Here is a 144,179-nt window from a genome sequence, read left to right as displayed (position 1 = left end):
CATTTTTCAGCTTTTAAGCATTTCATCAGCCAGCTGTAACTGTCTCCAAGTGCCACAAATTTGTTTCTTTGATGGACAATATTATGAAATCATTTTAAGAAAAAAAAAGACCCCTGAGCTTCATTTATGTTTGAAATAAGCCACCACGCTGAAAAAGAAAATCCAAGATCCACTCTGACTGTTGTGTCATTCTTGCTGAAGAAAGGAGTTAATAAGCAAGTCTTACGTGAGCTGTGTTGTCTGGCAACATCATGTACTATTGTGCTGCAAAGTCCGCATGTGAGCTGTGCATTGGTATGCCAGGCTTGGCAATGACTCGGAGAATCAGTGCTGTAAAAGTCTTAATCTTCAAGAGACGGATTACACCGCTCAACACTGAATTACCTCCTGCTGCTATTACCAGGGTCAGGCATCAGGTGGAACAGTAAATTGTATAATGAAGACAGGTGCTTGGTGGAAGGAGGGAAACAACCAGCTCATTCCCACCTCCAGTCTCTCCAGGAAGCCATGTGCTTTGTTCTCCTCGAGTCACCAGCAGATTCCCCCCATGCCTGCCCACCTGAGACATGTGGACAGCTTGTTCTTTAACTCAATATATTCCTTTGATAAGCATATGTAATTCCAGAGCTGCCTAACCCTGCTATTGGGCAACATTAACTGGCCCAACCCAGGCAGCTGGTATTGTGGCACCATTAATGGAAAGCAGGTTGTCATGTATTGAGAATCTCATTACATTTAAATCATCGAGGCTGGAGGGGTGGGGGTGGGGCATTTGGATTTCCTTTCAACAGGCAACCAGGGCAGATCTCTGAGCAGAGGTGTGATATGCTGGCAGGGTCTCGCTTGTGTTGGCAACCATGCTGCAACATTCAGCACTATCTGCAGCTTCCAGATTGAGTGCAAGGGAAGCCCCATACAGAGTACATTGCAGTAATCCAAAGATGAACTCAGCAAGGGTGAGTAAACTATTTTCCTGTCTGATGATTATATTCCTTCATGGGCAACCTTCCGGGGACTTGCTTCTGTGGGCAGAGCCAGAGGCAAAAAGTAGACAAAGCAACAAAGATAAATGTTAGCCTATATTGCAGCAGCCACACACAAGCCAGAGGTTTCAGCACAACCCATTTTCCCACCCAGTGAAGCCAGAGGTATTGTCACATTCCAGCAGACAAAAGTCCAGGAGGTTGATGAGGAGCAAGACAGGTGAGTAGTGTGACCTGGGGAGATTTCTGACCGGGGACCATCTAGAGAGACTTCAGGGGCTGTAACTGTTAGGCCTGAGGTTCCCCAAGCCGGAGGTATAAGATTGCACTGTAATGCTTATTTCATTCACAGAGAACTAATCCTACACAACCCAAAAAGATTAACTTCAGCTCTACCTAAATTGAACTCTAGCTGCTCTCAAAATCGTCCTGTTAAGAATGCTCATCTCTTGGCCTCACTTGCAGCAGGAACAACAGCAATTAAAAATGAAAGGAACACAATCATTAGTTTATTGAGTCATCAATTTTTATTAAGTCTTATTTCTAAACAGAGAGCTTCAGTCAGGGTTGCTTTGCGTTGCCCAATGGAGCTGAAATACCTTTCTATGGACATAACCGTGTTGCAGTAATGCATTGCCCTTGGGCCTCGTTAATGTCAACTGACATGATAAAATTTCTCTGGCTTCTTGTTAAAAAAGAAGAAGGTACTATTCATTATTGTTCATGACCTAGGCAGATTTTTCAATCCATTGCTTGTTTTACACTTAAATTCTCTCCTGTGGCTGCACCTCACATCAATGGGGTGGGGGTGGGACAAGATGAAATGGAAAAAACTGGAATGAAAAACTTATCACATAATGACAAATAACTAACATGAATGCTCTTTTGTTTGTTCACTTTCGATCCATTTTTCCTTTTAGGTACATCCTAATCATCTAAGGAGGATTAAGAGCACAGAATCAGACATCTGTTTAGTGGTGCTGTATGCAAAGGTAAGAGTCATAGACCTATAGAATCGTAGAGTTGTCGCCCAGTCCAGGCCCCTGCAATGCAGGAATCTCAACTAAAGCATTCAAAAGCAGTTTACGTGCTTCTATATCAAACCAAATTAAACGTCCGATCACAAAGCATCAATGCAGATTTGAATTCCTCACACCCAAAATGATAGTTTCACCCGCTAAAATGAAACGCTGTGTCAGGCGGTCAGGTCAGAGAGACTGACTGAGAGAGATCGTTCCAAATCAATTCTGGCATCTGTCGCTTTGACTGACGCTGGTCCTGCCCGCGTTCTTCTTGATCAGCACTGCAGGAGTTGCCTCCGCAGTCAAGCATACACATCAGTCTGCATTCAGCCTCTTCGCGGGATATAGCAGGGCGGTAACTGAGGTGGGAGCCGGGGTTGATCTCCTGGAATAGGCCTGATAGTGTTGCAGTGTTAGCTTTGCATGGATTCCCCCCTGTTGTGCAGACACTGTTTCCCATACTGTCACGGGCAGGTAGCAAAATAAGAAGGGAAGGGGTCTTTCAAAGCATATTTCAAGGGAGCTGTTTCGAGGCAGGGTGGAACCCAGCACCCACCTTTTTGACATTAATGTTAGAAAGCAACAAGACTTAAACAAGTATAGGAGGGGGAATCCACAACAATTGTATGGGTATATCTTATTATGCTGATCTTCTTTAGCTCTTAATTCTTCAAATCAAAACTTTTCAGGCATTTGGATTTAAAATACAGTGAGACGTTAAATGTTTCACCAGGAACTGAACAGCAGAAGATGAAAACATACTCCCCACTGAGCTCTGGTTTTCATAAAAAAAAGAGATCGGTTTAATAACTGCATCTAAAGAAAACCAGAATGGTCATATTAAAATGCTGCCAAATTTATAAACTTTGACAGTCCCACATACTGAGATGAACAGGGGAAATTTATTTCATCTGAAATAAAATACATTTTCTCTGTTGCATTTGCTGAAATAGAAAAGTGCACACATCTGTCCCAAATTTCTTGAAAGGAACAATAACTAACAGTTAATGCTATCACGACAGTACCTCTTCCTCATCTCTACTTTCTTGAAATGCATTTACAATCCCAATATATTTCTATTAAAATCCAAATAAATTGTATTGCATGTATGAGAACAACCCCCTTTTTAGCCTGACTCCTACATTGCTAGGACATAATTGTCCTTGATTCACTGAGCTATAAAATGCATGACTGGATATTTTCAGGAAGACTGTTTCGTTGCCTAAAATCCACATGGCTGTTGTTTCGATCTCTGTGATCACTGAGGAATCAATATGGGAGCCAGAGACTATGGTGCTGATTGCTATCATTGCACTAGATTATTGTGGTAAAAACAGAAACATATGTGAGTGCATTTTGGGGCTCTACTAACCTCTGAGCTGAGAAAAGTGCTGCCTAGAAGTGCAGTTCAACTCAAATAGTATGAAGTGGTGTCTTATTTCCTGTCTTTGTGCAAAATAGTTAAACATTTGTTTAAGTGCTATTGTTTTCCATGGCAATTTGGAAGCCTGCAGGAAATCAATGTTAGCCTGCCATACTACACATACTTTTAAGGTGTTAAATCCTACAGAAATCAGTAGGACTTACATCTGGATAAAATACAATTTGCACTAATCAAGTGGGTATTAGGGAGGTTTTCATTACCCATTGACACCAGCACAGATTTCTTTTTTCGTTAGATTTGAAGGAGCTGAATCCAAATTTCAGGTGTCTCAACAGGTGTGATTTATCATGTCCTGATTCAAATGCTTTCTGAATATTTTTCCCCAAGACATAGAGTCATCTAGTCCAACCCCCTCACTGCAGGAATCTCAATTAAAGCATCCATGACAGATGGTCATCCAAACTCTGCTTTAAAACTTCTAATGAAGGAATGGTCACTGCCTTCCAAGGGAGTCTATTTCACTGTCGAACAGCTCTTACGTGGTGAGCTGTGATTTGTTGAACTGTTGGCATTACATCAGCACACCCAAATCCACTGGGAAAGTCCATTCAAACCAAGTTCATCCTGGGAGTGGGAAGAGATGGTCAAAAGAATGCATCCTGGTGAATATTTGGTCATCCAAATTGTCTACTAACATCCATGGCATATTATAAACACCAGGTGCTTGATGAAAGAAAAGGCAGTGTTGGAGCTAAATGATTAGATGGTTTCAGATGTCTTTGGAAGGGAGAAATTGATAGGTCTTTTGCAGTGTGAAGCCAATGTTCACATTTTCAAGCACTTTGATGAATATTCAGGCTTCGTTCATTGTTTGACTTATTTTGACTTGTTTCTTGGTGAATTGTGGCATGAACCAGTTCTGGTAGTAAACTTTTTTCTCTCTCCAGTATTTGCAATGAAATGTACCTATGTGTATTAATCTAGTTTTTGCAGTTGCTGCTATTCATTCAGTTCTTTATATCGCTTCATTTTCTTGTTTGGTTCATTCCATTGAGTGAAATGAATGCAGCAACCCCCACCCCCCAAAAAACCAACCAGGATTATATTCCTACTTGTTTAAAGCCCAGTTGTGGGAATGTGACAGAGATTACATTGATTTGGGAATATTTACTATGCAGCTCTAGTATATAGGAATTTCTTCTTTCCCAACATTTGAAAGGTTTCTGACAGAACTTGAAGGACTTGAATCATCCATTGGAAAGCCTGAAAACTTTAAGTCCAGCCTTGCTGGAAAACAGACTCTATCATGTTCTTAATACAGATCTTGGTCCATTTTCTAATAAATATTAGAAAGCTGTGAGTGGGCCCAAAGAGAATAAATAAGAAATTACCATGATAGTACACAGTAGTTACAAGAACCACTAAATATTAAACATTTCTTGTGTTTATTCTAGCATGGAAATAAGTTTCCATTTATTTTGGAAAGCAGTTTTTTAGACAAGAAAACTTGGTCAAATGGTGGCTAGCATGCTAAATCAAAGGAGGAAAGGAAGTTATTTGGATCCCTGAATTATATTCAGATTGAAATATGCCATGCTTAGATACCACCAAGTGTCTGTAGCATTGCCTCCAATCATTTTTACCTGCCATCTATTAAAATGATGACATTTGACATATTGCTATAACATCCTTGCCTCATTGCACTTGCTCCACTGCATCAGCTACTTTGTGCAATGTTGTCAGGAGTCCATTCCCGGCTTGATAGCACAGTGAGCTTAGTTAATTAAAAAGGATGATTTATTGTCAAAACAAACAGATAACTCCAGACGCCTTTAACACAGCCTCCGCCATCATGAATCAAGAGGACCCTTCTGAAGAGTGCTTCCTGTGAGACCAGAAGCAACTGAACTTTCGCTTCTGACGTCTTGTTTTGCTTCCTGTATCGCAGCCCTCCCATTTGCCAAGACCTTGGGCTGAGAGGGTCAGCTCCCACCTCTTCCCCATTTTCTGAGAGGCTGTCTCTTAGCTCTTTCCCGCCTGCTAAACTGCTTCCTTCTCTGTCCACAGCATTTTGCACTACTCTAGAGCATTGGGCAGGGTTCTGGCTCACTCTCAGTCATTCTCTTACCAGCTGGCATTCCAAGGGGCGGGGGAGTTGGCACTAGCTAATGCTCATCCTGCCTGGCAGTTAACCCTCTCTATTCCTGGCTGCTTCCTTCAGCTGGTTGCAAACCTTCCCTGGGATCTGGCTGCAACCCTTCCCTGGGGGCTGGCTCATTCCTGACACCTGTTCTGTTGAGGAAGCTATGCAGGAAGAAACTGCATAGCTGAGTAACAAAGAACACTTCACTTTCGTTTATCTAGTACATTTTATTATTATTTTTTAAAGATATTTTATTGAATTTTAACAAGAAAAAAAGGTTACAAAAAACATCAACAAAAAACATAACAACAAACGATAAAGAAAATAGACACCAGAAAACCCCCAAAACCAAAAATTCCACATAAAAGCAGGAACAAAAAAAAACGAAAAAAAAAGAAAAAATACAGATAAAAATCCCTCCAATTTCTATCATTCTTTTACTTATTTTCCTGACTTTCTCTCACCTCCCTCTTTGTAATCCATTTTAAAAATTATTCAGCAAATTCGTACCATCTTATCTTACCCTTAATTATATATCCTCATATGATATTACTTCATATTTTCATTTATAATCAAACCATTCTTACCAATTCTTATTTCACCTTATTACTCAGCCACTTCATTTTTTACATTAATTTCATTAATTTTTTCTTATCCTCAGTTCTCTAAAAATTCTGAAATTTTAACCATATTTAACCTTTCTGCAAAAGCCAATTACTTCCTTTCCAACATCTCTTAGTATTTCCTTAGTATTACACTAATTCCATAAATATAGATTAATTACAAAAAACATTTCTCATTCTAAGTTTATCCATCGTCCTTTTTCCTGGTTCCGGGTGATGTCAGTCCCTATGTCATCATATCCTCATCAGTCAGGTGTTCTAATGTCTAAAGCTCTCAAGTCACTTCCAAGCCCCCCCTGCAAGTTTTCTTGTTTTTGCTTATGGTTGCATACATCCTTGTTCCCTGTTGGATTCTTTCTATTTATATCCCTCTGTTATCACTAGTGCCAACTAGGAACAGTAACTGCAACCACACTTACTTTACAACTACTAGATCCCAAATATTACAGCAGGGGTTCCCAAACGGTGGTCCATGAGCTTCATTTAGGTGCAGCATGTGGGGGGGAAGCATGGGGAAAAGCACCAATTGCATCCCTAAATGCATCCCAGGGTGTGGTCTGAAGACAAGTGATGCAGCCATCTTCCTGAAGTTAGGTGGCCTGCCATACAGACACTAGCCAGACCTTGAGAATCCCATGTGTTCTTCCTTTAGTTCCATGATAGAAGAAAGGGGTAAGGTAAAGGTAAAGGGACCCCTAACCATTAGGTCCAGTCATGACCGACTCTAGGGTTACACACTCATCTCGCTCTATAGGCCGAGGGAGCCAGCGTTTGTCCGCAGACAGCTCCCGGGTCATGTGGCCAGCATGTCTAAGCCGCTTCTGGCGAAACCAGAGCAGCACACGGAAACGCCGTTTACCTTCCCGCCAGAGCGGTACCTATTTATCTACTTGTACTTTGATGTGCTTTCGAACTGCTAGGTTGGCAGGAGCAGGGACCGAGCTGTCGCAAGGATTCAAACCACTGACCTTCTGATCCGCAAGTCCTAGGCTCTGTGGTTTAACCCACAGCGCCACCCACTATGCTCCATGCTGTAGAACAGAGAAAGCTGAATGCACAAAGGCATTGATGAAATCTGAGCTTTGGCCCACCACACACAGCTTGTCCTGAACAGGAGTCTACTTTTCTGTGCGAACCTGGCAAATTCATGGGTCTCTCCTTCCAACTGTACCAAGTTTTGCTCTTTGCGCTCAGCACTTCCCTCCAGTTGATCATGTTTGCTGGCCCTTTGCAATCCATGCCAGACACATTTCTGAAAAGCAAGAAAATAAGTTGGCTTTGGCTACCAACAAGATATGTTGCACAGCCATGGCTTAATGGAAGGCAGTTGGGTGTTACAAACAAAACAAAACAGGAAACTATTGTCTCCAGGCCTGCTGTGTGTGGTCGATCCCCATAGTAGGGAAACAGCAGCGAGAAGACAATGCTGAACTCTAAAACAGTGACTCATGCTGAAGCCAAGGAGCAGGCAAACAGCCAAGGAAAACTGGCCAAATGGAAGGTATTATGTGACTTTTTGTTTAAGACAAAGGCAAGCAACATACATGGACAGATGTTTGGTTGTTTCTTTAAAACACCACTTAATTAAGAAAGCAGAAAGAACGATCAATATGCACTACCCAGGGCAGGATGGGGTTGTGCAGGGTTGTTAAGGCAGCAGAGAGCATTGTTGGCTGCCCACTCTCCACCTTAGAGCAGATTTATGCCACAAGGTGTCATAGGAAGGCACTGGACATAGTAAAAGATCCATCGCATCCTGGTCACTGTCTCTTCGAGCTCTTGCCGTCGGGACGGAGATACAGGACGATGAAGACAAGAACGAGCCGTCTTAAGAACAGCTTCTTCTCCAGAGCGATCTCGGCCCTGAATGGGAAGCCCGGACTTTGAAAGTCATCTAATCTCTCTTGCTGTATTATACTGTATTGTTTAATTGGTGTTTTTATGGAGCAGTCAAGTAATTTCGTTGTTCCCGAAGGGGGCAATGACAATAAAGATATATAAAAATAAAAAAGCAGATTTTCTGAAACAAACTCCACCTCTCTTATTTCACCTACTGATACATCTGAGAAGAACAGGTGTTTGGGGGAAGCAATTGGACCAGATCCTTTCCACCTCCCCTCTTTCTATAAATACACACTGATCAGCAACTTGGACGTCAAAGTTCTTGGACACTTGGAGTGTCTGGGAACCAAGTTGTTTGAGTACCAAGGTACTACTGTATTACTTCATCTTACGATGAAACCCTAGCAGATAGTGGCTAGCATGGGATATGTGCAGTAGAGGAACTGATCAGGAGAAAACTGGTTCTGATCAGAGGCCACTGGTCAGTTCTGCAATAACAATCCTTTTATTGTCAATTATCCTTGTCCATGTGCCAAAACAAAGGACTCCCCTGCCCACCCCCCATAAGCTGCCACAAGCTGCTTCAGGTAGGAACAAGTCTGTGATGCCATGGCCCTTTTAGTGTTCTTTGTTAGCCACTAACTCACTTAATTTTGTGTAGTTTAGCACATTACAGGATTGTTCAAGAGTGCCATAAATGATGTCAAACACCATCAGAAACCACTTCAGAAAATCATTGCCTGTAGCCAGATCAAAAGGTGAACACCTGGAAACTAGCAATGCTGGGAAAATAGAATAAATCATTTTTTTCTCCTTTTCCTCTTGAAGATTTGTTAGTTTTTCTGTAAAGAATTTGAAAGGTTTATTTACAGCTTTCCAAATGACCCCTAATTTATTTAGAAGAAACACAGGCGGGCAAATCCATCTTCAGTGCAAATCTACCACAGGCAAAAAAAGGAGCCTGGTATGTTATTTCTCTTCCCAGTTTCTTTTATAAATATTGTGACAGGTTCTCCTGTCGTTTCCTTAAGAAATATTTGTAGAGAGACGGTACAGTATTGCTTAAGCCAATTGTCTAATATTAGCCTTCTTTGGTGTGTTTCTTTACTTGAGAAGGTTTATGCTCATAAACACGCAGACGTTTTATACGCAGTTTAGCTAACCCTAGCATCATAAATAACACAGACATCTGTTAGTTCCATCACATGATGGTAGTATAATTAAACCATCCATTAGTACTTCCACTTTAGGAACATTACCACGCTTGAAGAAAAAGCCAGTATAATAAAATCAGTTATCATTTCCTATTGCTCTAGATATAGGTATGTTTAAAAAAAGAAACCAATATATTGTACAACTTCAAGGAAGGTAAAAAAAGGAAGGGAGGATAAACAAGGAAGCTTGTAACAAGAGAATATTATGCAATGATGTCTAAAGAAAAGCTGTGGTCACAGACTCGGTTGACCCCAGACAGATTGTGCATGGTATTGCTGCCAAAATAAATTGAATTGTGAGGCTGAAAGGAATCCTAGGAGTCTTCCACCTTTAGCTGTGTATACACTATTCTTTAAATGCCCATGTTTACCCCTCAAAGAATCCTGGAAACTGTAGTTCACCCCTCATAGAGTTGCAATTTCCAGCACCCTTAACAAACTACAGTTCCCATGATTCTTTTGAGGGAAGTCATGTCCTTTAAATGTACTGCATGTATGGAAGACTCATATTCACTAATAGCACTTCCACATAACAATTTATTATGGACTTGATGCTGTCAATGCATGGAAGTTGTGTGGAGCGCCTACACAACATTATTTATGTCAAAATGTTGCCCCATTATTATTTTCCTATTTAATCTGGATTTACAGTCTCTGCAGAAAATCCTGTAAGTAAAACAACAACATAGAAATGGTAAATCTGGATTAAATGAAGGCTGGGGTTGGAAAGATGAGATGGCATTCTGATGAGGATGGTGTTGGGTGGTCCATGAACAAAATTTGCATGGATGAACAGCATGGCATCCACAATAAACAGTGGTATGGAAGTGCCCAAAAGCAGGATCTGTAACACTTAACAACACAATACTACGCATGTTTATTTGGAAGCTTGTCCTGCTGGTTTCAATGGGATTGTATATAGGACCGTAGCCTCAAACATCAGCCTACTGATGTCAATGGGACGCTGTGGGTTAAACCTAGGACTTGCTGATCAGAAGGTCGGCGGTTCGAAGGCATGTCAAAGTGCAAGTAGATAAATAGGTACCGCTCCAGTGGGAAGGTAAACGGTGTTTCCGTGCTCTGCTCTGGTTCGCCAGAAGCGGCTTACTCATGCTGGCCACATGACCCGGAAGCTGTACGCTGGCTCCCTTGGCCAATAAACGAGATGAGCGCTGCAACCCCAGAGTCGGCCACAACTGGACCTAATGGTCAGGGACCCCTTTACCTTTACCTTACTGATGTCAATAGGCAGCAAAATATTAGCTGGACCTAAGAAAGGTGTAGTGTTTACGCCTGTGATGTGACTACACTATGAGAGAAAGTTAACCCTGATGGGTCTCAGCAGCACTTCCTCAACATTTCAGGGTCAATCTAATGCTTGCAATGGTCTTTGAGAAGCATACTTCTTTTTCACCGATAGCTATTTTCTATGCTGCTCTTCCCAGATCCAGTGGCCTCCAGAGGTTGTTGGGCTACAAATCCCATCATCCCTGACCTTTGGCCATGCTGGCTGGGGCTGATGGCATTTGGAGTCTATAACATCTGGAGGGCATGTGGTTGGGGAAGGCTCTCCTATAACACAGTGGCAAATTCAGGATCAAAACAGGACGACTGTCCAAGGACCTTTGTAAATCTAGATTGCTTCAGAGAAAATTTCTCAAGTGTATACTGGTTGGCTATGAAGTAAATTAAATCACTGTGGTGTTTTCAAATCTATGCCCATTTCCCAAAGATCTATGGGGCAAGGAAACAAACATAGAGAACTGGTTTTTAAAAAAATCACAAAGCAGGTGGCAGAAAAGTTCCTTGAAAGGTCTTTGGGCAGAAATGTTAGATATCATTGCTGCCTACAGGGACAGCCACTAGAGGGATTTTGTGAAGTAGCTAGCCCTGCAACCAGGAAAAGATTTTCCCTTGGGACCTTAGAAACCAAGGTGAGAATGAGAAAAGCCCAGGGAGAATGTGGTGGAATTTATTTATTTGGAACGTTCCTCTGCTGCCGTCCAGAAAACACTTTCACGCTGGCATATCATAAGCATAGTTGATATACAAAACACTGGGAAAATAAAATAGCAGAGGCGACAATTAAGGCAAACCCCCTCAATTCAGCAGAATATATAAAATCAGGATAACGGCTCCCTTACGTTACGCAGGCAAATAAAAGGGGTTTTGCCTGGTGCTGAAATGATATCCAAGTCAGCACCAAGCAAGTCTCTTCTGGGGAGGACATTCCACAGATGTAGAACTTGAGAGGTGCTTGGTTTGCTCAGAAAGAAAAGGGGAAGTCTTTGTGGGCAGAAGAGCTGTATTGATACATCACTGGTCCTGTGCCCACCAGACTGAGGTGCTCATTTGCCAGTCGTGAAGAATAGTGCACTACAAATACGTACAATGTTACACTTATGCACCATATTTTCTTTACTGCATACCTATAAGTTCTTGTAATTATAAATATATTCAGCCCCAACAAGGATTAAAAAATTTAAAGTTCCTATATTTGCTTCAAATCTGAAATTACAAAAATGGAAATTGTAAAACAAAGCAAACCATTGGCAAAGTATAAACCATATTTTGGAAGTGCCAGTGCATCACATTTCATCTTCAGTATGGCTTTCTTAAAAATACCAGACTCAAAATCATCTCATATATATTACTCTGCTTTAACCTTTCTGCATATTATTTTAGTTTCCAGATGTTCAGATTCTGAATAACATTTTTGAATGACACAGCAAATAAAGATCTTTTGTTTAAAGCTACTTGGGGGAAGTGGAGTTTTGATTACGCTACGTTGCGATGCGTACTGTACATTTGTATTATTGACATGTACTTTACAGTGGGGAGGGAGGGGGGAAGACTGTTTCTCTTGGATGTTCCCACAATGTATCTCAGCCTCTACAAAGAGACTTGCTCCTGCATAAGGATTTGTTTGTGATTTTTCCTGTGGCGCTTCCTGTTCAGTCAGGACGGGGAAGCTGTAGCCCTCCAGATGTTATAAGACTAAGAGTCCCACTAGCCCCAGCCAGCATGCCCAATGCTCAGGAATAATGGGAGCCGCAGTATTCCAGCAATATCTGCAGGGCACTCAATACAGTATTTAGTTGCTGGTGGAACATAAATGCAGTCTCTACAACAGAAAATTACTTTTTTGCTTGCGCTGAATAAAATGAGTTTAATCACTGTGTTTTGTTTTAAGGCATCTGGACTATATTTTACAAAGCAGACATATTGAGCTTGAAATTAGAAAGGGAGAAGACAGTGGACAGTCACATTTACAGTCTGAGACAGATAATCCAAATAGCACCTCCCTACTGTAAAATTCATACAGTACTCCCTACTGTAAAATTCAGGGACGCAGGTGGCACTGTGGGTTAAACCACAGAGCCTAGGACTTGCAGAGCAGAAGGTCAGCGGTTCGAATCCCCATGACGGGGTGAGCTCCCGTTGCTCAGTCCCTGCTCCTGCCAACCTAGCAGTTCGAAAGCATGTCAAAGTGCAAGTAGATAAATAGGTACCGCTCCGGCGGGAAGGTAAACGGCGTTTCCGTGCGCAGCTCTGGTTCGCCAGAAGCGGCTTAGTCATGCTGGCCACATGACCTGGAAGCTGTACGCCGGCTCCCTCGGCCAATAAAGCGAGATGAGCGCCGCAACCCCAGAGTTGGTCACGACTGGACCTAATGGTCAGGGGTCCCTTTACCTTTACCTTACTGTAAAATACAACAGCCTTATAATAATACAGTAAATAGCTCAACATTTGCTACTCTTTAGTAATGATCAAAGTCCAAGGAATGGCAAGTTCAAAGCATTCTGTCAGGTTCAGTTTGGGGTAGCAAAGCCCTTCCATCACAGAGACCACTCCAAATTCCAGTAAAGAAAGTCTTGCTTCCATTATGGACTGAGCAACAGACACAGCTTTGCCCCCAGAGGACCTCAATGGCAACTGGAAACTGACTTGCCTCCATCATGGGTTGAATGAGAACCAGCTCATCCTCAGGGTCCCTTCCAGCTCTACAATTCTATAATTCTCAGTCCACCACTCTTGCTTCAGAGGACAGCATCAAGTAAGATGGAGATTGAAGGCAGGAGGAAATGCCAGCTGAGTAATCCTGTCACTATAGAGACATTTCTTGGACATCATTTTTATTGTGAGAATTTTTTTTTGTAAGCCTCTCAAGTTTATAAAGCGTAATATAAGAATTCTAAACAAAATGAGAATTAAAATCACCTGAAGCAGTTATCTCATTCTTCCTAATGGCAGGACCAGTTGGCTCTTGGCGGTAATGTAACCACCTCAAATTTTGCCCTAGTTAGCAAAAGGATAAGGCTAGATATACTGTATAGGACTCTGTTCCTGCTTCCCCAGTTTAGATTGCTCTGGTAGTGTACTCCCCACAGGACAATCGGGGTTTCAAATGATTTATTGGCTTAGTGTGCATGTCTCCTTGGAAGTAAATCCTACTGAGTTCAATGGGCTTACTCCAAGGTATGTGTGCACAGAATTACAACCTTACTTATCCTGGTAGGTAGTGAAGAGAACTAAGACTGCAATACTATACACACTTTTTGGAGGCATGTGCTACTGAACTGCATAAATGTGTATTGCACTGTGAAATGTCATGTTCCTAGTGACTCAAATAGCAGGCCAATTGTTTAAATGCTCTCACTGCATTTAACCAAGCAGAATATGACACATAACTTGGCTTTCTCTCTCTCTCTCTCTCTCTCTTTTTTATCTCCTTGGAAGACTCTAATTTGTCTTAATGGGAGCTTGATGTGATAAATAACCAGAATGCAGATTAATATTTCATACTGCACTCAGCATGGCTAACCTATTATTGCATAATAAATAGATGTATTAAATGTTTGCTCCTAGAGGTCTTTTCTTGAACTTAAGCATAAGTTATCTAAACATTTGAAAAAAGATTTATAGTTATGAAGAGGCCTATATGTCAAGCAAAGTTTTATGATATGTTCCATAATAAATTAGAAATAAATGGATACAGGTGACTGTGGAATTTATGGCCTTTAATGTTTTAATCTTCCACTAAAGGGGGAAAATAAACTATTATTAAGGTCTAAGAGGGTAATACAAGAATACCATCTACAAATTGTCAAATTAAATCCTGATTAGGTAGTTGAGCTGGAGAATACTTTAAATTTGACTAGTAGTCAGGTAAAGGGCTTTAAAATGTGCAGAAGGTATTGGGCTACTAAAGATAGGACAGCAACCTTGATGTAGTCATTTTCTTTCTATCAACAAGGTTCAAGCTATGAGTGCCTGCTAGAGGATTTCAGTTTTGGAAGGAGTCTGTTAAAGTGGGAAGTTGTCCTTCAGATACTGGGACAAGAATATAGGAAGAACCTGCTAGATCAAAGCCAGTGGCCCATCTAGCATCTTGTTCTCGATCTGAGCACAGCAGTACTGGCTTTCAGAGGCATACCACCTCGACAAAGAAAGTGGGAAGCCTTCTTTATGAAGTGGTTCTGGACTGTACCATTTTGCGTCATAGGTGGACATGTCTGAATACCCCCTTGGGAAAAGCAGCACGGCAGGAAGATAGCAATGTTGAACCCTTCTCCCTGCCCTAGTGGTCTACAGGAGAAGAATTCAGGCATGTACGCTCTTTCCTGTGGCCTGAAATGGCACAGCCTAAGAAAAGCTTCACTTCTTCCCTCTGCTGCAAGCCTCGATCCAGTGGGCGCAATGCAAGTGTACATAAATCCCTTGGAATTGAGAAGGCTAAGTGCTAAATGTATTCTTAATACCTACAGCTCCCATCTAAAGCCTCTTTAATGTACCCCTAAATGACCTTAACTTGATTATAGAAAATTACGATTCTCTCAAGCAGGTTTGACAATGAAGGTTTGCTCTTGCCTGCAGAAAGCCCCATTCACCAGAAATAGCAAATTTACCAGCAGTAACAAACCACCTAATGGAGGCACACACACACATAAAGGGGCTATGTCCAGCAGAAAAGTATGGTATCAGCTTTGCATAGATCTTGGAGAACACATTGTGCTCCAGTGCTCCTGTGATTGATATATTCATATAGAGAAGGTCTGGATAATGGTGTTCATGCAGGTTTGATCATTTTTAACAGATATTATAGCTCTAATCTAGTATCAAGTATTTTTTAAAAAATTGCTTTCCATAATGATTACAAACTATATTTTGGAATCATTTACATCACAAGATACAGAATGGTCACTGTGGCTTGTGTCCAACCCAAATTAATGATATACTTGCATGTAGGCTGTTCAAATTAATGTGAAGAAGTAGTCATCATGAGTAATTTAAATATCATTGAAGTAAATAAGACCTAGGGGAAGCGGGTGGCACTGTAGTCCATAGCTGTCAATGTTTCTCTTTTTTTAAGGGAAATCCCCTTATTCCGAATAGGATTCCTTGCAAGAAAAGGGAAAAGTTGACAACTATGCTGTAGTCTAAAGCACTAAGCCTAGGGCTTGCTGATCGGGAGGTTGGTGGTTCGAATCCCCAAAATGGGGTGAGCTCCCGCTGCTCGGTCCCTGCTTCTGCCAACCTAGCAGTTCAAAAGCATGTCAAAGTGCAAGTAGATAAATATGTACTGCTCCAGCGGGAAGGTAAACGGCATTTCTGTGTGCTGCTCTGGTTTCTCCAGAGGCAGCTTAGTCGTGCTGGCCACATGACCCGGAAAACTGTCTACAGACAAACGTCGGCTCCCTCAGCCAGTAAATGAGATGAGCACCGCAACCCCAGAATCGTTCACGACTGGACTTGACTGTCAGGGGTCCTTTACCTTTTTTTTAATAAAAAAGACCTATGGAAACAAACTTGGAAAGGGCTGCAGTTCATTGATGGAGATCATGCTGTCTGGCTTAACCTCTGTCATCTTCAGGTAAGGCTGGAGATGGCCCCTGCTTGAAACCCAAGACACCCACAGATGATCAATGTAAATGACCCTGAACTCTGGGATCAATAGTCTGCCTTGGGATAAAACAGTTCTCTGTGTTACATCCAACCCTTTGTGAATCTGGTAATTTGGTTGCTCTTGAGATAAATACTCCACCTGTAAAAAAATATGGCAGGTGGATAGCCTGGGGCAAGGTCTGCATACATGCAAAAGAAATTTAAATTTGGCCAAAAAAAGGAGTGGGAAAACAAAGGCTGCTTGGAACAGCCTGCTGCCCTCTCTTTGTCCATATATGAGCAACACGCTGCATGGAAGACACAAGCCAGACACATCTGGGGGTCTGGTGTAAAGGACAAAAATTACTTTAAGGTTACATAGATCCGATCCATTATCGCTGTGTCTGCACATTAACACATCAGTACAAAAGTGGGGTGTTTTAAAAGGCCTCTGAGAATGCCACGATGGCAGTTAACAGCTAAAAGGAACCACATGCCATTAGAGCCCTCTCCCTAATAGGGAGAGACATTTATTTTAAAAGAATCCATTCTTTTGGAGGCCTGGCTTTTAAGGCTAATAACTCACTGTGTTAATCTATTTGATCTACTGGGCTGATCTGCTCCAAAGGTCAGAGACCATGCCTTCTTCTGCTTGTGTAGTTCCAAACATTGTTTCTGCTCTGCAAATAATAATGGTACTGATAATGACACTCCATCAGCTTGCAACAGACAGCAGATAAATCTTTTGCATGTACAGCTGCCTGCACCGATTTCAGCTGGTTCTCTGTGGACCACTGGTGCACAGTCAGACAAGCCACCTGACTGCTTCTGAAAGTAAGGCATCCTCTCTCTTTTTGGCCAAAGTTGTGTTGGAAAACGATCAGTCCCGGTTCCTATTTTTATCTGTTTGTTTGAACTTCTTTATTTGAAGATTTTTTTCCCCTCTCTCCCCCAATTACAAAACAGCAATACCAACATTTCACACATTCGTTTCAAATGCAGCCACCAATTTTCTAGGATCAGGTTTGTGAGAAAAGTTAAAGCACTTATTCATTCATGCACCAAAAAAGGCATGAAAATTATGCATTCAGGCGCCAGCTTCCAACTTCCATGCCATGTGAGTAATATAGTCTATTATACTGCAATTTAGGCTTCAGACTCCCACGCTATACATTGATCTTTCAACCCTAACCATCTTTCCCCTGCAGACTGGGGCCGTGGGTCAACCACCTGCAGTCTTGTGATTTGCTGAAGGAGAAGCTGCAAATCCCAGCAGCATCTGACACAAACTTGCCACTGCCACCATCTACATCTCCCAGGTTTCTTAAGTTACTGTGCTGTTACGAAAGCAGCCACCTTCTTTAAAAGAAATAGTACCGCAACACACAAAACCCATGTTTGTTGTGGCATGGGAGCCCACACAAACATTAGCCCATAGAGACATGGCTGCTGCAGCAGTAGAGACAGGAGGTACATGAAATGTAACCATTGAGCAGCACCACGTTTGGGACAGTGGTTCTGGTGATCTTGAATCAAAGCTCAGAGATCTACATTCATTTTAATATCTCTGGTATGTCTCTCTCATTCTCAGTCAGTGTATCCAGACAATTGAAGTCATATGGAGTAGACATCTAATGATACACAAATCTTCAGAAATGCAAGCCCAGATTGGCAGGAAGGTGAATAAATATTGCACTTCCTTTGAAGGGTCCTTTGAAGGGTTGACACTAGGCCATCTATCGAAGGATATGTTATAGAAAAGATAGGAATCTCCCTACCTTTATAATTGGAGCAAAGGGAGGAGTTTAGTCATTAGGAACTCATCCTGCTTTCATTGTGGTACAAGATAATATCACCAGGGCAACTACAGTGGTACCTTGGAAGTCAAACAGATTCCGTTCCAGAAGTCTGTTCGACTTCCAAAACGTTCAGAAACCAAGGTGTGGCTTCCGATTGGCTGCAGGAAGCTCCAGAAGCCACAGAAGTTGTGTCAGACGTTTGGGTTCCAAAGAACATTCACAAACTGGAACAGTCACTTTCAGGTTTGTGGCGTTTGGGAGTCAAAACATTTGACTCACAAGGCATTTGACTTCTGAGGTACGACTATATCTGTAAACAAACACTAAACATCCATTAAAAATGGCAAAAAGAATTTCTTTCCCAAATTGGTTTTATCTTAAACAATAGCAAATGCAGTAAATAGAGAGTTCACTTGTAATATATATAGGCCAAGTTAGTTGTGACAGATTTAAACCTCATTGATTTCCATGGGCTCTTAAGCATGAGTTGGATTGAGATAGCTGATTGTGAGGGTACTTTATTCTACAGATACTGCTTCAGTTTAGTATCTGAACAGTACAAGATAAAACTTGGTAATTTAATGAAATTAGGGGACCTTTCACACATCTTTCCTATATTGCCTTACTGCCTATAACAAGTGAATAAGTATATTTCTCATTAATATCACTTCTGTATATGTTCAAGTCAAGTCCAAATTAGCCTGCAAACATATACATTTCAAGTATATGTTGTTGATGTATTTATTTTTTTGGTGGTGTTTGAGCCAAGAGCAGTGAAATATACTCAGAGTCCTGTAGTGATTTCATGCTTTTTATTGCAGCTTGTAAAACAGTGATTGAATTGCCGCCCCCCCCCCCCAACCTCAGGCTTTTATATACATTATTTACACGTGAGTCCCATCTGATTGGCTGATTCTGCTTCCCTCCTGGAGCCTGATTGGTCTTTTCCTGCAGGCCAATCAGTTGTTGCATTCTACGATCCTACCAGTCTGATAGGCTGATTAACTTCTTCCTGGAGCCTGATTGGTCTTCTCCTGCAAGCCAATCAGTTATTGCATTCTAGGATTCTACTTGCCTATTGTTCTATGATCCAAGGTTAGTATATAACAAGCAGTATCAGAAGATTTGGGAACTAAAAAAACCAGTGGTTCAATTGGAACTGTACATTATTTCAATACTTGCAATTCAAAACAGTTCACATCGGAATTCAGAATGAATGGATTTCTCCAGGATTCCTAGCCTACTGTAAATAAATTGTGACATCCTTGCTGCTAACACTTAGAATCCAGCTTTTGCAGTAGTATCACAAACCACCCTAAATATGCCAGTGCAGGCTAAATCCTGTACATCACAATGGGTAGACATGATGGCCTATTTGCAAGCTGGAAACCAACAAGGAAAGGTTTATTACCCCAGTTGAACCTTGAAGGCTGAAGTAGTAGTTCAGACAGGCCCTGCTCTTCATTAAAGTAGTTTACATTTATTAAAATGACTCATTATGCAAAACAACAAGTTGATCATACAGTGGTGCTATTGCCTTAGGCTTATTTGTTTATTATTTTTCCATTTTATTGCATTTATATCCCCACCCACTTTTATCCAAGGAGTTCAAGGGGGCGTACTCAGCCTCTTGGGCTTGCTGATCGGAAGGTCAGCAGTTCGAATACCTGCAATGGGGTGAACTTTCATTCCTCTGTCCCACTTTCTGCCAACCTATCAGTTTGAAAGCACACCAGTGCAAGTAGATAAATAGGTACTGCTGCGGCGGGGAGGCAAAGGCCATTTCCATGTGCTCTGGTTTCCATCATGGTGTTCCGTTGTGCCAGAAGTGGTTTAGTCATGCTGGCCATGTGACATGGAAAGCTGTCTGTGGATAAACACGGGCTCCCTTGGCCTGAAAAGCGAGATGAGTGCTGTACCCCATAGTTGCCTTTGACTGGACTTAACCATCCAGGGGTCCTTTACCTTTTTTTACCTTTTTTTACATATTCTTCTTCATTTAATCCCCACAAGAACCCTGTGAGGTATGTTAGGCTGAGAGGTAGTGACAGGCCCAAGGTCATCCAGTGAGTTTCATGGTTGAATGGGGATTTGAACCCTCGTCTCCCAGGTTCTAGTCCAACACTCTAACCCAGGCATAGGCAAACTCCGGCCCTCCAGTTGTTTGGGACTACAATTCCCATCATCCCTAGCTAACAGGACCAGTGGTCAGGGATGGTGGGAATTGTAGTCCCAAACATCTGGAGGGCTGGAGTTTGCCTGTGCCTGCTCTAACCACTATACTGCACTGACTTATTTATTCCCACCGCCACCCCCACCAACAACTCTCCACTTCTTCCTTTAACATTCTGCCTCATCTGAGTATTGGAAACAGACAGAGCCCATTTTTGATGTGGTTAGATTCTTTTCAAGGTGTGAAATCGGTATGTGCCAACAACAAAGGGAAACATTTCTTTTAATATTACATTTTCATTCAACTTGAAACAGTATTGCTCATTGGCGCAAAGCCAAAAAAACAGAGTGAGAAATATTTCAGGGCATATGAGTGTAATATATATAAAAAAATTAATCCTGGACTAACAATGGATTAAACAAGTGGGACATCATTTGCATTAGATCACAAGGAAGGGTATCAAAAATAGAGGCGATAGTTTTGAAACAACAATCAGCAGTGAAAAGTTTACTTCTAATGTAAACCAGACAGTCCAAAATAATTTGTGGTTTGTTTAATTCTTACCGTTCGTCCTGTGTTCTTTTGAGTAAGTTAAACCCATATAACATCCCCAGCTGGTTCTCATTTTCATTCTGGATCTTTAGTATGCTGAAAACTCTAGGCAGTGTCAGGGAGAGTTGGGGAGGGAGGGAGAGAGTCGTTTTTGTAAATAGAAGTAAGTGCTTTATATGGTAGGTGCATTTGGGGGAAAAACATGTTAATATATTAGAATAAATTACTCTTCTGTCTTTATCTCCTTATATTTGAGCAAACATCAATTGCAGGCAGGCCATGTGAAAAGAATGCCTTTAAAATGCATGGCAAGTGTGCACCCACACAAAACCATTACTGTAACAAAACCAGCTGTGTGTAATAGAAAGCAAATGATTTATAGTGTTACTTAAGACACTACTTTATTTTACATTATCATAAAAAGAACAGAACTGAGAATTTGCATGACAAACACAAGGACCCAGCAACTTCCAAATCAAATTTATTTAATTTTGGGGGTGGGGGTGGGGAGGCGTATCTGTGCGTTAATACCTATTAAGCTACAAAGGTGGATTGTTAAGTATTAAAACAGTATTTTCAGGGAGTTTAGTTGCTGGATGAAATACCAACTGATCTAATGAAAGGGAGGGAATATAAGCAGTCAATTTGGAAAGACTCTGAGAATTTAACTTGGTCTCATTGAGGGCTTATTTACAGGTCATAGTTCATTAGAACCTCATCAGCTGGAATCTCTTTCCTGTCTTCTGATGGACCAGGTTAATGGGAGAGAGCTCTGAGCTGCCTAGACTTTCCCTCTTGATCCCACCAAGCTCCACCCCTGTCCATAACTAAGAATGACACATCATCAATAGCTGGTAGTGAACTAGCCCTGCATAGAATTATTATTATTATTATTATTATTATTATTATTATTATTATTATTAATTCCCCAGCCACTCTGGGCGGCTTCCAACAAAATATTAAAATACAGTAGTCCATCAAACATTAAAAGCTTCCCTAAATGAAAGGGATCATGGGAATGCAATCTTTTGTAAGTGATTACTCCATTTCCCCTTAATTCTCAAATACTGTGAGATGCCCTCACACTATAAGAAGACTAGTGGCACTGGTACCTTATTTGCTTATTTCTTTCTTGGTTTATATTTGGCACTTTACATACTGCCTTTCATCCATGCCCTCTGGATGGGTGACATTTTTTTTAATAAAAAACAATAAAATGGGATTAAAAGTATAATATCAATATAAATACTCACATAAAGCCAACAATTGCAGCATAAACTCATTCTAAAACAGCATTCAGTCTCTTAGAAAGCCTGGAAGGTTAAAAAGGTATTTTATCTGGGGCAGAAAATATTTCAACCTAGGCACCAAGATGGGGGGGGGGGTGAGAGAGAGAGAGAGCGCTCTTATACACACATTTCTGCCTTAACAACAAGTTAACTAGTCATTTACAACCTGAAGCTTTTTGGTGTTTGACCTGCAACGAGAACAAAATACAGACGGGGGTCAGAATGCCTAAATTTAAATTACTACAATGCTGAAGTAAATCATAGGACGGACTATCCAGAACACTACTAAAAATATTGTAGCCTTTTGTTAATGATACACAAAGAGTTTGTCTGAATTTGGGGCTTCCTTCTGAATAAACAATATGTCATATTGTTACCCCCCCCCCCGCCTTTTCTTTATAAGAATATTTAAAAACAGCCACCCCGTAAGAAAAATATAACAGCATGGAATCAAATCATTAAAACATAAATTTATGATTTTTGTAAGAAGAACATACAAAACAAGTTACTAACACTGAATCAAATTCTCTAACAGAAACATTTGTGAAACACAAATGTTTTCAGCAGGAAACAAAATATCAAAATTGTAGATGCCTGCCTGGTTACAGTGGGAACAGTGTTCCAAAATCCTGGTGTCACACAGTTCACATAGAAACTAAACAATCATGAGTTAATGGTGAGACAGGCAGGAAGGCTTATCCAGATGACCACTGTGATCTAGGTGGTAATTCAGGTAATCTGGTCTAAGGCTGTTTGAAATTTATACATTGGAAGTTATTCAAATAGATTTTATTCTTCCATTGTGCTCACTCCACATATCATTATAAAACAACTACATTTCAAAACAAGACAAAATCAATGCACATTGATGCACACAGAAGCTATATGAAGACATTATAAGGCTGCAAACCTGTGCCCACATTTTCTGGGATAGGCCCCGTTGAAAACAGGTCTTATTATTTATAAACTTCTGGTCCTACACATCCAAAGGATTTCACTTTGAGTGTGCAGAGCTATCAATGGTAATATTTTTAATTAAATTTTAACTCAAGCATCTATTGGTTTCTCCATGTCACATGGCCAGCATGACTAAACCACTTCTGGCACAACGGAACACCATGATGGAAACCAGAGCACATGGAAATGGCGTTTGCCTCCCCGCCGCAGCAGTACCTATATCTACTTGCACTGGTGTGCTTTCAAACTGATAGGTTGGCAGAAAGTGGGACAGAGGAATGAAAGTTCACCCCATTGCAGGTATTCGAACTGTTCAGGCTCTGGAGCTTGAGATGCAGGGCATTCTATTTCCCTTCATCTTTATTCCTTCTCCAACAGTCCAGTGAGGAGGAATTAGCATGCTCAGTCCTCATTGGGTTATTTTGGAGTTCTTCCCACTCCCTATATAGGATTGTGTGCTTTTAGTGGTTGGGTTTTTCAAAATTGCTTTGTATGTATGCAAACCTGAAGAATTCCCTGAGTTTGCTGGTGCCTTCCACTTGATTCTCACTGTCCCTGTTTGGGCTCTATTTCTGTAAGCACTAACTATCTGAGTTTTCTGTTGACAATCCTTCTTTATGGAAATAATATATTGGCTTTCAAAGCTGGCAGAATGCAAAAGGCTGAGGGGGTCGCCAAGAAAATGAAGGACTTAAAGTGTATTGAATTTCCATTCTGAAACAGCTAAGCATTAAAGGACAGGGTGGGTCAGTGTACAAAGAGTTCACCTATTGGATGAACACTGTTCTTGTCCTGAATGCCGCACTGACAGCGTGTCCAAGTTCTGTACAACGAAAAATGGTTAAGATCCTTGATGCTTCTTCTTCCAGAGCCAATTCCTCCTCTGGTGTACTTGGAGCCTTGTTTTGTTATGGTTTACAGATGTTGAGGGTCATCGAATGTACACATCTTAGGAACATAGGAAGCTGAGTCAGACCTGTCTTCCCTGGCCCTACCTGGAGATGCCAAGGATTGTCTATGGGACTTCCTGTATGCAAAGCAAGTGCTCTACCACTGAGCTACAGGCCCTTCCCCTAATATTAGAAGAGGGTGTGTGCCCGTGAAGTAATACTGGTAATGGCATTGCCTGTTTCTCAGTCCAAAACTGTTTTCTCATGTTGGAGTGGTGGAGTCAGCAAAGACCAGGACTGGCTCTGGTCAGTAAGAATGGAAGCTGCTGATGGTGGAGAGGCAGTGGCGTAGCGTGGGGGGTGCCAGGGGTGCCGGCCGCACCGGGCGCAACATCTGGGGGGGGGGCGCGCTCACTGCCTCCGGAGTCGCCGAAGAGCCTCGGGCGCAGGCTGTAGCGGAGCCGCATGTCTCGTGGAACCGACGAGCTGTGCGCGCGTCCGGGCTGAAGGCGCCCGGCAGGCAGCGGCTCTCAGCGCTCGCTGCGGAGGACGCGCCAGGCAGCCCCTCCTCACAGCCCCGCCTCTGCCGCTGCTGCTGCAGCTGCTGGGCCGTTGCATTTTCCTCGCCTCTCTGCCCCCCTCCTCCTCCGGGCAAGCGGCGTCGTTTGGGCGGCAGCGCCAGCGGCAACTCGCAGGTTAGGGGTTAGGGGGGGCACAAATTACTTGCCTTGCCCCGGGTTAGGGGGCGCAAATTACTTACGTTGCCCCGGGTGCTGACAACTCACGCTACACCGCTGTGGAGAGGGTAGCTTTTCATCCATTTTTCTGTGCCAGCTCCAGGATGGCACAGCTTAGGAGCCAAACAGCCAAGACTTCCAGCACTCTGTCCCTGCACCAAACACCTCAATAGGGAGCTTTCCATTGGGGGGATAGCCCACAGGCAATTCTTTACTACCTTATACTGCAGTTATCCCTGTCCATCACCACAATTTCTCTGCAGGCCTGAGCTACAGCTGCCCCCCTCCCAGCACTAGGAGTGCAGCCTTACTCACAAGGAAGTGCTCGTAGCACTGCAACCTTGGACTAAATTTCCAAAGCAAGCAATTAAGGTTTTAAATAAATTTTCTGTGCCATGCTGACAAAAAAAAGTCATCAGTAGGCACTTTAAGCAAAAGGAATGCTTTGACTAGACATTTTCCTTGTTTCTTAACATTCTTAGTCCAATTCAGCTGGACTATTTCAGTTGGAGAAACATAAGAGTAATTTCGGTTGGGTGTAAGGATAAATCACTGACACTTATAGTTACAGAAAACTATTAAGTCTAGCTATTCACTTAATTAAAGAATAATGCTTTAAGGACTGGAATGTCATCAACAGGGGACAGCCACATGGGAAAGTTCAGATTGTATCTCTCACTCAGGCTAGTGTTCGTATCTCCCCTTTCTAATTGTTGCAATAAAAGTATTGCTACTCTATTTTGCAGTCACCTCACATATTTGTAAAAGCCAAGGTGGATGTTGGATGGAAGAATCTGACAAAACGTGTTATTAGAAGTAGACCAGATACATAGATGTCTGCTTCTGGGACAAGGCAGTTGCTGGTGGAGTGTATCCAGGATTTGGCATGTGGGTGTTTAGAAGAGCAGCTCTCAAATTCACCCCAACAAATTAAGTATAGAACTCTTTTAAGAAAGAAAAAAGTGAATTCTAATGCTCTTTTCCTCCAACTGCAGGAAGCAGTGTCTCTTTTGTATCCATTGTAAAATGACTATTCAGGCTATACAACTTTCCTTTCTGCCAAACACAAGGCCCTCAACAAATGGTATCAGGATGCAGTGGTAGTCACCAGGATCCTGACCCAGTTGAATAGTCACTTGAGTGAAGCAGCACCCATTTAATTTAGGCTGATTTTAGTCATAGGAGGAAACCGATAAGGTACTGTATGAATTGAACCTAGGCCCATTTTCAAGTTCCAGACTAGGCTAGTAAGAGCGAATGGATTTCTAATACTAAATTATGATCCCTCAAACTTCATATACCAATCAAAGGCCAGATTTCCCTGGCCTAAATCCATGGTAACTCCAACACTGACTTTCAATAGTAGTTCCTCAGAATTTATAATAATGCAAATGACAAGAAGATTTGGCCCTAATGTAGCAATTTATTGGCCTCAATTAGAGTTTCCCAGTTCAATCTCCAACTAATCTGCCTAAAGCTAATTTATATTCATATGACGAGAACATATCCAAGATTTGTTTCCAATATTCTTCTAACACTTGTGAGTGCCAAAGTAAATTCAGACAATTCCCATGGCCCTTGCAATCATTTTTGATTTGGGGGTCAGAAAGAAGATGCTCAACAAGCTATTTGGAATGAGTGAAACACTGAATCATTCTTATCTTGGCAAAGAATGGGATAGTACTTGCCTCCAGCCAGACCACAGCATCCATTTTATGTACAAATTCAAGAACCATTTCCCCCCCACCACATACTAAATTAGAATTTTTCTATTTGAAAAATAGTGTATGTATGTACTGTATGTGGGTCGGGGGGGGGATTCCTCAGATTATCTGCAACCACACCATGGTCCAAACATGCTCTCTTTGTACCCACACAATTCATTTAGATTCAGCAACATTCTCAATTATTTCATCATTCAACATTTGTATGACTCTGTTTCTATGCACTCCCCAACATTCCAAAACTGAAAATAGGGCTGAGTACTTTATATATGATCCTTGTTTTCAGAGCCAGGATCACTACTTCAATGCACTTACACTCTGTCACATATTGCTGAAGAATTGTCATAGGATTGTACATGGTATTCGCTAATGCACATGCCAGCTTTAGAACTGTTGCAGGTTCAGCTGAGCTGATGTTTAACTCAGCCCTCTAAGATATTTAATTGTTTTTCAAGAAAGTAAGAATGATAAAACAGTATGCAATGGATCTACGCATAGAAGAGTAGCAACTCAGAACACACTCGGTAACATTTGCTATTGGGAGTCTATACTCTTGTCTATATGCATACACACACAGGCTAACTTACCGTAAATAAATAAATAGAACACAAACCCGAGCTCCTCATAAGACAAAAAGAAGGATGGTAATTTACCAGAGACAGGTGTTGGAAAAAATGGACTGTGTCTAACAGAAACTGTTTGAATATATAGTCTTATTATTTTATAGTGTTTTGTTTTGGGGGGGTTCAGGAAGTAAGCAATGCATAGCCAGGCCTTCAAATTCAACCTTTCTTTCCCATCAGTTAGAACAAGGAGAGAACCACAGGAGCCCAAGCAAACCAAAACCACGCTAACTTACCCTATTAGCTGACACAACAGTATGCTTGCCTAGTTTACATACCTAATGTGTATATTCTCCATTTTTGAGCAACTACATCACAAGAGTTCTTACTACTATTTGAAATAATAATTAGAAATATTAAAATCTAGAATTCTGTGAAATCAATCAAATAATAGCCAGTAAATTAGGAACTGGCTCATTCATTTCTTGTGAAGCTTCTACGTAAAACTGGTTTGTTGTTTTTAAGGAAACGGCATGCTAGGTCTGCTGAAACCTTAAGATGTTTCTTACACCTGTGAATTTCTGCTTGTGTCTTCCTTCACCTCTGACTCCCATTTTATTAGCTGGAGTTGAGATGGAGGTTTGGAGCTGCACTGTGATGTTTTATCTCCTTCTGACTCATGCGTCACTCTGCCCCCTCAGCTAGCACTCACGCAGGCGCAACATCAAAAGCAGGCCTGAACCTCTGTCTGTTACCATACTGTGTTAAAGGATGTGTGGTCATTCTGCTTTTGCTCATGCTGTGTTACTAGTATTTCAAAATTGTCCATAATGGGAAAGTCACTCCCCACCCCCCATCACTGCTTGTGCTAATTGAACAACTGCCATAGTGCCTGTGGTGCGACTTGAACTCGTGGAGAGACTTAGAATCTGGCAAAACATGGGCATGCCTGGGAGGAACTGGAATAGCACATGGCTCAGAAGCCATGCAGCAGTTTCCAATACTGTGTGATTTATCTGAACAGTTGCGGCTGGACCAAACTCTGCTTAAACAAAGCTGTAAATGCAAGAAAGCTGTTGTACTATCAAGGCCAGTCACTGAATAGTAATTATTGAAGGGCCACTGGGTAAATTAGTAGCTCAGCTGAGCCCACTCTGCTGGATTCAACTGGTTAGGTTGTACTAGAGAGGAAGGCCTACTTAGTGAATGAATATAGTGGTCCTCATAAACATCCTTGAAAGATACTCGGAGTCAAGAGTGGATTTCATGCTCTTTATTCTGCTCATAGAGGAGAGGAAGAATGGAGTTCCCCCAGAATGTCTGCCTTATTTACATTATTTACACAATGGGCCCCACGTGATTGGCTAATTCCGAGATTCTCCTGTAGGCCAATCAGGTTGCGGATTCCCTTCCACCTGGAGCTGGATTGGGTGGCTCCTGTGGACCAATCAAACTGCTGCATTCTGGATCCTAGAACCAATCAGACTGCTGCATTCTGGATCCTATTGTTCTAGGACCAATCAAACTGCTGCCTTTTGGATCCTATTCAACTCAGTACATAACACCCCTAAATCTGTAAAACTGAATCCATTCATGGTAATCTAGTTCAGTTGTATCTAAAGATTCATCATTTGATCTATAAACTTACCTTTCAAAGGGCTCATGGTTGGTAAATTGTGAAGAAGGGAACCCTTGCAAGGATCTTAAATCCCTGGGCCTTCACCCTGTTATTTAAGGTTGTTTGTTGCCACCAGCTTGTCACTTAACAATTCTGCAGGCTAATGCTATGGATTGGCAAACAGCTGGGATGAGTAAATCCCATTACTTCACCAAATTGTGCCCAGAAACATTGCTAGGAAGATGTGCTTGTGGTTGTCCTTGCATACATTTTCAAGTCCAATGTAGCAAACCAGCAACCCCAAAACATAAACATAGGGCTAGATTTATAGAAGTCAATGGATTCTTCCACATGAAGTGATTTCAGGATTGCAGAAATAGTAGTCTTGTTAATATGAAGATACTCCTGTATGCCTAAATAATCTAAGTTTGTATGGAGACAGATATGTAAATGCATATGTTTGTGCTCTGGAGACACACATACACAGACACACATACATACATATCATTAAGTAAATTGAACCATTGCTGGTTTAGAGAGATTAACAGATGGCTTGAATGTCTTTTGATTGTGCCCATATTGGGGGCAGGGGAAACCCACTCACGCTGAAGTTATTGGATATCTCCAGTGCAGAAGCTTCAATGGCAGCTGAATCAAGTCTTGGAGTTGATGTGCCAGGAATTGCCCTCTCCTACAAACTGGAGCCCCTTTGAAAATCATAATGAGCTCCAGACATGGAGAAAAAAATCCTGAAAAATCCTGATCTTTGAGCTGAGTGAGGCTGCTTTCAAGCCAATTTAATTTCACATAGGGTGTATATATGTGCACAATCATACTTTGTGTCTTTATTCCCATGTGTGCAGATAACAATTACTGATGAAAGTATTTACCCACTAATTCATACATGTCAAATTATTTTGGTGGGTATTTCCTTATTTCAGGTTTTCTCCATAGAGGAAAGATGTATTATTATTTGTCATTCATTAGATAATTTCCTTAACTGGATGCCAAGAACACATTTTAATCTGGGATGTATTGCTTGTGAATGTGAAAGTGGAACAGGAAGATAAAGAGAATCATTTTCTTGTTGGATGTAAATTCTAGTTAATGTTGATTTTACATCTCAGTTGTAGACACATGACATACAATTAATTAATCAATTAATTACCAATGGATAAGGCCTCCTTGAACAGATCATTTGTTGATGGAAACAGAAAAACAGAGCAATTGGTTTGAGCTTTATGTAGCTTATCTTCAGGCAAAAATTATCAACATGAAGAATAAACAGTAAGAAAAAATAAGTCTTGCGTGGTCTTAGAAGTCCTCCTTATTCATAATAAGTGGGTATAGGATTGGAATACTTGCATATTAGTGTGCTGTCAATTTAATTAATTGACAGCACGATAGTTCTTTTAAAGATAGGGCTATTTTTTCATCTTCATTTTAGGTTGGGTAAAGGTAGTTTACTACATTAATGCTGTTTTGTTGATTGAGAAAAATATAGTCAAATTCTTGCATTTTCATTTTGAAGTATCAAAATAGTAACCCTACCTTGATTTTCAAGGATTAAATCCACCAAGCCCCAGTGTTGGGCAAACAAGATCTATTTGTTTCAGCTGGAATAGTCCTTATTTTTGTGTAATCCTATTGCAATGTAAGGCACATATGACACAAAAGTGTTTGGCGATCTGTATTAATGAATTGCACACATACCAAGTTGTGTATGATTTAAAGTGCCACTTCTACTGTTTGGTCTGTGGAACCAAACTGAGGTACAGTGAGTCCATGGTTTTACAGTTAAAAATGCTTATTTTATGGAATAGCTTTAAGGAATAACATAATTGCTTTAAGAGGCAATGACAAGGTATGGTCTTGGACATACTTAGGCTGCTGAAAAAGACCTGAGAGGCTGTAGAGGGGAGACAAACACTGATGTATTATTTTGTTCCTTGCATTCACTAGATCAGTGTTGTTCAGCACTGGGTCCTGATCATGCCTGATAATTGGTGAGGCTGGCTGGGATGATAGGGGAAGGGAGTCCAACACCTGGGAACCCAAAGTTGAAGAAAGATCAACCTTGAAAAGAAATGCAAAATTTTAAGTATTATGCCTTCACTTTAACACAGCAGAACTACTTCTCCAACAATGGTGCCTGCTGTGACATCACATACATTCAATACAAACAAAGCATGTTTCTTATTCAGTGCTTTTGCTTTTACACAGATACACACAGTTTTAATTCAATAATACATTTTAATGAAATAGGTAAGATTAGTGAACTATGATTTAGTCACATGACATTCCTGTTTTCTGTACAATGTCATACCAGCCTCTCTATACCCTGACATGCATTAGCAGGCTTTATTATACTATTCTGTGTTATGGACTGCCATTCCATGGTCATGCTGTTCCAGAAAATGTAATTCCGTTTCTGTGCCTAACGTTAAGAAGTTAAGATTATGCCACCAACATCTCACTCCTAGCAGCACTTTTATCCCAGAATAATCCCTGTAATACACAGTACCAATCATTCAAAGTTTTGGAGCTCAGCTTGAATCTCCTTTTTTCAGGTGCTGAGCAAGGCAGAGAGAAAGGAGTATGCAGCAACAATAATATGGTACAAATGCTACTATCATTAAAACTTGTGGACTTGAATATTTTGGGGAATTATAATATACTAAAACTAGTTTTTCTCTGAATTTACCATTCTTAATTGCTGTTACTCCATTTGTGGAATTATTGTGGCACTATAATTCTGCTTCAGAACAGTAAGGTAAAGGTAAAGGGACCCCTGACCATTAGGTCCAGTCATGACCGACTCTGAGGTTGCGGCGCTCATCTCTCTTTATTGGCCAAGGGAGCCGGCGTACAGCTTCCGGGTCATGTGGCCAGCATGATTAAGCTGCTTCTGGCGAACCAGAGCAGTACACGGAAACGGTGTTTACCTTCCTGCCGGAGCGGTACCTATTTATCTACTTGCACTTTGACGTGCTTTCGAACTGCTAGGTTGGCAGGAGCAGGGACCGAGGAACAGGAGCTCACCCCGTCGCGGGGATTCGAACCGCCGACCTTCTGATCGGCAAGTCCTAGGCTCTGGGGTTTAACCCACAGCACCACCCGCGTCCAGTATATTAATTCCACTTTTTTCCTGTATGCTGAAAATCATTGTTCTGTTTTCCTTACTTCATTGTTCTTGTGGTCATTTCACTATAGTCACTGCACATCAATCGTGCCCATTCCCTACGATTCCTCTTTGGAGTTTTTCCACCTTTCAGTTCAGGTTTGGCTCTTATTTTCACTGTAGTTTCTCAGGCCATCATGACCCATAAAAATGTAATTTTTAATCTATGGGCAATTGAATAAGAGTTTCTTTGGCACTGAAGGTGATAATTAACTAAGTTTTACTCGGGGCAGATGCACTGAAATTAAAGGATTTAACTTACGTTATGTTAATTTCAGTGGAACCACTCCAAGTAAAATTTAGCAGAATACCGCCCAGCTCTATTGTGGCAGAAAAGAGGTCATGGTTTTAACATACTGAATAATGAGTGTTAAAACAAATCTGTTCACACACAATGTAGACCAGTAGAAATCAATGGTCTTTTAAGACCATTAGTTTCAGTGGACCTATTCCCATCATGACTACCTTTAACTATCACACATTGATTTCAACTACCAGGGTTGATTTTGTGCGAATCAAAGCTCAAAATTGTGTGAGTCCTGTGCTAGCACTATTAGCATTCTGTGCTTGCTAAATTTCAAGTTATTTCGAAACTACCGACATGTTCTGCCTTTTGTACATCTGTTATTTCCAACGTTCTCCGTTTTGCTGTTCTGGGATGTCTGCTGTGTAGTAAGCCTCTTTGGGCACACAGCTGGTCGCGGGATAGCGGCATAGAAGTACAGTACAAAGCCGATCGGCTCGAAAGGACTAGGCACCCATCGGGAGGCTTCCCGGGTCTGCCCCACCGTCCGACGGCGGTGTTAAGAAAAAGACCCCACTCTGGGTACATAGAGAGGCAAGACCGATCTCTCAGTCCTGGGGGGAGCGATGACTTTAAACGCCACACCAGACGCGCGCAGAGAGAGGGAGAGATGTCCTACAAAGGGTGCTCAGCTGCGCGCACCCAATCTCGGCGCATCGGTGCCTTGCGGGGAATGCTCCGCTTGCCAGGGAGCCCCGTCCTTCTTCCTCTGTATGCCTTGGGAAAGGATTTTTTTTTGGGGGGGAATAAATAAATAAAAGCACCCCCACCCGGTGCGCGGAGGCAGCTGCGATCTGGGCAGGGCAAAGCGGGAGTAGCGAGGAGCGGCGCGGCGGCGGCGGTGTGAACCCTGCCCTCCGCCCTCTGACCGCCCAGGGAAAGAGGCGGCGCTGCTGCTGCTGCTGCTGCTGCTCGTCCTCTCCCACTCAGCGGCGCCGGCTCAAGGCAACAATGGGGAAGGCGGAAGTGGCGGCTTCGGCCCGGCGGCCTCGCAGCCTCTGCCCAGGGGAGGCGGCCGGGCAGCGCTGAGGGGCCGGTGGGGCGTCTCTCCCTCTCGCGCCCGCGGTAGGACGCGCCGCTGCTTCGCCCCAAGCGACGCCTCCGTGGGCGAGAAGCGGCGGCTTTGCCTCTCCCTCTGCCCCGGCTAGGCTCCCCCAGCTGCTTCAGTGGGGAGGGGGGGGGGAGGCATTAGAGAACCGCAAGGGGAAGCAAGGAGACAGGCCTCGCCCGGGCGGGGGCAGGTTTCCCTCAGCAGGAGCCCCCTTTGCCCACCTCCCAATGGTTGTTTTGAAATGCCGCTCTCTCTTGGGGTTTCCCCGCCCCAATCCTAGGGCGCTGGGTTCGTCCCCGAGGCTGTGGGGGAAGCGCAGAGAGGGTGTTTGCTAGGGAGGGAGGGAGAGGGAAGTTTCCCTTGGGGACTTTCTCCCTGCTTCTTTAAACCCTGCAGTGCTGGTTTCTGCCCTCTCCTCCACCCCGCCACTTTTTAAAAAGCAAAGGGGGTAGCAGGTGGAAATCCCGCTCGCCAGAGTCAGAGCAGGGGGCTTAAGATATAAGCTGCGCCCTGAACACAAGTGCAGGGAAACAGGGCTGATGCTAGAAAGTGGGGAGGGAAACAGTGCAAATGAATACTGAGGGCATAATCGAAGCTAGAATCTTGCCCCACTTGTTAGGAAGCTGACCAAGGAGCAGTTGAGACCCTTGTGCCTGTATGTCCTCGAAGGTCTGTCAGCCTAAAGTGAGCTGCCTTAGTATTAAGTGTACCTGCCTGTAGCACAGGTTACCTGTGTCGCTGTTGCTGCTGAAGACCCCCCACCCCGGCCGACAGTATGTTGGCCGAGCAAGCCCAGAAGTGGTTCCCAACTCACGTGCAGGTCACAGTCCTGCAGGCCAGAGACCTGAAGCCAAAGGGCAAAAGTGGCACTAATGATACATACACAATCATACAGTTGGGAAAGGAGAAATACTCCACTTCTGTGGCAGAGAAGACCCTGGATCCTGTATGGAAAGAAGAGGCCTCCTTTGAGTTGCCCGGATTGCTGATGGAAGGGACTCCTGAGAAATACGTCCTCTGCCTGATAGTGATGCACAGGTCACTTGTTGGGCTTGATAAGTTTCTGGGACAGGTGGCAATAAATCTGAATGATATCTTTGAGGACAAGCTCAGAAGGAAAACTGAGTAAGTGTTATTTTCTTATATATGCTGGGAACTTTTTTTGCTTTAAGGTTTACCCATATGCTCCAAAAACCAGTTTATATGCAGAGCAGTATTAATAGGTGTATGACTGTATTATCATTTTGAAATTTATACATGCACACTTCATTACTGATGTGTGGTCATACATAGTAATTATTCCCAAATGGTAGGTAGGGTCTCATCAGTAATTGGGGGCTGAGGATTGCTAGCCTGTCAACAGAAGGTATTTGGATGATGCAGAACAAGCTGTGCAGGAGTTTCGCTTTGGATGAAACCAAAATGCTAATCTGAAATGCAGAAGAAAGAAAATCCCACTGGTATACCTCCATACTATGAAGTTTGCTATTTTGGGAATAGCCATTTGAAAGAAATGGTTTATTTTTAAAATACTGTACACCATTTTGGCCTACTCTGTTTTGTAGGTTCACTCTGTCTTCTGTTCTTTCACTCATAAGTTTGGTTGTTCTTCTGTTATTCCATAACACATGAATGTCTGAACCGTTACATGCTTCAGTACAGTACTGCATTCTTTTACATTATCCCTTAGGACAATAATTAATTTGTTCCCAATGAAGCCTTTGGTATTGTAATTTATAATGGCAGACACAATATGAGCATGTGGTATCTACTTGTGTCGGTCATACAGCTTTTGGTTTATTGGGGTGGTATAACATCTCAGAATAACTAGTTTTCCTAGTTACAGGTAGGTAGCTGTGTTGGTCTGCTGTAGTCGAAACAAAATTTTGAAAATCCTTCCAGTAGCACCTTAGAGACCAACTAAATTTGTTATTGGTATGAGCTTTTGTGTGCATGCACAATTCTTCAGATACTATTTTTCATAGTTAACCCTTGATTCCAAACTTGGAAGTCTTAACTGTTTCAGGGTTGGGTTTTTTTGCACATAACTGTTGCTAATAGATATCTGTCCCCATAATGCTGTTATATGTTTAACATCTCCCTCATTCATGTGTTACATCTTACAAAACAGCCTATATATATAATTTATTATTTAACAGGCAGTGAATTATGTCTAAGACTCTTAACTGCAATGCTGTTCGTTGTAGGATAGAGTTCTGGGCCTTAAGCATTGCAAGAGAACCATAAAGGTTTCATAATGTTTACTATTCAAATTTTGACACCATGTCAAAATAGAATGTCTGGTTGAAATGTCCACCACTTCAAAGTCTAAGATAAAATAAGGTAAAATGATCATTAAATAGTTTCTTATTCACAGATCACTGCTAAAAATGGTTAATGGAAGACTAATGGAATGACATGATGAATAAATAATGAAATGCCATTTGTAGTCAGTCAAACTGAAATGTTTATGAAATGCAAATGAATTCATTACAGGGAAGTGATTCACTGATTGCAACATCACCACATCCATTGTATTAGGGTTGCTAAACATCCAGAATTTCCTGGACATTGCTGGGATTTGGCCAGCAGAATCAGATCCGAACATATATATGGCAACCCATGTCAGAAGTGTAGATTTTGTCGAATTTCCTTAAAAACAGCTTAAAAGCTTCTTCTTCTTTTGAAATCTCCCCCCCCCCAAAAAAAAAAAAGTTCTACAACTCTGCCAACAATACTCAACAACTTTTGTGCCTGGATTTTCACTTTTTGAAATATGGCAACCCTACATTTTATAAACACGCTGAAATAAACTGACAAGTAAAGCTTGACTGTGATCAGGTCCCCTCCCTGCTGGTCTCTCAGAACCCACAAAGGTATGAAGAGGGTGGAGCAGAGACAGACTAGACATTGGTGTTTCAGATTGCTTAGGAAGGACCTGAGAGAGGAGGAAACTTAGGGAGCTGTGGACCTTCAGTTGCAATTCCCCCATTGGGGCAAGACCTGCTGGGAAGGGTTGCTGTGCTCAATAGGCCTGAGCTGTTTTGTTTCCTTGAGTAAGAAATTGACTTCATTGACACCTTGTGAGTTATTGCTGACTGGTTCCTGACTCCCACCTTGACACTTGAGCTTCTTGGAGGAAAGGTGGGCTAGAAATATCTAAAAAATTCCAGACTGTGCACATGTGCACGATCACACACACATAGGATGCGCCTAAATCAGGATTCGCCTGTATATTTATAATTTGCATTTTTAATCTGCTTGTCTTGTAGCAGGGAAGTTTTTAATGTTTGATATTTTATTCTGTTTTTAATTTGTTGGGAGCCGCCCAGAGTGGCTGGGGAAACCCAGCCAGATGGGTGGGATTTAAATAATAAATTGTTGTTGTATGTGAACTTCTTCAGTGTCAGAGACTGTAAATTCCAATCTTGCAACTTCTGTAGTACATTCCTTTGCACTTGCATTTGAAAGTAGATTCCACTGAGTTCAATGGAACTTACTCTGAGGCAGTGCTATCTAGTGGCAGGAGGGAAAGTGATTCAGGAGATGAACCCCTGGAGGAACGTGACACAAGAGAGCAGGACCGTCAGGGGCCATGCTGTGTCTCTGGAGCTACAAAATTGATTCCATGTCCTCACGTTGGATACCCTCCCTCTGGAGGTGGTGGACTTTCTCCTTCATTGGAGGCTTTTAAGCAGAGGTTGGATAGCCATCTGTCATGTAGGCTTTAGTTGAGATTCCTGCATTTCCCGGGTTAGACTAGGTGACCCTTATGATGCCTCCCTATCTACAATTCCATTATCCTATGTGAATTTAAGATTTATGCCTAAGCGCACACACTTACTGCAGCAGTCATAGTTCTGTTTCAGTTAAGTGTTTATTACAAAATAAATGTGAAATTGATATTTGTAGTTGCGGAAGCATCTGCCTGCCTTTTATTCTTTTACACCAATAAGTGCATTTATTAAAGAGAAATTGCTTTTGCCAAGCAATAAACAATATTTTGTTGTTGGCGAAAGGTGATGCGCCTCTGCCTACCGCTGTACTCCCCACATTGCAGTTTGTTTGTTTTTTTATAAAAAAAATTATTACAAGTTTCAAACAAAAAGAAGTAACAAACAACGAGAAACATAGACAGAAACATAAACATAGAATAAAAAGAAAATCATAACTGTTCATAACATATTTTTTCATAACTAACTGGACTTCCTCTCATCTCCCTTCCCTGCGTTCTCAGTACTAAAGTTATAATCAGCAATTTATTACCTTATTTCAGTTCTTATTTTGTACTTCTCCAATATTATGTCTCAAACTTCAAATAATTTTGTCAAATACTTATCAGCTTAGTTTCAACATAATATTACTTCAACCCACATTGCAGTTTGGAGTTCCGTTTGTTCCACAATTGCATCAGTATTAGGAGTATCTCTTGGCTAGTATCTGTGCCATCATTTGAAACCATTCACAAGCTGTTCTCCCACTTCTTGCCTTAATGAGTGTGCCATTAAGAAATACCTTTAACAAAGTGTTTTCAAATTATTCTTTGCTCTTGGTGACTGAATACTCCCCATGGTACTACAATCATACATGTACCGTATTTTTCGCTCTATAGGACGCACCCGACCGTAAGGCGCACCTACTTTTTTTGGGGGGGGATTCAAGAAAATAAATATGCGGCTCTTGGGGGCTTTTGCGGGAGGTGGGGGAAGTGAGAGAGCCTTGCTCTGTCCCTTCTCCCACCTCCCGCAAAAGCCAGAGATAGCCGCGCGAAGCCTCCCCAGGGCAGTGGGATGAAGGCTCCCCGCTGCCCTGCGGAGGCTTCGCGGGCTACCCCAGAGCTGCTCAGGAGCTTGTCGGGGCTGGCAGGGGAAGCTTGGCTTTCCCCCACCGCCAGCCCCAAAGAGCAGTTCGGGGCTGGCGGGGGAAGCCCGGGTCCGTCCCCCCCCAGCCCCAGGGACCACACATTCACTCCATAAGACGCACAGACATTTCCCCTTAGATTTTAAGGGGGGAAAGGTGCGTCTTATGGAGCGAAAAATACAGTATTTCCCCCCACCCTCCCCCCCCACCCGCAATTTCATGCATATTGAAAACCCAGTAAGGCTACTTGTCACCTTCTCATACAGTGCCCATCCAAGAGGTTCCACTTTCTAGTGCTGAAGCGCACATAGCATGCAAAATAGACAAAAAGAGATAGAGGGGGGAAAGAATGAAAAAGCAGTCTGTTCTCTTTTCAGTAAGGCTATGTCTTGTTTGTTGTATTGGGACAAAATATTAGCCACAAACTTCTGATTCTTGCATATTGGCTTTTACATTTGTGTAAGATGTACACACAGAACGCATAGAAGCCATGTGCACATGCGTACACATGTACATAGAGAAGCCAGTGTCTGTTGACCCAAACTTCAATGCATATTGCTTGATATTGTGGTGTACAGTTTGCACAGTTCTAATCTATATGTTTGAGGCTCTGCTTGAGTAAGATTCCTATGCAAATGTGAAATCCTGGGCTCTGGAGTGTGTATGGCAGTGCAATCTTGACCCATGACTATGCATATTTTAGGGACTTCAGCATATGGGCTTTAGCGTTACTAACTCAAGATCTGGAATACTCTTGCTGTAGCATTGAAAATAGGGGCGCGATCATGTTGTTTTTAACTGCTATTTGGAATGTCCGGTTCTGACTTTTGTAACATGGAAAGGGCTATGAGTTGGCCCAGAAATCTACCTATACAGTTATACCTCGGGTTGCTAATGTGATCTGTGTTGGAGGCATGTTCAAACCCACAGCACCGTGTCTGCACACACGCGCAACGTGATTTGGTGCTTCTGCGCATGCACATGATGTCATTTTGCACTTCTGGGCATGCGCGAGTGCCGAAACCCAGAAGTAACCCGTTCCGGTACTTCCGGGTTCAGCGCGGTCTGCAACCCGCAGCATTTGTAACCCGAGATATGACTGTATACATATCCATTTTCAGTCTGCATATTGTTGTTTACAAGAACTATAGCTTCAGTAAGGTACTACTAAAATTGAATATTCTGTACGTGGTGATTTCGGAACTGTGAGATAGGACAACATAATAGTGTGACATTACTATCAGGAATGCACTGCAGAGATGGAAGATGCTCTTTGTTCAGGAGTGGAAAAAATAGGGAAATCACGCCAGCACAACTGGGAGGCAGGTAGCCTATTGCTTTTTCAAATGGTATATGGCTGAATTGTGTATGTGTTGCCTGGAAAAAACACAATTATGGAAATACAGAGTAAAATTTCAGTTATTTAAATTAAAATTAAGGACACACAGCTGTGACCCCATAGTTTTAAAACAAAAGTTGATACCTAACAATATAATTTTGATTTCTTTCAAAACTGATGATAAATACAAATTTTATTAAATAGTGGTTTTTTGCTTTCAGATGCATTTAGCAGACCCAGAGCCTTATATCCAAAGTGACTTTTTAAAGTTGATGTAACCTGAACATTGCTTAGTTTGTGGGTAAATGAGATCCACATATTTGATGAAGTGTCTTTATTGGTAATATTTCTAGTTTTTAATATATTTAATAGCTTCCTCCTTCCAACACAGCTGTACATATGGTTCTCCAAGAGACAGACTTCAGAGTCACTAGAGTATTACAAAAAAAGATATTTAATATTCTGCACAATGCTGAACCTTGTCAGCAATTCCCCCATGTGTGTTTTTTCTTGTAAGAAAAATGAAGGCTACCAGCTGATCTAGAATTTCTAGGAAAGCTTCAGCGCATGCAACATGCAGGGCTTTCTTTCTTTTAACAGAGAGAAGTGTGTATGCCAGCCCATAGTGACTTTAACCACGTATTAAGCCAGAAACTAATAGCCTGCTGCACGTAACACTTTTTAAGTTGCTGGTGGTTGCACCTTAAAACAAACATATGCCTTTAAAAATAAAGGCAGCGAAGTTTCCTGAAGCAGTGGTGTTATGAGAGGGCCCCTGTCGTATATTTTAATATCTTCATTCTGGCACAAGATATAAGAAACTAAAACAATAGCTAATATAGCTTAGCACATAAATATTTTTATTCCAGAATGGCTCTCCCTTTCATGAGTGTGAAAAATCATTAGCTTTTTAAAGAAAAGGAATAAGGGGTTATTGGAATGGCTAGTTGAGATTTGGAGCAGGTGGTGGTCTTCAAGGCTTTATTTACAGTCCTAGTTTTGTTATACCAAGAACACCCGAGCTATTCATATCTTTCATGATTAGAAGTTGAGCATGGCAATATGTGCTGGCGTAAGGCCTATTTGCTAGTTACTTCCTGGGGAGAAATCGTAACCTGCTGCAGGGCTTGGGCAAACTCATTCTTCTCATTCTTCTTGTCAAGAGACTTAAGGAATGAATAAGGCTGTACCACTTTTGTTAGGTGATCAGGGTGATGCCTCATTCAGTCCGTTCCCAGAAAGAATGGAATTTATTATTATTATTATTATTACAGCAATCTAAGAGATAAGATATCTCATTTGAATAGTAAGTGGCACAGCCTGGTTCATATTATACCCGGTTGGCATTTCTCACTGGAAAGCATTTTGTATTTGGCTTGGATCAGTATCACAGCAGGAGTAAACAAAAGCGTTGAACTACTGTACTTTTGAGGGCATGTTGATATATTTTCTAATCTCTGTATTTGGGGAAACTCTTAAATCTCTGTAAGCATCAGGCAGAACAAATTTGGCAATCTTTGTGGTGAGATTCTGTGGCAGAGCCACCGCTACTTCCTGAGCCCTGCCAATTGACTCCAGCAGGGATGGAGGTGCAGGATGATTTTCATTATCTTTTTTGCCCCGTTATTTTTTCTCTCCCCACCCCGCAAACTGTAGTCAGCAGGTGGGAATATACTGTTCCATCTCTCGGGCTGGTCTATTTGAAGGCTTCTCTTTGGGAGGATGTCAGGGGACGAACTACTCACAAAGGATCCGGTGGATCCTTGCCCACTCCTGACAAGCCCAGTTTTGGCATTTGGTGCAGCAGAACATCTGCGCCTGCTGAGCTTTCCATGGGTGCGTGGGGAGCGGGACTCCAGTGCTGCAAGACTTCCATCTCCATTAGCAAAGCAGCACTTGACATCACTTCCTACAGTCCCTCAGCTGGCCTTTGGCTGGTTTTTTTTTTTATAATAATTTTTATTGCATTTTTTCCAAATTACAGAGAGAACAAAAGAAAAAGCAGAAAAAAGAAAAAAAGAAAAAAGAACAGAGAATCACATCCATTTCAACAACTTATTTCAAATTTCCATTGGACTTCCCCACATCTCCCACATAATGCATTCTTGATAATAAAGTTATCAGCAAATTATACCCTTATTTCGTGTGTTTCTTTATATTTTCAGTTACAATTTAAGTTTAAATCTCTTATTCTCCATTTACTCTAAAGATATAACCTGATGTCATTTTTACCCATTTAAACTTTGATTCTTTCACAAATGTTATCAATTTCATAAATCATTAAATTTCATTGCTGGGGCTAACGTTCCAAATCATACGTCGTCTTATGTTTCATACAACTTATAATACTTTTGCAAATAGTCTTTAAATTTTTTCCAGTCCTCCTCCATTGCCTCTTCTCCCAAGTCTCGGATCCTTGCAGTCATCTCGGCCAGTTCCATGTAATTCATCAATTGCGTCTGCCAATCCTCCAGTGTGGGCAAATCTTGGGTCTTCCAATGCTTGGCTATAAGAATTCTTGCTGCTGTTGTAGCATACATAAAAAAAGTTCTATCCTTTTTTAACACCTTCTGGCCGACAATGCCCAGAAGGAAGGCCTCTGGTTTCTTGGGGAAGGTGTACTTGAACACCTTTTTTAACTCGTTATAGATCATTTCCCAAAAGGCCTTCAATCTTGGACAAGTCCACCAGAGGTGAAAGAATGTCCCTTCAGCCTCCTTACATTTCCAACATTTATTGTCAGACAAATGGTATATCTTAGCGAGCTTGACTGGGGTCATGTACCACCTGTATACCATTTTCATAATATTTTCTTTCAAGGCATTACATGCCGTAAATTTCATACCGGTGGTCCATAACCTTTCCCAGTCCTCAGACATAATGTTGTAACCAATGTCTTGAGCCCATTTTATCATGGCTGATTTAACTGTCTCATCCTGAGTATTCCATTTAAGCAGCAAGTTGTACATTCTCGATAATACCTTGGTCTTTGGTTCTAACAACTCTGTCTCAAGTTTCGATTTTTCCACCTGGAATCCTATTTTTTTATCTAGCTTAAAAACCTCATTAATTTGGGCATAGTGTAGCCAATTTTGCACCTTGTCCTTTAATTTTTCAAAGCTCTGCAACCTCCAATTACCTCCAATGTTTTCTATTATTTCCCAATATTTCGGCCAATATGCCTCCATATTGGATGTTTTCCGAGCTTTGGCCTCTATTGGTGAAATCCACCTCGGAGTTTTACTTTCCAATAAGTCTTTGTATTTTTTCCAGACCATATATATTGCTTTTCTGACAATATGGTTTTTGAACATTCCATGTGTTTTCCCCTTGTCATACCACAAATACGCATGCCAACCTAACGAATTGTTGAAGCCTTCCAGATCTAGGACATCAGTGTTTTCCAATAAGATCCAATCTTTCATCCAGCAGAAGGCCGCAGCTTCATAATATAACCTTAAGTCCGGCAGGGCAAACCCCCCTCTCTCCTTTGCATCAGTTAGTATTTTAAACTTTATTCGGGGCTTTTTGCCCTGCCAAACAAACCTAGAAATATCCCTCTGCCACTTTCCGAAACATTCCACTCTGTCCACAACCTGCAAGGCTTGAAAAAAAAACAACATTTTTGGCAAAACGTTCATTTTTATAGCTGCAATTCGGCCTAACAAGGATAATTTCAATCTTGACCAAATTTCTAGATCTTTTTTGACTTCTGACCAACATTTTTCATAATTATCTTTAAATAGATTCAAATTCTTAGAAGACAGATTGACCCCCAGGTATTTCACTTTTTTAACAATGTTTAGTTCTGTTTTCTTCTGAAACCCCTCTGTTTCAGTAACCGTCAAGTTTTTCCCTAACACCTTAGTTTTTTGTTTGTTCAGCTTAAAACCCGCCACCCGACCAAATTTCTGAATCAGTTCCAAAACTCTTTTTGTACTAGGTTCTGGCTCCTGTAATGTTAAAACCAAGTCATCTGCAAATGCTTTCAGTTTATATTGTTTCGCTCCGACCCGTATTCCTTGTACCTGCCGATCCTCCCTTATCATATTCAGCAAAACCTCCAGGACTGAAATAAACAACAGAGGGGATAGGGGGCACCCCTGGCGTGTTCCTTTTTCAATATGAAGTTCTTCTGTCACCACATTGTTCACTATCAACTTAGCTTTTTGTTCTGAATAGATTGCCTCTATTCCATTCTCAAACCCCCTTCCCACTCCCATCCCTTCCAGGTTTTTCTTCATAAATTTCCAAGAGATGTTGTCAAAGGCCTTCTCCGCATCAATAAAAATTAACACTGCTTTGGTGTTAATATTTGTTTGTAAAAGTTCCAGAATGTCGATAATATTCCTGGTATTATCAAACAAATGTCTACCTGGGAGAAAGCCTGCTTGGTCCTTATGGATTACTTCATTTAGTACTTTTTTAAATCTGTTAGCCAAAACATCCGCAAATATTTTGTAATCCACGTTTAGGAGTGAGATGGGGCGGTAGTTCTTAAGTTGAGTCTTTTCAGTTTCCACTTTAGGTATCAGTGTGATGAATGCTTCTTTCCACGTATCTGGTGCCCTCCCTCCCCCCATAATCTGGTTGCAAACCTCCGTTAATGGTTGTATCAAGTAGTCTTTTAACATCCTGTAGTACTTGGAGGTGAGTCCATCAGGGCCTGGAGATTTGCCTAGTTGCATATTCTGAATGGCATCCTCAATTTCCTGTTGTGTTATTTTACAATTCAAGATTGATCTCTTCTCTTGAGATAATTTTGGTAGGTTTGGCTGGTTTAAGGATCATTTCCTAAATTGAACATTGATACTTTCATTTATGTGTTGCATTAAAGGAAGCATAATGGAAGATACATTAGTCTTAATCACTTTTGATTTCACATTACAAATTTAGTTATTTTCTTATGGGCCTTTTACAACTGCAGTGTTTATTTGAAAAAAAATTGTTCATAAAGTAACATTTCATCAAATTGTATCATAGGGTGGTTTATTTGGTTTGTTTTAAAAAAGAAGTTGTCTTAATTCTTTTTTGTAGCTTTCCAAATACATGGCTCTGGACAAGTGAATTTTTGTTTTCTGTATTCGTCTACATGGGCATCATTTTAACTGAATTTTGCAGGAGGCTGAATGGTAGATCTCATGCTTTTCATGCAGAAGGTCCTGTTTTCAGTCCCTGGCATTTCCAGTTAAAAAAGATCAAGTAGTAGGTAATGCAAATGCTCTTATAGAGCATATACCCATATCTATATAGGGTAATGCGATGAAACACCCCCCCCCCCGGCATTGCTGCCAGGCAGCATTGACCTTACTGGACTAGGTAGACAGGTGATCTGCCCTGATTTAAGGCAGCTTTTCTTATTATGAAATACATATATTTAAAACACCAGCCCAAATCTCTGGTTGCAGGCAATTTTTATTTCTTGGATTATTTGTTCTTAACAATTACATGATTTATCTAATAGGATTAAAGGAAGATAAAAAAGCAGCAGTTTAAATAAAAAAAATTTTCATACAATGTTACACAACTTACAGTGTGTTGTTATCTTATCTTGAAGGTGGTTTAGCCTGGAGTCCAAACAAGGAAAGAGAACTAAAGACAGAGGAGAAATAAAGGTCAATATTCAGTTTATGAGGAACAATATGACAGCAAGCATGTTTGACCTTTCCATGAAGGACAAAACTAAATCTCCATTTGCTAAACTAAAGGACAAAATGAAGGGTCGGAAGACTGATGGAACATTTTTGGATACATCCTCTGCAATCATTCCAAGCAGTCACATACCAGAAACTAACACTGTAACTTCCCTTGGTGAAATACAGTTAAAATCTAAACCAAAAAAGCCTTTCCTGTTGGGACCTCAGCGACTATCTTCAGCTCATTCAATGTCCGATTTAACTGGGCCCCAGGTGACTTCGGAAAAAATTAAATCGGGCACAGTTGCCAATGCATACCTCTTCAGACGTCAGCTTGAGTCTGTTGGTTCTGCAGATGAAAGTGGTAAGTGAAAATTGTTGATGCTGTTTGATGTAAGAAACTTCGACAGACTCTTGCTCGTTGCTTCCAGCCTGTTATCTTTTCGCTCTTACTTTATAGAAATGTGTGGTTGCAAAAGCTCACAGAGCAGTGTATATTGACTACACTGTAAGGTAAAGGCAAATGGGGCACATCAGTAATGTACCAGCAGAAATCCTGTTCAAGCAGGTTATCACCAAATATTAGGTGCAAAGGTTTCTGGAAACAGCTGACAGGTGGGTGATGTTTTTAGGAAAGCTTGAGAGATAAATAATTCCAGGTCCAACTCAAGCTGCAGTGTGCCGTTCAGTTAAAAATGTTCAGGCTGGTAAATAAAACACCATGAAAGAACAATACAATAAAACACAAAATACAAATACAATAAAACAATAATTACTGGGAGTATCAAAACATTAAAAGGAACCAGCAGAGATACAACAAGATTAGTGATTGAAAAGCGTGGGGAAATCAAGAAACTTTAGAGCTCTGTACATCAGAATTGTTAATTTTTCACGTTGTCTGTTCCCAATTAAAGTTACATTCTGTTGATGTGATAAAAGTTAGCTTGTTGGACCAGTGCAACACTAGATTATAATATTGTGTTGACCATTTGGCCCATTTTGCACATTTATCTGGTGGTTCATTGAGTCTTAGGAGCTTGTTATAATATTGTCCTTCAATTTCATAGCATAGTAAACATAAAGTAGATACTGAAGCTAATTGTAAATATATCAAGTGTAGCTTAGTGGTTGGAACACAGGGGTAAGGAATCTTTTTTTTAGCCTGGTGGACCAGATCCTTATCTGACCCCCCATCCCCAGAGTCCATCTTTAGGCAGGCAGTGTAGCTGTCTTTATGATGCCATGTGATTAGTTGCCCCATCCACTCCCAAAGTTTGTTGTGCAGAGCTTCCCAAGCACTCATAATCCAATGGGTTGTTTGTGTTTTTAGGAAATCACAGCACAAGAGGCTTTGCATTCTTTTTTAGCAGGCGTTTCAGTGCAAATTGCTTGGTGCTATTGGAGCATGGTACACTTCACACGCTCATCAGCTAATCATGCTGGGATATCTTGCTCCCTCAGTGGAAAAATTGGGAGTTTACTTTAAGTTCCTGATTGTTCCTTTTTAGCCACATCACCACCTTCTTCACACCTGACATGATATCAGGGGTGGGGGAGGTGAGTGGTTTGGTTGCTTTGTTTTACCTGTTTATTTGTGCTCTTACCTTATTCTTACTCTTGTGAACCATCCTGAGATCTTATAATGAAGGGTGGTAAAAGGTAAAGGTAAAGGGACCCCTGACCATTAGGTCCAGTCGTGGCCGACCCCGGGGGTGCGGCGCTCATCTCGCTTTATTCGCCGAGGGAGCCGGCGTACAGCTTCCGGGTCATGTGGCCAGCATGACTAAGCTGCTTCTGGCGAACCAGAGCAGCGCACGGAAATGCCGTTTACCTTCCCGCCAGAGTAGTAGACACCTATTTATCTACTTGCACTTTTGATGTGCTTTCGAACTGCTAGGTTGGCAGGAGCTGGGACCGAGCAGCGGGAGCTCACACCGTTGCGGGGATTCGAACCGCCGACCTTGTGATTGGCAAGTCCTAGGCTCTGTGGTTTAACCCACAGTGCCACCCGCAGCCCTAATGAAGGGTGGTATATAAGTCCAATAAATAATAATAGTAATAAATGGGGAGAAGTGCTGGGCCAGAGGTTCCCCACCCCTTAGTTAAGAGTGTCAAGCCAGGATCGAGGAGTCCTGGATTCAAATTCCCACTCGACCGTCAATACCTCAGAGAGATCTTGGTCCAGCCTGTGTTTTCTATTTTCTCTACATTTCCCTATGTTCCTTGAAGGAAGTGTAGGAAATTAATAATAACACATTGTTTTGCCATTTTATAAAAAACTTAAGTCAATCATATCCACTTTTCTTTTAAACCATGACAGCCTTCCAGAACCTTTTGTAGTGCATATAGAATGTTACAATAAATCTTTAATATAGAAACATTATTTCATTGGGAGTACCAAGTATGTACCCAAATCTCTTACTAAATCAATGGGACTTGGATATCCCTGTGTTTGGGTGGATCATGCCCCTCCCTTTTTAAAAAAATCAACAACAGTTTGACTGGTTGATCAATTGAGTACATTCAGAAATGAGGATGGGAAATCTCAGCCAGCCTGGTCAGAGATGATGGGAGTTGTAGTCCAGCAATACCCAAAGGGCCACAGGTTCTCCTTCCTGTCCTAAATGCAGTTATGCAAGCTTTTGTGTGGGTATTGCCAAATATGATGTGATGTCTCTTGTATACTAATGACAAAATGATTTGCAGGAAATGTAAAATCTCCGCACAGACGGACGTTAAGTGCAGATACAACTAAAGTGAGTCAGCCAGACAGCACAGTTGATGACAGCGACTCAGCTTTTGGAGCACAAAATGACCCTTTTAAAAATGTGAGTGCTTCGTTGCCTCAGAAGTTTGCCACCCTGCCAAGGCAGAAGAATCCATTCGAAGAAAGCCCCATGTCATGGGACCAAAACGTAGGTCTGTTTTCAAAACCTGCTGAAATAAAAAAAGACGTTAAGAAAGAGAAAAAGGAGAAGGTTAGTCTCTTTGAAAGAGTGACTGGGAAAAAAGATAGCAAGCGGTCTGACAGACTTAGCAATGGAGGATCAGATGCTTCTGCTGATTTGAAATCACCTAGTGCACTCGGCGAAAATCATCAGGACAGTTTTGATTTTGATTCAACTAATCCCTTTACAACAAGCTTCAAGCCAACAAAAGTGCTGCCATCTTCTAGGTAAGCTTTGCTGTATTTGAGATATGATGTCTTGGAGTCAGTTTTATAAAAATGAAAACAGAATTTGGGCAAACCTTTTTTTTAAAAAAAAATCATCAAGGTTATCATTTTTTTTTTCTTATTAGAAGTATATTTCAAAAGTAATATTTAACCCCAGATGGCTACTGCTATGCTATAAAGGAGCTCATTCAGCTGTTGTGTGGGAAGCTCTATCCTTTCCTTCCCCCAATAACAGCCTTGCATAGCTCAGCATGCAAAGGCCAATTCTAACCTTAACTGATTAGATTGAATTCTCTGAGCACTGGAGGAATATGCCCCCAAATCCGCCTTAGAATAGCTAAAAAGCTAGCCTGCCTGATTCATTGCCCAGTTGTTATTTTTTTAAAAAAAGATTTACACAAACTTTATTCAGGAAAGCATTTTGGCTGCATCTGTTTTATTGAATAACTGGCTTGTTTTTGTTTAGTTTAAAAAAGGTTGTATTGTAGCTTTTTATACTGTGGTGTTTTTTATAATTATTTAACATTTTTAGCTACTTAAAAAGGCTGAAAATGCAGGATTTAAGTCAATTAAATCTAAACAAGAAAAACCTCTTATTGTCCTTGAAATGCTCCCTCCTTTGTAGGGTGGACCTTTTTAGAGGAACAGACTAGAGATGTTATGCTGACCCATGTTTTGGTCACTCTCACTTTCACACATGTGTACTCTGATTTCTTTTGCACAGTAAATTACAGTTTGCTGTTACAGTGTGTGAAAACAGAGAAGCTAGTAATGCACACAAAGCTTGTGAGCTGGCTAGCATTAAATCATGGTTTTGGAATTAGATCTGAATGGGCATACTGTCTTTCTTATGCTACTAAAAGTAGTGAAGTAGTAAAAAGTAGATGTGCTCCACACTTTATCTATGATCATTAATTATTATATTTAGTTGCTCCCCCCAAATGAAATTAAAAGTGACTTATAAAATGCACATTAAAAACAGATCTAAGTTCACTCTACTGAAAGGTAAGCCAAAAATTAAGATCCAAAGGCCCTGGGTGAAAAAGAATGCATTTGCCTGGAGCCTAATTTTTTAAAAAATGGATTATATTTTGAGAACATGAACAATTCAGCTGACTGAATCTCTGTCATAATTTACTAGGTCTTGATGGGGCACAAAAAGAATTCAAAGAGCAAAGGCCTTTGCAAAAGCTTTAGGAAGAATCTTCTTGCGTGGATTTGCAACTGACAAAATGTTGGACTGACCCCCCCCCCCCATGCTGCTAGCAGCAGTTCTCAACCTGTGGGTCCCCAGATGTTGTTGGACTACAACTCCCATCATCCCTGAGCTCTGGCCTTGCTAGCTAGGGGTGATGGGAGTTGTAGTTCAACAACATCTGGGGACCCACAGGTTGAGAATTTTAAAAATGGGTGCTACATCAGAGAATCTGAATTATTGCCTAGTTACCTTGGACAGCAGGCAATTTCTAGTCACCAATGGTGACAAGGTTGTATGTTAATAACAAGTCTGTGTTAGGCTCTGGTAGCTCCTACCTGTTAGCATTTGGTGGTAATAGGGTTATGTTGTTTTTAAGCCCAATCCACATCTTTGAAAGTTTGCATTTGCAAGCTGTTTGATTGCTTTCATTAGTCTAATTGCAATCATTCATTGCACTGGCTTTCAAGGGGTTAATCTGCAGCTCTCTGTCATGGCAGTCTTGTACAGTGAGCATACCAGAAGACAAATGTCAACTTAATAGACAAACTTCCCCATAAAATAGCTAGCACTATGTGCAACATTTCCGTAAAAAAATGTTTGTTTTTTAAAGCTACGCTACAGTAGGCTAATACACTGATGTGAAAATTTCTCAATTTACAGCACTTGACAGGTGCTAAAAGAAAAGCATCTTTAATTTTAATGTGTTGTTAGGCCCTCTTTAGAGGGATTGTGGAAGTTATTAACAAGGTCCTTTGAGACAGGAGACGGGTAATTAACAAGACCTACAGAAAGAGAGTTTGGGTAATTAACAAGCTCTTAGGCACTGGACACAGGGTAACAAATAGTCCAGTAGTTAAAGGGGACAGGTTGTTACTAGCATGATCAAATGCCAGATTTGAGAATGTGAATAGATAGGTGTCTCAGTGAGGTGTCTAATTAGTATTTTTTTATTATATATAAACTCCTTAGATTACATTTCTGCAATATAACAGTCAGGGTAATAGCAACACCCACCCACCCGTGAGGACCCTTTTAAGATCGAAATTTCATTTAAAAATTGGCAATAAATGTAGTGCCCTTTACAATGATTACTAGGGAGAAAAGAGAAAAATGAAAATGGCCTATTAAGAAAATAGTATTTTAATGAGGTAATTTATCTTCGAATGAGGCACAATTCACTCTTAGATAGCAGCAAGAACGAAAGGTGCCAAAGTTGGAGTAGACGTCACTTGAATGTCGGTGGTGGGATTAGGCTGAAGAGATTTGTTGCCCTTTGTCCTCCACGATAGGTAATACCTTTATTCTGTGCTGGTTTGGGGATACATAAAAGGTTGTATCCCAGAGGGGCAGCCCTTTCCTGTAAGATTTAGGAAACGGATCCTTTTCCTGCCCCAGGCAACATTCAAGGCCCTTTAGCAGTGGGCATAGGAGCCAGTTTATAGGGGCCAAGGTCCCTTTGGCTCCTCCCAGTAAAATATTTGAGGGGACCAGGGCCCCCCAAAGTTGATGGGCATTGCCGTTCAAATGGTATGTGTGCACTGAATCTTGTGATCGATTATGCGGGGCGGGACTGACCTCCCCCCCCATAGTTTGTTCAAGTTGGCACCCTTAGAAGTGGGTATCAGCTGAAATGGTGGCAGCACTGAAAGACATTTGTGCCCCAACCCACCTTGAAAGTGATCATCCCTAACTGAAAGAGGGTTCTAGGTGGAACTCATAGTTTCACTGAAATAAATGGGATTTATGTCTAGACAGGGTAGATCAACTTAAAATGAAATCATTAATTTAAATCAGAAAAATGTCATTTGGAATCATCAGTTTTAATCAAGTTTCCAATTGACACGTCATATTTCCTTAAATGAAAAGTAAATCCTTAAGTGAAAATCCGAGCACTAAACCATATTACTTTGCAACTAAATAAGAATATTGTTTATTTATTCTTGGAACCGGGCCTTGCATCCCTTTGCATCCCTATATATTTTTGCATGCTTTCCCTGTTAAGCTCTAGAGGGAACATCTTTTAAATATTTCCCTTTTTGGGTCTTTCTTGCAACTAGCACTCATGATGGTTGTGAGTTTAGTAGTGCAGTTTTATATACTCCTATTAAGTTCTTAGGCTCCAAGACTGTACCCACTTACATAAGTATGGGGCTGTAAATAACATGCACACTGGGCAGTTTTGTCATTGTCACTCATTTTTGTTTCACTCTGTCTTTGGCAGCATAAACTGATAATAACTGGGCCAATGAGAACAGTTATCTCATTATTATATTTATTGTTATTTTTATACGAGTAGGTAGAAGATTGGTTGGGTTGAGGTGTTGGTGAAGGAGTCTCTGACATTGGATTGGCCTTTCCAACATTAAATCTCTGTCTTCAACATCAGGTGGCAAATCTGATTTATCATCTGGCCCTGGAATGCCCTTCCAGAGACCACTGGATTACATCCCAGCAATAGGGCTAACATGCTTATATAACCATCTAAGCTATGTCCCTCTTGTGTCTAGGCTGTGTCCCCAAATAAATAAAAATAAAATAAATATATGAGCACTTCTCTACTGAAAAGTTCTTCTTTTACTGTGAATCTTTTGAAATTGGGGAAGGAAGCTTTCTAAATACCTGACTCCAGAACAGTCAGATGTCAGTATAACCTTTCTGTAACATATTTCAAATATTCTGTATTAAACTTGTTGCTTAGAAGCTATTGCTGGAGTAGCTATATTCCAGCTTTATCTGATCTGTAGCTTTATTCACATGTAGCGTTATCATGTATTTGGCTTTTGTTCCACCAAGTTCAGCCTCTTGTGGAAGTTGTAATCTTTGTCTCTTTGATATCTCTTGCCACCTTTTCATGCATTTCTAGAAAAGTAAGTTCCGGTAGTTATTTCCCAGACATTAGTACAGGTTGTTGCTTAGTGCATCACCTTCTCCTTCCTTCTGCTTATATTCTTCCACAGAAGATGAGCCAGCTGTACAGTGGTGCCTCGCAAGACGAAAATAATTCGTTCCGCGAGTCTTTTCGTCTTGCGATGCTTTTCGTCTTGCGAAGCACGGTCCGTCGCAACTGCGCCTCTTCAAGCGGCTTTAAGAAAAAAGCGCAAGACGTTTTCGTCTTGCGAAGCAAGCCCATAGGGAAATTAGTCTAGCGAAGCAACGCAAAAACCCTTTCGTCTAGCGAGTTTTTCGTTTTGCGAGGCATTCGTCTTGTGGGGCACCACTGTACTTCATAAAACAGAGTTTTTATAAATTTAATAAAATTAAAATTCACAAAAACCTAGTGACATTATAAAGCAGTTCTAAAACCTCCTATAAAAACATAACAGAATGCCCAGGTAATTAAAGTCTTGGGCTGTTGTTGAAAAGACATTAAAGTTAATTCCAGGCAAGCTTCTCTGAAGAGGTCATTCCACATCCAAGAGGGACTCAACTGAGAAGTCCCTCAACTAGCAGACAGACTCAAGAGAAGAATGTGAGAGGGTTTAGGCAGGCTTATGTGTGTAGGGGTGAAATAACGTTTTTTGATTTACTTTCATTTATACCCTGCTTTTCTTCCATCGTGGAACATGAAGTGGCATTCACATGGTTCTCAGGTTCCATCCAGATGCTGACCAAGACCAAAATTGATGGTTTAACGCTTGGGACATTTTCAGTCATTTAGAGGGAGAGTCAAGTAGCCAGGCTGCAAGCTGTTTAGGGTTTCAAAGGGTAACAACCAGCATGTTGAAGTGTGCTTGGGAACAGTCCCAATCAGTAATCTAGCACCTGTATTTTGTTTCCAAGAAGTTGTCAAAGGCAGCCCCACAACAGTCCTGTCAAAGAGCTACTGTGGCATGAATCCCAATGAAATAAATGATTTAAGATGGTACTGCTAGGGATGTACCCGTTAAAGTGAGATTGATTAACCCCAGATCACATCTGGAGTTTGTTGCATTTTGGGAACAGCGGAACAGAAAACTGAGATAATTGTGTCACAAAGTAACATATATATATGCTGCATGTTAGTTTAGTCAGAAGGGTGCCCCTTCTTCCTTTTGAAGTAAAATTGTGCTTTTATTTATTGGTGATTTTTTTAAAAAAATTGTAATCATAAATTGCTCTTCCTTTTTTAAACCTCTTTTTGCAGTAATATAAATGATTCCTAGATTACCAGAGTAGCGTTTTGTAAATCTGCCAACATGAACTAATGAAGTACATATACTTCATAATGCAATAAAGTTTTTTTTAAAAAAATTGTTAATGTGTTTATTAGAAAGTGATTATTGTGTTTTTCAACTTTTGTTTCCTAATAAATTGCCCTAGGAAAGACACTAATTGATTAAAAGATCTTTTAACTCCTGAAAAAGGAACTAATTACAGGCAAAACTAACATTCTGAAGACAAGAATGAAAATAGCAAAATTTTAAAGTGATTTTGAGCAGATTGACATTTTTTTAGTTTACTGTATCATGGCAAATAGAAGCAAAGCAGGTTTGACTTGTATCTTGTAATCTATATTTACAGCTTATGTTTTGAAATGTTCTTTTGCTACTTCAAACATTCTTTTTTTTTTAAAAAAAATCACAGCTTAAGAAAAAAATTAAATATTTTAAGTAATCTCCATCTGTTATGTTTATCTTCCTGCTTTCTTGTCTGCCAGTCTCAGCTGCAACATTATTTGCCTCATCTGTGAATTTTCATTCTTCTGCATGCTGATGAGCTTTAATGTTCAGGCTTGATGGCTTTAGGGTGTTGGGCATTAACTTTGAATGCCTCTTGTTGACAATACAGGCATTTGTAAAGTTTCAAACAGTCTTAATAGTTCCATTGTTTTCTGTCTTGAGACTTACTGTTTTTCCATATTTGCAAAGTGTGGTTCTTTTCACTTTTCATGAACTATTTTTTTACTCCCTCTGTGTGTGTGAGAGAGTGTGTGTTTAATAATCCTGAATATTGGTAGATACTAGAGAAGTACTGGAAAAGCACAAAAATGGTGTGTGTGTGTGTGTGTGTGTGTGTGTGTGTGTGTGTGTGTGTTATATTTGAGTGAAGTTAATTACAAAGTGTCCCTTGGTTTTAAAATACAAAAAACAACAACTGTAATATTACAGAATTATCTAATTTGCAGTTCAATTACGAAATAGCCAAACAGAAGTCATAATGAACTGGAACCCAGAAGCCAGATGAAATAATAATAATAATATAATAATAATTTATTATTTGTACCCCGCCCATCTGGCTGGGTTTCCCCAGCCACTCTGGGCGGCTTCCACAGAAACCAAAAAAACATTAAAATATCATACATTAAAAGCTTCCCTGAATAGGGCCGCCTTAAGATGTTTTCTGAATGTCAGGTAGTTTTCCATCACCTTGACATCCGATGGGAGGGCATTCCACAGGGCGGGCGCCACCACCGAAAAGGCCCTCTGCCTGGTTCCCTGTAGCTTCGCTTCTCGCAATGAGGGAACCGCCAGAAGGCCCTCGGCGCTGGACCTCAGTGTCCGGGCAGAACGATGGGGGTGGAGACGCTCCTTCAGGTATACTGGGCCGAAGCCGTTTAGGGCTTTAAAGGTCAACACCAACACTTTGAATTGTGCTCGGAAACGTACTGGGAGCCAATGTAGGTCTTTCAAGACCGGTGTTATGTGGTCTCGGCGGCCGCCCCCAGTCACCAGTCTAGCTGCCGCATTCTGGATTAGTTGTAGTTTCCGAGTCACCTTCAAAGGTAGCCCCACGTAGAGCGCATTGCAGTAGTCCAAGCGGGAGATAACTAGAGCATGCACCACTCTGGCCAGACAGTCAGCGGGCAGGTAGGGTCTCCCGTGTTTCAGATGGAATGGAGAGAGAGAGAGAGAGAGAGAGAGAGAGAAAGGTGTCTTTCTGAATCCCTCTGAATCCCTGGGTTACTTACATGGGTAAAAATTGTAGGAGAGGTAAACACCACAGGCAAGGGAAAGCTGAGTGAAGTTGGACGTGCACTCTGGACTTTCAAAAGGCTAAAATATTGAAGGCACAATGGTAGACAGTTCCAGCAAGAAAGAAAAGTGGGAGGCACCTAAAGAAACTGGTGTGGCTGCATAAGGAGCTTACAGGTGATCTGAGATGTAAGCAGTGCATACATAAGAAATGGAAGAAAGGAGAAATCATAAAGAGATGCCAACAGCTGCAGGGAGAAGGTAAGGAGGGCCAAATCTCTGAATGAACTCAGGCTTGCAAGGGAGGTTAAGATAATTTAAAAGGTTTCTTTGACTATGTTTGAAGCAAGAACAAGCAAGCAGTAGGTCCCTTGCATGGAGATGATGGAAAAATGCTATTGGGTGACAGGGAGAAGGCAGAACTGCTGAACGCCTATTTTGCCTCTGTCTTCACTCTGAAGGAAAGCAGTGCCCATCAGAATAAATGATGCAAGGAGGGAGATTTAGCCCAAAGATAGGGAAAGAGGTGTTAAGGGAACCTAGCTGCTTTAAATGAATTCACATCTCCAGGGCCTGATGAGAATTCTTGGAGACTGGAGGTGGGGAAATGTTGTTTCCATCTTTCAAAAGGGGGAAAAAGAGGACCCAGGTAACTACCAACCAGTCAGCTTCACGTCAGTATGAGGAAAGGTCCTAGAACAGATAATTCAACAATCAGTCTGTGAGCACTTAGGAAAAGATGCTATGATTACTAAGACCCAGCATGGGCTTCTCAAAAACAAATCATGCCAGACGAATCATTTTCTTTTTTGATAGAGTTACAAACCTGGTGGATCAGGGGAATGCTGTGGATGTAGTATATCTTGATTTCAGTAAGGCTTCTGACAAAGTCCCCCATTATATTCTTTCCAAGAAGCTGGTAAAATGTGGGTTGGACAAGGTAACTGTTAGGTGGATTTGTAGCAGGTTGACTGAACCCAAAGAGTACTCCCTAATGGTTTCTTGTCATCCCTGAAAAAAGTGACAAGTGGAGTGCTGCAGGGTTCTCTCCTGGGCCCACTGTTGTTCAGTGTCTTTATTATTTTCTTGCATGAAGGTATTGAGGGGGTGCTCATCAAATTTGCAGGTGACACCAAACTGGGATGACACCAAACTAGCTAATGCTGTAGAAGACAGAATTGGAATTCAGGATTACCGTAACAGTTTCGGGAACTGGGTCCAAACTAACAAAATGAATTTCAGTTGGGACAAATGAAAGGTTCTACACTTAGGCAAGAAGAACCAGCTGCAAAATATAAGATGAGGAACACCTGTATTACCAGTAGTACATGTGAAAAGAATATAGGGGGTCTTAGTAAACCACAAGCTTAACATGAGTACCCAGTGTGCTGCAAAACAAACAACCCCCCCCCCCAGAAACCCACACTAATGCTATTCTAGACTGCTTGAAAAGAAGTAGAGTGTCCCAATCAAGGGAAGTAAAAGTCCCTCTCTATTCTACCTTGGTCATACTGAGGCTGTTCCAATAGCCTCCTTACAAAAGGGTTAAAATGTATTGGTTTTAAGAATTGGCAATAAATAATCTTGATTTTCAGATCTTTAAGTACAAAGTCAAATGAATGTCATTTAGATCTTTCAACAGCAAATGTTGAAATGGATCTACTAACACATACCAAACTGTAGGGGCTTTTAATCTGTGACAGTTAAATTTATAATCTTTTGATCCTAGCAACTCTTATTTTTTAAAAAATGTACAATTAAAATCTTGCCTTTCATAAAGACAACTTTTTGTTTCTTGTATAAACTGTTTTAGAAAATTATGTTCCACGAGGGCATTTTTATTTTTGAGATTCAAAAAGGCATTTAAGTCATCTTATAATTATTGCAGTTGCACAATTAATAGCAATACAGAGATAGTGGTAATTATACCAAGGAGTGTATCTGAGGTGCCAAAACATATCTTAAGGCTTTTATATTTAGAGTTGTCCCTGTGAATTTTCCCATAGTCATTCTGAGAGAACTAGGAAAAATTATCTACTGTTCCTTGTTTGCTAGCTCTTAAGAAACTATTTCTTGCAATTTAGAGTTGATGATGCATTGAATTTAAAAATGCAACCCTTGGTGGAGTCAGTACAGTTTCATAATAATAATAATAATAATAATAATAATAATAATAATAATATTGATTCATAAATCCCTTTTTCTGGTAAGTGGAGGGGATAAATTTTTCATCCTTCATGATTGCCCCTCCTACACAGTATGAATGAAGGTGAGCTTGTTAATTGTCTCCTCCAACGACAGACTCCTGCACTTCAGGGTAGGCCTTGCCTCATTGGTGTCCTGAAGAGCTTGCTAAAACATTTCCCCCCTTCTTCTTCTTCTTTCATCATTGGCATTTCAGCCAAGAACATGGGTGTTGTTGAATGGGTTTCAGAACACCCCTGTTGGATGGTGCTTTGAAGAAGGCTAGGAAGGATTACTTCTTCACTGACTCAAGAGTAAGCTTGAAAATAACCATTTTTTCTTGTGTCATTCTGTTGGATTGATGACACACTGGGACTGCCCCATGGTTGTCGTGTTGACTGTGAAGGTAGGTTTGGCAAGGATGTTGAAGTCCTTCAGAGTCTACATCATGGGAGTCCTCAACACCAAACCAGATACATGCCACCTCTGTCAGCTCATGCAGGGAAACTATTGGGCAATGTGGTGGATGGTACTCTAACAGAGTCCTCAGTCCTGACTGTCAAGTCTGGAATGGGAGATCAAATCTTTATAGATTGTAGCAAACCAATCCCCCTACTTATCAGGCACAGTTAGGAGAAATTTAGTCCTAGCTCTTCCGCACAGATCTCAGTAATATAAATTGTGCCAGCTTCCTTTTGCAGGATCGAATCATGGATAATTGATGTTTTGTTTTGGACATATTTGCCATTTAACAGTAGCAAGTCATTACTTAGTGCCTTGCAAACAACAATAATTTGCAAATGTGGCAGGCGGGGTCAGTGAGTTTGGAGGAGGGATCACAAAATGGTACACCCACCATTGGGTCTCTTTAAGTTAACACCTGGATTACATGTGACTTTCACTAGCATTTTAACTAACTAACACACTTCTGCCTTCCTTCAGTCCCCATGTATGATTGTAATGAATAAAGACTTCCTCAGTGAAAATGATGGGGCAAACCTGATTGTAACATTATATGTTATTATTTTGTGGGTGATAAGGCTGCCGGTGGGAATTGAAGGTGACTCTGTTCTACCTGTATATGAACAAAGGAAAGAGGAAAAAGGAATTTATTATACAATTTTGTTTGCTTCCATAGTTTTAATGTGAATCCTGCGCATATCGAAGACCTCAGGAAAACTGTGGTAAGTTACTGCTTAATCAATACTCCACTTGATGTCTGAGAGTTGTTTTAAAATAAAACAGGGTAAATTTTATTTAACCCTATTTAAGTGTGTCATAAATATTTACTTTGCTGTATTATATATATAAACATAAGAATTACCTTACTGAATTAGGCCCAAGGGTGTTGCATGTCCAGCATTTTGCATCTAACTGTGTCTAGCCAGATGCTTCTAAGAAGCTCATAAGCAAGGCAGTCTTTCATTGTTGTTCATCCCAACACCTGATATTTGCGGGTCTACTGCCTCTGAACATGTGGACTCAATTTAGCAACCACCATCAAAGCTAGTGTGGTAGTGAGTTTCAGTTAATTATATAAGAACATAACCCTGCTGGGTCATCAAAGTCTAGCATTCTGTTCTCCCAGCAGCAAATCAGATGCCTATAAGAAGCCCAGGAAAAGGACATTAGCGCAATAGCGCACTCCTGTTCATGAGTCCCATCCCAGCAATTGGCATTCAAAGGCATACTGTCTCTTGGTTTGTCTTGCTCCATACAACCTTTCCAACTTACATCTTTTTTTTTAAATGCAGCTGCTAGAATGGAACACAGTTTTCAAGTGCGATCACACCATAGATCTACATAAGTAGATTATGATAATGGCATATTTATTTATATTATATAAATCATCAAACCTTTATTGCATTAGCATACAGCCATAGCAAAATAAGACAATACAAAAATGCTAGAGACAAAAACCAAGCAAAATACAAGGCGATATTGCTGGCGTAATGACATTTAAATTACCCTAAGACAATAATGCAAAGATTTAGTTGCCAGCGCCAACAATCTAATATGCGGATATATATAAAAAGTAATAAAAAGAATTAAACAGGTCCAGGCCTAGGACACACTACCCTGTCAGAGTAGCCCTGAGTTTCATATAAATGTTTTTGTCCTAAACTGGCTGCCAATCAATGTAATGTGGTGATCTTTAGTTCTGTGGTTGTTATGAAGAGTTCTAGCAAATGGAGCATCAATTTGCTGCACCGACTACACACACACACCACCACCACCACCACCTGTTGTAAGAATGTGCTCTCCTTTTATTCTGACATACATGTGTAGAGCTCCTCCTCATGTGAAGTGGAGGGTGGAATCATGACTGACCTAGGATCCAGCTTTATGTAGAGGAGTTGTACACATGTCTTTTGGAATTCATGTAGGGATTCTTCTCATACTTGCTTAACATGCAGCTGGCAGTGCGTTTGACTGGTTTGCTGGTGTGCTCACCAACATAACCCCACTTCCCCTCTTAGCAGGTGAGCATTCCTTACATGAAAGAAAAATAAAATCCTTTCTCCATAATTTTAAGAGCAGTTACCATGTCCCTCTTCCCTTTTCTAGAATGGACAGCCTCATCTCTTCTTCAGCTTTTCCTTGCAGGGAAGTTGTTCCAGTCTGTTAGTCATGTTAACTGAGACAACCAGAGCAGTCAGCATGCAGTACCATAATGGTGTTATGGTTAATAAATTAGCTGCAGCAATAGTCTTTAGTCAGTCTGCTCAGTGGAATACACACTCTTAAGGAACAGATTTACTGGAAGACAATGAACTCAACTAGTCTTTCACAATTCCAAATCCTATGAATCTTTATGAGATGTTTTAGGAGGATTTAACAAAGTGAGTGTGCTAAGTTGATGAGTAAATATATCAAGATTGCTAATACAAATAACAAATGAACTCTCATGATGATTAAAAATGCTCACAAAGTGTAATCTGTTTTTGTTTGGAATATTCAGCTGACCCTGAAAATTCAGGAGAATAGCTAATGTGAGAATAAAAACAAAACAAAACAAAAACCTTCCCATTGCTTTAGAAATATACTAGTGCTCAAGCCTATTCTATGAGTTAGGTAATATTTTTATAAAAAAATGTTTTAACTTGTTTTGGGGTGCATTCTAGTGAAATTTAGTCATAACTTAAGTCCATAGGCATATCTTACATATATATATATTTAATATCCAACATTAGTCACATACAATGTATACCCATTGAAATCAATTATTTAAAATGGGTCTACTCTGAGTATGACTAATATCACTCACTGAATTCATTTGTGGCTGACACTTAACTGCCAGTAGGTGTGTGTAGGATTTCAGCCTTAGAGATGATTTTCAGTATATTGTCTGGAAAATGCTTAATTGGCTTCTGTGTATTTTAATGATAACAGCCAACATTATGCAATAAATTGCTAGCGAATGAATTTTTTTTAAGAAAGCAATTAGTTTTCCTTAGAGAAATTAAAGGTGATAAAATAATCCAGTTTGGGACTTGTTCCTCTCTAGGAATGAGCTAACCTTTGTTACTTGCAATGCTGATGCCCAGTTCATTTTGGGCAAAATACAGTTAGAGTATGTTTTTATATAGTAAGTTTGAAACATAACTATTGTAAAAATTCAAATGTTGTAAGATTATTCTGTAAGTAGTTTGAAGTAATTTAAATGACGTTCCTCCAATGAATTATTTCTTTTATTCCCTTGGAAGTGGTGTTTGGTAATTAAGTTTATATGCCTTGTGCTCTGGTGATGCCAACACCTGTCTTTGAATGAACAGTGTTTAAACAGGAGCAATAGCCAGTTGAAAGGGCACCAAGAGCTCTTTAAAGCCTAATTAGGAACTGAAAGGGAGATGAAGCAAGTAGGACAAGAGATGAGAAAGTGGTTTAGATGATATTCCCAAAGCAAAGTTCCTCATTAGAACAATAAACAGATGATCAAAGTATGCCAAGTTGTCATTTTATCTCTCCGTTTCCCAGCAGTTGTGACTATCAGTTTGTACCCAAATAATATTTGGTTATCAAGGCTTTCTCTACATGTTTACACATTTGAAATCTTACCCTTTTCCTTGCTCTTTCCTGAATGATAGGTATCATAGTCTGTGGGATTTTGTTGTTGTTGTTGTTTAGAAAGTTACAGCAGAATATTTATTTTCCAGCAAGATTTGTCCTCAGTCGTTGAACACATGTTTTCATTTTACTTGAAGTACTAAAATTGTAGTTTTCAATAGCTATGGCACTTGTATGCATATGACCATTTTTCTTGAAATAATCATATGGTCTGTTTTATAAATGAACATCTTAAAGATACATCACACAGAACCATATGGGATATATTATATAATTAAAAACTATATGACTGCTACTAGCTTTTTTGTAGGTTAGAAGTACGTCAGATTTTATTACTTTTGTTTACAAACATGGTTTTAGTTTGTGTACATACACACAAACATTTTTGATTATCCAAACCCTTCATTTGTAATGCAGAGATAAAATGACTATGCATGAATATACTGAATTGGCTTTGAATTCAAATCCTTAAGACAAAAACTTACCACATTGTAAGTTTCTCTTAAACACATTAATCTACAAAATATTACCTCAAGATGTAACTATTCTTAATTGTGGTAATTGATAAAGGAAAGTTGGCTGAAGTGTAAACCAGTCAAAAATTCTTCTGCTTACAGTGATTATCAAGAGCTCAAAAATTTAACAGTTGACTGATGTTTTAACTTGTAACATTTATACTGGCTCACTAGCTTGCCTTTTCTAATCAGCTATATTTTACACACTAATTTTATATTTTTTAAAATACTTCAATTCTATGCTATTATCCAAGTTATTATCAAGGTCTGAGGAAATTTGGGGCGGAGAAAATGTTTGCTTTTTCCAGGGATCCACCCCCACAATTCTTAGCACAGCCTCTGACATTTCATTATGCTTACTTCTAAGGCTGCAGTGCTAAGCCCCACTAAACTGAGTGAGTCTGAATAAACATCCATAGAATCGCACTGAAAATATAATAAATTTATCATATTGTACAATTGTATATGTTGAGTTATGAATTATGTGCGTCATCATAGTGTGAAACATATTTAGATTTGATAGGCATACAAGCACTGCATATATTTCAATTTCCCCCTAAAAAATTTCCACCCACCCACAGCTTCACTACATGCTTACCTGGGAGTAAGTTACTGAACTCAGTGGAGAATCCTTCCCAGTAGACGTGTATAGGATTGGACTGTAAATCAATTAAATTTGCCCATCAGTTTTGTGAGTTTCTAATTTTATTTTGTAGGCTAGTTCAAAATTCTGTATGCAACATCAGCAGCCCCATAGGTCAGTTTTAATAGGTCTTCCTTTCCAGCTAACTGCTGTCTCATAATTGTAGTATATTTCTTACTTTGTTCAAATGTTGCAACACACATTAAGCAGTCTGGAAAAAGAACATAAGCAGCCTGATCCATAAACTATTTAGTCCCATTGAAATCTGCTTAAATCCAAGTGCTCTGATTTTTGTATCACAGACACAGGAGGACTAGAATGGGTAATTAGACAAACAAGGCTTAAGAAGCTACATAAATCCTTGGCTGCATTCCTAAAGGTTGAGTTGTGAAAGAAAGGCAGTTCAAACAGTAGTTTTTGGATATGCCTTGGTTTACACAATTCCGTTCTCCACATTCCCATGGTAGACGAGGCTTGGCATGTAAAGTGGCAGAGAGGAGCTACCAAAAGAAAGGAAAAATGAAGCACAGAGGAATGTGTTTTCTCTCCCTTCCACACATAGGATTAGGGCAAGGGGTCAGATTTAAAGAGGCCAATAGATAAATATATTGGGGTGAGATATTGGGGTTAGCTGGGACTCAGAAGGTTCAGCAAGCTTTCAGCTAAACAGGGATTTTTCAGTTGTCAGTTCTTCATTGGCCATCCATCTGCCAAAGTGCTTGGGATGCAACTACGGAATCTGGCAAATTTTTGTAGAACTGTTGTCCAGTTCTGTTTGTCTGACAGTGCTGATGAGTCTGGCTGTTATACTTTTAAATAAAAAACACTGTTTTGTGTTCCTGATACTAATATAACTGCTTTCAAAAGCCAGCGGTATTTTTATACATATTTGTGATTTGATGACTTGCAACTTCAAATGATGACTTGCACTTGTGAAATGGTCATCGCAGACAAATCACCATACCAGACATAACCACAAATACAATACTTCTCAAAGGAGGCAGTTCACTCATTGAGCCACAGGTTTTTGAGCAAACAGTGGTATGTGCATATGTGAATTATCCATAACTTGCTATTTAAATATAGAAAGTGATAGATGCAGACAAGTCTTAAAATAGAGCCTGGATTCATTAAAAAGCAAGAGTGCAAAAGAATTATCTCACTGTTGGGAAGCAACCAAGAAATGTTTTTGAACCACATCTATTATCCATTTTAATCGTTTTGGATTCTTTTCAAATATAGACTGGTTCCCTTGCAGCGTCTTCTGCCAGGAAAGTGGGAAATGTTCCAGAGAAATGTTCACTTAATAATGCTGTACTGTGGGTCCCAGATGGAGGCCTGTTTCCCTTAGATCTCAATTACAATCTGCTCCTGCTTTTGCTACAGACCAACAGTGAGAGCTTGAAAAGTTGGTGTACTATAAACTCCTCAGTATTTATATTTTGCTGCAACTTCTCTTTCCTTTCTTACTGAAGTGCTGCCAGAATTAATCAGCAAAATCATTCTGATGGTTGCAATATTCTCCTGGGACTGTGGTTGCTTAATGAATTAGACTATATGTAAGCAAATGCTCACAAATCAGAAATGATGTTGTTTGAGACTGACTTCATTATATAACATAGTCGTTGTTAGAAAAAGGAGAATTGTCAACCAGTGGTTCAACCCATGTTTTCCTGTGTAATGGCGAACTGACTGAAAAACAGCACAGGGGGCGCTGGCACAGGTGGTGTTGTCAGTTGTTGTCCTGGCTATCAGAGCCTATTCCAATTAAACCACACAGAAATACACCGGGCAAACACTTGAAATAACTTACATGTAGTTTTCATGCTAGCATGGGTTACAAAGTACCATGTAAAGCTTGTACTACACACAGTGGGAGATCCCTGTAGTGAATATTCTCAGATGATCTGACCACCCAGTAGAAATATCTCCAGTGGCTCCACATGGTAGGTGTAGCCTAAGAATCAAGTCCTTAGTCCACATCAGTCCATTTGGTGCAAAGGATATGTACTTTAGTGAGACAGTATTCCTATATTCTGGTGCTCTTTCAACATTTCTTTGTATAATGATTCGTAAGGTATTAAGAATCTGGGATTCTGTTACAGCAAACTGCTCACTAATTCATGAAGTTTGTGACCCACTGGGTGTTATCCTCATGTTCCATGAAGATGAGAGTTACACAGCATCAGTGCCTGATGTATTACAGTCCAGTATTTAATGACTGGGTGGAGGAGTTAGGTTAGACAAGATTTGACTATACTTTTCACATTTTTAAAGAATTTGGCATATTACACTTTTAAGCCAGCATGAATTTTGAGCATTGTAAAAATGCCTTTACAAGGTATACATAGACTTGATGAATCATCTAGCTATGCTTTAGCTGAACCAGATAAACAGCTTGTTCAAGGTACCACAGCTGCTTTTCTCTGTTCCTCTTTATGTAAATAGGCTGTTATTGTGCTAGTCAGATACTATGTCAAAGGGGGAAGGAGTTGCTGTATGTGGTTTCTGATTCGCATCCTCTCTTCTAGTACTAGTACTGGTATTAATGTGATGTTTGAAGTTCTGTAATGTCCCCCCTCAAAAAAAACCACCTCTCTTTATTCTAGGATGCAAATCCTTTTGATGCTGCTGCAGGGTATCGTAACCTTACACATGAAGAGGTCTTACAAGAATTAGTGAAACATAAAGAACAATTGAAGAAGAAGGACACCCATATTCGTGAACTTGAGGACTATATTGACAATCTTCTTGTGCGAGTAATGGAAGAAACTCCTAGTATTCTCCGAGTGCCATATGAACCTTCTCGGCGAGCTGGCAAATTTTCAAAAAGCTAAGCCAGTGCCAACACCCGATGGTATTTCTTCAATAAGGTGGACTGCTTATTTCAGTGTTTTGATATCTTTGCTTCCCTTTTTAACTCTTTAAATCCTGAGAGAGTTTTACTCCAAATACTGTCAAAACTGGCAACCCACACATGAGCTGCATAACGCTTTTTGGAAAAGTAAGATTTAAATTCCATTTGCTATGAAACATTCCTCTTAACATTTACATGCAGGCGTCTTTTGTTTTGTTTTTAAATTTTGTAGTAACTTGTATACCACTATGAGCTACACAATCCCAGACACATACTTGAATATTTATTTTGCACTTCAATCAGTCTCTTTGATGTTACAGCATGCTGTCTATGTGTATGCGCACAAGCGGGATGTGTTTTGCAGCTCTAAACGAAGGAAAATCTGAAGATGTGAGATTTTATTGTTAGCATTTTATGACTAGGAATCACCAGTAGAGGCTTATCAGTGAGGAAGTGTCATGTGTTTTTACATAAGGATGCTGACAGCAATGGTTCCTGGATGGAATGTATTTGAAGCATTTGTGCCCAATAAGAGTCAGGGGCTTTTGAAATGGCAAGTAGCAATTTATTAAAATTGGTATGGATACTAAATATGAGGACATGGCATGCAAATATGCATTAAGTAAAGAAAGCATAGGAAAGTGATGAATGAATACCTCATTTTCTGAAAGTTTATATGAATTATGGGAGATAATGCTGATGGACATGTCAGCATTTACATATTTCCTTGGCTTTTGCCAAATCTGGGAAATGGAAATTGTGTGCTCGCTTGTGTTTCCCAATCTAGGAGAGTGCTTTTTAAAATGGGGAGTTGTTGTTCTTTTCTTAAGTACTATATTCTTTGTCCAAATCAAATATAGACCTTCACTTATGAGTGACAGATGTATTTGGTTAAGCATGTCTCTTGACTAGGTGACATTTGTGTATAGTGTGCCTGTTGCAAAGTAGCAAAATGCAATTCTAATGGGAAGCACTGCCGTGAAGAGAAAGATAGTTTGCTATACAAGTAATAAAAACTTTGCATTGTTTTAATTTGCTTTATACGAAACCTTAAACAGAATGTTTGCTAACATGAAGTGAAATATAGGTTTAAACATAAGGTACATGAAGTGTTAAGAAGGTTTCTTTTTCTTTTGAGATTTTCATTTTTCTTGCTTGTAATCTACATTTCTCAAATATAGACCTAAAGAGGGTTTCCCCCTCCTTTTAGACTGATAAAGAATACTAATTGAAATAGCTCTATTTTTTTGTTGCTACCAGGTCAAGAACCTTTCCTTAATCAAAACATTCTTTTAACTAAAATAATAAGGCAGAGCTATCATCAGAATATGATGGAAAGGGGAGTGTTTCTATTATTGAATATCCTCAGCCACATTAAGCAGAATATTGTGCCATGGACAGATTCATTTCCACTTTCCTATAGCAATTTTGTCATTCCTAATACATGAGTAACTCTAAATGTTGGTACTGTGTCTTAGAAGAACATGAAGACCTTTTTCTGTAAATCTGTGTACTTTCACTTTAGATGAATACCAAAGGATACATATTCTAAGCTATTTTTGTGTTTTAAGGTTAACTACTGTGTTTGAAACAGATGCTTTACCATCATCATTTATACCAGAATGTATTTTAAAATTCCATTGCTCACTTAAAGCTTGCAGATCCAAAGTACCATACTTAATGACTACCATCCATGATACTGGAAATTACAGGGCCGCTGGTGTTTAACTTGAACTTCCATTATATGCAAGTTCATTATGTGTCTTCAATGAGCATTCCTCAGCTACAACAGAAGAGTATAAGCCACAGAATTCTGAACTCATGTTAATTATTAACTCTTTTATTTTCAATCACCTTTCGAATTACTTCTGTTAGCATCTTAATGTGAAAGATCAAACTGTTTGACTATAGAGCTTTTCTCATACACAGAACTTTAGTTAACATTTTGTGAAGGGTTGTCGTGTGCTTTCAATCTGATCTATAAGTGAATTCAAGCACCTTTGTATTTCCAATATTTAAGTGCAAATATCAGAAACAATGGCAAATACATTCATAAAATTATTATTGTTAAGACAGAAAAATACAGTGTTTATAAGCAACAAAACCTCTTCATAATTTGTGACAAAAAGTGACTACTGGAAATATAACTTTGAATACTGATCCATATTCTCTGAGCAATTCTGAGCTACACTATAGGGTAGGCACAGGACTGTCCTGTACAAATATATGCTTCTAGGAGCAATGACCAAGGTTCAGCTCTGGCCTGAGAATAACTTTGGTGAGAGCACACTCCAGTATTTGTATGTCTTCAGATTCTATGTTTCTATTTAAACTATATACAATATTCATTTTATAATAAAACACTGCCCCCCAATATTTTTTTTATTTACCTGTAGCATTAAGCAATTTCTGCTGAGTTGTTTTAGGAGCTTCAAAACCCACGTACAGTTTATCACCAAGATGGACAGTATTGGGAATGCCCGCATTTTACCCATCCTTCTATTCTCTGTCTTGTGAAAAATTAGCATGAAGGGCTTTTTGGCAATCGTACTTTATTCCTTTTCAAGTTGCACCACCTAAGAGCAGAATGGCTAGCATTTCTTGTAAAGTATATGAAGGCCATTCTTAGGGTTGTAGCTATCAAGTGAAAAGTTGCTACCAGAAAGAATGTTTAGTGTTATATTACTTTTCACTGCTGTATTTTAAATGTTTATGTTGAACTTGATTGCCACTTTCCAATGAATGTAGACTTATTCACAGATTATGCTTAGCTACATCTATTGTTGTTTGCTGTAAATCAAGGGCTAGTTGTAGTGTTCCAGCTGTTAAAACCTTGCCTTGTATTTGAGCGCTTTATGAATGGGGTCATATCCTCAATTAAGCATTTTAACGAACCGTTATTCCCACCTCCCACCCCAAGCTCTTCGCTCAATTAAAAAGGAAACGTATGTCTTAAAATATATTTATTGCTGCAGCGGAACATTATTTACAACTATATATTTTTTAAAAATGTAACTTAGGCTAAGGGTTTCCCCACAAGCTGAGCTCTGTGTGTCCTTAAAAGCTGTAGAAGTGGAAGAATTGAAAATGTATGTATTTTAAAATATGTTTGTTGTGTGTCAAAATTCTTTGCTCCCAAGCAACTAATGAAGGATTACAGCACTGATAGATGAACAAGTCTGTTGTGGGTTCTGTTAAAATATTTTTCTCCCAGGCGTCCTAAGGGCCGAGCAGGAGAAGCAGGTTGTGCATCAGTATGACTTGCATTCTGACATCCCCATTTATGCGTGTCCAAATTGACTCTAAATCTAGGTACCATTACCAGCAGTATTATGCAACAGTTACAGGACTTTAACAGATTGACTTCTTTGGTGAAGATTCTCTGATTGATATCTATCAATTAAGGTACCTCTGCCAGCAGCATTGTTGGCCATCACTTAGTCCTGTAGAATATAGGCCTCCAGTTGTTACCTGCTATCGGGAGCTCAGCTGTGACATCTGCAGCAGAGAACCTTCTTTATTCATGGCAGCTCCTTGTGTGACTTTACAAACTGCTCTTCCAATGCTTACAGTACAGATAAATTTGTGTGCAGCAATGGGGTGGGACCACATGCACATCCCACAACCCATTTGTATATGTCCCTTTTCACATGAGTAATGTCTGAAGAGCATTTCTATGTTCCGGGAATCTGAAGCAAATACAGCACATTCTGTTCTGAATTGGTTGCAAATGTATTTAGTACAACAAGATGCTGTACTAGAGACTTAAACAACTATACAAAAGATAGGTGCATGTCTTGGATAAAAGAGGGTTCCTTTGTTTTTGTGCAATGACTAATCATTTGTACGGATTTTCCCTTTCCAAAATTGAAAGTCACATCTTATGTGACACCTGTATATATAGAATGATGAAATGCATGAACTATCATTTTGACTGCTTTTGTAAACTTGAACATGTTTTATTTGATCAAAATTGTAATCTTAATTTTAGAGATTCACTCCAGTTATTGTTGCATGTCAGACATCAATAAAATGCTACTGTGCACTCCATAGCCACAGCCATTTGTCTGGTCATTCTAAAACATTCAGTGCAGCAAGGATTTAAAATCCACTTCAAGGTTTGTAATATTCATACTGTGAAAAATTAACTAATACAAGTTTGATGATCAGTGATGCAAATGGGTGGCATAAATTGTCTGGGAATTTTGAGAGTAGTATTTGTACTTAGCTTCTCAATCATAAACCTGAAAAATGGATAAAAGCAGCAATTTTGTAAGAAAATAAAAAGAGTAGTCATGAAGTAAGCAAGTCATTTCAGTTCATTTTAAGCAGTAGGTCTTCTGTTGCTCCTTGCAGTGTGTGTTTCAGTTGCATTAATAATGTGATGGATGTAGTAAGTTCAACTGTAGCCTACACCAGCCCTGCATTTTCTGATGTCATGATTTCCAACACAAGACATTCGCTGTGGTCTAAACCATTGAGCCTCTTGGGCTTGCCAATCAGAAGATCGGCAGTTCAAATCCCCACATCAGGGTGAGCTCCCGTTGTTCTGTCCCAGCTCCTGCTAACCTAGCAGTTTGAAAGCATAGCAGTGCAAGTAGATAAATAGGTACCGCTGTGGAGGAAACGCCATTTCCGCATGCTCTGGTTTCCGTCACAGTGTCCCGTTGTGCCAGAAGCAGTTTAGTCATGCTGGCCACATGACCTGGAAAGCTGTCTGTGGACAAATGCCAGCTCTCCCAGACTAAAAACAAGATGAACGCTGCAACCCCATAGTCACCTTTGACTGGACTTAACTGTCCAGGGGTCCTTTACCTTTTTACCTTTATATTCCTGGAGAGTTGCCCATGTTAGTGTCCTCCAGCAAAGAAAAAGTCTTCTGGCATCTTAAAGGCTAACACATTTATTTATGGCATATGTTTTCATTCGCAGTCAGGGTGAAGGAATTGTAAACCAGGAAGTCAGAAAGGAAACTAAGTGCAGAAAAGTACAGATGGTGTCAACGCAGACTGTTTTTCTGAATTATCTGGGCTGTAGAATTATCAACCCAGGTAGGAGATATGGGCTGCTGTCCCCAGCATCCCCTCACACCCACCCCACCTTGACATTCTTATGCAAAGGGAGCTATCTTCCCACATTCACTTGAACATGGGCAGAATAATAATACTAGAACCTTTTGTGATCAGGAGCCTTGATAAAGCAGGTCCCAATCACTTGGAGGCTTCTTGCATTCAAGCAGACATGCATAGGAGCCTCCTTCAGACTTAATCTGTTTAACACAGGAAGGTTTGGTCCGGTCCACAAGGTGGTATCCAGTGCTCTCATTCTGCCCAGAATTCTGCTAATGGAATAGACTTTCCCCCACCTCTGATCCCTAAGTGCCCTCAAAATCAGCTTTAGGGGGGGTGGGTTGGGGCACCTTCTGGAGAAGATTTTGGGAGGGGGGGGATGGGAATGTAGTTACACCTATGGCTGATCTTAAAGCCCAGGAAGACTTGTACATTTGCAAGCATTCCTTTAGAAAACCTGGTTCAAAACAGGATAGTAACCTGTGCTTTAAATTGTGCTTGGAAATGCACCTGCTTCCCATGCAGCCAGTGTAGATAACCATCAGCAGGATTGTACCCAACAACTCATCCTCCATGCCTAAATCTGTGCCCTTTTTAAAAAAGAAAAAAAATCCTGCCTGGAAATTTCAGTTGAAAAAGTGCCTGAAGACAAGAAATGTTTTTGCCCATTCATTATTAAATTGATGTCCCACCTTTCTTTCCAAAGGAGCTCTGGACAGCAAAAACACAAATGATAAAATAAATCATCTAAGAAATAAAACCACAATAAAAACAGGACAACTACAAATAGAATGAATGCCCATGTTCCCATTTAATGTTAAGGTAATTCAGGGATTAGCGTAATGCACTGGCTCACGGGAAGTGGGTTGCTGCTGGGTGACTTAACCGCATCCCCTGTTCGGACAACACCCTGAAACAAATCTTAAATATAGTTCAGCTCAGTTGTGGGATGGGAGGAAGAGATCCGTGTGGAGCTCTGATTTCCAGTGCAAGACAATGACAAATGTTAGGAAGTTTAGCAGATGGGTTAGTAACTAAGGGGTTGTCTGTAAGACATATGTCAGGGCCAAATGTATTGCTTCAGCCTGCTGTCGCCTCCATTTTCTAGGTCTCTAGGACACTTTTATAAATCTTTAGGGATTAAACTAACCAATATCAGCAGGGAACGTCTTAAGAAATCTGGTGTCACAGGACTGTGGCAGACCAGATTGCTTCTATTGTTGCCCTGCGTAGGTGCCTGTCGCTTGGTGCCAATAGCTTTAACAAGGAAAAACACTGCAATGTGTCATGTCACCTCCTCCTCTAAATGATTCATGCAGGCCTTGTTAAGGTGATGTGGGCCTCATTCTCAGATATCTGCGGTTTCCATTAGGAATTCCTTGAAAATTGACTCCCCAGGACACCTTTAGAGGTAACTTCAAAGGGTCTCATTAATGAATATCATGCCATTTATACAAGAGAGCGAACAATAGCATTAGAAAAACCTGTGTTCTCCTTGCTCTTTGGTTAAGTCAATGTATTAGCTCCATAGCAAGATAGAAAAGACAAAGCAGAAATCTGCTTTAACCAGATGTGGAGCTGATCAGTTATCAGTCCTGCTATTTTGTGGTGGTGAGATTTTACCATTAAAATAGCACAATTAACAAGCAGCTAGTTATTAAAATTCACCTAGAGAGCATATTTTGTGTGTGTGTGTGTGTGTGTGTGTGTGAGAGAGAGAGAGAGAGAGAGAGCATGCCTGAATACTTTCAAAATAGTTTGTGAACACGATCATGCATAATTTCATTCCTAATTCTTCCGAAATACAATTTGTTAGAAACTTTTTTGCTCCAACAAGGAGTACATAAAGTGATGAACAGGTATATCAACAAGCAGGAAAAGCCTTTGCAAATCTTCTCTTTAAAAGCCTTCACATTAGAAGAACATATTTCTTACGCATAGTTTGGAAAACAAGGATGGCCCTTCCAGATCAGACCAAAGGTCCAGCTAGTTTAGTATTCTGTTTCCTGTAGGTAGGGTTGCCATATTTTGAACAGCAAAAAAGAGGGCACATTTGCCAACGTCTACTTTTAAGTATGGATCGCTATGCCAACTCTACCCATGAAAAAGAGGGTGTCTATCCTGGAAAAAGAGAACATATAGCAACTCTACACAGTGTCTAAAAGAGGCGGTCCATAAGTGAAGCATAAAGATAGCCCTTTCCTGCTGCTGCTGCTCCCTAGAAGCCAAGTTGAGGGAGAAATAACCCATTTTCCTTAGGCTGCTTCCCCTATTTAAATTGCCCATGTTGTATATGTCATTAATATGCCACAGTTAATAGTGCCTAGAGCAATGGCAGCCATGATGTAAACTGAAAAATGAATGGGTAGATACCCAAACCAGTGCTCTAATTAATATGCCCCATGGCTGATATTTTACGGAAAATTAAGGACATTGCGAGAGCTTATCACAGATCTCCCATGGCTCATGTAGCTTGGATCTTGGATTTGTTTTGCCAGCCAAACGTTTCACTGTATTTCAGATCTAATTGTTACCAACAAACTAATGCCACTTTGCCAGAGCTTCTCCATGCAAGGAATGGGGCAGGCTCCTGTCCAGGAAAGGGCTAAGTCTTAAAACATGACATTAAAGAAAGGCTGCTCATTGTTCCTTGTAACATTTGGTTCTGCCCAGACTCAGCCTCTGTTAGGCACCTGGTGCAACTAGGCTGAAAGAAAACTGCAAACTTGGAGCTATCCCAAAACCTAGGGTTAATTAGAATGTCACCCTTCTTGATGGTTTTATCTACGTTATTACATAAAAACCTCAACCATAAGCAATAGAATGCTTATTTTATATATCCAGACACACACATGCATAATATATTACTTCAGCTTCCAAGTTTTGGAGGCATCAAAAAGTATTTCAGTTTCAGTTAGATATGAATTTTAGGACTACAGTTTGATAAATTTCAATCTATCGGGATTATTAGTATGGTAGACAGAAGGATGGTTTTCATGAAGACAGAAGTACAGTACCAACTGTGTTGAGACATGTTTTTCTACATTGATAAACAAAACTACTGAACACGTTCAACCAAATAAAAAAGCTATCTGTTCCGCTGAAGAATTCATACAATGCTCAGGGCAAGTTACAGCTGGCTTAAAGAGCAAAATCTTTTCTAGTTAAATGACTTATAAAACCATTACATCAATGAAGCTTTTCAGCAAATTTATTCAATTAAAGGGGATTTGTGCCATTTCAACAGTTACTGGATTATAACACACAAATTCTTGCAATTTCAAAATTTTAGAGAATCCAAGACATGGTTTTAAACACACATACACTGCTTTCAGCTAGTAGTGTGGTGGAAGATAGAACAGAAGAAGCAGGAGTCCAGCTAAAATGGCCAGTGCTTAGATCATTTTTATTAGGTGATATCCTGTGCAACAGCAACACCAAAAGTACAAGAATGCAAGTTGAAAAGAGAGTGATCGTACCAATAGATGTGGCCACTCCTACAGAGTCCCAAACAATTTTATCAACAATTTTATCAAAAGAGTCGTCCTGGCTCCATCCCATATTAGCTACATACTGAAGGCCCCAATCAACAGATGACCACTATGGTTATGCCATGCCAATGTTGCCTAATTGTACCTTCCACCCATAAGAAGCAAGCACACTACCAAGAAAAGGTCTACAGTTCTGCCTCCACTACAGATTGCTAGGAGCTGTGGTCAGTAGGAACTAAGCCAGTGCGGTATAGTTCTTTAAAGTGTCTCCAGCCAACCATGAAGCTCACTTAGTGACCTTGGACCAGCTATCATTTCTCAGTTACCTACGTCACAGGCTTCCCATAGGATAAGACGTGTCATGGGAGAACAACTAATGCCACTTTTAACTCCTTGGAGAAAAGGCGAGATAGAAATGTAATTAACTAAGAACACCATGGCTAGGAGAGCAGCAACTACATTTACAAGCACCACAATGACCCCAGATAGCATTAAAACCCTTCAGCAACACAAATACAAAGCAACACAAAGTCATCCTTTTGCCAGTAAAAACACTAAGGTCATATAGAGGATGGACTGCAATTCCAATCACGCAGTTGACAAGAGGCACGCTTGGAGAACCCAAGGACTCTCCAGGAAAGAATTTTATATTTTGCCTTGGGATGAGAAGCTTTACTGTAGGATGCTATGTGAGAATAACCAATTCGTCTTTTTAGTGAGGAAGAGAGAAGTGTGAAATATACAATGGAAAATGAAAGGTGCAACAAGAAGATCAAGGAAGAGACCTCCTGGAGCTGAAGTAGGAAAGAGAGTCAAGGCCCATGCTAGGGAGAGAAAAGAAAATTCAGGCTCCACAAGGTAAATTTAACATGTGGAGGTATTTTTAACAGGTTGCATCCCTCTCTAATAATGATAGTTATTTTTCTTTCTTAAATTTATACTGATATGGAAAGTAGGTCCCTGTGCAATCTGCTTCTTCTCATTGAACATAGTTAACAAAGGTGCAGGACTCCCATCAACTTAAAGGTTTGATGTCATAATGGCATTGCTAAAACATGATAGCCTTATTATTCCACTCTTATGCTGGCATAAGAAATGTATGTCCTGGGCAATTTTGGAGGAAGGTGAGTGCTATAAACTTAATAAATAATAATATCAACCCTATCTTTGTCCACCCAATGAAATGCAAGAAGGTTACACATTAGGTAAAGGTAAAGGGACCCCTGTCCATTAGGTCCAGTCGTGATCTTGCTTTACTGGTGGAGGAAGCCGGCATACAGCTTCCGGGTCATGTGGCCAACATGACTAAGCCGCTTCTGGCGAACCAGAGCAGCACACGGAAATGCCGTTTACCTTCCTGCCAGAGCGGTACCTATATATCTACTTGCACTTTGACGTGCTTTTGAACTGCTAGGTTGGCAGGAGCAGGGATTGAGCAACGGGATCTCACCCTGTCGCGGGGATTCGAACCGCCCACCTTCTCATCAGCAAGTCCTAGGTTCTGTGGTTTAACCTACAGCACCACCTATGTCCCAAGGTTACACATTAGCACTTCACATAAAAGGCAAATGACGTTTACAAATGTTTTTGGGGAGAGGCAACTGGTAAAACATGACGCAGACCAGTCATGATATATATAAGCCTCATCCTTCTCATTGATAAAAGCACCTCTAAATATGAGAGATTTGTAGGGAAAATCGACATGTCTGAAAGCGACATGTATCCTTGATTAGAAAGTCAAAACCATAGTAAATCTCACCAACTGTTCTGAGATAATGCTCTCTCTTCGCTGGATTTCTTTATATATATAAAGAGCTTACTCTGTGTGAAGGCAAACCTGTTGATCTTAATCTTTCAAGTTCCACATTACATTTATAGATGTTTCATTAAGTTCCATGCCAGCTTTTGCCAGGTAAAGTGGATGCTGAAATAAAGAGGGATGGATTTCAAACGACGTAGCTTCACAGGCACCGATTGTCTGACTGTTTTCTCTTCAGCAATGCCCTTAACGAAAACAAAACAAAAAACGGCTTTTGAAACTTCCCACGACCACATAATAAGAAGAAAATAGGGCTGGAATAGAATTAATAAAACAATAGACAAACCTACGTCTACCAAAATTCTACTTGTGTTTTATATTTTCATAGTTATTGATGAGAATTTTGCATAAAAGAATGTGGTTTGTTTGTTTGTTTTTTAAATTGCTTAATTTTCAGATAATTAAAAAATTTAGAAAAACAAAAAATCCCCCAAAGTTGAATACAAGATAATGATATAACAAAATGATATAACAAAAAGAGAGAGCATAAGCATATTATACAGATTTTATATTTGTCAAAGGGGCCAACAAACAATTAGAGCGTCACCACATAACAAAGATTATTTTCTAACTAATATTTCATCATAAAATATAGAGTTACTTTAACTATTCCCAAAGTATCACTTATTCATTCATTCAGACAATTTCTATCCCACTTACATGGAAATGCAAGGTGGCTAACATATTACATAATAATGCAATATAAAACAAAGAACATTTCAAACTAATTCCAGTAAAATAGCACACAAATGAATAAATCCAGCAGACACTAAAACTCAACCTAAACCAAGCCAAAAGTTATTTAATCAGCCAAAGCTTTATTAAAAAGCCACATCTTCAATCATAGTATACAAATTCAAATAAATGAGTAATAATAAACACTTCAATAATAACAAAACCAATTTTGCAGAAGTAACTATATAGAAAAGTACTTAAAAGCTTCTTGTGTAATATTGTGATAATAAAGTTGTTTAGATGGTTTTTGAGAGCTGCATCTTTTCTTTTGCTATTCTTCAAGAGTTAAAGTCTACAGCTGGGTGCTTCCAAGAAATATACAGAGCAAATGTTGCTACAATTCAGTAACAGATCTGGAGGCAATATCCTAAGTTAAGCAGCCCATTCCTGGGGCTTTTGAAACCATGCCTTACTCTTGGGGATATCAAGTTGAAAAATATGATATTATGGGAAGAATGTTGGAAGAAGGGAATCAGGATCATAGAAGTCTTTTATCAATAGAGCATGTTGCTGAATTTCTGAGAACCAAAAACCCAAGTTTGGCTGGGCAGATAATCAACAACAAAGTTGGGAGCGGCTGGAAGCATTGTCTCAGATGTTCACTTAGAGTTCCACCCACAGTCAGCGTTGGAGCTTGAAAGGCAATGGAACTGGTTGGGGGATTCCCATTTGATCTCCAACATGCATTCTTCTGTATGGAATTTATCATGTGCAGTTGAATCGATACAGCTGTTGAAAGGAAAACTTGCCGGGAAATGGAGCACACAGTTTAATGAGAGTCAAAGGAAGAAAGTTGATTCGCTCACTGTGGAAATGGTTCAATTTTGCAACAACTACTCAAGACATTTGACACTGATGTCAGTTGGAATTGTGTGGTCTGCCGATGCTAGATAGATTTCTTAAATGGAACTACAGTGAATCTTGTTTATTTTTGCTGGGTTTTAGAGAGAGGTTTTGCAAATGAAGTGTTTTGATTATCCCAACTGAGCAGTTGAAATGGTTTGTAAGGTGCCTCGGCATCTGTGAAAAACTGTAAGGAACTTTCTAAAGCGGCTAGTTGTTGTTGTTTTTACAAAGAAGCTGCTCTTGTCCATCACACCTCAAGTTAAAAGCTATCCATCAAAGCTGGAGAACTCACTGCTTTCTGAACTGCTTAAAGAAATGGGTGTGAGTGGCAGAAGGCAGAGTGGATGCAGATGATCTTTCCCTGTTCATTTCTCCATGCATCTGCTCCTGATGTGTAATAACATTCTCCTTAGCCCTTGGCAGGATGATAGATGACCCAACTATCTTGGAGTGAGAGGGCTTAGCCTGAGGTACTTTGTCCATCTGTATGGACTAAAGGAGGACTAGGATTGCAGGAGTGCTCCCTTTCATTTTGAGATGCTGGAAGGAATGCTTGAGTCTCGTGAGCTAAAGCATGTTTTTGATCTAGTCATCAGTTAAATAATTATATGGCTGGCATCCAAAAGTGCCTAACTGAAGCCAAGTTCAAGATTAGCGACTGGGAAAGATCTCAGTAATAAAATGTAAAAAAAAACACAAAAAAACAAACTTCTTGCATGTGGGGATGTTTGAAGAATTCCATTTCTGTGTGGATTCCAATGCAGAATTCCAGTGCAACTCCTGGAGTGCAGTACAGAACTAAGGACAATTCTCCTTCAGAGTTTAAACTTCTCTGAACTTTGCAATATAGTTCTCAGCTCAAAAATGCATCAAAATATGTTGATATATGTAATTTAGAATGAAATACATTTAGAAATGTATACATTGAAATAATATGCATGCATTTAAAACATGTATTTTGTAATAATATCTTTAGTATTTTTGTTCCACCTCTCCTCCAATGGACTCGGTGTGGCTATAAAGTTTTCCCCTCACCATTCATCTTCATAATGTGCCTGGGAGGTAGGTTAGACATAAGAGACAGTGACTGGCGCAAGGTCATGCAGTGAGCTTCATGGATGTTTTGAGATTTAAATCCTGGTCTTTCAGGTCCTAGTAAAGCACTCTAAACACTGCACCATACTAGCTCTATGTATCTTAATATGTATTTGCATACTAATTTTCATGTGGATTCAGAAAACAATCTGCCATTTAATGCATTAAGCATATGCCTACCTGGGTTCAGACTCGGGTTCAGGACTGAATCTGCCTTGGTTGCCTTGAAGCATGATCTCTGTTGGGAGAGGGACAGTGGGAGTGAGACCCTGTTGTTCTTACTAGATCTCTCATTGGCTTTTGGTACCATTGCTCATGGTTTCCACCAGAACCATCTACAGGAGATGAGTATTGCGGGCACTGTTCTGCAGTTGTTTTAGTCTTATTGGAGCCCTAGTGATAACCAAGAACGGGGAGGTGAGAGGCTGGCAAATAGATCCGGGAGCATTTAATTGGATTAACCAGCCTGTTAATTGAAAGGCACAGAGAAGAATTCAGCACCATGCTATTAGGATCATTCCATCAGCACAAGCATTTTGGCTTGCCAGATGTAATGTTCAACCCTCTCTTTCCCTCATGCAATGTTATGGGGGTTCTCCTGACCTCTGGAGAAGATTTGGGGGAATGTATGAGGGAGTGTATGAGGGAAGCCCCATTTTAGTGGGAGCCTTTGAGCTGGCTTCTGCTAGCACACCAGGTTTATATTCTAGCATGAATGAGTTGAGAATATAAGAACAGCTTTCCTGCATCAGACCAAAAGTCTAGCTTCCTGTTTCTCTCAGTGGTCAGCTAGATGCCTATGGAAAGCCCACAAGCGGGACATGAGGCCAATAGCACCATCCCACTGTTCCACTGTGACTGGTATTCAGAAGCATTGTCTGTGATACTCGAGGTAACATGTAGCCATCGTGACTAGCAGTCATTGATAGCTTTGTCTCCATGAATTGGACTAATCCCCTTATAAAGCTGTTCATTGGTGAGCATCACTATAGCCCATGGGAGTCAATTCTGTAGTTTAGCTATGTGGTGTGTGGAGAAGTACTTCCTTATGTCTGTTCTGAATCTTCCAGTCTTCAGCTTCATTGGATGGCCCTTAGTTCTCGTATTACAAGAGAGGGAGAAGAACTTACCTCAGTTCATTTTTTCCCCACAACATGCACTATTATACACACTTCTAAATTGTGTCCACCAACTTACTCTTTTTTCCTGAACTATGTAGCTCCAAATGTGTAACCTTTCCACATAAGGGATTTGCTTCAGCCCCTGAACCTTTTGTTTTTCCTTTCCTGAACCTTTCCCAGCTCAACAATATTCTTTTTGAGGTGTGGCCCTCAGAACTGGGCAAAGTCATCCAAATGAGACTCTGCTATCATATCTTTGAAGGCTTTGTACATAAACCTCGCTCCCATTTCTGCTTCTGTAGGACAGCTATCTTCATCTTGAGGGAACAAATTTTTTCCCCGAGAGCCAGAAGTTTTTTGTACCAAGAATACACCAGGCACCCAGTAGGCAGATGGGACATTCTGTCTACACCCAGTTGGCAGTAGATACGTACATGGGACATTCTGTGCTCTATTGCCCTCATGCATCATTTGGCTTTCTACCTTCATAACTGTTTGTTGTTGGGCTTTATCACCTGGGAAGTTGGGATATGTATGATCTCAAAAAGAGGAAGGTTGACTACCCTGGCTTCTTTGCCCTGTCCCTGAACCAACCTGTCTGCTTAGCTGTTTACCTTTCTAACTGGGGATGAGATGCTTTGCCAGCTGGGGTTCAGTTGGGAACACAAATCTTAGCGATGTTTAGCACCAGAATAGAGGCTGGGGTGAATCAAGGTAAAGGGGGAAAGTCTTAGCTCTTGTGACCATGTTAATTTGACTTTTGCATCTCATGTTCCTCCTCTCCTCAGCCATATGCCTATGAAGCTGCCTACAGGGGCTGGCACTACTACCTTATACTTATATGATATTTTAACTTGCCTGTACAAATGTTTGGTGTTGAAGAGGGGTGCCTAAAGGTTAATTCTGATTTCCATGATATTCTGCCAGGCTCTGAGTGCAGAGGTTGCCTCCAAACATTTGAACACTGTTACTTTTGCATGCCTAATGCTGCCCAAATTGTTCAAAACAAATGTTTATAAATGTAGCTCCCCCACCCCCCACCCCCCACATCCGCTGCACTAAGCCTACGGTTTGAGTAGTTATTCTAACAAAACTGCCTAACCCCAGTCTTGGTTGCGTGATCTTTAGTCATTGATGTGGTTGTTTATGGCAGCCTGATAGTCTGTGTATGTTGTGCAGGAATAAGACAGCATATGTCAGTATTGAAAATCCCACATCAAGGTGTCAGTATGCTTGGCAGCTAGGCAAAGATCTCATGAAACTTAATTTGGGAATCCCTGTTCTGAGATGCATGATCTGGCATGCAGTACATTTGTCTCTGAGGCATCTTGTCTACAGTGGTGCATTTCTTGTTGCTGCTGGAGCCTGCTTGTTTCCAAAACTTGAATGTGTTATTCTTGGAAGCTGCCTTCCATATACGAACATATGGGTTGGCATCCAGAATGTGAAGTTCTGCAACATTTTTGTGGTGCAGAAGAAGATCTTACCTGGAAAAGACAAAATGACTTCTGTTAATGAGAGCAAGCATTGTCTGTGCCTGTCCAGAACCCCACTATTTTATTTGTGTTAGGTACAGACCACAACTGAAAATACCAATGTCTTCTGCGGGAAGGTGTCTTCGGAGCTTAAAATGGGAATAAGAGGCAGTGATTGCTGTTGTATCAAATGGCTCACCCTTTAGCATAGTGTGTTGTAAGCTTTCCATTTTAAGCCTTTCCCCCAGCCTTCTGTACAATGTACAGGTACAATGCAAATGTTTCCATGCAGGAGATGCATTACACAGCTCTGTGTAGGTTGGTAGGACATGGCAAATGATTAAAATTCTGCAGTCCCCATGGTTTCATTAGCAGCTCAGCATGTGCTACGATGAAAGCGGTGCCATCTGACAAACCTGCTTCTTAATCATATCTAGAGGAAGTTCTAAAACCATGCCAGAAAGAATATTCAGCTCTGTTTCCAACACACAAGTTCAGATTTCAAATCATCATAAAATAAATGTCTATCCACAACACTTTCCCATTTTCCTTGTGGTATTTGTTATAAATAATATTAACTTACAAAACCCATATAGTTCTGATGTGCTTCAAAATACTTAGATTGTGTACATTAAGGTGGGCTACTAAGTAAAGAACTAAATAACTAGAAGTGTGTATGCACACGAAAGCTCATACCAATAACAAACTTAGTTGGTCTCTAAGGTGCTACTGGAAGGAATTTTGTTTGTTTGTTTCAACTACGGCAGACCAACACGGCTACCTACCTGTAACTAGAACTAGTGTTAAGTTTGCTAGGCACCAGCCTCAGTTTCGATTGAGACCCCATATTGGGAGAACAGGTTAAAGTCCATCTATTCTCCCTGCCAAGAGCCCAATATGGACCAGGGGCCATGCTTTCTAACAGTAATAGTAATAGCAGTGCTTACTTCTTTTATGGTGGTACTCACCAGTACACAGTACCGACACTCCCCCTCCAAAAAATAAATCTTGGCTTCTAAAGCGAGTGTGTGAGAAGGGTCCACCTTTTCTCACATGTCCTTGGCAGTGGGCCCCTTGGCACTGCCGGCCCCAGCAGTGGGGCTTCTTCCTTGTCTTCCTCCTGTGGCGGCACAGCTTCAGGAAGCTTCCGGGCTGCTACTGCACCTGCGGCCACCATTCAGCCAGCTCTGAGGTCGGCAGAAAGCGCTTGGCAGGCAGAGCAAGCAGGGTGGGATCTCGGTGGCAGCCAGACCAGGCAGCACCAAGAGGACTCCAACTTCCTCAAAGGCCTCATGGATGGCACAGAGGATGAAGGCCATGTCTCCCGGCTGTGGCGAGTCCAGCTCTGGGCACTCAGCAGATACTCGCCCTGTATCAAGCCTAGCCCACAGCCCAGACCACCCAGCAGCACCCACAGCTGGTTGGCCAAAAAGGGTACTTCATGGTGAGTACCAGCACCATTTTTTTCTAGAAGAAAGGCACTGAGTAATAACAACAACAACAACAACAACAACAACAACGCTGCAATTGGTAATTGCATGAGTGGTGTCTTATCGCGTATGGCCCTTAGCCTTCATGTAGCTATTATGATGAAATATTTAACTGAAACTTTGCTGCCAAGACAATTTTTTCCATGGGTGAGTTATGTCTTGGCTAACCTCTGTGTTGTCATAAAGCATCTTCGATAATTATTGCAGTTCTGTTCAGTTTGCAGAGGCTGTCATTTGAAAATGTTTCACTTGAAGTATTTATGTGCAATTAGATGCAATAATTGTAATACGTTCGGCAGTCTTGGATGCTACGCGGCTGCGAGTCTGTTGGTATGCGGTGCACTGTTGAAATGGAGCCCTTGTGATCACCTGCCATTTGGCAGTAATGTCACTTTCTGCTGGAGTGAAAGCATTTCTCACATTTCATGTGGCAATAAATATTGAATTTCGGAGTGTGATCAAGCCTTAGGTTGCAGGTGAATGCAAAAAGTTTGCTCCCAGGGGCACGTGCCGAAAGCGTTTGTACGCTTTTGATGCTGTTCGGCATGTTTGCAAATGTTGCTGCTCTTTCTCTATCCCATCGGGGCTTGAAATGCTGCAGGATTGTCAAGGTTCAGGACATGTTAATAATGATCTGCTGCTGTTCAAACAAAACAAAAGGCCCTGACAACAAAAGCGACTAGGGCTGCCGGCATACCATACACGGAAAGCACATTATTTCATCCAAGGAATCCTGAGAATTGTAGTTTGACCCTTGCATTAATACAATTCCCAGAGCGCTTCAGAAACTGGTTTCCCGAATTCTTTGGGGTAAAATAATGCTCTTTAAATGTATGGTGTGTACGCAGCTGAAGGCAATTTTTCAGTTCTGGTGTTGCCTCAGATTGGAAGCTGGGAGAGGATGGGGTGCCACAGGGTTCTGTCTTGGGCCCGGTCTTATTCAACATCTTTATCAACGACTTGGATGATGGACTCAAGGGCATCCTGATCAAATTTGCAGATGACACCAAACTGGGAGGGGTGGCTAACACCCCAGAGGACAGGATCACACTTCAAAACGACCTTGACAGATTAGAGAACTGGGCAAAAACAAACAAGATGAATTTTAACAGGGAGAAATGTAAAGTATTGCACTTGGGCAAAAAAAATGAGAGGCACAAATACAAGATGGGTGACACCTGGCTTGAGAGCAGTACATGTGAAAAGGATCTAGGAGTCTTGGTTGACCACAAACTTGACATGAGCCAACAGTGTGACGCGGCAGCTAAAAAAGCCAATGCAATTCTGGGCTGCATCAATAGGAGTATAGCATCTAGATCAAGGGAAGTAATAGTGCCACTGTATTCTGCTCTGGTCAGACCACACCTGGAGTACTGTGTCCAGTTCTGGGCACCACAATTCAAGAAGGACACTGACAAACTGGAATGTGTCCAAAGGAGGGCAACCAAAATGGTCAAAGGCCTGGAAACAATGTCTTATGAGGAACGGCTAAGGGAGCTGGGCATGTTTAGCCTGGAGAAGAGGAGGTTAAGGGGTGATATGATAGCCATGTTCAAATATATAAAAGGATGTCACATAGAGGAGGGAGAAAGGTTGTTTTCTGCTGCTCCAGAGAAGCGGACACGGAGCAATGGATCCAAACTACAAGAAAGAAGATTCCACCTAAACATTAGGAAGAACTTCCTGACAGTAAGGGCTGTTCGACAGTGGAATTTGCTGCCAAGGAGTGTGGTGGAGTCTCCTACTTTGGAGGTCTTTAAGCAGAGGCTTGACAACCATATGTCAGGAGTGCTCTGATGGTGTTTCCTGCTTGGCAGGGGGTTGGACTCGATGGCCCTTGTGGTCTCTTCCAACTCTATGATTCTATGATTCTATGAGGGTGGTCTTGGTTTTATAGCTGGTTACCCATCACATTTTATAGCTATGGTGGGCAGTTAATTCTGGCTATGGGTAATACCTACAGTACTCAGATTTGATATGGCACAAGTTTTCAGGCTAGCCATGTCTACTTCATAATCTACAGTGGTACCTCGGTTTTTGAGGTCTCTGTTGACGAACTGTTCAGAACCCGAACACCAAAAACCCAGAAGTACATGCTCCCATTTTTGAATGCTCCTCGGAAGTCGAACGGCTTCCACTACATGTTTTTCAATTTTCTCAATTGTATTTGCAGACAGCCCTTTGCGCCTCGGTTTTTGTTTGTTTTGGAACTTGAATGGTCTGCAGGGCGAGAATCTGCCACAGTGGAAAAGGCCATGTCCTAAGTCCCAGCCACACAAAACATCAGTAGGAATGGGGACACAGAGCAAGGCCTCTGATGATAAACACGTAGAACATGAGGAGTCCTGTGTGGAAAAAGGCAGAGGGTTAACCCTTTATCAACCTGTTGGCATCGTATCCAAGACTTTGCCTCCTGTAGCATATGAAAGAGGTGGCTGAATTCACCAGAAAGCACTGACCCAGTAACAGCCTACATTTATCAAGTACAGTGGTACCTTGGTTCCCAAACGTAATCCTTGTTTACTTGGCTCTTATTTTAGCTCTCTGTTCTTAGTTACTGTGAATTGCATTTTGTTTTGGGTTTTATTGCTTGCAGTTATTGCAAGCTGCATTGGGAACATGTTGGGAACATGTTGGGATAAGTAAACTACTTCCAAGAGGTAGGGATGTCAGAGAATTCCAATGGAAATGGAAACAGGAGTGGAAATTGTTATGTTTGCTTATTCATGCTATGTCCAGAATAGAAATAATCAATACAGTACTTATTTGCTGTTGTTATTTTCATTCTGTAAATGATATGTAATGAATGACACCCCCCCCCACTAAGTTCTATTGTGTTTTCTTTGCATTGAAAGGGAATGGAGTGGAACAATGTAATGATTATCGATAACATAATTAATTATGTAAAAATTCTGCCACAGCAGATGGAGAAATGAATAACGTAGTTTTTGTTTGAAGCTGAACTGCAGTGGAACAGAAATAGTGTTGAATGCAATGACTACAGGTCAGGGTAGAAATGGGTGTCTTCTTACATCCCTATGAAGAAGCCACAGGATGATATCTCTCCTAAGCCTCTGATCTGCACACACCATTCCCATATACCTTATCCTCCTGCCAATCATTCCTTCCCTTACTCCCCTCCTCTTCTGGCATGCCACTGTCTTCTCCTAGTTTCAGTGGTTACTTCTAGTGCTCATCAATAAGTACTCATCCTTCAACAGCCATGTGCACCATTCATTGATAGGTGAGTAACTATTGCCCAAGTTTTTCTTACTCATCCCACCAGTCACCATCAAATCCAGAACTGGAAAAACTCAGTTAGTGTTTCCTGAACAGAAGTGAGTAGGATGAAGACTGTGCATTATGAACTCATATGCTCCATTTCCCAATTCCAAACAAGGTTGTTGTTGAATAACTCTTTTCTGCAAACTATTAATACAACATGGTTGGGACACAATAAATACTACACAGCTTTCAAGGTACTGCTAACCACAATTTTGCTTTTCCAGTTACACCATCTAGTCCAAAATCCTGTTCACACTGTGGCCAACAAGATGCTTATGGAAAGTCCAGAAGCAGAACCAGAGCTGCTGCTTCTTCTCTTCTTCTTCTTCTTTCACAATCACTCATAGCCAAGTAAGAGTGTCTTCCATAAACATGGTTTTAACAGTGAGTCTGTAAATGACTGTGGAGGCCAATTCTGGATCCACACATCCTTCCACAGTGGGGACATAGGTTTCGAGGTGGGAGTTGATCATGGTGAGGGTTTGCCAAACATGCCTTTTTCTTGGCTCATTTCTCCCTTTCGTCCTGAGTCCAAGTGTCTTCAAAGCCCATGACACCTTTGGAGCACTTACAGGCCAGTGTTTCCCAATTGTTGGTGAGCTGAGCACAACAGCTTTAACTATGCACTGTGTGAAGAAGTTCTTTTGTCTAGTAGAAGCCGCAAGTTGGATGGAGCACCCTAATCTGGCCTTCAACTTCCATTAGCGCTAGCCAGGATGGGATTTACTTGGTTTTCCCAACTTGATGTTTCCCACATGCTGTGGTCATCATAACTGGCATATTTCTTCCACAAGGGTCTCATGGAGTAGGATAGACCTTGTGTTTTCATTTTGAATTCATGTTGTATTGCAGAATATTTAGTAGCAATCAAACATGGTAGATACTATATTTAAATTACTATTTTTACTGCAGCAAAGTTTACATGCACTATAAAAAAACCTGTCCAAATTCAGATCTTTGTGATTAGTTTATGCTACTCATGTAACATGGAGTAACACCTTTAGAATCTATAGTGCTACTTCAGATTTACTCTTGCACCTGTTGGGAAACAATGCTCTCATGTTTTTGCTCGACAAAGCTGTACAGATGGGCTAATTGAAGCTTTACTCAGTCTACTTAATTGGACGAATGGCCCTCAAAGCTGTCAATAAATGGTGTGTTCACAGTGAGGTAATTAATAACGCCATTTCCTTCTGGTAGACATATCATTAGCCATTATTTCTTGAATCACGACATTGATGTCTTTATTGCAAGAGGTAATTGCAGGTTTCTGGAAAGGGTTATGGTTTGCCCACCAATTCCCTAGAAGTGACATCAGCGCTGAAAAATTAAAACTACCCAAATCTGTTATTTTTGAATTAATAATTAGGAGAAATTTTGAATAGCAAATATGCCCTTTACTAAAAGACGTTTTTGTGCCCGTGTGGACATTCACACAGAGAATAACAAGTTCATTTGATGGAAGAACATTTTGAAACTCAGATAGTGACTCTGAATTGCTTCAGCTGAATATTTCTTCGTTTTGCTGTATCACTGACTTTTCCTGTAATTGCCTTGATACAATACATTAACTGTGCTATGATGTTGTTTTCTATTAGGGCCAAACTAGATATGACGCATGTCAGAGTTTGGCATTGCTTAGCTGATTTCGTTAAACAAATAGCCAGCATGGGGGTGGGGGGGATTGGGACTGTGGTATGCGGGGAGGAGAATTTCAGCCCCCTCCCCCGGCAAATGCAGTCCTAATCAGAATCTCTTGGCCCACACCAGCTATTCACCACGAGAGGAATGCTCTTCCCATTGCAAATAGCAGGAATGGGGTGATATTGCAATGGCAATTTTACTCCTCAAATACAGCTGTTCCAATTTACCTTTGAGTGGCAATGGATATATCTGGTTTCTTTTAGTAAAATTATCACAGAGATTGCTCAGGATGCAAATGCTACATAAGTGTAAATGCATACAAATGCAGCAAGCTTAAACGTCTCATTTTTTCCACTGGCAGGAGGACAGGGACCTTAGTGGTCAGTGTTGTGTGGTTTGATTCCTTTTCTGTTTAGTAGTTTCAGATGTTAATATGGTTGAACACAGATCTGGATGCAGTGTGCTACCCCAACCCAGCAGTGATTTGAATCCAGATATCATCTTGGCCTTAGGCACAAAACACTGGCAATTAGGTTGAGATGTGAGATCGGTCCTCCAGGCAGATGTGCAAAGGTTTCAAGCACCACTTTTTTAGGGGTCAAGTGAGTGCCTCTTTTCTTTGCTGCCCTGCCTGTATAGATATGCTGGGCAAACTATGAAACACTCCCTGCAAGGGACCCCTGTTGTGCACAGAGGAACACTAGCTCGACTTGGCAGCATCTTCAAAGAGATAACAGAAGGGAATATTGTAGCCCCTGTGAAGAGGAAGTCCCAGAGAGGATTTAGATTTGAGATTTCTTCCCTTGGAAAGAGAGAAAATGGCCTTTCAACATCATGGAAGGTGGGGCACAGAAGTCCTCAGGGCGGAAAGTGAAGCAAGGCCAAAGGAAGTCCTATAAAAGTGCTATAAAATCAGCAGATGGATGCGCATCAAATTCAGCATTTCCAACACTGAAGCCATCATATCAGTAGCTGCAGATGCAGAATGACGAGTTGTAGCAATACAGATGCCAGTCACAGAGGAGGGAACGTTTTAATTCTTCTTGCATGGCAATAAATTCTAGGAAGAGGTTTGCACACACGCAACCTGCCATTCAGTTTAAGTGAATCATTTCCTTTGACAGGATGGCCTCTGCCAACCAGCTGGCTTTGGGAACACGCTTTTCACGAAGTTTGGGTGTCCCAGGTGCAGTGCTTGAAAGGTTGCGTTCTGCCCTCTAGCAACAAGTGAGTGAACATCCTTGACAGTCCCGAGAGTACATGGCTTTGCGCAATGCGTTTCTTGCAAAATAATGATTTAAAGGAAGGCGGTGTTTCCTTGGGATTAAGCTGAAGATATTTACAGTCAGGGAAAAGAGGGAGGACAGTCCCCAAAAGCAGAGCAAGTGGGAGAGAAAGAAAACAGTTTATTGTGGTATGTTCAACGCATTTCACATATGAAACCTTTCTTCAAGGGCAACTAAAATAGGCATGTATTCAGTAATTCTGAAAATGCAATGGGGAGATGATGTAGCTCAGTGGTTGAGCATCTGCTTTGCATGCAGAAGGTCCCAGGTTCAATCCCTTGGATCGCCAGTTGAAAGGATCAGCCAGCAGATGATGGGAAAGACCTCTGCCAGAGATCGGCTGTCAATCCAAGTAGACAGTGCTGACCTATGAGGATAAATCATCTGACCTGGTATAAGGCAGCTTCCTGTGTATACCCTTTAAAGTCAAACATAGTCTGTTGCAATCTTCGTATATATTATAGTACTGCAGACTGAGCACAATTTTATCCATGTTTGCGCAGAAGTAACCCTGGAATGTGTCATTTGGTGTGGCTTTTTCTCTAATCAGAAGATAGATTTGCATAGGAATGAATTCCTCTGAAATCCAAGGTCTTTGATGCCATAGGATAGGACTGCACTTCTCTAATGAATTATTCCTAAGTAAATATTAAAATTCTTTAAAAGTAATAAATAAAACTAACTCATGATAATATGTTGTTGTTGCCTCGTTTAAATTTCACACCTGGGATTGTGCCTGTCTAGAACATCTTGAGAAGTCTCTATGATTATTGCACTAAAAGATGTTAAAGTATGTTTTTATGCATCCTCGTCCATTCACCAGCTTGTTATGTTTTGAAAGCCTTTTTCTAGTGGCCTCACCTGCGTAAAACCTATTGCATGGGCATCAATGACATAAAAATTGTGGAAACTGCTGCAAGTGGCAAATTGTCTAAAGCATGAACACAAACACGTACACAAACACAAATTCTCAATTGGATTCTCAAAATTAACTTAGGAGAAACACACAAGAGGAACAATCTTGTGATAATGCAGCCTCTAGTAATGTTGGTTGTTCTGGCAGTTGACAGGCTTGTGCATTGTGGTCAGCCAATCAGTCCTTAATATTATGAGTCTTTTTACGAGCAATAATGGGCTCTTCAGATCACTTCCAACAAAACTATGTTCTTCCACAGAGCTTTGTTGGTACAATTAAACATGAGGTGCTGAGTCCTTTGATCTGACCACAATGGAGTTAGAAGTATATTGTTTCTATCTTAGTGTGCACTTCCTCTAGGTCAGTGGTGAAGAACCCACAAGTGTAATTATGACCACCAGGCTCCCTATTTGGCCCATGAAGCTGTTTCAGCCAAGCCACACCGACTGCCACATACCTGACATCACATATGATGCCTTCCATAAGGTCTATTGCAGGCATAGGCAAACTCGGCCCTCCAGATGTTTTGGGACTACAAGTCCCATGATCCCTAGCTAACAGGTCCAGTGGTCAGGGATAATGGGAATTGTAGTCCCAAAACATCTGGAGGGCCGAGTTTGCCAATGCCTGGTCTATTGTGGGGCAGGTAAAGATGCAGCTGAGCTGCCAGGTGGGTTGCAGGCAGCTGTGCAAAGCTCTGTGCACCCAACTTTGCAAGCTCCAGTGATCAACTGATCACTGGGGCTTTGCTAGCTTTCTTAAGCTGTGATGATCAGCTGGTCACTGGGGGTTGCAAATTGCTGTCCACCAGGCTTGGCAAACCCCAAACTTCAGCTGATTGTTGGAGATTGTGAAGCATTATGGGCAGGGCTTGTGAAGCCTTGATGATCAGTTGATTGCTCCTGATCATCTGCCAACCCTGGTCCACGAGGTGTGTGTGCGTATATATCTATTTTCCTCCCCCTCCTCTACCATCACTGGATAACTTTTGGCATTAAGCAGTAATCCGAAGGGCTCAGATTTCCCTTCAGTCACAGATAGAATCTGTCCACCTCTTAAGGTAAGCCAGCATTCTGAGCCTGCAGAACTGTTGTATCTTATCTCATGAGTGTCACCCCATTTAGCAATTTTGCACCCCATTACAAAATGGTGATAAACTGCTTCCATGGGGGTGGGTTTTTATGGGGAAGAGGGAATGTGCCCCTGTTGCCAAAACCAATATTCCCTTGCCCCAATGTGTAGTGCAATGTTGATGTTAATGTGGCATGTGCATCCCCATCCATATTCTACCCCAACTTGTTGTGAGGTGAGCTGGACCAAAGCAAAGATACAGTGGTGCCCCGCAAGACGAATGCCTCGCAAGACGAAAAACTTGCTAGACGGAAGGGTTTTGCAGTTTTTGAGCTGCTTCGCAAGACGAATTTCCCTATGAGCTTGCTTCGCAAGACGAAAACGTCTTGCGTTTTTTGCAAGTTTGTTTCCTTTTTCTTAACACCGTTAATACAGTTGCGACTTGACTTCGAGGAGCAACTCATAGAACGCGGTGTGGTAGCCTTTTTTGAGGTTTTTGGTGATTTTTGAAGCTTTTCCAAAACTTTTCTGACACCGTGCTTCGCAAAACGAAAAATTCGCTAGACGAAAAAACTCACAGAACGAATTAATTTCGTCTTGCGAGGCACCACTGTATTGGAGCCTTGGCCAGGACTGTGTATAGTAAGGCAGTGAACACTGGTTTCATTGCCTGGGTAACGGAGTGTGTCGCAAACGGGCATGAAAAGCTATGCAAATGAAAGAAGGATGGATTGGGAACAGGTGGCCATGGCAAGCCAAATTATAGGGTGGACATGATTGAGCCCATACATTTGTGGAAGACAATTGCTGGGCTTTTGAGGCTAAACAAAATTACCTTTCTGCCACAACCTGCTCACATTGAGCAGGAGATTCAGTCTGAGGTTCATCTGCCTTTCTTCTGTTTTGAAATTTAATTTATCTACTTTGCCTTTGCTGTAACCTGTTTCACTTTCCATGAGATTTCCTGAATAATACTGCAGGAGCAGCACAGGTCTGATACTTTTATGGGGGGGGGGGGGAGAAACCTGCCCGATGAAAGCAAAGCCCTGTACAAAACCTGAGCCCAATTGACTATTAAGTAGATGGGTTTTCCCTAAAACGCAACTGGATAGCTCAGGTCTACGGTTTTGCAAACACACTTCGGAAAGTACTGACAACGTAAACCTCAAGTTAAAACTCAGCAAAATGAAATAACACATTGGGCAGTAAGCAATGCACTCATTCTGTTAGTGCAAGGCGTTAACACTTGTGCAACAGAACTTTCCTTCCCTCCTCCTACTGTACATGCAGAAATCCTTGTGCTGACGGAACAGTCATGCAGTGTTACTTTGAATACAACCCAGGATCTTTACTCTCAGCACATCCTTTAAATACACATCCTGAATGAAAGCAGACATTGAAAATTATACTCATTTATACTCACACGTTAAATAAGTGAACATCTTGGTCAGATATAAACATCTATACGTTTCTCATTTGGATTTTCAAAATTGCCAGGTTTGAATGCATTCCATTTTCTATAAATGCATTTTTCACAAGCTTATTTTCCCAGCTACCATTGCAACAGATCTATTTTCAAAGCACAATTTATTCTTACTATTATTCGTTTTCATATTATTTTATCCCATTTATAAATCACTTTCCATAAAATAGCTTGAAGTGATTTCACATTCAAAACATCAACAATAAAAATAATGAACAACATTTAAGTGCACCTTTAAAATATGGAAAGCTTTCCCCCCTGCACTAGGTAGTTGTCATTCTCCTCCATCTCTTCTTATGCCATTGTGTGGCGTTTGATATGTAGTATTTAACTTAAACAAGCCAATAACTGCTGAATAAAGTTTGCAAACCGAGACAGGCTTTGTATTCCAACCCCTCAGTCTTAAACTGGCCTGATAAAAATCAGAAACTTGTCAGTCTTTAGGATTTTTTAAATAAAATTGGGATCGGGTGGGGGACTAAATTTAGCCATCGTTGCCTCTCGATGGGCCTGCTGACCCTGAACCAAGTGACTGTAGCTGTGCTAACAAGAGACCCATTGTCCCTTTCATTAATTGAACTCACAGAGGCAGGTAAATCTTTAAGCAAGATGAATGGGCAACATTTTTTAAAAGTAAAATAATTCACTAGAATTTGGGGTGCATTTCTCTTTAATTAGATGAGTACCAAGTCAGAGGCCTTGTCAAACACCCTGCATTACCTTTATGATGTCAGAATGAAGCCAGGGCATCGCAGAGCGGCAGGTGAAGCTAGGCAAATACGACACACTTTTCTCTTGCAGTCTTTTCTCCAGATGAAAAAAGTCATTACCACAATGATACTCCTAATTATACTGTCATTAGGGTACTGCTGCAGTGCATGCAGCCGGCTTGCTTAGGCAAACGGATAGAATGCGGCTTGCAGAAGCAGCCCGTCCAGTTTAACCAGTTAGTTTGACGTGGCACCTTTTTAAAGGGTCCACCTTATTTCTGCGATAGTTGTTTTGAACTGTTTTTGACTTTGTGTTTTAATTCTTGTAACCCACCTCTGAGGGCAGGTAATTAAATTAATAATAATAATAATATGCAATTTTCTTAATAGTACTGGTCTTGAACACAAGAAACAGTACTTTAAGACAACAGGACAGACTTGTAGTGTACTATACCCTCCAACGTTTCTTTGATGAAAATAGGGGTGTCCTATTTATTTATTTATTTATTTATTTATTTATTTATTTATTTATTTATTTTACTATTTAGGCCCTGCCCATCTTATTGGGTTGCCCCAGCCATTCTGGGTGGCTTCCAACATATATAAAATCATAATAAAACATTAAAGATTTAAAAACTTTCCTATAGAGGGCTGCCTTCAGATGGCTCAGGAGTCAGATAGCTTCATACCCTCCAAAATTTCTCTGATTAAAAATAGGGACATCCTAGGGAAATGTGGGACATTCCAGCATCAAAACAGAAACCAGGACAGCTTCTGTAAATCCAGGACTGTCCCTGGGAAATGGGGACACTTGGAGGGTCTAGTGTAACTGTCACATGTCATTCATTAAGGCCTCTTCTCCTCACTATCTGTGAGGTGCCCATGCCTCATCTGCTAGATGTAAGTATACTGAGTGGATCAATAATTTTGTTGTTCTGAGGCTCAAAGGGTTCTGAGACTGTACTGAATCAACAACAATCTCAGAAGTCTGGTCCATGTGCTTTGTTTTTGAAGGTGCAGCTTGGCTACCAGGTCCTACTTTACCATGGATGTTCCTCTGTTTGGTGGAAGCTTGGCTTAAATATCAAGAACCTTAAGATGGGAGAGGATGCCCCTTGAAGTGACCATCAACGGTTCGCACCTGGACAGCAGACTGAGAAGGCATCTGCTAACAGTCTTCTCCACTATAAGGAGATGCAGTTGTTTCAAAATTTATAGCTAGCTATACATATCATTCAACATATGGAAATTTAAGGCAAACCTGGGTCCTCTTTTTGGGGGGTGACACATTTTCTCTATTTTTGGGTGATTCATAAGTGGTCACCTTATATAATATTCCTGCTTATTTTTTCTTTCATGCTGAATTAACTGCTTTAAAAAAGTATAATGTTTGAGTTTGAAGTACACCCCCCCCCGAAAAACCCCACCCTAGGCAACATATGAAACACATCAAAGTCACGTCCTGCGCATTGGGCTTAATGAACTAATTTAGAGAAAGTGCCATAAGTACAACTAAAATTTTAAAAAACCTGGGAGAGCAGGCAAAAAAAATAGTCATATAAATGCTGAAATGGTCCTGTTGTAATACAATTAAATAATAATGTTTTCCTCTCCTGTGGCTTCCCCTTATGGTAACAGGCACTTTAAGACAAGGCTGCAATCCTGTCCACACTTACCTGGGAGTAAGGCCCACTGAACTCAGTAAAGAGACTTGCAAAGTTTTATGCCCTAATTCTCCTGATTTTGCAGTTTTGTTCATTTAGAGCTTATCAACTGAAGAGCAGTTCTTCAAAAAAACACAAACCTGGTACCTGTGTTTCATTACTTAAAATAATATACAGAGTATCATTGTTTGGTAACTTTGTCCTATCCCAGTTATGAAATAAAGGAGGAGGGGCACGTTGACATTTTACCTGGAGTATAACTTGAGAGCTAAAAACCATGGCTACTCACCAAAACCTCTCTATCTTGGAGCTCTTTTGCAATACAAGTTAATTAACTGGATTTAGATATTTGCAAGATGATATATTTAATGGGATTACGGCTCATATAATGTTCTCTGTGACTGATTTGGAATCTAAGCTGAAGGAACAGAATACTGGGTTTCCAGCTCTTTGAGAGTTAATGTTGTGTTGAAGAAAAGTACAATTTGAACCTCATTGTTCATGAATAGCTTAAGTTATTCAAGTGAAATGGAGCTGGGTCTCTACAAGGGCTATGCCAAGCAGATGCATAAACGCAAGGATGCAGGCTCTGACATTCCTGCCGCCGCTCAAAGTACAGATATACCCACACCTGAACTCCTGGCAAGTTCAAGGCAATTGTGTACCTCATGAAAATATAATGGCCCATTATTTAGGGTCTGTCTCCCAAGTGGGATCAGTTCAGGGCTATGGTCTACAGGTTGACAGATAAACATTCGTTTGTTTGGGATGTTTATACCATGGCTCTAACCCTATATAGCCATAACATGGCACATCATTATGGCATTTTAAGGCTTTAGCATTGTAATGTTTATCCAGTTGTAATTATTTTAATAGACCTGATTGGAAAATTAAATAGTACCTGACTCATGGAAGATCATAAGCACATGCACTCATGCATGTCCAGTAAGTTCCTTACACAGAACAGAAGCAAAGTTCTTCGGAGAATAAATTTTTGCATTAATTAGAAAAAAAAGTTAAAGTCCTTTTAATGGCAGACAGAAAGGGAGAGAATAAGCTACAAATGAATACACTCCTGCATGGTTTCCTCTCCTTCCCATATTGCTTAGCTCCTGCTGCCATCCCAATGCACAATGACATGTCTTTTACCAACATGAATTAACAAAATAACCAGGGAATGACATGTGAACTAAGCCAATGAGAACAGCCACTATAATCACGTAAAAGGAATCAGGATATCAACATAAATGCTTTTTAACTGGACAGCTGTATGTTCTTTTAGAGGTGTAAGACCCAAAATGGATCCTGTCATGATATCTCACTCACTATAAGTTACCTACACAATCGAAACTTTCACAAAAACTCTTTATGGCAACCCAGTTCTTCCTTAATGACCAGTTCATTTTGGAAACCAGGGACATGCTGGGCAGTGATTATGAAACTTGTTTTTTAAAAAATTTTGTTTTGCAAATATAACAAAAAGTGGAGGGGGGACATGATCAACTGATATTAACAATGAAAATAATACACACACACTTAAATATAAGCAGTCCAGATGGATATCCAAATGAGATTGACATCCAAATAAGATGTACATTCAAACATAGAAAAGACAGTGAGAACTTCAGACCACTGAATAGTAGGTGATGAGTCTTTATCCTTCCATCCTTGAGGTATATGTTTCTTTGCAACCATATGGGCTCACAGTATCCACTTTTGTTGTCCAACTGCTTCTCCCCACACCTTAGGAATATAATTTAAAAGTGTTTGATCATACACAAATATCAAGGATTTTTCAAAAACAAAGTTAACATAAACAGTAACTTCCGACTAAGAAGCAGACACAACAGGTAAGGAGGGACGCTGCTTTTTCAAAGCTGCTTGGAATTGTTTTAGCAATCCAGTTGCAAACTTTGAGCATCTAGCCCTTTATAAGCATGGAACAAAGCAGGTCAGGCAGCTTCAAGAGGTAGGATGTGGTTTTATGATCCCAGGGCAAAAAGTGTTACTAAGGATTGTCATAAGGTCATCCAACTGAAGGGTGGCATCCAGTGCTGTTCCTCTGCTCTTTGATCCAGCAGTGGGTGTCATTCAGCAGAATGGAAAGTGAGACTACTTTTGCAAATTCACCCTTCACTCTGCAGCCTCCATACCATCTTCCACACTGTTCAAGTCCCTCCCCAACCCTGTGAAGCAAGCAAGGCAGGGAATGGGAGCAAGAGGAGGGAAGGCGGATATATAAATATTGCCTTCCTCCTCCTCCTGCTATTGATGGAAGCCTCAGCTGGATCAAAACGTCTTTAAAGGGAAGCTATGTGATACAACCAAAAATGCATAATCCCGCTATATAGTTGTATTCCAGCTTCCTCGGATGCCATGTACCAAGTCAGGACAAAATTGCCATCCCTGAAGTGTGAGCTAGTCTTTTTATGGAATAACTGTCATCAGGATTGATCAAGGGCTGCCACCAGACATGTGACTTGAGTGCCAAGGCACCCAAGCCACAAAGTTCCCAGGAGAACAGTAAAACACACTGAGATGGAGTATTTTGGTTTATGGGTTCAAATAGGCCACAACTTTATTGGTTACAGATGTGAGCAGTTTGGCTTAGGCACTGGGGTGAAGCCAGGATATATATATTGACTCCTGCCTAACTGCAGGGAGTCCACGGAAGGGTGAACCACTGATAGGGGGTGCCCTATGACTTACATCAAATAGGGGCACCCCGAGGGGTCCCTGTGGGAGCTGTGACATGGCCCTAGCCCACATCCAGGCTTCGGACAGTATTCACACCCCAGATCCCTTTAACAGGCTGCAGCTGTCCCCCAGCACAGGTGACGCGGCTGGCCGTGACGTAGGGGAGAGGCAGCGTACCTCCACCCCAGGCCGGAAAACCCGGCTTCTGGCCACAATGCTGTCCACCAGGTAAAAAATGAGCGGACCTCCTGGCAGCAGGGCTGCTGCTGCTTACCAAGAGGGAAATGGGAAGTACAGTGGTGCCTCGCAAGACGAAATGAGTTTTTTCGTCTAGCGAATTTTTCGTCTTGCGAAGCACGGTGTCGGAAAAGTTTTGGAAAAGCTTCAAAAATCGCCAAAAAACTCAAAAAAGGCTACCACACCGCGTCCCATGAGTTGCTCCTCGAAGTCAAGTCGCAACTGTATTAACGGTGTTAAGAAAAAGGAAACAAACTTGCAAAAAAAGCAAGACGTTCTCGTCTTGCGAAGCAAGCCCACAGGGATATTCGTCTTGCGAAGCAGCTCAAAAACCGCAAAACCCTTTCGTCTAGCGAGTTTTTCGCCTTGCGAGGCATTCGTCTTGCGGGGCACCACTCTATGGAGATGGCAGTGTGTTTAACACTGTGTAGGTACCTTGATGGGAGCTCCTGCTTAGTATTAGATCTTTGATGGTTCATTTGCCCATGCAAGCCACCAGTTCATCTTGCAAATGATTTACATACAGGTAGGAATCGGTACAAACAAGATGATGATCTGAAATAAATAGAGCCTTCAGTCTATCCTATGTGGTTCCACATTATTTGTTTCATATTGTAGGAATCATACTGATCCAGCAGGAGTTTTGCGCTAGATGTTGACACAGGGAATTCTGGCCACATCTGTAATTAGCGCATGCAAATCTCTGAGACAACGTGTACAAACAAACAGGACAACAGATTTAATAACTAAAAAGACAGAGTACATCGGCTTGAATTTCAAGAGTGAATAATTTGGGGGAGGGGAGGGGAGATAAAACAAAAGAAAACAAGGACTCTTTCCATGCACTTTTGTCACACTGTGCATTGAAACAGTATAATTTGACAGCTGTGCTATTTGGGGAGGTTTTAAACATGACAGGTCACAAAGCTGCATCTGACCAGTGGAGCCACACAAGGTAATACATAGATTAAATCCCCATTAAAACCAGGTTAAAGCAAGGTGTCAAACTCTTTTTGGTTTATTGGTTCTAATTTCTTTTCCATACTGGGAGACTATTCATTGTAGAGTTGCAGATGCAAAATAATGGAAAGAAGGCATGCCAAACATCAGCATGGGTCCGGGGCTGGAGCTTTAATAACCAAGCAGCAATCATCTCTCCCTCTGAGCCAGAATACAGTTGGATAGCTTAGCTATAACACACAGTAAACCTACCTGACCACTCTAAATTATTGTGAGGTCAGGTGGCTTTTACAGGTAGGCATCCCCACAGTTCAGCCTGAGAGAAAAAATTTAATTAGTTGTCCAGCGAGACAAATGCGCACCACAATTTCTCATTCTGACCAGCCTCTAACTTGTGTTCCCCAGTATCCAGGGTTTTTTTTTACATTGTGTTGTAGACCAAGGGAATGTCTTCCTGAAACAGCTGCGGGTTCCCATTTTCCTTGTGTCAACCCCACTTTTTTTTGAAGGTCCCTGCAGTTCCACACAAGCCCAAGTCACATGACCATTTCATGAACCAGCTGTCAGTCAATGGCTGTAAGCACAATCTGTCACTATTTTTCTGTTTATTGTTTTCCACATGGCTCATCGTGAGTGCAATGCTGTAGCTGACTTGAATGGATGAGGCAAATCCCTACCTGTTTGCCATGCTCACACATTCAATCCAGGGAGATAAAAACAAATTTTAAAAACACACTTTCTGCATGTGGTTGTGCAAATTGGCTGTGAGGAAAGTCAGGTTTCTGACACTGAATTAAACTTTTCGTGTATTTTTGCCCACTAAAGTACCTCTCCCTCCCAACCTCCAGCAAAGCCTTCCAAGCAGCCAGTTTCGTGGCAAAGATATTTTTCTAATAATGAGGCTCAAAGGCAGCTCCCGGCCCAGGTGAGCACGCACACGTTGACTCATTCAAAGAGGGGCTGAAAAGCTCACATTCAGGATGCATTAATCTGAAAACAAGTGTACTTTTGTGTCTGGGGAGTATTATTTTCATTGCCATCAATTTAGTACACAGATAGTCTGCGATTCTAGACTCGCTATCAGGTTGCCCTGAAGACTGAGACCCCTCACCAGGCCACTCTATTTAATTTAGACTAATCTACAGCTAAGTGAAACTTTGTAACCTCTCTGATTTCCTCCTATCATCATGAACACTCTTATTTCCCCTTCCCCTAAATGACCTACTCTGAGCTTTGCCGGGGGAGCTGGGATCAGGAGGAAGAGATGAGTGACCGCCAGGTAATATTAATGGCTATTTGTGTCTACTGACAGCAATTTAGCCAAAGACAGAAATATTTAACTAGTTCATCCCTGATTGTTCTAATGGTTGTTAATCTGGTTTCACTATATGCCATTTGCCTCCTGCTCTTAGCAGGAAGAACTCCAAGGTGGGGGAAAACCCACTTCATTACATGAGGCAGTGCTAAATTCAGGCCACACACTATACACAGACAAGTAACTATAGTATTTGAATGTAATCCAGACTATTGCTGTTTTGGGGTGGGATTCTACCACACACTGTAAAATGCAGGTTATGCATTTGCAGTTAACTGAGAGTTTCTTGTGCAACAAACTCGATTCTCCCAAAGACTAGACTTTTGTGACAAGGAACGTGACAGGAAAACACACTGGGAAAGTGTAGACTAGCACTTGCCTTGACACAACTCCATCTGACCTCCCAGAGAACAATTCAAAATCAATGCTCAGTCAATAGTCAATGTCGTTTAATCTCCCTGGAGGCACATCAGGATAAAGGCTTAATAAACAGGTTGCTTTAGACCATTAAGGCCCATTAAAATATTTTAGAACCTTCACCCTCAAAGCGATGAATATGTATGCAGAGGTTTGGCTTCCTAAGCTCCATGGGACTTGCTCCTAAAGAAGTGTGTATAACCTTACAGCTATTTTACCTTTAGTTGGTTTGTGGCTCAGATGCAGTAAGTAGCCAGTGGACAATGAATTTGGTATTAGGTTTGGTTTCTTTTCCACCCATATGGCTATTGAGTAGCATTAAGAAAATTGATTCCAACATCCCATAGATTTTTATCTGCCTTATCAGTAGTAGTAGTAGTAGTAGTAGTAGTAGTAGTAGTAGTGTTTATAGCCCTCTCTCCATTGAATATTTTCAGTTCCAGAGTGGGAAACAAAATAATAAAAATAAACAGAGGAAAACAACAATATACAAAATTTACAGAATCATAAAAAGGTCAAATAACAGCTTAACAATTCTGTCATAGACAAAACTACAATAACAAAATATAATAATTCCAATTTAGCCAAATACCTAGGTAAAAACAAGCATAACATACGCAATGATATTGAAACAGACATCCAAACAGATTTTATTTATTTCATTAAAAATTAAGATAGAATCAGATTAATAGGTGGAATAAGTTTTTACGCTTTTCTCAATGTTCATGTGCATGCCATAATAATTTCTGTTGTAATTCGATTTGTGCTTCTGATTTCCCTGAATTTATTCCTGAATGGGCATCACCATTGTTGAGGCAACACTACCTGTTTAGCTGTACTGTGCTGAAACCCTGCAAAGAAATCCAGAGTGTCACAGTAGTGAACTCGTAGAATTGTAAGAGACTCCAAGAGTCATCTAGTCCAACCCCTTGCAATGCAGGAATATGCAGCTGGCCCATACAGGGATCAAACCCCACGACCTTGGCTTTATCAGCACCACACTCTAACCAGTTGAGCTAACTTTACCAGTGACAACATATTCCCTCTCCACTACCCACTGAAGGTGAGGGCAAAGGGGCTACTTGCACTTGTACTTGCTTATACTATCAGTGATATCAGTTGGAAATATGCCATAACAGGGGGAAAAACACACCCTGTCAATTTGATGCCAAAACAACAACAGATCATGAGGGAAATGGCTGCTTACATAAGTGAAAAATTGCATAAAAGAGGACTGTGGGTTTTTTCAGGGAATGCTTGCATAACTCAAAGTAAACTTTTATTTTATTTTAATTTATTGTACTCCCAAAAATGTTTCCTGACAAAAAATTGACGTGGCCCTTGTTTTTATCCTACTTTCTTTGTGTTCACCTTTACAGCTGACAGGATGAAATGGCCTTGTAAAAACTTGGTAGTGACTGAAGTGATGAAGGAAGGAGTTTTCCCATCTTCCACACCGTAGTAGACAAATGTGTTGGCGGGGAGGGTATGTAAATCTGTGAGAGACGCATGAACGGTGAAGAGGTCAACTGGCATTTTTTTATTAAATCTGGCTATGGAATAGTACTGAGTCGAGGGATTCAGTAACTCTTTCAGGTGTCAGAGAACCTGTGTTGATAACGCTGGTTTTAACACCACTTACCAACTTACTTCAGTGCATTTATGTGGCCTCAGCAGTTGCTCAGCAACTTGCTGGAGTGTGACTTTGATGATGTCAGTTCCAGTTTAGAATCCTTTCTTTCAGCAAGCTCAGATGAACAACTGAGTATGTGCAGTGCTAGAAAAAGAGGTGCCGAAACTCACCATGGACTCCTTCCTTTTTCTCTTATAATGGCAGTGGTGCCTACCTGAGAGGTGCCGGAACTGAGTTTCAGTGAATTCCAGCTGGAAAAAAAGCCCTGAGTACATAAGAATCACTTTGAGGTCTGACCACCACCACCCCATTCATTTGAACAGGCTTTGCATCAGAGCAGATCTTTCTGGATTTTACTCCTCAGTGGTAGGAAGCAGTTAAAAGATAGAAGAACTGAGATATGGCTTTAAATATGCTTGGAAACCTCATTGTGTGATTTTCCTTGCAGCTAAGAACGCTGTCTTGTTGCACTATGCCAGATGCCTGCAACTGAGTGAAATAAGATGGTGACAGATCTTTTAGGAAGAACCGTTACCCTTCAACAGATTGATGTCTGAGTCAGAATGCTAGCCAGTGTTGGCAGCTGAGCATGTGCAGTAAGGCTTAAACTACTATTATCTTTGCACCACAATTAGTATTGTGTTAGTAAATATTGTGCACTCGCTATCTTCAGTCTTCTAATGGGGGTGGGCGGGAGGGAGAGGGTGAATATGTAATTTCAAATATCTTTAGCTCTCCGCTTAATTATATAGTCTTTCTGAATGAAAATTAAATTTTACCTAAGCTCAGTAGGTAATGTAGACAAGCCAAACCAAAGGATTAGTTTAAAAGTGTTTTAAAATATTATACGAAAGTTTTAATTACATGGGGAGGGAAATCATAAAACTGTCCAGTAATTACAGCATATTGATTCCATTTCCCCCCTTGAAATGCTAAGACCATTTCAACACATGCAGAATCAATAAACATAATTAAAATATGAGCTCATCAAAACAGCAATTAAATGTACTTAACAGCTTTTGTGGCTTTTTCTCCATATGGTTATTGTGGGAGTGTGAATCTGGCTTGCTAGATAAATGTAACAAAATGAAGTGAAAGCCTAGGAAAAGATTACTGCAGTATCATAAGCAAAGACAATAAAGTTTAGCTCTATAATAAGTTCCAATAAATCAAAAGTTGAGAAAAGAAGCAATGTATACAATGGTGAAAATGTAAATTCTGCTTTATATTTCTGTGAAAGTAACACTCTCAATGACTTTTTTTAAAAAAAAAAGCCAAATCAAATCTCTTTCCCATCATAGAAGCTCTTGCAAACATCACAACATGCAGGTTTATCTACGTTCTTTTTGATCATGTGTGCAACTTTGTGTATCTTTGGAAACATTGTGTACACTATGAGAAATTCATTCTAAAATGCTGATGAATGTTCATAAGGCCTTTAAAAAAGAAAAGAAAATCACACACCAATGTGCAGAACTGAACTTAAGAATGGAAAAATGAGAAAAACCTAAACTTACAGATTTGTGCATCCATACCACAGATACCACGCCCTTTGAGTTCTTGTCTGCCCCTTTACATCCAAGGACACTAGCAGGGCAGGCGTTGCATCCAGCTTTCCTTTCAGTTCCCTCTCCTTCCATGTTTAGTTCCCCAGAATGCCAGGTCATTCCTGCCTCAGTTTTAGCTGAAGATGCATTAGGTTTTCCCTGTCGGTGGCTTTGCTTCCTGCCACACCTTTAAGCCACAACTTGCTCCAGTGCTATTTCACTGACCTCCTCACTTTTATTACATTTGTATACTACCTTTCCTCCACAGATTTCAAGGTGGCATGCATCTCCACTCCAGTTTTACCTTCACAAGAACCCTGCGAGATAGTTTAGAATGAGAGGGAGTCCCCAGCCTAAGGTCATGCCTAAGCGGGGATCTGAACCCAGATCTCTCCAGCGTTAGTTCATCGCTTTTAACCACTATGCCACAGGAGCTCCAGCTTCTCTGCATAGGGCAAGAGAACATCAAGTTGAATCCAGGAGAATCCACTTGGATTCTCCATCTATCCTCCTCAGCACAAGCAGTCTAGATCACTTTAATCTACTTCTGATTATATTCTCAGATTTTTGTGCTCCAGGAAGGTCTTCTATTTTGGCAGCTAAGCAAAGTCTTTGGACTTACAGGAAAGGAAGGATATGGCAATAAGCACAGCAAGGCTGCAGGCTCCCCCAACTGGCCCAGATGTACTTAGTAGCTTCCTTATGCTTTCTGAACCTTTCTCTCCATTGTTTATTATGATGGTGCTGTCACGATGGAATATATGGTATTAAATTCTAAATCTAGCATGCTACAGTGGCCACATATTTTACCATGTTGTCTTACAGGAGGCAAAATGTCTGGCAATTACATCTGCCTTTTAAAGCAGAAAATTGATTTTAAGAGTGCTGAAATTCAAAACAGACGATTGAGGACAAAAATATCTCTTAGTAATAATAAACCTTTTAATTTTATTTTGATTATTTGAGAGTAGAATGCAGACAAAGTCCTACAATTTTCTGGTTGTGAGTGGGGGGCAGGGATGAATGCATGAACCACCCACTCCAATTTTAGTGGAGGAAGCCCACTTGCACCCAACATTTTGCAGAGACTTAGTGGTTTCTGGCTGACTCAGCTACCAGATTGTCCCTAGAGTTTTAGACCTCAGCTATTTGCATTCCTGTAATTCACAGCATGTGTAAATAATGAGCTTTTGTGGCAGAATAACTTTGATTGTGATTTTTGGACTCTTTTGCCATTACATTTGGACAAGATTCGGGAAGGTTTTCTTACAAGCAAAAGTGTGACAGAGTATAAGAATGCAGCTCCACACCAGAAGAAGAAGTGAATCTATGGATATAATCTACTGTTTCCACCTTGCATGAGTGATATGGAGAACAAACTGTTTGAGCCACTGATATCCAGTTGCTAATAACTTGCTCGTATGTTTTGTGTTGCTTGATTCCCAGAATGAGTGTTCAGCATTCCATTAAAAAAAAAGGAACAAAGTACATATCTAGAGCCAGTTTTCTTACCTGATGTCACACTGTGCTCTACACTTGGGAGAAAATGAGAGGTGTCTGAGACGAAGAGGGAGGCAGAGACAGAGAAGAGTATTTGATCTACATGTGTGATCTCTGTGAGAGAGCGGGAGATGCACTTGAGCAGAGAGAGAGAGAGAGAGAGAGAGAGATGGATGGATGTGTATATTAGAAGTGTATCAATGCGCACAAGAGGGAGATGCATGTGTGTCTGTGGTCTGCATGGCTATGGTGAATGTGGGCATGTGCTGTGTGAGACTGTATGTGGTGTGGCCATCTTGCAATTTTTCCTGTTACTGGGGAATGCTCCCTGTTGTGAATAGGCAACGGCGGCAAGCATGATAGTCTAGGAGGGAGAACGCAGCAGCAATGACTGTATCTTCTACTTTTATGTGATCCCATGTCTCCCCTCCCATGGCAGCCATTTTGTGACTGGCATCCACCACACTTTTTCAAAATTCAAAATGTGCCCTAAAATAAGCTTCTCATGGGCATCTGGACTAAATGGTCCTTTGGACTGGTCCAGAAGACTCTTATGTTTTTAAGTACATTCTTCTATAGAATCGGTTAACACATGGCATTCAGAATCAATCAGTGAGATATCAGGTGATGGACACGTCTATATGAACCAGCCTCTAGCCTTCTAAATTATTGAACTAAAAATAGGAAGCAGGGTTTGTTATCTTGTGAGGCTTAAACATGTACATTGTATCTACCTAAGTAATCACATTAAATTAAATAAATCTGCCATGACAAGCATGGTCTCAAAAAATTATTTATTATTAATTATAATTATCAATCACTCCACAGCACAGTTTTCTGGGTAACATATGGAAAATTTATAGCAAAACTTAAAAGACAACATTCTATAAAATACCATCAAAATACCATAGTAAAATCCATAAGCAGCAGAAAGAATAAAATCTAAAAGCAACGACAGTCAATTTACTTAGTCATATCAAAAGCTAAGACCATATTTTAAAAGCTAAAAATAGCTCAACTGTGATAAAAGAGACAAGATTAATAACAGTCTTACATGATGTTAATTAAGAATATGAGGATGTTAAAAAGCCCTGGGAGAACAGAAAGTCTTACTCTGGCACCAAAAAAAGGCAGCCATGTAGTAGAGTGGATGTCAAACTCAGGTCCAGCCATTCAGGCCTTCAAAAGGTCTAATGATGATGATGATTCCATGCTTGTATCTTTCATGTAAGGGTCAAATGCATGAGGCTACCATCCAAAATACACTGAGGGGAAGTCCCATTGTAGTCAATGGGGCTCAATTCCAAGCAGACATGTATAAAACTGCTATAAAATAATCCTGAGTAAGGTAATTTACATGTCAACTCAAAAGTACATGCCATTGGTCTTATTCCTACGTAAGTGAGTATAGGATCCCAACCTTACCTGGATAACACAGTTAGATACGCTGCATCGGCACAATATTGAATCATGCCATTGGTCCATCTAGCTCACTACTGTCAGCACTGACTGAAAGCAGCTCTCCTGGGTTTCAGACTGAGAGCCGTTCTCTGCCCTGTTCAGAGATTCCAGGCATCTAATGGCCCTCAGCATCATTAGTGTCCTCCAAAAAGTGGAAACAAAACAGACTTTAGGGTAGGGGAAAAGACAACTTGTAGACCGAAATCTTTTCTTTGAAATCTACATTTCAAGATGTGTAAAGGTAAAGGGACCCCTGACCATTAGGTCCAGTCGTGGCCAACTCTGGGGTTGCGGCGCTCATCTCTCTTTATTGGCCGAGGGAGCCGGCGTACAGCTTCCAGGTCATGTGGCCAGCATGACTAAGCAGTTTCTGGCGAACCAGAGCAGCGCACAGAAACGCCGTTTACCTTCCCGTTGGAGTGGTACCTATTTATCTACTTGCACTTTGATGTGCTTTTGAAGTGCTAGGTTGGCAGGAGCAGGGACCGAGCAATGGGAGCTCACCCCGTCGCGGGGATTCGTACCGTCGCCCTTCTGCTCAGCAAGTCCTAGGCTCTTTGGTTTAACCCACAGCGCCACCCACGTCCCTATTTCAAGATGTGAGCTGTGTGCTAATTCTCAGCTGCTGAGGCAGCCCTTTTGTCTCTGCCAAAAAAACCCCTCTCAGGTGCTTAATGGTCCCAACAAAAACACGTGTGTTTACATAGTACTGTAAGCACTTTTTGGGGTGAGAAATAGGTTGTGCTTTAGGCTGTGTACATGTCTTCCCCTCAAAGGATCCTGAGAATTGCAGTCTATTAAGGCAGTGTTTCCCAACCTTTTTTGAGCAAAGGCACACTTGTTTGATGAAAAAAATCTCGAGGCACACCACCATTACAGCCCCGTGACGTCAGCGCGCAGCGTCACGCCTGGAGGGACGCACGAAAGTGTAAGTTTCATTTTTTTCCCCTCCCCTCCTGTGTAAAGGGGAATGCACTCTGCTAAGTAAAGGCACTTGCCACAGCAGCGTCAACGTCACAGCACCCACCGGCACCCAAGAGAGAAGGGGTCTCAGCAGCCCTTTTGCCAGGAAGGGGAGCAAGAACGAGAGGAGGAGGAGGAAGAGGAAGAGAGTCCCCCCCAAAAAAACATTCTCCTTTTGATCTTCCTTATTTGCAATTCCTCATTGCAAAACAGCGGTTGATATACAGCTGATTTTTTTGTTATTACAGTCCCCACCCCCTCACCTAGAAAAACACCACCTGTCAATTTATTATTATTATTATTATTATTATTATTATTATTATTATTATCATTATTATTCCCCGCCACTCTGGGAGGCTGAAGCCCTTTAAGGCTTCCTTCTGTCCACTCTCTGTGAATTACCTGCCCGGAGAGGGTTTCTGGGGGGGGGGGGCGCTGCTGCCGGTGTCCTCCCCGTCGAGTCTCGCCTTGCCCGGCGCGTGGCGGCCACCCTTTCCCACACTCTGCCGGCTGCGCTGCCAAGCCCCGCGGCTCGGCCTGTCAGCGTTACCGGGCTCGGCGGGCGGTAATTCCCGAAGAAAGCCGGCGGCGCTTGAAGAGCTGGCAAGCCCCCATTTGCATGTCTGTTTTCCGCAGCCCTTGGAGAGGATTAAGTTCCCTCCTTCCTGCCGGGGAACCTCCAAGCTTTGGGGGTGGGGGGGGAGGAGGCAGCAAAGCGAGGCAGGAAGGAGAGTGCGGCTTGGCTCCTCGCCGCCGCCGCCCCGCCTCTCACCGCCGGACTCGCCCACCTCCCTCCAGGCAACATCTCGCAGCACACCAGGCAACATCTCGCGGCACACTAGTGTGCCGCGGAACAGTGGTTGGGAAACACTGTATTAAGGGAGTTGAGAATCGTAGCAGTGTGAGGGGTAAACTACAGTTACCAAGATTCTTGGAAGAAGTCATATGATTTAAATGTATGGTGTGTGCACAGTGCCTATGTGACTAAAGACCACTGTTCCTATCCTATGTGGACTTTTTGTTGTTGCTGTTGTTGCAGGTAAAAAACATGTGGTCACGTGTAGAGCCAAGTCATTTGAAAATAATCACAAAACAGGGAGCCAATATATACAGAAGTGGGATAGTTTAAAGATGGGAAAGGGCAGAATGAGACAAGCAGTAAAAATCCAGTTAAGAAATTAATCAGCAGTGTTCCATGAGAGCTGCTATATCAGTTTCCATATGTAAACCCATCACCTCCTGCAAGCAATGGGGATCTTTTTAAGGCCTAACCATAGGTTGGAGGAGCCAGAAATAAAAGGGTTGAGTCAACCATCAGACAGAAACAATTGGCTGAAATGCAGCCAAAACCAAACTACTGGCTTAATCAATGACATCCGTACCGCACAGAGACTTCATGTTAAGGCTCTAGAAGTCTGACATATCAGCCAAAGAATGAATCCTTTCAATAATAAGCCAAAAATGCTAATTAGCCTAAGAAACCAGCAGTATATGAAGATTATTATTCATAGATAATATGTATTTTTTCCCATTTTTGCCCAGCCAATTGTCTTCAGTGCTCAGAGTGTCTGAAGCAAAAGTTTATTTTCATTTCGTCGTTTCTTCCCCTCCCTTTTGCCTTCTCCTTCCGACCTCAAAAGACTAATTATCAAAGTATTAAGCATGTTTCTAAAATACGACTGAACCCATCATCATAAGCAAATGTGCTGAAGAATGTACCCTATTATTCGAAATGACAGGATGTATATAAAGCCCATATGTTTTCAAAAGGGTTTCTGTCAGTATTAATCAAAATGTTGGCAAATTTATGAACACACTGAACAGCACGCCTGCCATATGGGTAATCTCTCTCCTTTAATATTGGGAATTTGAATTAATAATAAACACTGTAGAGCAACCTCAAATGAGACAGAACCAATAATGTGAAAGCCAGAAAAAATAAAGTAACTTCTGAACTTGATTCTGCAGTGCTCGCTTTTAGTCTTCCCTCAGATGATCTCTGGATGCTCAGATAGTTACCTCCGGCAGTGTCATAAGGCAGAGTTTGGTTTCTCATGCTTACTGCAGTATGCCATTAGGCCAAGTTGTTGATTGCTGGTGGTTTGGGACAGGGCTAGAATTAGGACCAGTATTCCTGGGCATCTGCCAGGATCCTTGCATCCTGGAGAGGCGCACTGCTGATCCCTACCCTGCCTCCCCAACCCCTCCGCTTTTGAGGGTCTAGCTGGCACTCTAAGTAGCTCCCATTCCTTTATTTTGCACAGCACCCCCGACCTAGCACTGCTCTGGGGCATTGTAGGATGTGTGACAGGGGGGCTAGACCTGTTAGACCCTACATCTCTCAATCCACATACTTTAGGCTGCAATCCTAATCTCATTTACCAGGGAGTAAGCCCCACATAATTTAGTAGGCCTCACTTCTGAGTAGACACAGTTAGGATGTCAGCCATAGTTTACCCTAAAACATAGCTGTCAACCTTCCCTCTTTTTTTTTTGCACAAAATTCCCTTATTCCAGCGCCGTTTCCCACTGCTTCCCGCTTCTATCCCGGATTGTTAGATATCCCGTAGACTGTCCCCGGGACAGGAGAGGCTGCTGATCCCTTATTTTCGAGGCTGCTGATCCCTTATTTTCAAATCTGAGACAGCTATGCAACAAGCAGTGAAAGTCGCACAGACACAGTTCTTCTGGAGCTAGGCAGAATATAGCAAAGTATTATAGTCTCCACCTTGGGGCATGAATGAATGCAAAATGTGAACTTTTAGAAGACATCTGAAGGCAGCCCTGTTTAGGGAAGCTTTTAATGTTTAACAGACTATTGTGTTTTAATATTTTGTTGGAAACCTCCCAGAGTGGCTGAGGAAACCCAGACAGATGGGCAGGGTATAAATAAGTTGTTGTTGTTGTTGTTAACTTAGAGAAACTCGTGGAGGAGAATTTTAGTCTCAGTCATTTTTGCCCCACAATTGCCCCATGCTCCGTTTAACCATGAATACATATCTGGACTTGGGATTCTATTGTGCTAGCTTTCCCTTTAAATTCAATGGGACATCTTTATGCCTCTGTCTTAGGTATTCTAGGAGAAAGAAACAGGGTAAGAAGCGGTCACAGCAAGGGTGACTCCAGAAGAAGTTCATTTGCAATAATAAAGGGATGGCATTAGGGGAATAAGGATTTTTGCAATGCGCATTCAGTAGAAGCACACCATGACTCTAAAAGCTAGGAGAGCAAATAAGGTAGCTGAAACTACCCCTTGCTCTTCCTGCGGTGTCATCCGTGAGCTGCAGTGATCAAACTGCAGCAGATGCTTCAGTCAAGAATGGAATTAAGTTGAAACAAATGGGATAGCAGATGGGAAAAGATCAGAAAAGTGAGAGGTTGCAGAATACAACTGTATATACTAAAAGCAAAGTCAGTTCTCCATGTGCAGTCCTTATGTAGCCAAAACTGCACCATCCACCCACAAGAGGGAAATATCAGCAAGTGTAGAGTAATGAAAGGTTTGAAGATTTAAACCCCCCCCCCCAAGAAAAGAACAACTTTGGGGGCAGAAAGGCTAAGGAAGCAACAACAGATGGCACCACCAAACAATGCAAAGAAGACTGAGCATGCTCAGTGGGCACGGAATGCTGTGGGTCTTTTATAGGGAGAAGGGTAGTGATGGGATGAGGTATCCCAGAAGGAGGCACAACTAAGTTTATTAAGTTAGCATAAAGATTATGGGTGATTATCTGACTATAACTAGTAGACTGCATCTGTGCTGTATTTCAGTTCATGGTCTAGCCTCAATGGGTTGTGGTGCATTGGTTTCAGTTTCTTCTGACTAACAACATTGAGAGCAGGCTTACCTACCCAGAAGTTCTCCAGAGTGTGCTGGTTCAGACAAGCATATGCATGTCATGTGGGCTCCACTGACATTAAGTCTCAATGTCAGTGGAGCCCATCAGATAGCGGACAGAAGTTTCCTCCGTAAAAAGGCACTCTGAGATAATTATTTTTCAGCAAATCTTCCAACCCGGATGAGAGCTTACTTTTACATAGCCTTGCGTAATGTATCTACATTTCTGCAGTCTCCTCTTTTTTCTGATTTCAAAAGGAGCAATGTAAATATTTATCTCAAAAATGCACATGCCTAATCATCTGCATTTATTATATTGTACCAACCATATAAGTGGAAACCTATATATCTGGCCTTACTAACTCCATGACTATAAATTATTGTGGATGCCTCTCCCATGCTTTCATTTCATAATCTTATCTATATTTATACTTGCTGTTCACTACAGGTTAAATTTATGAGGGCCTCACAAACATGCCTATACCAATGAGACAGGGTTATTAAAGAACTATAGAAAGCTCGCCGTTATCTGAAGACAGCAAAGCTGCATTTATGGTTGTATCTGTCCAGGCCAGTGCAGAAATCTTGATGGGATCATGAGCATGTGAATGGTAAGGCAGACATCACAGCGAAGCCCTGAGAAAATCATCCTATGGATTCCCAGCCATGTCATCCATTTATTCATGGTCGTTGTTCAGGCATCAGTTTAATCTGGTGATAATTTCACAGTACTTTGTCTCCTGAGTAGTAAAAAGTGTGGTAAAAACCCACACTCTTAGACAAGCCTCTTGTTGAAGCTTCATGGCTCTAGGAAGCATGAGAGCATCCATGGGTGTTATCAGGAATGAATGCTGTGAGGTAAAATGGTGGGAATATACTGATAATACAGAAATAATACTAGCCCTTTTTAGTCCTGATCAATAAGAATGGGGTGTGTAGTTTGTAGTTGTCTTGTCATCACATTGTAGGAATAGGGAAAGAAATTCAATTCACTTTGCAGTTAAAGGTGAATCTCCCTGATTAACACATTCCAAAATAATCTGGGAACTGAAATGCAAATGTTCTTTTAAATTCACACTTATCTGAATTTTGCAATGCAGTTCTCCAGCCAAGTAATGTATACAATATATATATACTGGTGCAAAGTGTGTGGGGAGGGTGGAGAGAATTGTACAGAATACAAAAATGCATTAAATTAGGGAAATGTTTTGCAAAAAAAAATATAATAGGCAAAATTTCATACAACAATACATAAACAAATGTTTGTGAGGACTTTTTAAACAAATGCAAACCAATGCGGAAAATGTGGCAAACTGAATTTAAGATTGGGAAAATGAGAAATTGATACTGACAGATTTGTCCACCCTTCTAGATTGTGAAGGGAGTTTTGTGCATAAATTGTGGTATGATTAAAGAGAAGTGGATGTTAACAATTCAACACTGGGGAGCAAGCAATTTGGCTCAACTGATGAGTTTCTCCACTTCTTAAACCTGTCTCTGTGGCTATAATTTGAGTCCTACCAGCCATTGATGGATTGTCAGCAAGAATTCTTTTCCACCTATGGCCAGGTTGGGCTGTGGAGGAGGGGGGAAGCATTTCCACCCACTCTGGATGCTTCTGGTTGTTGCAGAAACATGTGATGTTTTATTGCATGCTGTTTTTGGAGGCAGCTTCCGCCACCCTTTTTATTGCTGTTGTCTGAAGAGCTATTTATCACAACCATCTTACTCTGACTGATGGCAACTCCCCTTGCACCTGTTCTTTCCTTCATTGCAGATCTGAAAACAAAGAAGGCTCAGAGATTTAACCTGAATCCATCAGTGTAACCTAATTTCATGACACAGTTGCTTTGGCAATAACAGTTCTCTGGAGAATTTTTCTTTTACTTGCAAGTAGATATCGATCCTAAGGTCATTGATGGAAACCATATAAATATACCTGAACATGTACAATCTGAACCATAACCCCTGCTGATTGGGAAACTTGCATAGCATGGAATAGACATTTAGGTTGTATTCACTTACTTGAGAGCAGGCCCCCTTGAATTCAATAGGACTTCTAAGTAGAGATAGTTAGGATTGTGTTGTTGAATGTGAACCATCATACACACTTACTTCAAAGGCTCTCTCGCAGGCTACAGTAGAATTTATCCCCAAGTAAACATAGAGATGATGGGAGGGTGGTGTTCTACATCTAGAATGATTCCAGAGAGCAATTTTGTTTATTTCATTTTAATAATTTTGGCAGAGGAAATAGGTTCTTATTTATTTATTTATTTATTACAACTTTTAAAATCTTCCTCACCTTTTAAAAACATAATTAAAAAATGTTGTGTGTGTAGAAGTGTTTCATGATACCAAAGACTTGCTAGATCCTATTGCATAGCCTGGAGATATGTGCATCCATTTTGGATCTAGACATCAGTACACAGTGGTAGGGCTTTGAAAGCCCATCTGCTGCTCATTTACCCAGCCCATCAAGGTGTGAGTGCCAGTTGCACTGCAGATGTGCCTGCGTGTGGGTTCATTTCATCCACAGGTTCAAGAACACAATAATGTCTAATATTAACAACCTCTCTTATCCAATTAGATTTCAAGTAAAATTTCATTCTATGAACATGGGTGGTGGATTTGCCACAATAGCAAAGTATGGGTATTTTTACTTCTGGAAATGAATACATGCTCACTGGGATCTACACAACACTTGGGATGTGCTAACCAAGACAGAATTCACCTTAGATCCATTTTCCCTCAATTTTGTAAATAGGATTTGAAGCAGCCATGCTAATATGTCAGCAAATTCTCCATGGGAGCAAAAAAAAACCCCCAAAACCCTAGGGTTTTCAACATCACCACCACCATCTGTCTATTTGTGTGCCACTTTTCCACAAAATTGTGCCCAAAGTGGTTCACAACATATCAAGTGAACAATTGGGTATAATCATTCAAATATATATGTTCGAAACAATTGGAAATAATGCCATCAATAAATACAAAACATGAATCCATAACAGTTTGTATAAAGCAATACGAACGAACCCGTCTAATTCAACAGCTTAAAACTAAGCATGTGAGACAATAGAGATCAACACAGGAATAAAAAAAAGTTGCGTTCAAAACACCCACATGCTCAAGATGCTGTGGCTGTTTCCAATAGTTTGAATCCAATCCAAACATCCAGGCCCCACACCCCATCTCTCACTGCAGACTCTCCCACTCTGGCTGTCACCCAGAGGGGCCTTATGGGCACATTTATCATGGTCTCATGGTGGTTACCTTCAAATACGAAAAAGGCTCTCACATAAAAGAAGCAAAAAACTTGTCATCTGCTGCCTCAGAAGGCAGGGCTTGGTCAAACGGGCTTAACTTAAAGCAAGGTAGAACATTAAGAGGAAAATATTGATGGTAAGAGCAATTCAGCAATGGAACCAGTGACCTAGAATGATGGCAAACTTCCTCTTACTGAAGTCATTCAGTCCTAGACTGGACAGCCATCTGTTGGGGATGTTGTAGCTCTGGATTTCCTGCAGGGGATTAACTAGGTGACTTACAACTCTATGGTCAGTTCCACACCATGCATTTAAAGTACATGGCATCTCCCAATGAATCCTGGGGATTGTCATGCTGGGAATTGTAGCTCTGTGAGGGACAAATTACTGTTTCCAGCATTATTGGGGAAAGTCACATGCTTTAAATGCACGGTGTGGATGTCCACCTGCGATTCTCAGAAGTAGTGAAGAAAAGAGAAATACTAGCGTGTACAGTCGTTCTAATTGGGAAAGACCTACTGAAACTGTGTGGAACTCCCTTCCAACTTGAATCCTGCAAAATTCTGAAGCATGGTATTTCCCACAAAACTGCTGTGTTAGAATAATGTTTTTAATTATCTGAGTTTTTTTCAGATATGCTAAACATGGTGCATGGTAAGACATATGATACCCAACTATGTATCCTAAGCAAGACTTTAGAAACAGATTATTGAGTCTGGCGTTTCCAAAGGTTTACAATGAACACCTGTGAGTCCAGCCATCCCCCCGCAACAATTAATAAATCAACCAAGCTCTCTCCTTATAAAGGCCCATCCTTTGATGTACATGTCTTCTCGGGCTAATGTTTGCGCCTTTCATCTTGATTCAGCTGTTGTATAATAGATGACCCATCTGAAAAGATAATGCTGGTTGCATGGAACATGGTATGTGAACTTAACGCTGTCGGAATGCCAACCAGACTAGCCATGTTAACAATGAAAGGCAGGATCCTTCTGGAGAAATATGATGTTGATTTTGACCTTAGAGGAAATCAGGCTTGCTCAATGCTGTGATGATGATGGCAAATATATGGAATTGATTAAATGAATAAATAACCCGATTGTTTAGTTTTGCATGGAAATATGTGGCACCTAGGTCAGCGCTAATCCTTAATTTTTTTTCCTATGCATAATAGATTTCAAAGTGTAAACATTGCCACCACCATGAACCAAACTAGATGCTCTGAGTCAACAGCCAAAGGTGTGATTGTGAACTCAGAAATATTGATAATGTTTGTGAATATCTTCTGACTACATTATGCTAGACTTTTTAAGTTTATAATGAGAACTCTTTGCAAAACTGCCCAGCTTGTTACTCTAAGAAATCTGAGATATAAAAATGGTCATAATATTTATATCTTCTTCCCTTGGAAATCTCTTTGCCTTTGCTTTTAGTGGCTATACATACCAAAACTTAGATTTTGCCTGAGGACGGATGTCCAGCAACTAATCAACAAGACAAATAAATCTCTTGCTTTGTCTATTTTCCCTTCTACACTTTCCATTTTCCTCTGACACATCAGAAACAGCAGCTAGATGGGACCTCTGATAGTTGATACTAAAATGCTGTAGAAAACGTCCTGAGGAAAGGGGATTGACTTATGTATGTTCATGATTTAAAGGCATATCCACCCCATAGACATAAAAGTGGTTTGGCAGTCCTTCAACACAGGAGGCTCTGAGAATTATTGTTCTCTCTATGCTGGTAAAGCCAGAGTACATGCAACAGGGAGTGCTTTGCACTCCACCAGACAGTTCCCAGATTTTTTTCAGAGAAACCATGGCATCTAGAATGGTATAATTCCAGATGCATATTTGTGGTGCAGACTGGACAGCGGAGGTTCATTCGGAACCATATAGTGTTTCTGACTAAGTTGACTTTTGGTTTATTTCTCACTTTTGTCTTGTAACATGTAGTCTGGATTGCTTTGATCATCTGTTTTTGCAGTGCTGCATCATTCCCAAGGATGCAATTTGTTATTGGCTGTGAAACCCTTATACTAAGATTCATCTCCACCCCCACACATTTTAATGAAAAACAATTGTCTAGTCCAAGGTTTCCCAACCTTGGGTTTCCATATGTTTTTGGACTACAGTTCCCATCATCCCTGACCACTGGTCCTGCTAGCTAGGGGTGATGGGAGATGTAGTCCAAAAACAGCTGGAGACCGAAGTTTGAGAAACACTGGAGTTGTAAGGCTGTGACTATTATATTGAATGTATATGCTCAATGCTTACTAGAAACCAGTGGGAAGGAAGGGTTGATGAACAGAATTTCTAGTGGTCAGATACTACTCAATAGCTCATTGTCTCTCCCTATGCATAGCTAAAGAAATTAGTGTGAATGAATAATAAACGCAGATGGGTGTCTCCAGCCCATCTTTTCTTACTGCAGAATATGGCACAGAAATGGGATGACTGCTGTTCAGCATATAGTGCACATGCTTCTGCTCCTTTGCCATGAGGAGCATCAGCTGACAAACCTTTGGTAGTCCTTCGGTTAGGAATGAAAGGCTTCCTCCTGCTATAATATATGCTGAAATTTTAGGAATGTGTGTTTAGGGCAGGTTATTAACAGGTGAACTCTTCTAGCTTGATACAGACTCTGTTGTCCCCTTTGCCCCCACCCCAACCAACTTTCCTGAAGAATGCTAGGTGAGAAACATGGTTATTGTTAAGTCTTTGTGAAAGGGGATATTTATACCCACAACCCTGCGTGCAGAGGAAGAAGAGGAGGGAAAGTCCTGTTGCACAGGTAGAAATCCTTGTACTGACAGATGTGTTGGTATAATAACACTCATCCTTTCCAGCTTCACAAGGGCCAAAGGGCCAATATCCTGCTACCATATGCTGGATATGGAGAAGAGAGCAGAATAGCATTTTATATATTCATGCCTTTTTACTGAACTCTATTTTGGGGGGAAGAAATATGTTCTATAGCTTAAAAAGCTACAACCTTTATGGCCACAGATTAACATCTGTATTTTGTATTACAGACACAGGGCAAGACATGGTGTTAAATGTTTCTTTACTTCTAATTTGCAGATTTATTTATTTTTAATACAAATTGCAGGGAGGGGGTTGCTGTCTGACACTTAACAGAATCAGGGCAGGCAAGGCACCAATGGTGAATTGTACCCCCTCCAAAAGAAGCAAATACCAACTTCAAAAGAGGGCTCCTCCTCAGGACCACAACAAGGGTTTGAATTTCTCTGTCTGTCCTGATCCCATTAATGATCACATACACCCAAGTCTGCATTTTTAAAAACCCGCACTTTAGGGGCAGAGGTACATCTTGTTGTTGTTGTTGTTTAGTCCTGTCCGACTCTTCGTGACCCCATGGACCAGAGCACGCCAGGCACTCCTGTCTTCTACTGCCTCCTGCAGTTTGGTCAACTCATGCTGGTAGCTTCGAGAACGCTATCCAACCATCTCGTCCTCTGTCGTCTCCTTCTCCTTGTGCCCTCTATCTTTCCCAACATCAGGGTCTTTTCCAGGGAGTCTTCTCTTCTCATGAGGTGGCCAAAGTATTGGAGTCTCAGCTTCAGGATCTGTCCTTCCAGTGAGCACTCAAGGCTGATTTCCTTAAGAATGGATAGGTTTGATCTTCTTGCAGTCCATGGGACTCTCAAGAGTCTCCTCCAGCACCATAATTCAAAAGCATCAATTCTTCGACGATCAGCCTTCTTTATGGTCCAGCTCTCACTTCCATACATCTAACTTCATGCAAACTTGGTCCTGAACTCTTAATTTCTTGGGTAGGATGCAGTCAAACTCAAGCACTTCCAAGTCCCACTGACATCTGTGGGAGACAGAGCTTAGCATCTGCCTTATTATCTGTTGATTCACAGTGCCTCTTCCCTCACCCGCCCACCCTTTGCTAATATCTGATGTATCAGACTGTCATATATTATGGGAGAGCATTCTCAGTCCTGCCATGTTACACTTTCACCTTCCTCATGTGTTTTGCCAGCTCTTTGCATGTGGCAGAAAAGAGGGACTTGCAAAGGAAAGCACTCATGATCCTGCTGTTTGCAGAGCCGAGTTCTCACTGCCCTTCCACGTGCCCCAGCAAATGCAAGACCTAGTAATGAAAGTAAATGTAATGTTTTGCAAAACCTACAAAGTCAACTGATTCATGCATATTTTAACAGTATAATAATGCCACTTAGCTCACATCATTTATTTTAAATGATGTATAGGTCATTTTTATTCAAACAGTTTTTGAGTTTTAACAGTGTCAAAAATTCACAGAAACCCCTATCATAATTCATAAGAACATAAGAACTGCCTTGCTATATAAGACCAAGCATTCATCTAATATGTTATTCTGTCTCCAACACAGGGGGGAAAGAATTTTATGACACTTACAAATGGAGCACAATAGTAATAGCCAACCCCTGTGGTTTATCCTGACATGTAGTAATCTGAGTTTATACCATTTCTAACCATGTTGTTTCATATACAGATATTTCATGAATATTTGCCACTGGTAGACCAATAGTAGTTGAATGTCTTTCTTAAAATAAAACCTTTATGTGCATTTCATGAAAAATCCATTTGCAATGATGAGCAAGAAGGATTCTCATAACTATCCCGTATCTATAAACATTTGTGATAGGTGAAAGAGACAAAGCCTATTACAAGAGCCTCCAATCAGTGATTGCCTCTGGCACTGAAGGTATGGTAAAGATCCTTCCCTGCCTTTGACTGAGCAGTGCAATTGCCATTAGTCTGGCAACTAATGGTGCAGCAGAATTGAATATAGCTATTTCTTTGCAGTGGGTATCAATCCAATTATTTAGCGTACATTGGTTGCTAGTTTGTTTCTGGACTCAATTCAAGGTGCTGGTGAAACCTAAAATGGCATGGGACTTGAGTACAGTGGTGCCCCGCAAGACAAATGCCTCGCAAGATGGAAAACCCGCAAGACGAAAGGGTTTTCCATTTGCGAGTTGCTTCGCAAGACGAATTTCCCTATGGGCTTGCTTCGCAAGAAGAAAGCCCATAGGGAAATCTCCAGGGACCTCCGGGGACCTCTTTTAAATGCTGGCGGTGGGGAGCAAAGCCTCCCCTCCCCTCCGGTCTTCAGAAGAGGTCCAGGAAGGCCGGCGGGGGCCGAAAGGCTTTGCTCCTCACCACCAGCATTTTAAAAGCAGTCCGGGATAGCAGGGAAGCGCTTCCCGCTATCCCGGACGGCTTTTGAAGGCAGGTGGGGGGGAGCAAAGACTTTTGCCCTCCGCCGGCCTTCAGAAGAGGTCCTGGACCTCTTCTGAAGGCCGGCGGGGGGCAAAAGTCTTTGCTCCCCCCTGCCTGCCTTCCCGGGAGAGCGGAGAAACCAGGACCTCTTCTGAAGGCTGGCGGGGGGCGAAAGTCTTTGTCCCCCCTGCCTGCCTTCCCAGAGGCTTTTAAATCGCCCCGGACAGCGGAGAAGTCCTCCGCTGTCCCGGGGCGATTTTAAAATGCCGCCCGCCAGCATTTTAAGATCTCCCCGGACAGCGGAGAAGTCCTCCGCTGTCCCGGGGTTTTCTAAAATGCTGGGGTGGGAAGAAAAGCCCTTGTCCCCCCCCCCAGCCTTCAGAAGAGGTCGGGGGACAGACTGTCCCCGGACCTGGTCTGAAGGCGGTTTCCCTAGGAACGCATTGATTGATTTTCAATGCATTCCTATGGGAAACCATGCTTCGCAAGACGAAAAACTCGCAAGAAGAAAAAACTTGCGGAACGAATTAATTTCGTCTTGCGAGGCACCACTGTACTTTATTGTATGTTCCTCCCTGAATGCTCCACTCAGCACCTGAGGCCTTGATTCAGATCCCCCCAACTATCAAAGGCATGGTGATGAGGAGTAGATTATTGTCCCATATCCACCATTAGCTATTTATTATAAGATATAGTATATCTACTATATAATTGTACTCGTATTGATGAGATCAGATCACAAGATTTATGTCTCACCTGATATTGGCAGCATGCAAACAATACTCCTAATAATGTAATACTGTTTTAGAATATATCAGAAGGTCTTGGGATAACGGACAGGAAGTTGTCTCTGCTGTTCAACAGAGCCTGAGAACTCTCTCTGGAATTTCTCCTCAGTTTTTAAAATGGTTTTAGCTAACTTCTTTCTTGACCTTATCTGCCTTGGATGTGTCTCATCCTGAGCTCAGACTCCTCGCTCATCAGTATGACATGAGATATAGCCACTTTGTAAATTATGGCAGGATACTGCTTGACGAGTCTTGGGGCAATTTAAAGCCTAACCAATTTATTGTGACATATGATTTCCTCACAACTACCTCTCTGGAATTTGTCGCATATGGTTCCTGATACGGCCAAAGCCCAGGTCAAGTGGGTATATTTTGCTCTATGTGAGGCTCTTTGTATGAATAGCATTCCAGCTTTGCACAGGTTATGATCTTGATAGTGCAGGTACATATTATAGTCCTCCGCTAACCGAGTAAAGAGGAGAGGCATACTTTGCATCCAGGTGAGCCCACCTCCAGTTCCTGGTCTCCTCTGTATCTCTGGTACCACAGCTAGAGAAGATTTCCTGCTAATCTGGGCTAGGTAGACCAGAGGTTTGAATTGGTTTAAAGCAGAGTCATGTGTCCAACGGCATAGTAAACTAAAGATGCTGCCTGAGTTCGTAACTATCTGGTTAAGAATACAGATCTGTCTAACTGGTGATGCTTGGCTATATTATGAATGGAGTACCATTTCTCCAACCATTTCTTCTCTGGCTCAGACCTGGAACATGAAATTCGGCACCTGTGCAGTTGGCATTGAGGTGAGGCAGGCTGCTTCATAGGTGTCCCCTGACCTCATTATTTGTGCGATGTGATTACCTCTTTTGTGATCTGTTGCTGCTGGCAATACTCTTCAATGTGCATGTCCAGTGAGCAGCTCCTTGCTCTCCCAGTTTGGGACTGAAGCAGCAAAGAAAGCAGGTTGTGTAACTCAGGAAACAGCAGGTGCCCTTTCCCCAGGGACACCCTAGGGCCTTCTTGTATGAAGGTAGCCTTGCAGGCTGCCATGTGTGGTAAGCATTGTGCATTACTGTGGGATTAATGCAGCCTAGTGGGGACACGGGTGGCGCTGTGGGTGAAACCACAGAGCCTAGGACTTGCTGATCAGAAGGTTGGCAGTTCGAATCTCCGCGATGGGGTGAGCTCCCGTTCCTCAGTCCCTGCTCCTGCCAACCTAGCAGTTCGAAAGCACATCAAAGTGCAAGTAGACAAATAGGTACCACTCCGGTGGGAAGGTAAACGGCGTTTCCGTGCACTGCTTTGGTTCACCAGAAGCGGCTTAGTCATGCGGGCCACATGACCTGGAAGCTGTACACCGGCTTCCTCAGCCAATAAAGCGAGATGAGTGCTGCAACCCCAGAGTCATTCATGGCTGGACCTAATGGTCAGGGGTCCCTTTACCTAATGCAGCCTAACACAGCCTGCCAATGTATACCACACCAGAGTTTCCCACATACCAAGGCATAACCATGGGCTTTCACCATAGCAAGTATTGGCTGAAACCTCCTGGTGTTTCACAGCTTTTTAACAACCAATAGGCTAAATCCCTGCCATATACTTGCCTTGTGATCAAAGGTATCTAACTAGACAACCCTCATTGGTTGTTTGCATTAGATATGCAAATCTCCTTTCTTGCCAAGCCATTCCCAAATACATTTGCAAGGCTATTGATGTTCTTTGCTTCAGTAAAATATAGATCAGAAATACTGACAAATATTTTTATTCAAAGAGTTTGATCATTTCTAGATTACTCTTCATGCCAGTAATTAACCTCAGCCAATACCCTCCCGTCATACTTTCAAATGCACTTCCTCGCCAAACATAAAGTTTCATAAATATGTACTAAGTAACCTTAAAGCCCTTTATGAATAATTATGAGTTTTTTAGTTTTTGTGAATCTGCATATTAATTCTGCTCCATAAATAATACATGAAGCCAAATCCAGCTTGCTTGGTATCTGGGGACAGAGGAAGCTGAGGGAGGGATAATTATCAGTTTAATGTAGGAACATACTTAACCTAAAAGATTATCTGAAAAACTGATGACTCTGAGAGTTTATTCGTTGCGCATGCATATATATATATATATATATATATATATATATATATATATATATGCAGGTTTTGGTGTCTTCGGGTGTCTTCCCGTGTAAGAGTCGGGGTGTCTGTGCGACGTTTCGAACAGAGAAGCCGAAAGCACCAGCCTGAAGATGACGAGTGAGACCTCGTCGAAACGTCGCACAGACACCCCGACTCTTACACGGGAAGACACCCGAAGACACCAAAACCTGCATTCCTGTACCCGTGAAAATCTTTCGTAGATTTTCACGGGTACAGGAATGCAGGTTTTGGTGTCTTCGGGTGTCTTCCCGTGTAAGAGTCGGGGTGTCTGTGCGACGTTTCGACGAGGTCTCACTCGTCATCTTCAGGCTGGTGCTTTCGGCTTCTTGTTACTGGAACAGAGCAGAGTCTGGTGTTTGAGTTCCTATAAATACTGTTGAGGGGTGTGGTGTATAGCCTCCAACGTTCTGGGCAGAGAGGAAGTTCCTAGATTAGTGTGCCTTTTCTTCTTTTGTTCCTTAATTACTTGAGGGATATCTTGGGTGATTTCATGAGTGATATTCTGAATATCACTGGTTGGTCATTAAGTGTAGATTAGTTGCTAAAGCTTTCGTGTCTTGACCTCTTGAGCTTGTGAAGAGTTTTTCTGAGAAGATGGCTGTGCTGCATTTAGTTGTGCTCTGGCTTGGCTTCGTGTATAGGGGCGAGCTGTGGTTTTGTGCCTTGTGCCAGCCAGATCTGTGTAGGGATTGCAGCCCTCCCCACAAAAACCGACACCAGAACCAGAGGCACACAGAACGCCGTCACCAATCAACCACACCAGACCCAAACCCAGACCCTCTCCACAGACATATTACAGACTCCATCCAGTAGCCAAACTATAGTGGCACCTCCGGATGCTGCACCCCCCTGCAATCCCTACACAGATCTGGCTGGCACAAGGCACAAAACCATAGCTCGCCCCTATACACGAAGCCAAGCCAGAGCACAACTAAATGCAGCACAGCCATCTTCTCAGAAAAACTCTTCACAAGCTCAAGAGGTCAAGACACGAAAGCTTTAGCAACTAATCTACACTTAATGACCAACCAGTGATATTCAGAATATCACTCATGAAATCACCCAAGATATCCCTCAAGTAATTAAGGAACAAAAGAAGAAAAGGCACACTAATCTAGGAACTTCCTCTCTGCCCAGAACGTTGGAGGCTATACACCACACCCCTCAACAGTATTTATAGGAACTCAAACACCAGACTCTGCTCTGTTCCAGTAACAAGAAGCCGAAAGCACCAGCCTGAAGATGACGAGTGAGACCTCGTCGAAACGTCGCACAGACACCCCGACTCTTACACGGGAAGACACCCGAAGACACCAAAACCTGCATATATATATATATATATATATATATATATATATATATATATATATAATCTCACACAACATGAAGGGGGGAAATGGTTAATAATATAATGTTTGCTTTTCTTGGATTCCTGATGTTTGGAGCAAATTGTCCTAATTTTTCTGTGGTGGCACTGAGCACAATATAGTTCCATGCTTGTATCAATATACATTTTCCCAAAGGCCAGCAATTAATGAGAGGCTGCTGAATGAAATGGTTTCACTATTGGCTTCTGTGGGACATTATGGATTTAAAAGATAAGAGAAAGTGCTGCAAGTCCAGAAAACAATTTCATTTCATTAATCCCTTGAGTGCCTCAGGAGAAACCGCCCATGTCCAGAAGAGGTGGAGTCGTGCACCCTTTCGCACACTTACCGTGCATCTTTTTATATAGATTTTTTAATGAAATAAAATGTGGCAGAGTTAACACTGTGCATGCCATGCTCTTCCTGATGGGTGTGCAACCTGGAAAGGGAACGGGGATGAGATATGGCTAGGTGATCGCGCAGAGAGATTCTCTGAATGTAAGCTGACAATAATAGGAAACCGAAGTGTTTTACAGTGCTAGCTCTAGGCAACTGGAGATGTAAGTTTCACAATGTACAACAGAGGGAAGAAATATGGATCTTAAAAATTATAAACGTTATTTCTGAAATGGGAAGAAACACATCCATAACTACAATCCAAGAACATACTCAAAAGTTCCCATTTATTTTTCCTCTGCGTCTCTGGAGGCTTAGCAGTGACATGTCAATTACTTTAGAATTCATGGGGTTTCTTTCCCCCCCCCCCCAAGCCTTGTACCGTAGCAATGAAGAAGGAACTCTTCTACCTATGAGGCTGTCTGGCGACTTAGGGATTTTCATTTTCCTCTAAAGTGTATGATCCAGCTCACTGCTGATTGAAGTCCTGCTGGTTGCCAACTGCTCTCTCTCTGATACAGTGCATCCACCATCACCCTTTACTTTTATCAACCAGTAAAAAAAAAAGACCTGTTTTCTTCAATAGTATTCAATTAATTTTCATTCAGTCAAGATTTGATGGACAGTGCAGATCTGCAGATCTTTCTGGAAGTAAACTCCATTAAGATCAACAAGGCTTACTCCCCAGTAAGTGTGTATAGGATTGCAGCTATAATGTTAAGCACACTATATGTACCTTGTGGTTGGACTAGACGAAGATCTGTGAGATTAACTCTACAGACAGGAGTGCTTAAAAGTTGTATACAACCAGCACATATCAAGTATAAACGTGGAGGCACCCAAATTTATTTATTAATGGCATTCAAATGAAATTTAAAATGAGAAAATGAAGAGTTTCCATATTAATTTAGAAAACTGTAAAGGTAAAGGTAAAGGGTATACTGGCCTAAATTTATAGTTATACGAAGCTTCACCAGTTTCACTCCCAGCATCCAGAATATTGTAAGGGGTCTTCAAATCATGCAAAAGAAACTTTTCAAATTTAAGCAAGTCTCTGCATTGTGTCCCTCCTTGTCTTTGTTGCTTTGTTGAGCTCCTTCCTGATAGTAGTTCTCAAAATCTGTCATTCTTTGGTGTCAGAGTCACAGGCCAAATAGTCTGATCTGGTATAAGGCAGCTTCCTATGTTCCAATCTGCACTGTAGCACTGTGGTCTAAACCACTGAGCCTCTTGGACTTGCTGATCGGAAGGTCGGCGGTTCGAATCTCCACAACAGGGTGAGCTCCCGTTGCTCTGTCCCAGCTCCTGCAAGCCTAGCAGTTTAAAAGCATGCCAGTGCAAGTAGATAAATAGTACCACTGTGGTGGGAAGGTAAATGGCATTTCCGTGCACTCTGGCATTCATCATGGTCCTCCGTGCGCCAGTAGCGGTTTAGTCATGCTGGCCACATGACCCGGAAAACTGTTTGGAGATGAACGCCAGCTCCCTTGAAAGTGAGATGAGCGCCACAACCCCAGAGTCACCTTCGACTGGACTTAACCACTTAGGGCCCCTTACCTTTCACCTTACACATTGAAAGCAGTATTATAGCACTTTAAACAATCATGGCTTTCCCAAAATAATCCTGGAAGCAGTAGTTTGTTAAAGGTTGGGGGACCCCTGTTCCTCTCAGAGATCCATGGGAAGAGGGACTGGTTTTTAAATCACTCTTTGCAAATTATAGGGGTCTCCTAACAATTCTCAGCACCCTCACAAATGACAAGTCCCAAGATTCATTGTGCGGAGCCATGACTATTTAAAATGGTGTGAGACTGCCTTAAATGCATAAGGCAGTTTGGGGACTAATTGTTGTTATGTTACATTGTTAGCTGCTTTAAGGATAAGTTGTTGATGTATAAATCTATGAAATAAATAAAGATGGTCACTACATCTGGAAACGCTTTGCAAATAGGAGGAAAGGAAAGGAAAGATTGTGCTGGTTACTGTCATAGATGAGAATTTGGCCAGATAACAAAGAGTTCAGAGTCAGAGCAGATATTTTGTGTCAAACTATTTTATGACTGGAGTGCAATATCTTTCAAGAGAACTGAGAATTATTTCAGTGGAACTGAATTTAATTGGTAGGGTTGGGAATGCACCTTGTTTGAAAGGCTAGAAAGCTGCTGCTAGTCTATTGAACAAGATGAACCAATGGTCTGTCTTGGTATAAGGCAGCTTCTTATGTTCCTATCACATGTTCAAAAAGAATTTCCAAAAGTTAATTACATTTCAGCAGATCACTGAACATATCCTCAGCCTGTTCTTTAAAGAAAGACACTTGCCTGGTAAATCATGAGTCTTTTGAGATTACTAGTAGTTACTAATATTATGTCACTTATGAGTATGTACAGTGTCACTGTCTACCATGTATTAGGAGCATATTTATAAGGTACAGCACCAATTTTATTATTTATAAATGGTTTGCTTAGTGAAGGCACTGAGTGTTTCTTGAGATGTACCAATGATTTCTGATGATGCCATGTTATGTGTTGTTTGTGAGCAGTACATGGTGAAAATATGTGTCACAAGGCTTGTTTTGCTGTGTAACAACCACCCTGTCTTAAATACACTATCTGAAGAAGTGTGCATGCACACGAAAGCTCATACCAAGAACTAACTTAGTTGGTCTTTAAGGTGCTACAGGAAGGAATTTTTTTATTTTGACTATGGCAGACCAACACGGCTACCTATCTGTAACTTAAATACCATATTTTGCTAAAGGAGATGATGCTTCCACATACCAAAGGCATTTGGTTGAATTATTTCTGGTGTCCTAAAATTTAATAATTACTGATTAATAGACATTTACTACAGCATATCAGAGTTGCTTGGTTGTTTTAAAACATGGATAAATATTTCAAAAGCAATCAAAGAGTATTTTAATTTTGAATAAAACCAGGATTTCAGAGTATCTTTTAAAAATACACCATGATCACTAGATTCAAGAGAACGGCAATCATTGTTTAGATGAGGATGAGAATTGTGCATTTGGATAAACCTTGTATATTCATCAGAATGTGAAAGCCGATTCGCAGAATTTACTCCTCAGGAGCCTAAATTGTTGGATAAAGTGTTTTCGAATCCAACCTTGCCTGAATTTGAAGGATAACCCTGGTAGGCCAGCTGCCCAGACGGCAGCTAGAGACCCTCATTAGGTGTCATTTGCATCCCATTAACCACAGAGCTGTGGGTCATTCACTGCCTGTCAAGCAGACAAGTCATTCCTTTTGTGTTAATTAGCAGAGAAATAAGGAGTTAATGAAGATCTTATGATCTGTGATGATTCATCTTTGTTGTTTCAAATGAATCCCCGCTCTCTAAACACTCTGGCAAGCTCCTACATGTTGAATAATAGAGAACCAGTTGGGAGAGAGCTTGCCGAGGCCTTTAGACTGGTGGTCTCCAGGGGCATTTTGCATGGTGGGCTTTGTTAGCTAAAGATTAGAAGGAGTTAATTGCTTCAAGATGGCTAGCAGATTAGGTTACAGGGTGTGTAGTATCTGTGTAAGCATATGTCAGGTCTTGTTAAAAGATAGGATATGCTTATTTTAATAAAATTATAAAGGGAAGAATTAATTTGTCATTATGCTGGAAATCTTATTTATGAGCCTAATATGAAAATGTACAGATATATAAAGTGCTTGGTTCCCTCCCCCCCCCAATTTGCGGATCCCTCTTTAAATCAGCTTGTGATACATTTGCAATGGGTGTGACTAGTATTCTAACTTTCTGAAGCTCATACATGAGTTCTCAGTTGCCTCTCCCTCCTCCCTTTCAGTACGTAAGGGAAGATGGAAACGTATTTAATACCAGTTTGCATTTGTGGTTTTACACCTCTGACCATAGCATGTGCTTTTAGCTATGTTAACAATGGCATAGTTATTGTTCATTTATACGAGAAGTAGACATTCTCTGGCCGTCACTGGAAACTGAAAATTGCTGGAGACTTACAATTTGCAAAGTAAACTACAATCTGAAACTAAACATCTAGGATCTTCAACGAGAAGACCAGAAGCCTTTTCTCTTTTGGCCAGGATTTCCTACAGCAAAGATTTTTGAAAAATAAATAAATAGGATATGCAATGTAACAACAGCCTATAGCCCTTTAGTGTAATGACAGACAGTGGAGCATGTTGAAAGCCATTCCAAGACATGAAACCAGAAGTAATGCATACACTGTACCCCTGAAGAAGACAAGCTCTTTGGAGAACAAGTATTTTTCAGTTGTCGTATCAACCCTCTAGAACGTCATCCCAAAAGACATTAATATAATATTAGAATTGTAGAGTTGGAAGAGACCCTGAGGCTCATCTACTCCAACCCCCAGCAATGCAACCAAGGTATGACCATCCAGCTTCTGCTTTAAAACATCCAATGAAGGAGAGTCTACCACCTTCTAAGGGAGCCCATTCCACTGTCAAGCAGCTCCTCCCATCAACAAGTTATTCCTGATGTTTCTTGTCATTTGTAGCCAGGAGAAAACAAGCTTGCTCCAGCTTCCATGTGACAGCCTTTGAGATATTTGAAGTTGGCTGTCATATCTCCCCTCCATCTCATCTTTTCCAGGCTAAATGTTCTCAACCATTCCTCATAAAGCTTGGTTTCCAGACCTTTGATCATCTTAGTTACCTTCCTCTGCACACGTTCCAGCTTGTCAATATCCTCATTAATTGGTGGCACCCAGAACTGGACACAGTAATTTAGGTGTGGTCTGAATAAGACAGAATAGAGTGGTACTATTACTTCCCTTGATGGGGACATTATAATTTTGTGGTTGCGGCCTATTATAGCATTCACTTTTTTTGCTGCTGCATCAGACCGTTGACTCATGTTAAGCTTGTGATCTACTAAGACTTCAAGAGCCTTTTCACATGTACTACCAGCAATCCAGGTTTTCCCCATCTTATATTTGTGCAGCTGGTGATTCCTTTCTAAGTGCAGAACCTTACATTTGTCCTTATTGAAATTCATTTTTTTCCTTTTTGGCTCAGATCTCCAATTGGGTCAGAAATCCCTATAGGTTGGACCCTTTACATGTCTCTTTGAAATGCAATTGTTTACTTGGGCCTGTTCTGATATTTAAGCATGCCATCCTGTTCAGTTGTATTAAATTTGGGGATTTCTATAAGGTTTTTACTGGATTCTGATTTCTAATTTTAACCTTTTATTGTAATTACTATTTTCATTGTACTATTCCAAGATATCTGTAAAGTGCTGAGAGATTTAACTAAGAATCTTAAGAAGAATCTAAATTATCTATCTATTAATATATCTAAAACATATGTGAAAACTTATGCAGAAGTGGCCCTGTGACTAGGCAACCCACCTCATGTTTGGGGTGGTACTATTAACAGATTTGGGAGATGAAATTAAAAGGCCAAAATTGCCCAAAATTGCCTATGCAGGCCCTGTTGAGCTCAATGAGACTTACTACCTTGTAAGTGCACATCAAATTGCAATCTTAGTTTATTATACTACCATTGGATTGTATCCAATGTTGGATCAGAATGTGTCCATTGAGATTAATGGACATAGCTACCTTAGATCCATTCATTCCAGTGGATCTACTATGAGTAATACTTAGTTGGAGACAATACTCCCCTCCCCTTTTTTTTACCTCATTGGGGCACCAATGTGGTTTTTGAGCTTCCAGCTCCAAAAATACTGAGAAGAATTGACTGATTCCACATGGGTGCTCCAGAATCAACAGGAACAAAACCCACCCCATGAACATTTGTTCTAGCAAGCCAAACTTATTTGTCCAGATACATCCAAATTCTCTCCTCCAATTGGCAGTGGCTCTCCAGGGCCCCTGACAGAGAGAGGTCTTTTCCATCATCCACTCCTTTGAAAAAGGGGATGCCAAGAATTGAACTCGCGGGGACCATCTCTCTACCAGCCAAGCATGTGCTCTACAACTGAGCTTTAGTGCCTTTCAACAGGAAACCCATCAGCTGCCTTATTCCTTTTGCTTGGAATAGTTGAACCCATCTTTTAATTTATTTCCATGTAGGCAGAAACACTTTGGTCTAAAGTGTGTGTGTGTGTGTGTGTGTGTGTGTGTGTGTGTGTGTGTTTATGTGTGTTAATGCAATGGCACCTGCAGACTGTTATTCCACAGCCTGCTTTAACTTTAATTGCACTGGATGAAGAAAAGTGTATTCCCCTTTTGAGATCCAGAAGAAGGAGGGGAAAGGAAACAGCACAGGTGACTCTTGAGTTACTTCTGAGAGAGCAGGGAGAAACAGGGATGTAATTGGACTCCAGGAGGAGGAGCTAGGAGAAAACATTGGCAGGACAGCATCTGCTTTGCAAAGCCAGGCTAGTCTTCAAAAAGAGATTTGAAGCTACCGACTGGCAGGTGTGGAAATATTTCCGCCAGTCCCCAAAACCCACCTATCCCCGCTAGCAACAGCGAGGCTTTACAGTGTGCTTCCTACAACATCAATAGGGAAGGCGAGATAGAGATGGGTGGGGAGGGGCGGTGGAATAAGCAGAAGTAATTTATTCGGGATCTTTGAGAGGATAATAGCCAATTATTTGTTTATAACACTGGTTAAATTTTCATTAGGCAGATTAATGGAATATCATGTACTGTCAACATTGGACTGAGGGGTGGTCTGTAAGAGATAAACGGGCAAACAGTCGATGTGTCTCCCTGAGTAAATTAGTTTTTGCTTTCCTGTTTTTCATATGAAAATGGAAAAGGTGGACAAGGTGGTGCATTTTAAAACAGGTCTCAAGATGGGCCAAATCAGTTAAATATGAAAGCAATCCTGGTAATAAATACATTATAATAACTTAGCATCCTGCCTATAATTTTGATTTCATGAAAGTCAGGGATAATGTCAGTTTTTAACCTGCTCTCTTAATACATATTTCCTCTTCCTGAACCTAGGCGTCTCTTGCTGTGAGGTGAAAGCATATTACTTTTTCACCCCCTGATTTGTCTGTGTAATCTGTTCAGCATTACAGCTGGTAAGAGCTAGAGGCTCACAGCTCTTTCTTGTGAATTCAGGTATTATCATATACTGGATGGCATGAGGCATTTCCTCTAAGTAGTGTATTATCAGCATCAGAACCCCCCTGAGCAGTTCAAGTTGCCTATCATACTGTTTTGAAGTTGGCACATATGGGGACTACTTAACATTTGTGGATGGGATTTTCAAAGCACCTTAAAGGGTTTAGGCACCTAACTCCCATGGGCTTCTCTCAAAATCTCTGTCCAATTTATACCGTAATAAAAGGAGATTGCTGTTGTAACTAGTGCATAGAACCGTCTACATAGCAAGCACTATATAATAAGTCGACTCTTAGAAATGGCAAAATACAAAAAAAGTCTGAATTTTTCTGCAGACTTACCCCTTTGTAACTCAGAAGCACAACAGGCAACTTTAAAATAAAATCAGAAAGTATTGTGGAGACACTTCAGTTTCCCTGCAGGGGAGTGGGGAGAATCTAATTTAATCCTGGAATGTTGTCAAACAACTCTGAACTGGCTGCAATTTCATTTGAAAAGCCTTGCTACCTTTGGATATTGCGTTTAAAGGTATCACCCACTTGCAGAATATGTTGAGATCCATGGATTCTACCTGACTCATGCTATTTTGAAGGAGGGATAGGCAACCCCTGCCCTCTAAATCTATGCCTGTCTATCCACTCCTTTCCACAAAATGGTTTGCAATTGCATTAAACACCAGGGAGCTGAGAAAGATATAAAAATGATCCACAGTCCTGAACTTCCAGTAGCAAATGAAAAAAGTTCTCTTTGGCAGAGCGGGAGCATAGTATGAGCAGACAGGGTCACCCACTCTGTTCCTCTATCTCTCTACAGCAGCTGCTGGCAGAAGCCAGAGCCTCTACTAGCTAAACCAGACAGTGCCACCTATTATGCCAAATGTTGTCCCAAGTAGGGATGGGGAAATATGATTCAATTTGCATTAAAAGGTGAACATACCTAATCCACACTTTCTGAAACAATACAAAATTGAACCACAACGATCCTTCAAAATTCGCACTTCTTTGAATTTTGCAGTGCAGTTCTCTAGCCAAGCAATGTGTACAGAAAGGCATATTCCTATAGAACCGTGTCCATAAAAATGCAGATATTAGCAAAAAACTAACATACAAAAATGCATTCGGGGGCAGAAATTCACACTAAAATGCTGCCGAAATTTTGCGAGGGATTTGAAAAACAAATTTACAAACTAATGTGGAAACTAAAAATAAGAAACCGAGAGAAACCGAAATTGACAGACTTGTCCATTCAATGTGATTCACCTAGTCCTAGGATAAGAATCTCTTCAGTGCCCTATTTGTTTTAAAATGATAGTGGGGGTTATTATTTTTGTTTGACTTTACTACTTGTAGCTCATTTCTTTACTTGTAGCTCATGTCATTACTTTGATGCAGGTATAATAAATAATAATAAATTTGCATATCTCATCTGATCACATCCCCAACACATTCTATTTGTTGGCTGGCTACTGGTGGTACAGCTTTTCCTAAGAATGAAGACAATGGTGACATTAATGCAATAGCTGCCATACAGATCAGTATTGCCAGTTTTACAAGCAAAAGTGAATTATTTGTAGTAATTTCTGCAGCACCTAAGAGGCTATTTTGGTAGAGAGTCGGTGACAGGTGTTCCTTCCCATCCTTTACAGAGCCTGGCACTCAGGTGGTTGCTTGCTTTTTTATGTTAATACATACATGGTCTTTTGAACACAAGACTAGAGCCTGGATGTATGTATATATTTGTGCCAAAGGGAAGGGGAAGTGTTTGTGTCTGTGTTTATTTGGGGTGTTTATATCTCACCTTTCCCAGCAGCCACTGATAAATAGGAAGAAGAGATATTGGACTACGCAGTGGAAAGATGTTGCCTTCACAAGTAAGTTGGGAGCAGGGAGAAGAATTGGTGCCTGATATCTCTCCCTCCAGCCCAGCCCATACATTTGAAACCAGGAGTTGCTTAATTGCCTCTATCACTCTTGATTTTGTTCTCCCACACCCATGAGAGAAGATCTACATATATATTCCATTCACTATAACATTTTGCATATTCCAAGAAAGAAAAGTGCTGTAAGACAATACATTTCAACATTGCTTCTTTGCAGACTGACTGTGATTCAGCTTTCATTGTGGAGTTGCACTTCCTTCTGGAATCTTGCAATGCCCTAAAGTCTCTTTCCTTAATAAGCCTCCTTAAACAATGGCCCAGCAGTGTTTGCAAGCAATTCTCTTTTTTGCACATGCAGATTTATCTCTTGTGCCTGTGAATGCTTTGCATCATATTTATTTGTACCCTCACATTGGCTAATGTGAAGGTGCTGATTTCAAAACTTTGCACAAAATGTACTTTTTACAATATTCTAAAGCTTAGGTGTGAACATTAGCTAGTTATCAAATAGGTTGCAGCTCCTGAATGTGTGATATTCCAACCCCTCTTAGCCCTGGAAAGTTAATGGCCATAAGTTTATTCACCACTAGAGGCCTTTTCAGAAATCTGAGTGATAATTCACAATAAAGATGAGAGAGAGAATGCATCATATATATTGAATATATTGAGATAAACCTTCTGGCAACTCAAACACTTTCATTCATTTTGGTGTTCCCAACTTGCATTACTTTCATATAAACTTTGAAGTTACACAAGAAGTCTATGCATATATATTTTTAAAACTATAAAACCTGTGCTTCCATTTTTACACACACACACACACACACACACACACACACACACACACACTTGGTGGCTTCTGAAAACAAGAAATGAAATTGAAATCACAATATAAAATAGAAGAAAAACTAGACAGAAGCAGTACTAAAACATTTAGCAGTGTTGAATATCCAGTTGCTCAAAATCCTTTTTACATCTTCTAGATTCTGCAAGATAGGCCAAATGATGTAATTCACAGGTTAAATTCTTTTTGTAGTCTGAAAGATTGAGCATTCTTTCCTTAATGCTTTGATTCTGGTGGATGAATGAATTAGCACAGACTGTACACTTGTTTGGAGTTGTTATGTACCAAGCTTGGATCCTAGAACAATAGGCCAGTAGGAGAACTTAATCACTATTATGGGTTTGACAGACTTGGGTTAGTGGCAGTCCAGTACTGAGCTAAAAGGAGGGGAGAAGAGCAAAGTGACTGAGATCTCCTCACCGGGAGCTCACATGTGCATGTGCTTGTGTGCACATGCGTGTGCACATGTTTGCACATAATTGTTTGGCATTGTGTGCAACGGCAACCAATGTCTGAAATATACATTACCTGCAATTACAGTCAGCATGAAAAGTATTCAACAATATTCAAGTTTATGCTGAAATTCTGCTCCTGAAGGCGCTGCAAGATGCTTGCTTCCATTAGGGTAGTAAATCCCACTCTTGGCTCTGCACAACACCCAGGAGAACAGAGAGCTTTTTCTAGGCAGGGTCTTGCAGAAGCCTCTTCCTTTTACAAGACAGTAGCAGTCTTGTTGCCAAACAGGTATAGCAAAAGGGAGGCTTTCTTTAAGCATCTCTCCAAGACCTTTAAAATGTGTTGCATTTGTCAAAGGTGTCGCTGCTCTATGACTTCCCACAGGCATCTGGTCAGCCACTGTGAGAACAAGATGCTGGATTAAATGGGCCATTAGACTGATCCAGCAGGATCTTATTATGTTCTTATGTGTCCCAAAACACTCCCCCCCTCCTTCCGCACTATTGGCTTGGCTGACTTTTGTTTCCAGGCCCACGACTAAACCATCTTAGCCAAGACTGGAACTTCAATGCTTGCATTTTACAAGGGCTTTTCTAATGTGCTTATGCAATGCTCAGATTAATTTCTTATATCATGATACTGAAAACCTTTTTAAAGGATTAACACACAATCCTCCTTATATATTCTCCCTCTGATGACTTTCTGGGGCTACTTGGAGCCAAGATCACTGCAAAGATCTGCCAGGTTCCTTTCTGGTTTGTCTTTCAGTCTCTCTCTCTCTCTCTCTCTCTCTCTCTCTCTCTCTCTCTCTCTCTCCTCTCTCTCTGTGTGTGTGTGTTTACTGAACATGTTTTCATTTCAACAAGTTTTTAATATCTGGTGATCTGCTGCTGCTGCTGCTCTGCTTTAAATTGTTTTTAGGCCTGCAACTTTATTGACAGACAGGATCATTTTGCCATTTTTTCTTGTACACATTTGTTTTATTTTAAATAATGTGTTTTCAGAGTTTATTGACAGAAAAGCAGTGTGGAAATTTTCGGTGCTTCAAGCCTGCTATGAGGAAAAGTGAGGTGTGGAAGTCACTTTGGACTGGAAGGGGCCCCTCCTACCTATGTGTGCCTTTAGTGTTGGAGAAGGGGAAATGCTAGAAGCTTAAACATCTCCCTTCTAGTACTTCAGTAGTGTGGTGGTGGGGAGTAGGTGCACTTGCTGAAATCCTCCCTCTTACATACCAGTTAAACAGCCCACCCCTGCATAGATCTGGAAGAGAAACCCAGCAACACCACTGGACTGGTCACTCTTCTTTGGTTTTCCTCTTATCTCCTTTTCTGTTGTTGTTGTTGTTGTTGGCGGCGCTGTGGTCTAAACAACTGAGCCTCTTGGGCTTGCTGATCGGAAGGTCGGCGGTTCAAATCCCCGTGACATTGTGAGCTCCTGTTGCTCTGTCCCAGCTCCTGCTAACCTAGCAGTTCGAAAGCACGCCAGTGTAAGTAGATAAATAGGTACCACTGTGGCGGGAAGGTAAACAGTGTTTCTGTGCACTTTGGTTTCCATCACAGTGTTCCATTCTGCCAGAAGCAGTTTAGTCATGCTGGCCACATGACCCGGAAAGCTGGACAAACACCAGCTCCCTCGCGGCCTGAAAGCGAGATGAGTGCCGCAACCCCAGTGTCACCTTTGACTGGACTTAACCGTCCAGGGGTCCTTTACCTTACATTCCAAATAATGTAAAAGGAGAGCAAAAGTAATTAATTACTCAATAATGTTGTATCAAATTACATGGGCCCATCATTCTCATCACAGATGACGTTAGTTGTGAGGCAGGTAAGGGTACAACTTCAAAGGAATCAGCAGCTTAAAGTGGGAACTCCATTGCACCTTTGCTGAAGAAGGTGCACTCCCAACCAGCTGATGGGCAGTAGTAACATGCCTTGATCTAGGAAGGGATCTGGTTTCCATTAGGTGTAAACCGATTCTCCCTCCTGGTGCTTGAAGCTATTCTGCACAGCTTCTTTCCACCACTGATGCAGGAGGTGGAAAGGAACAGCACAGAGGTGGTATCTACCCCCCCCCCGCCCCACCTCACTTCTCCTTTGCACTTCCGGGGTACGAAGGAGAAGGGGAAGGATCAGAAACCATCCCTCTTCAGCTCCTTTGCACCTTCACGGTATTCAGAAAATAACTTCTAATTTATTATTATATCATACCACTGTCTTCTTACTCTCGTCCTACTAAAATTCAGTTTTGCAAACTCTCATTTAGCAATCAGCTCAGTTGTTGGTGGTGTCATTTCCAATCCCCACTTGCTTGCATATAGTAATCTTTCTGCTGTCGACCCATGTGAGATGGGTTCCTTACATTCACTCTTCACTGAACCATCTGTGTAGTTAAATAAAAGGAGCACTGGATCTAATGAGATCTCATATCCTTGGATTCTTATTATTAAAATCCCACCACGTATGATACAAATCTCCATTCTTTCCGGGGCATTTCCAACAATTGCTTGAATAGTTTTTATTAATTCAGTGTATTATTACTGGTGTTATGTACAAGCAGGATCATTATATTAGAAAAGTGGTCTTGTACATTCATACCAAAGAGAACGCATGTGGTGTGTGTGTTTGTTTGTTTGTGTGTGTGTTTCTGCAAGTTTACCCCAATCCCATCTTGGGGATGCGTCTTCCTGCATCGTGAACCTGTTTAACCATAATCTCCTTCACCTATTCAGGTCCAGTATTCTTTTAAGGAAGTAGCTGATATAACTTTGACAACAACTAGTATTTATTATTCACCAATACTTTCTCAATTCTCTTAGCTGATGATTATTTCTAAAGCATTACTTCTTTGCAAAATATTTGATCTATTAATGCTTCCCGAAACCCTTCAGGATAAGGGAAGCTATAAATTCTAATGGATGCATTTTAAATGATACTAGATTCATCCACTCTCGGGCAATGTTAAGTGTTCATCATGGCCTTGATCATTTTTGAAGCTGGGTTCCCTGAATAGGGATTTGTAAGTAGAGTTTGGCCCAGTGATTATTCCTGGAGCTTTAAAAATCCTAACTGTGATTTCTTGCCTTCGGGCAAATTCCAATGAGCAGCAATGAAGCCTTATACAAAAGACTCTCCATTCCCGCAGAAGAGTTGGAATTTTTAAAGTGAGGGGACGGCAGCTCTCTGCCTGATACCTAGTTATGCCAAGTTGGAGCACAGAAAAATTTTTTTACAGTTGAGTTATAAACCCCTGAAAATAGGTTTTATTATGGAAATGCAAACACAACCATAGCTATAGCAACATGAAAGGCAAGGCTGTAATAATGCCTGGACCCAAGCTATTGTGCAAAATTGGCCGAGGAAAAATATGTGATTTTTGTCTCCCCGCCGCCCTGCTGCCACCCTTGCCCACACTTACATGCCAGTGACAGTTCATCTCGCTTTATAGAGGGGGGAAAAGCATTAAAAGTAATCCTTGCTTATAGCTAAGGACTCAGAGGCCCCATCTCCAATATTACTCCAGCTATCATGCATGGCTAAAACATAGCTATTGACACTTGAAATGTTTCTTCCTTAGAAGAAAGATTTGCTGCACCCTGTAAGCTAAACAGCAATGAATCTTATCAAATTTAATGTCTTGCTTCTGGTGCTGCGAGCTCAAGTCTTTTCACTTTCATTTTGCCCTAGGTCATCCTAAACATACTATGGAACCAACAGCACCCGGAAGAAAATAAGTAAGGGGATAAAGAAAAAGGATTAAGGCGGCAGTGGGGAAAGGCTAACAGTGGTGGAGGAAGCTGTGGCTTACAGGGGTCCTAATTTGACTGTTTTCCCAAGCCACTCCCAGGCTTGGGGAGAGATGCCAGAAGTGGATTTGCAAGCACTGCCAGTCAGCTGGTGCTTGGCACCTGCCCTGTGCTTGGGCCTTCATGATTTAAATTCAAACCATGTAAGCAAGGATAGATGCTTCACCTGACATTATGTTGATGATAGAGAGAGAGAGAGAGAGAGAGAGAGAGAGCGCACTTTTTTCTTTAAAAATGTTTAGGGGTACTCTCATTTTGACTCAAGAAAATCACCATTTTGTAGTTCAAATTGGGAAAAATAAATACAGTAAATGGACAAAAGTATAAATATTCACAAAATGTTTAGGGGTATGCGTCCCCCTGCGTCCCCCCCAGAAAAAAACACTAGATAGATGATGATAGATGATAGATAGATAGATAGATAGATAGATAGATAGATATAGATAGATAGATATAAATAGATAGATGATAGATAGATGATAGATAGATGATAGATAGATGATAGATGATAGATAGATGATAGATAGATATAGATAGATAGATAGATGATAGATAGATAGATGATAGATAGATGATAGATAGATGATAGATAGATGATAGATGATAGATAGATGATAGATAGATAGTAGATAGATGTGGTACCCATTTATAATCTAAATTACTGCACGTATACCAGGTATTTGTCTCCCAGGGACATGCAAGTACTTCTGGAGGAATGTATTGGTATCAAACATCTACCATCAGCTATGTAAGAGAAGTGCCATGCACGAGCCATTCAGTACTGTCTTTGTGTGTTCACTGAAACCATGGATAAATCTTAAATTATGAGAAGATGTGATGGGAGATTCATGCTGGGGTTGTGAGTCAATCCCTGGCATCTTCAGGGTAGGTCCCAGGTAGGTCTGGGAATGTCTGCTGTCTGAAAGCCTGAAGAGCTGTGGCCAGCCAGTGTAGATAGTGCCATGCTAGATGGACCAACAGTTCCTCTCTGTACTGAAAATTCAGATTTGGTTGGACAATTGGCCTGCTAAATTATTTCTAACTATATTTTCTGCAACCCAATGTCCATTTTGTGGCAATATATTCATCTAATCAGCAACAGTTTATGATTAAGTTGATTCATTTTTGCCTGGTCCTACATTTTCCCCTAGTAGTAAGGGCCTTGATTAGTGCTGTTTGGGTTGGTTGTGTGGTTTGGGGTTCTTTTCTTGTGAAGTTCTTGCCTCCTTTTTGATGCCTCCTATTTTCTTGTGAGATATGGTGCCATTTTCTTATTCCCTCAGCTTGTTTGTCAATGCAGCTGCAAGGGAGGAGAGGACCCAATATACCCACTACCATAAAACACGGTGAGGTAATCTGCTTAACTGAGAGAAGCCCCTTTAGATTATTAACAGATGAAATCTAGAAAGTGTAGCATTTCAAAGCTGCCAAGCCCTTGGCGGAGGAATATTTTACATTTCAGTGGGTTCATCTGTTTAACAGTCAACATTTTGCTGTGTGTATTAACCTTGAGTACATATGCTTTTGGTTTTGGATCTTTTATTGGCTTTGTTCTTTATCACCACACTTTCCTTATTACAGACATATAGGAAATCATAACTGAAATGATAGGCCTATTTTAATGCACAGCGTAAATGGAAAATAAATACATCTTCCTTTTATCTTCAGAATGTACAAGGGTAAAAATGAACTTGTCGTTCTAAATGTGGACTACATCCGGTTTCATTTACACATCACTGAATACGTTTTAATTCAGAGCAGAACTCGTAATGAGGAAGCCCCAGCGCTGCCCCATTCCTCATCGCCAAAAAAGAGGGAACAGATTTGCATGAAATTTACATGTGCTAATTTATATGTATAGATGCAACTTTGGAAATAATTACTGTATACAATGCATCTCACCATAGTGAGGAAGACTGTGACCAGGCAACCTGCGTGCCTGCTCACTGCTAGTGGGCAGCTGCTCTCCTTTCTTAGGGTTCCTCATCTGTAAACTGGACTTGGTCTGAACAGCCCTTCAAACAGTGGGCACCTTCGACAACCCTTCACATGGAGGGCAGTCTTCTGTAACGTAAGGCACATGGCCAATCCAGACCCCGACCTGCAAACAAACAGGGATTCCTCATTGCTGGTTATTGTGGTGAAGGGATCACTGTGCTTTGGTGTCATTTCCAACAATAAGAGTTCTATGTACCTCATAAATGCACCTCCCCTTTCCTTCATTTCCTTCTTCCACATATTCACTGTCGATATTGTCATCGGCCTCATTTCCCCACTCTATAAAACACACACACACACACACCTATAAAATATGATACACAGACTCACAACAGTAGCCACAACCCAACACAGTTTTATGCGTGCTTACATCTGTGGATCAAAACCAGTGTGGGTGTTTAAAGGAAACAAACTTGCATCTATATAGTGAGTTGGATCCAGACCTAGTCATGTTGAAATGAAGCTTAAAGTCCCATTGATTTCAGTGGGTTCACGCTAAGCATGACTAATCTGGGATGCAATCCAGCGTTTAATGTCCAAACCAAGCAGTGATGGTGCCGAAACCAGAGGGAAACCAAGTCTGTAACCAAAAACCTGTGCCCTTTATTCCAGACAACTGGGACTGAGTGTGGTTATTTGGTACAGTAGTGAGGTGAAAGCACTTGGCACATTCTCAGAGGCACTGACTTCCTGATTACTATGATACGTGTTCCAGGGATGGTCTATAATTAATGGGCACTCGGGCTGAACCATGATTCAGGTGAAACCCTCCTTCATATATTTCCCATTGTTTCACATGGGAGCGCCTTTTTAGAGTGAAAGTCAGGCTAAGACGTTCAGGTTGGAAACATTTGTAAGTGGATACAAGTGCTTCGCACTGGCATTTGCTTCTCCCGGGAGAAAGTCTTTATAAAAATTTCAAAGCAGCTGCAGGTCTTTGACCTTCCTTTTAATAAATAAATAAATAAAAGCTCCCCAAGGAAATTAACTACCCCAAAAATGACATTAATAGAGCATTAGAGGGAATGTTACATGCTAAAAGTCAGGCAGTTTGGAATTGGGTTCCCATGACACCCCTAACTCTGTCACCTTGGCAGATACACTTTATGCAAGGATAATATGTGTAACTTGAGCTCTTTGGTCTATCTTATCTCTCTCTTTTTGGTGTATGGATTGTTTTATGTTATTTGGAACTGGCTTGTTTGAATGCAGGTTTGCATAACATTTGTTTCAGCCTGGTCCTGCAAGATGCTGAAGGCATCCATTGTTCCAGTGAAACTCCACAAAACCAGCATTTACCATTTCCAGTTTTTCCTATTACACTGGCTTTCCACGGGGACCAATACCATTACATAGCCATTTTATGTAGTTCCTTTATAATGTATAGCTATGGAGAATTGTGATCCTTTATCGTATAAGAATTTCCAGACTTCTAGAATTTCTCACTGGAGATCTTTTGCCAATTTCTTTTTATATTGCAGAGAGGGGTTTCATTTTCTTTGCTGATCCATTGGTATTTTATAAAACTTAGCAAATAGCCCTTTCTTTTGTTGAATTCATTTCTTTCTCTGTTTAGACTTTGGTTGTGTTCTAGCCTGCTCAGGTAGATTCCTTACTGGATGAAGGGAGTACAGGGAAAGTCTATATTGCATACAGCTTACCAGTGGCGTAGCGTGGGTTGTCAGCACCCGGGGCAAGGCAAGTAATTTGCGCCCCCTAACCCGTGGATTTGCGCCCCCTAACCCGTGGATTTGCACCCCCTAACCCGTGGATTTGCGCCCTCTAACCCTAACCCCCAGATGTTGCGCCCGGTGCGGCCGCCCCCCCTGCACCCCCCACGCTACGCCACTGCGGCTTACTATTTGTTTTTATGTTCAGATATGGGTCCAAACATGATATGAAATTAAGCTACTGACTCTCTGTTCTTGAAACCTTCCTAAACTTAGAATCATAGAATCATTGAATTGCATCCCATTACCTCTCCATTGCCTCTTCATGGCCAATGCCACCGGCCTCCTCCCTTGAGCAGCTTGTAGCAGCTTCTGGAAAGCAGGTGAGGAGGAAGAGAAGCTGGGGATGTTGGGGGCCAGCCCCACGTGACACGTCGGCTCTGAGGGGCAGGCAGAAGGTAGGGCCACCATGGGCGGCAAGAAAGGGGGAGTGAAGTGCAAGGAATCTTGATTATTATTTTTTAATGCTTTGTGTATCCAGGTCTAATCTTGCCCATTCTAAGGGGGTGTTGAGGGTCAGTTGTGGGGGAGTGAGAAATGTCCCTATTTTCATTTGAGGAATGTTGGAGGGTATGCAATATGAATGTATGAACCAGGGTCTAGTTTTCTGCAATAAATCATCTCTGGGTTGGATCCATACTCCATTATTTGAGCCTAATTCCTACTGAAATCCATGGGACATGAAAGTTATGTTCCTCCTAACTTCTGCCTTTGATTTGAAAGAGAGCCAAGTTCAGCTAACTAGAAGGTGGATCTAACCCAGGGGTCAGCAAACTTTTTCATCAGGGGGCCGGTCCACTGCCCCTCAGACCTTGTGGGGGGCTGGACTATATTTTGAAAAAGAAAAAAGAACAAATTCCTATCCTCCACAAATAACCCAGAGATGCATTCTAAATCAAAGGACACATTCTACTCATGTAAAAACATGCTGATTCCCGGACCAGCCGCAAGCCAGATTGAGAAGGCGATTGGGCTGGATCCGGGCCCCGGGCCTTAGTTTGCCTACCCATGATCTAATCCTCTGCGCTAACTTTACTGGGGAAGTAGTTTACCTAGATGTAAAAAGCTTCAAACTCTCACCTCTCTGAAGTGATTTTAGTATTTATGAAATCACTTGATGCGCCATTTTAAAATCAGAACTGGGGAAGTCGGGGGAACTGTTGATTAGCAGCTCCACCTGTGTAAGTCATTTTGTTTTCACGCAAGGATTAAATGCAGACAGTTGGCTACACGCAGCAGCAGCAGCAGCGAAGGTGGTTTTGTTCAGGCCACGGCGGAGCAGAGTAAATTAAAAGGGAGAGGATTGGGACAGCTGTGTGTGAGTGATGGCAGATACCTCATTCGGCGATTTTGTAAAAATAATAGTTGCGGAGATAGTATTTATGAGAGGGATTTATGGGACAATTTTGCAGCACACATGTGGTAAGAGTCACCAGGGCAATTCATTCCTAGCAAAAGGGTCAACTCATTTCAGCAAAGCAATTTTTTTTTTTTAATATAACCAATATCCTTTCTGATATGCAATAGGCATATACTCTGACAATTGAAACTCTGTGCACAATGAGCCGATGAGACGGATATCTTTCCAAGTTTTACCTTTCAGGGCTCTCTCTTCCCATCATAATTGCAAACAACAAGCCCCTAAATTCAATAGACCTGAGAACCCAACTGGCCATATGAATCAAAACAGCTCTTGGAGAAATTAGGTTATCATTCATTAGCTATCTATCATTTGGCCACTGGTAGGCTGGCAGGATATGAGGGCCATTTAATTAGGCCCAGCACCACTCTTTGGTGTGAAAAGACTCTCAAAAGCTTCAATTTCCCACAGCTTCACAGCGGGAAGTTGTTGGCGATAATTGACATAGGATTTCCTTGTTAACCAGCAGCAGACATGCTGGATTAAAGCGACAGAGATCTCGAGAAGAAAGTGAAAAGAGATAAGACGCCTAGGAAAGACTTCTGCTTATTTTGCACTTGAGGATGATGAGCAAATAGCAATAACAAACTGGAGAGCTGCTCCCTGCACGTAAGGCCTGCACTTATCAGGCCCATTTCAGCTTGACTGATCAAAGATTGACTTCCCTTAAAATAACATAGGCCTGGGGTTTGTTAGTTTATTAAGC

General features: G+C 41.1%; 1 protein-coding gene and 1 long non-coding RNA gene across 2 annotated transcripts; both read left to right on the top strand.

Moving 5' to 3' along the window:
• Positions 1–31,871: 31,871 nt before the first annotated feature.
• Positions 31,872–66,332, top strand: RAB11FIP2 (RAB11 family interacting protein 2). Its single transcript, XM_082223514.1, has 5 exons — positions 31,872–34,059; positions 44,691–45,133; positions 47,476–47,944; positions 58,356–58,401; positions 65,053–66,332. The coding sequence occupies exons 1-5, from the start codon at positions 33,710–33,712 to the stop codon at positions 65,278–65,280; spliced, it is 1,536 nt and encodes a 511-aa protein (XP_082079640.1). The 5' UTR covers positions 31,872–33,709; the 3' UTR covers positions 65,281–66,332.
• Positions 66,333–93,055: 26,723 nt separating this feature from the next.
• On the top strand, positions 93,056–94,096 carry LOC309532813. The gene is made up of 2 exons (XR_014220034.1): positions 93,056–93,182; positions 93,851–94,096. It is a non-coding gene; the product is annotated as an uncharacterized lncRNA (long non-coding RNA).
• Positions 94,097–144,179: the final 50,083 nt, after the last annotated feature.

This window comes from Podarcis vaucheri, assembly GCF_965113315.1.
Source record: "Podarcis vaucheri genome assembly, chromosome: 5".
Classification (NCBI taxonomy): Eukaryota; Metazoa; Chordata; class Lepidosauria; order Squamata; family Lacertidae; genus Podarcis; species Podarcis vaucheri.
This window is presented reverse-complemented; position numbering and strand designations above follow the sequence as displayed.

Bases quoted from the DNA above. Each gene is read 5' to 3' on its own strand.
- RAB11FIP2 (XM_082223514.1), top strand. From the start codon at position 33,710: ATGTTGGCCGAGCAAGCCCAGAAGTGGTTCCCAACTCACGTGCAGGTC. The intron at 45,134-47,475 runs GTAAGTGAAAAT...AATGATTTGCAG, and splicing joins TGGTTCTGCAGATGAAAGTG to GAAATGTAAAATCTCCGCAC. The intron at 58,402-65,052 runs GTAAGTTACTGC...TCTTTATTCTAG, and splicing joins AAGACCTCAGGAAAACTGTG to GATGCAAATCCTTTTGATGC.